The sequence below is a fragment of the Hyla sarda genome, chromosome 3 (assembly GCF_029499605.1).
Source record: "Hyla sarda isolate aHylSar1 chromosome 3, aHylSar1.hap1, whole genome shotgun sequence".
Classification (NCBI taxonomy): Eukaryota; Metazoa; Chordata; class Amphibia; order Anura; family Hylidae; genus Hyla; species Hyla sarda.
In genome coordinates this window covers 407840699-407950188 of record NC_079191.1, presented here as the reverse complement: position 1 = coordinate 407950188, position 109490 = coordinate 407840699, and the positions used below count along the sequence as shown (strand labels likewise).

The 109490-nt window shown below is 43.6% G+C and overlaps 1 long non-coding RNA gene across 2 annotated transcripts; it reads left to right on the top strand.

Annotated features, from left to right (window-relative positions):
* Positions 1 to 13768: 13768 nt before the first annotated feature.
* LOC130362962 (uncharacterized) lies at positions 13769 to 80711 on the top strand. 2 transcript variants are annotated; one of them, XR_008891660.1, is made up of 6 exons: positions 13769 to 13881; positions 46669 to 46773; positions 66061 to 66148; positions 66247 to 66364; positions 78714 to 78838; positions 80373 to 80711. It is a non-coding gene; the product is annotated as an uncharacterized LOC130362962 (long non-coding RNA). The 2 variants fall into 2 exon arrangements; XR_008891661.1 differs by lacking the exons at positions 13769 to 13881; positions 46669 to 46773 and adding an exon at positions 65043 to 65133.
* The last annotated feature ends 28779 nt before the right edge of the window (positions 80712 to 109490 follow it).

Below are 109490 nucleotides of genomic sequence, written 5' to 3'. Positions count from 1 at the left end.
AGGTTCTCCCCCCATATGCCTAAGAAAAGGCCTAATAGAATTCATAAACAGTTAACTGTGTTTCAGGCAATGCTTCATGGGAAAAAGTATGCAAAAAAAAATAAATAAAAACTGACAATAGGCAACAAAAACAGCTTTAGGGTACATTCCCACACGGCGTATTTGCTGCGTATTTGCTGCTGCGTATTTTATTTTCTCTGTTGAAGTCAATGGGTAGGAAAATACGCAGCACCAAATACGCAGCAAATACGCAGCAAATACGCAGCAAATACGCAGCAAAATACGCCACGTGGGAATGCACCCTTACTTTTAGGCTCAGTTCACACATTGTATAATAAAAAAGAGACAAAACTGCAGTAAAATAGGTTAACATTGTGGGGACATTTATCAAGGCTTGTATGCGGCTTTCCTGTGTAAAATGGCGCACTTGAGCAAAAAACATTCAACTTTTTATATAAGTGATTTTGATGACAGGAACATACTTTTTTGCCTTTTCACCATGCAATGTCGCAGATTTTGTCTCATAGCGCTCAATTACACCACAAACATACACCAGCCCAGATCTTTTCCAACCAGGGTGCCTTCAGCTGTTGCAAAACTACAACTCCCAGCATGCTGGGACATGCTGGGAGTTGTAGTTTTGCATTAGCTGGAGTGCCACAGGTTGATGACCACTGCCTTAGAGCTGTGGCCCTAGAACTACGGCATGTTTGTCAACAGTCCTAATGGCAAAGGAAGCCTCCTTTATGGCAATTGGTGCTCTTTGCAGGGGGCATTCCCAAATGGTAAGGGCTCATTCACACTGTGGAAATTCGAGTTACAATTGGCAAAGGAATGTCCGTGAAGAATTCCGCCTTGCATCACATTCCCATTGAGTCCCGTTGCTGAGGTTCCGCAGTGGAACTTCCGATGGGGATTGGAATCCCAGATTGATCAATCTCCTTATCGAATCTGGAGTAAAAGCCAAAAGTAAATGGTAACTTCATGGAATGGGACTTTTTCCCTGCAAATTCCACAGAACATAACCTCCGATGAAGCATTTACCACGAATTGGAAATCGTGCGGATCCTCCGAAAAACTCGGTGAGGAAATTTTCTTATTCCAAATTCTACAGCATGGAGTATGCTATAGTAAAAACTGAGAGGGAGATTTATTATAACCTGTGTAAAGGAAAAGTGAAACAGTTGCCCATAGCAACCAATCAGATTTTTGCTTTCATTTTTAACAAGGCCTCTGAAAAATGAAAGAAGTCATCTGATTGGTTGCTATGGGCAACTGCTCCACTTTTCCTCTATGCAGGTTTTGATAAATCTCCTACTGAGACTCTCTAATAATAATAGTTCATATGGCTGTTTATAAACATTTTCTAGCATTATCTTTAAATATGACTCTGAGGGTTACGGTCCCACATAGCGCTTGTGCAGCATGTTTGACCCAGCCCCAAAACTGCTGCGCCGGGGGAAATACACTGTGTTTTCTGCAACATACACACAGGGCTACCCGATGGTAGCCCCATGTGTTCAGTGAGGTTTGGAGGCGGGACCATGCATCACAGTCACCCGCTGCACGGTCACGCCTCCAAACCTCACTAGGCGCACAAGGCTGCTGCTGGGTACACAGTATCTTTCCCGCTGTGCAGCAGATTTTTCGCAGCATGAAATACGCCGCATAATTGCTATGTGGGACCGTAGCCTAAAGGCAAAAAAAAGAAAGAAAAGAAAAGTTTGCCTTTAGGCTACGGTGCAACATAGCACTTATTTGATGCTGCGCAAAATCTGCTGCGCAACGGAAAAGATCCTGTGTACCTGGCAGCAGCCTTGTTGATAAAAAAAAGTTGATAAAAAAAAAAAAAAAGGAAAAATAACAAAACAAGGCTATGAGTAATAGTTGTAACCCTTCCTCCGATTACACAGCATGATAGTACAGTAAAGGTATTTATAGTGGTTTATGTGGTTTAACGTTGAACTCCAGGATCTTTCAAGTCTTAAATAAGGAACTTATGTCCATTATTTTTGGAAGAAAAAAAAATGCAGAAGTTAAACCACAGATATACAAATGAATGCAAATGGTCTTTTTACAACCGCGGTTACATAGATGAAGATTACAGCATTCCTCTCACACCGAGCACATAACATCTATTGAGAGGCAGTGACATCTCTCAGCTGGGTCAGTCCGACTCCCAGTCCTTTCTCCTCCTGGTTATTTCCTTTCAAAAGAAAAAAAATTGTCAAGGCAACAAGCCAAAAGGGCCGGTCTATGTAGTCTGTGAAATGGGAATGCATATATCCATGACACCATGCTTCACCCAATCCTCCTTCCCTGAAGTCTGCATTCCAAACTGTTATGGGGTGTCACTGACCCTCAAAGGGTGTAAAGTCAGAGTTTGTTTAGCATAGCTGATCACTAAAGAAAAAAAAAATTGGGCTGGGGAGGGGGATGGGGGACTGAGGAGCATAGTACAGCATTTCACAACGTGCCCTGGGTTTGTTTTGAGCACCATAAAGAAGTTGGAGAGTTCAGCAATAAACAGTATAATGGTTTGTTGATCTTTGCATAGAATGGCAGCTTCTTAGATCAACAGATCGTGTATTCGGCAGATTATTGGTTTGGATGTTTTTGTTTTCTGGTCTTTTAGCTTCCCTATTTTATTTCGTCAGGGTGCAATACATACAAATGGAAATGATTTGCAAGGCTCGAAATGAAGTCATGGTGTAATTCTCCTGCAAAGTATAAATAATAAAAATAATAATAATAACTCTTTCTTTATATAGCGAACACAGAGTCCACAGCGTTGTACACTCAAATTGGTCCCTGTCCCCATTGGGACTCACAATCTGAACCTATCAGTATGTTTTGAATTTTGTTTAGCAACTGGAACCTTCCAAGCAGAAGGATTCATCACTCCAGATCTGGCGTAAAAAAGTTAAATACAAGTAGAGGTATATTAAAGGGGTACTCCCCTGCCAGACATGTTATCTCCTATCCAAAGGATATGGGATAACATGTCTGATCATGGGGGTCTGGCCGCTGTGGAACCCCGCAATGTCTGAAGCAGCACCCCAATCCAGTGCACGGAGCAAACTCCGCTCCATGCCAGATGACTGGCGAACACAGCCATCACACCCCCTCCATTCATGTCTATGGGAGGAGGTGTGATGGCTGTCTACTAGCCGTCACACCCCCTCCCATAGACATAAATGGAGGGGACATGGCGGGATGTCACGATCACGGAAACCCCAGGCTTCTGTGACTGTAACGCTTCAGTGCTTGCCCAGAGATCGCAGGGTGTTCCTGTGGCCGGACCCCCGAGATCATACATGTTATCACCTATGCTCTGGATAGGGGACAACATATCTACAAGCGAGTATCCCTTTAAACTGGCAATACCTGTAGATAGGGTTGAATGCACATTTGGAAGGGGTATAGCCGACGCAAAAGAAAACGCACATGTATTCTGCTTCGATAGGGTGCTCTGTCCAAAGTACAGTCTCTGGTACAAATTCTCTTGTAGAAGGAGTGAAAACGGCACTCACCATCTGCAGAACTTCTTATGAGTTTATTATCTTCTGTGCACACAGAAACGGAGCGATTGGTTGTGTGTGAAGATAGGTGAGTTGCAATCAACCACAGCTGTTTCAAGTGTCAGCACGCGTGGTGATGCTTGAAACAGCTGTCGCTGATTGCAGCTCCCCTGTCTGTCTTCATGCAGCACCCAATGCAGTTTTTGTATGCACAGAAGACAATAAATTTATCCGAAGTTCAACAGATGGTGAGTGCCGGTTTTACTTCACCTACATGCTAATTAAAAAAAAAGTTACAACTTTATTTAAAAAAATCATAAAATAATCAAAAGAGAGCCATATCATAAAAAATTACATGTTTTGGATTCACTCCCTTTTCCAAGGTCTGCCAAATGAATATATATGTTACAAAACTAAAGCCCCACCTACTCACTAGTGTTGCTCGCGAATATTCACAATCCGAATTTTATTCGCGAATTTGCGAATATTCGCGAATATAGCGCTATATATTCGTAATTACGAATATTCGTTTTTTTTTTTTTATTTTATTTTTTTTCACAGTACACATCCCAGTGATCATCCCTCTCTGCTTCCAGCTTGTGAGGTGTAAAGAAGGCTCTAATACTACTGAGTGAGACTGGTGTGCGAATTTTCGCATATGCGAAAATTAGCATATGCTAATTTTCGCATATACAAATTTTTGCTTATGTTAATTTTAGCATATGTGAACTTTTCGCATATGCGAAAATAAAACGAGAATATTACGAATATGCGAATATTCGCGAATATATGACAAATATTCGTCCATATATTCGCGAATATTCGCAAATTCGAATATGGCCTATGCCGCTCAACACTACTACTCACTATACGTGTCCTATTATTTACCACCCACCTCAGAACTCCCACCTGCCTCAATTATTCGGTACACTAACTGTTACAGAATATTTGTAGAATGTCTGCTTATAAAGTATTTTTGACATAGCTCGGTACTACCCATAGGCATGTGTGGATCCCCAGTTCAGACCCCTATTTCAGCCAGAGCAGAGAAGCCCTCTAAGGGCCACCTCTTGCTTACACCATGTAGAAGAGACCCAATGGTGTATGAAGACTGATTTTTGGCAAAGTACGGACATTGGGGGAGATTTATCAAAATTTGTGTAGAGAAAGAGTGGTACAGTTGCCTATAGCAACCAATCAGATCGCTTCTTTCATTTTTCAGAGGCCTTTTCAAAAATGAAAGAAGCGATCTGATTGGTTGCTATGGGCAACTGGTCGACTTTTCCTCTGGACAGTTTTGATAAATCTCCCCCATTTAACTCTACTCCAGAAGGAAAAAAAAACACTTTCATATTTGTCAAATCAGAGTGTTCTCTATAACTCAAATGCATAAAAAGTGCACTAGCATGTGGACTATCACAAGCCCTCTCCAAAAGGATATGGGCCACCACAAATCTTACCCAACCCTCTAAACTATAAGACTCCTGCAAGGGTTGGGTATTGGTGCTTCCATTGCTCTTGGCTTCCACCAAGGCACCACTGTACATCAAAGTTGGCCTCCGCAGACAGGGAGCTGGAATACAATGGAAATAAGGAACCCGATGGCCATACACTTTACAAGACCTTCAGCTCAGAGGATATACCGATTCTCATTGAAGAGACCAAGAGGTGTATGGAGAATTATTTTAACGCAGTGCTTCATGGAAAAAAAAGTGTGTAAATTAGTTTTTCTCCAGAAGGAAGAATATATTTTCTTCTTCTAGAGGAGAGCTCATATTTATGAATGTTGATGCTGAATAAATTTACCCTATGTTCAACCATCCCCATAATGACCTTGCCCGGTCTGACATCGGCACTACAGTTTGCACCAATGCCAAGGTTAATCTACACTGTGACAAGCTGTTTCGGTTCTGCTGAGGGTGTTCCAAACCCACCACATCCTTAGGGATTAGGAACATCGCCAGCAAAGGGCATTATCGGGGCTGGACTGGAGAGCTGGACCAGGAAAGGTGATGATTTTAGAGTCCTAGCATGGTACAGTTTTTTTTTATTTTTTTATACTGAGCATTTGAGCCCAACTATGCAACAATGGACTATACTAGAATCCAAAGCAATTAAATATAAGCTTCAGGTCACCAGAAAAGTTCCATGAATAATGAAGTCAAAGAACTATGGGGTCTGCTCCACTGAGTTCCTGAGCTTTGGGGACCAGAACAGTAAAATACTAGGAATATGGATTCTAGGACAATGACCCAGTGTTCTGTGGAGTCACATCCATATGCTGAGGTTTAGGATCCCAGTAAATGTCACACTGAATTTGAGATAACACTTAATTTGTGGGGGGGGGGGGGGGGGGGGGGTCCTATTGTTTATCAGCAATTAGAAAAGGAACAAGGAGCTTATTACCTTTCCACCAGAATTTGGCATCTACTCTAGAAATGTATATTTTTAACAGGCCTCATGGCTTCCAGGTTTTTAATTTATCAGAAATCTACCATTTTTGCAGCCAAAATATTTCTGGGCCACAAAGAGAGATTTGATGTGACTTCATTGAGGAGCTGATTCAGTTCCGAAAACACGCTAGGCTTATACGTTGATATTCAGACCACACAGGATCTGGGCTCCGAGCCAAAGTCTATTAAGGAACTGTACCGTGTTTTCCACAGAGAATGCACATAACAGCTTATACCCATAACCTAGTAAAACAGAAAATGTGCAATTATATTAGATAAATAGTATTATTTTAGAGGGCGAGGGGGAAAGTTTCACATTCTGCGGTGTCCAATTGCTTTAATCCCATCACTCTCCTTTTAATGCTGCCTGGGTTTAACCATGCAGAGTGTTGGTAGTTAGACCGGCGTAGATGAGTTTGTAATGGTGTGTTCAGGAATAGTGTTTGGGATACTTTTATTATTTACAGTGGTGGTGCCCATTTACACGTACTTGTTCATTTCTTGTCATTACACCCTCTTTTAAAAAATAGAAACACTGTTCCTTGTGATAGGAAGCTAATTTCTTGTAATAATATAAGGGATAAAGTACTCCTGAGTCTAAGATTATTGGAAGGCAGCAAGTAGTTCCAACATCAAACTTGGAAAGGCGCTCACACCTGTAAAAGTATCTTGTTTTTATGTCACTGTAAACGTCACTTCCTATGACATGTATAATAGGATAATCAAAAGGAGATTCTTTATAAAAGGCAAATATTTTATACCTTTAAGTAAAAATGGTTACATAAATAAGATATATTAGCCTGACACGTTTCACTTACTACCGGAGCTTAGTCATAGTCTGCCTATGATTAGGCTCCTATAGTGAGCAAAACATTTACCTCGAATATCGGCACTTCGCGATTTCGCAAATATTTAGAATATTGTAATATATATTCGTAATGATTTATTTTTTTTTGCAAGTATGCAAAAACATGATCCCTCCCTTCTTTCTTCTTTTAGGTGAAAGATATAATCGTGCATGCGCACTATGCAAATTTTCACATGAAAGAAAAAAGAGAACGAACATAGCGAATATGTGAATTTCGCAAACATAGGACAAATATTCATCCATATATTTGCAAAATATCGCAAATTCGAATATGGTCCCTGCCGGTCATCACTACTGGTGATCGGTGGGGGTTCTAGCAGTCAGACCCCACCCCTAGTTATCCCCTGAGATAGAGGATACATTTTAACTGTGGAAATACCTCTTTAGCAACAATAATGATGCCAGCTTGTCATTAGAGTTAAGGAGGACCTCTTATACTCAAGTGACAGACAACAACAACCACAATCATTACTATGACAAACCACATAAGTGATTACAGTACAGTTATATGCAGTGATGCCTCATCATAATATCCAAATAATACTGCCACATAATAACTGCTATTATTACCACTAGAGATGAGCAAACTTTTGAAAAATTCAATTTGGGTGATCTGTATTGAAAACAGCTATTTCTGGCCTATAGAGAGCCTCAATAGGGGTGTAGAACAGTTTGCTTTGTTCTAACATGCAAAGGGAGTGTGCTGTGTTAGTGAAATAATACTGTTATTCAGTATGACATGCAGATTACAGGCATCACTATTAGAATCACTGCGGCAGAGCATCTGAATGTGGCAGCAGGGAGACCGTATGGCAAAAAATTGAAGAGAATAAATTCATTTTTTAATGTAATTTTTATTTAATTTAATTTGAATTTATTTACATTTTTTGAGTACTCATTCTGGTGAGCATCGAGCTGGCGGTTCACCATGAGGCAAGCTACCGCCTGTTCAAGCCCGTGGCTCTCAGAGCCCCTGCCCCCTGACTGTCTTACTCTGTGTGGAACTGCAATTGTTTCATTTAATCAGTAATAGTTCATTGTGATCGCTCCAACCTGTTTCATTGGATTCTTGAGGTAATTCCACATCTAATATATGACGTTGACGACCATAGGACCTCAGTCTTGAAAAAAAATGGAAATTTAAGATTTTGAAATAGAAATTTAAGATTATACTCCCAAGTTTTAATGTCCCGGGCCCCGGCGTGTGGTTACAAAGGACCAAATTTAACAAGGAGTCACATGTCACATGGCGGCACAATGACAGAGCCTGGAGGTGGAATCAGTATGAGGAGAACTTATAGTGACTGAATGACTGCCTGGAGTTTGTGGCAGCATGAGGAGACCATAAAGTGGCTGAATGGCACAGCCTGGAGGTGGATGAAGCATGAGGAGATCATATAGTGGCTGAATGGCACCGCCTGGAGTTGGCTGAAGCATGAGGAGACCATATAGTGGCTGAATGGCACAGCCTGGAGTTGGCTGAAGCATAAGGAGACCATATAGTGGCTGAATGGCACAGCCTGAAGTTGGCTGAAGCATGAGGAGACCATATAGTGGCTGAATGGCAAAGCCTGGAGGTGGTGAAGCATGAGGAGACCATATAGTGGCTGAATGGTACAGCCTGGAGGTGGCTGAAGCATGAGGAGACTATATAGTGGCTGAATGGCACAGCCTGGAGTTTGCTGAAGCATGAGGAGACCATATAGTGGCTGCATGGCACAGCCTGGAGTTGGCAGAAGCATGAGGAGATGATATAGTGGCTGAATAAGACAGCCTGGGGGTGGCAGCAGCATCAGGAGTCCTGAAAGTGACCCGGTGGTGCAGTGGGTGGCAATACCAGTTCCCCGGTGATAAAGGTTTGTAAAAAAAAGGTCTGATGCAGAGGAATGTTTGTAACTGGGGAGCAGTGCCTTAAATCTGTTTGGTACTATCCATATTTCTGAAGTGTTGGTGTGGCACCGTAGTGCAAGTAGCCAGACGAAGTGCCAGATCGGCACAAAACTGTGCAGTCCTAACCGCACCCCCTGCCTCCCGTCCCTTGATGTGTAATATGCTCTTCTTGGAATAAAGAAGTTTAACTGCAGGAATGATGAGTTGCTGAGCTTCTTTCTTATTTATTTATTTTCATCATCATCATCATCAAGTGTCTGCACGCCACTGATGTCCTCCTCAGGTTCCTCAACATTGTCTGCTTCAGGACCCTGAACGCTGGCAACACTGCCTCCCACGTCACTCTCTTCCTCACTACTTGCCCACCTAGCGGAGAAAGCGGCGGATGTCTCCTCCACTTCTTGGCTGGGCAAAAGCTGACTCTCCTCTATTAGATCATCATCACTGAATAGTAGAGCTGAACCCACAGCATAAGATACTTCTTTAGGGAGAGAACAGCATAGGACAGAGGCAATGGGAGGACAGGGACTGCTCCCGGGCCATGCCAACTGAGGGTTGTGTCTGAGAAACCCACAGACTGTTGACTGGGGGTATCAGATGTCACTTGTGATGAAGTGGATGACCGTGTTAACCAATTGATGACGGCAGATGGGTTGCTCCTCGAGACATGATCGCTAGCTGATAGCGGAAGCTCAGGACTCTCGCTGCAACTCCTGCTGCCACTCGCCCCTAGTCTGCTGTGACCTATGCCTGCGGCTGAGGAATTTAGGCCACTGTCACTCCTCTGTGCACGTCCTGGCACTTCTGTGACTAACATACTTACTGCGTATATGAGGGGAGTACAATACGCTTCACTACACTTTAAACAGTATTTGTCTAGAACAGCAGCAGGTGTGTACTTTTGGCTGTCCTTTCACAGTATCTAGTACCTTGACAGATTAACAGGTACAGAATAGTACACTACTTAGATGTAGGTATGTGGTATGCACTTATGAGGGCAGAAAAATGTGCTACGGTACACTTAAAGAAAAATACCAGCTGATGATTACTTTTCCCTGGCCTTTCACAGTATTTAGGCCCTTGAGTGTTTAACAGGTACAAAATTGTACACTACTTAGATGTACGTATGTGGTATGCACTTATGGGGGCAGAAATATGCACTACAGTACACTTAAAAAAAAAACATATTTTAGTAAAACACCACCTGGTGATTACTTTTCCCTGGACTTTCACGGTATCTAGGCCCTTAACAGTTTAACAGGTACAAAATAGTACACTACTTAGATATAGGTATGTGGTATGCACTTATGAGGGCGGGAAAAAAAAGCGCTACAGTACACTTAAAAATACATATTTTTGCACAACAGTAGCAGTACACAACAGTGCTGCAGCACACAGTCACTGTGTACTAAACCCAAAATTGCACTCTCTCACAGACTATTAGGAATGGACTGCTTGGTATGTGTTATACCATCTAAAGACTAATATAACCAGCAGACCAATTGTTGTGGAACAAAGAGGGCAGAAAAATGCGCTACAGTATGCTTAAAAAAAATGTATTGGAGTAAAACACCAGCCGGTGATTAATTTTGCCTGGACTTTCACAGTATCTAGGCCCTTGACAGATTAACAGCTACAAAATAATACACTACTTTGATGTAGGTATGTGGTATGCACTTATGAGGTCAGAAAAATGTGCTACAGTACGCTTAAAAAAAACTTATTTTTTCACTACACCAGCAGTACACAACAGTCCTGCAGCACACAAAAGCTATGTCTTTCAAAGACTATTAGGAATGGACTGCTGGGTATTATACTATCTACAGGCTAGTATAACCAGCAGATAATTTGTTGTGTGCAGTAAAAATCCTTTTCAGTGAGAAAAAGCACTTCCACCAGAACGCTGATGTGACTAGGAGGTGAAACGTTGCTGGAAAAAGCTTTTCTGTGTAACGCACACACACAGGCTGTCCGTCCTATCTCTCTGCAGTGTAAAAAATTAAGTGACTAGCCGGAATATGACTGCAGATTATATAGGGCTGTGACATCACAGGGGTAGATATGTGGGTTGAGGAAAAGTAGGTAGGTCCCCTCATTGTCTAGTTAGGTTGCTTCAGTAGGTAAAAAGGTCCCTTTAGGAAGTTTCCACTATTACTTAGGTGCCCCAAGTAGATAGGTCCTCCAGGCGATAAATGCACCCAGTAGGTAGACCCTCAGAGATAATTGTCCCCTTTAGGTAGACCCCACTGAGATAGTTGCTCCCTGTATGTTGACCCATCAGAGATAGTTGGCCCCTGAAGGTAGACCCCCTATATAGCTTCCCCTTTAGTTAACCCCCACCTAGGTAGCTGCCCCCTGCAGGTAAACAGTTGTTCCTGCCAGCTCGCACATACACAGTCCACAAAATGACCTCTCCTCCTTGCATAATATAGCATGCGGGCAAAAGAGTGATTAACAGAGAAGCCAATGGCTCTGTGCTTACCACCATGCTCCACATTTAAGTGTGTCGTTAACATGCATTTACAGTTAAAGGAAAGTGGGACATGTGGGGGCAGTGGCAGGTCCTAGGCCGGATCCGGGATGGTTATGTTTACACCCCCTGAGCCTAATTCCCACCTCCTCAGCTTCATATTCACAGTACCCTCAGTCTGATCCACACTCCCTCAGTGTCATATTTACACTACCCTCAGCCTGATTTGTGCTCCCCCAGACTCATATTTACACTCCTCTGAGCCTGATTCATACCTTGATTCTTTTAAAACTCATATTTATGGTACATGTTTTATCTGGAAAAGATTTTGCATTGCATTTGTCTGTAGCCTTTTATAAGAACCACCTTTCCTATCACGCCAGCCAAACTAATGTAAAAATTTTCATTTAACTGTAATATTTTTCAAATTTTCCACTAAATCTTCTTCATTTTCAGTGCACCGGGCTGTGTTTACTGTTTTGCTCACGATAAGTATGTAGATCTAGGATCTTTAAATAGTAAGCACTCTCCTGAACGGGGCAAAACAAGGATTAGGCCGATGATAGATTTTGTTTTTCAGGCTGTTCCTATCCCTGATGTTTTACTGTCTATATAAAAGCGTTAGATGTCGGGATGTGCCAAACTGACACTTCCAGGCACTTATGTTTCACATTAATCATCAGAACAGGTGCACAACAGCCAGAGATTGTAAAGTCTTTCTCACGGGCCGAGCTGCCCATTCGAATGGAAGGCATTTCCTGTAAAAGTGGTGTACAGCTGTGTGAGTATTTAATGCCGCCCTGTTGGCTAGTTACTCTATCTGACTGCACACTTTAATGCATTGGGTTAACGCGTTTCACGGTATCCTGTTCTGATCATTGACATCTAGGATCTTTGGCTCAATCTGTATGCATGAAAAAAAAAAAGCTTACAGTAAAATATTTTTTTATGGCCAAATGTAGTCACAGCAAATTTACATTGTGAAGGCATACGGCCAAAGGAGCCAACAAAATTTCAGCTTTACATGCAAGTATGGGCCAAAACCAAAGGTAAATATTTTTGTAGACTCAATGAACTATGCAGAACCGTATTTAGTTGCGTATCATAGGTTTAAAAGTAGCAATATCCTTAAAGCCAAATATGTTGGTCGAAGGTTCCAAAAGCCGTTAAAGACACTAGTTAAAAAGATCGGTTATGGGCATCTTTTTATCTGCATGGATTGATAGAAGCCATACTTTTGGCTTAGTTTAGTTAAACCAACCTGGTGACCCTTATATGCCTCCTGTATGGGCCCCAGGCCATTGTGGAAGACAAATTGATATGGTTCAGTTGTCTACCCAAGGACACTGATCATACAGAAACTCTCCTGTACAAGAGCTACTCTGAGTTCTTCTTTGTTATGGGGGCACTGTGATATTCCCCAGTATCTATAAAATGTCTGTGTGTTTTTCTTTATGAGTTTGTCATTTATGGGCAGGGAACAGTTGCCTATGCTCCCTAAATGACCGATCAACAACCACTATGACAAACCTTCCCTCCTGAGTGTCGGGGCTACGTTGTCAAAATAATAAAATACATAAACAGTAGGAGTCAGGAAACAGTTGGAGGCACACAAACTAACAGAGATAAACTAAGACACACACAGTCAAGTAAATTTCAGTCTAGCCAAAGTGCGTACCAGGAGATAACGGGGTACAGGAACGCAGAGCAAGAGAAGAGTCAAGGGAAAAGCCAAAGATCAATAAACAAACAGGTATCCAATAAGCAGGAGGTGTCAGATAAGGTATAACCTTTCACAGACAATAAACTGATCATTGCTCCTAGCTTATATAGGCAGGTGTTCGAATTTGCAACATTTCGCATATATATGGACAAGTATTTGTCCTATGTTCTCAAAATTCTTATATTTGCTATGTTCGTTCTCTTTTTTTTTCATTCGAAAATTCGTAATGAAATTTGCATAATGCGCATGCCCAATTCTATCTTCCACCTAAAAGAAGGGAGGGATCAGTGTCCAGTCTGGACATATTCACATAAAAATTCCCCTAAAAAAAAAAAAAGAATATTCGTCATTATGAATATATATATCCCTACATTCTAAATATTCACGAAATTGTGAAATGCCGATATTCGTGGTAAAAAATTGCATTTCGAATATTCGCGCTCAACACTGGTGATCAGAAATACACCTTCCTGATAGGTAGCAGAGTTGAGAACCACACCCAGATGACACAGGTGAGCTCCAAGCAGCTCCAGCCCAACTAGAGTCATTTACTTCTTCGAGTACAGCCAGATGTTACAGTGTTTTTCCATGTATCTTGGAGTTCCTATTGGATGTTCCCTTGTGACATCACTGTACACCATGCACCTTGATGTTGAAGCCAGTCATTGAACTTAGTGGTAACAAGAAACAACAAGTGAACGTGACTGCTGAATCCAGTGACCCACAACAGGGTCATTTTCACAGTTACCAGTGATATCATAGTAGGTGCAAAACAGTTGTTGTTCTTTGTGCTTAGAAGGAACAGCACAGTGGAGAAAGGTGTTTACTATAAAGATCCAGGATGGACATCACAGTCCACTTGGAGCTTGGGAACGGTCTACTTGCTCCAAGCAACTTAATTTGCAAAATCAGAAAAAGAGGAATAACAGAGGAATTGGGGCACGGATGAGCAAACGGTGAGTACCATTGTCATCAGTATCACCCGCACTATCAGTCTATACCAATAGGTTAGTGTGAATGATGCTGATGACAGATTCCCTTTAAGTCATGGACCACATTCAAGGCCCTCAATGCAGACAGTAAATATCAACAAGAATTTAGGTAATTTCTAGGAGGTAATGTTAGAGTGTTATACAGAGCCTAATAACAGCTAAAAAAAAACACTCATCGATCTCTTGCCCCGTCATGCAGGCAGAGACCTCTTCTATATAATAAGCGATGGTTGCTTGGTAAGTAGAAAATATGTAACATGAAGATTTTATACAATGTCGCTGTGCCCAAAATGGTGATGCACTGGAGATGACCCTATTAAATATAGGAATTTACTTTATTTTGTAATGTAGCTATTCTACTCTGTTTTCCAAGAGTTCAGGGTATTAGCTATGAAGGCACTAGAAGAGGATTATGAGGTGCATATGGACGAAGGGGAAGCCCAAGTGCTTGTTTAACTTAAATTGATGAATATCTGTTATGGCTATTCACTGTCAAAGAAGAAGTCTAGCAGGGTCCTGGAGATCAACTCTAGTCGATGGTTACCCATACTAAGATGGGCTCCAGGTGTTATAATATTTATTGTAATTCTCTTTAGAGGACACCCTGTTAAGCGTTCCCTTCTGGGATGTGGCTAGAGGGGTGATTGGCACCATGTTTTGTCTGCCACTAATGACAATGCCCCTGTGGTCCCGCCATATTGTTTTACCGCATATTATTAAGCAACATTACGTCTTCTATCTATTTTTGTTTCATTGAAAATAGCGTTGCCCAACTTCAACCGATTCTCTTCTCATAATAGTGGGTGGGTGAAAGTAATCAAGATTAACATTACACTGAACCATTATCATGGAATGGACTATATAACTGGGCACTAGAGAATAGGCCTGGTGTTTATATAATGCTTTAACTTTCTAATGTCCTCCTGATCTCCATTTGTTACATATTTCGTCAGTCAATAAGCCTTTGTCTAAATCAACGTTTAACGTACAATTGCTTGCCTGCAAAAGATCCCCATGTGAGCTGCCTTCACGCCTGTTACATACCAGCTGCTGTTTCAACAGCATTTTCAATATCTTTGTTCATGAGCTTATGTGTATTCAGGGGCACAGATTTCCTTTACTATTAGTTCAGTATCCCTCCCGAGGCTATTGCCATGTTCAGATGGAGATAATATGCACTTCATCATTGGTTCTGACATATTTTTATTTGGAGTTCCTCTGAGATCTTTTAAGGATATTCATTCCGTGTCTTGTAGACAAGCTAGAAAATTGGAAGCCTATATAAACCAAGCTGCTTCATATAGTCCTTGTTGTGTAACTGGAAGTCTATCAGGCCAAGGCTACTCCATTCAGCTATAATATCTGTCTTTTATAACCTTTATCTCTCACAAGCTTATCATTGGCCTTAGTCCATGTATAACAAAAGCTTCATCTGTAACATTGTCTACTTAGCAGACTTCCATTGAAGCAGCAATGGTTCAATGAGTTTTAATTGTTTTCTATAGACGTTCATTTCTTTGTATATCTGCTGAGACTCTGCCGACTAAATAAGTCAATGCTATCCTAAGTGATGGTGCTAAGGGCCATTGTCTGGTAGAACTATCACAGTGCAGTCAATATGATGTTATTTCACCTTTGCCTCACCTACTTATTATAAGATGTTTTTCTTTTTTCTTGCTTTAAGACCTGGACCCAGTGGGAATTTCATTGTACTTTCCATAAGGATTCACACACCCAACGAATAAGGATGACAATATTGGCCCTGCTTCAAAAGTTTTGGTGAAGACATATTCGCTTTTTCCAGATGGTCCCAGGAAATAGGGTACATTTTAGCTCATTCCAATACTTGCAGCTTTCCTTGGCACTAACTGGGGGTTTGTGACTCACTTTGGGGCTACTGATGTCCCTTACGGCTTGGCTGATGTCCCTTACGACTTGGGCTCTCTCTCTTGGCAAGTCTCTTTTGGAGCCTCTTCCTCATGGCCTGCAGATTTAGACATCTTGTTTCTTGGTGTAAACTGGGAACTCCTCCTTGTGAATCCAGTTCCAAGCTTGGTTCCTCCATGCTGGCTCCCTATAACTGGGAATTGTCTCACCACCAGCTTTCACAGGTGAGTGCTGAGTGAGTGTTATGTATACAACCCCATATAGTTAGGGTAAAATAGCTGGAAAAATAATGTCAGCCTCCAAAGACACACAAAGAATAGGTTATTTTGACTCTGTACAACATGATCAGGTTGGAGGAGAAGACCTTTGTCTCCTGTTGCAAGTGTTGTTGTTTTTTTTCTTTTGAACATTAGAAAACTCCTGTTCCTATTCCCTATCAGAAGAGGGCCTATGGACATCACTAGGGCCAGCTACAGGTCTATATAAGCCCTTGGACAATGGTGCCTTGTAGGCCTTTTTTTATCCAAAGGGGTATCACTGTTTCTATAAATTGCACTGTGCTTTCCCCCTCCTTAATGTCTGTTTTTATCTCTTTCCTGAGCATGCTCCCCCTGCCCAGTTAGTTGTCCCTCTGGTCTGAGAGAGCAGTGGCTGAGGCTGCAAGAGGAGTGTAGTTCCGATGCTGGTGGGAAGTAGGGCACCAGAATTGTCATGGTTATGGTGCACCAATAGTGGCGTGTCCCCGGGTATCAATGTCATGACATGAAGGGATGGACAAGAACTACCTTGATGTATAGAGGAGAAGAAAACTGTGGGCTAATGCAAAGGGGTGCATAGGAACCCGGTGGGTGAGCATGGAAAGGAGGTAGCCCACAACATTCAATGACAACATTTGAATATGTAATAGACAGGATAGCACTGAGACCCCTGGATTACATTAGGCTGGCCATGTGCATGAGGCCTTAGGTTCCTGTGCAGTGTCTAATACCTTCTGTAAGGTGCCTACAAAGGCTGAGTTACTTCTTTAGTTTGTTGTTCTTATGCAAAGATCTCCTTGGAGACAGGACAAGAGCAACTCCTTACTAAGTCTTCACGGGAATAAGTCATTAACACACACAGGCCTGAAATGGTTTTCGAGTGAGTCTCCCACAAGTACAGTAAAGCTCTATCTCTGGTGACCCAGTCATTTCCACAAAGCCATTAAAAATGTCAGCTGAAATTGTGATACAGAAGGGGAAAAGCTACAGAAACCTAATTCCTCAAGACAGACTCACCCAGGGTAAAACCGTGTGTCATCTCATTTTTTACGAGACTTTACTTTGCCTGTCTCTGTCTGTATTTCTATAGGTTGCAGAGTTCACAAATCTGTTAAACATTATATATATGTCTAAAAAAAAAAAATGTGGAGAAATTATTGTTCTAGTGAATAGCGTAGGCTCGATGGGTTTATCATGCCACCTACTTGTGGATATATGGAAGCTTATGCCTTCGGAGTCACTTTCCTGCAAAATAAAGTATTAAGTGACACAACACAAAGATTCTATCTGTCGCTCGTACTTTGGCCTCGTAACAATCTTTCCATCTGATTTTCGGGAAGTCTGACAGGAAAGTGCCATAGGGATTCCTCTCAGTCATGGTGCAATTTGAGGAGCCATTAACGCCCACTATATACCGCGCCTGACATGTTTCTCCGCTCAGCTGTGGTTACTTAGGACATCACCACATGTTCGCAAAACAATGGTGTCTGAACTTAATGAAGGTTAAATTGCAGCTTTTGGGAATGTAACTGAGAAGCCAGGCGCAAAACACAGCTGTGTATGAAACTCCGAGCATCTTTTGTTACTGAAATAAACCTGTATCAAATTTGTATTGAATGTACAGAAATATCTCCAAACATATTGAGCCCTGTTTGCTAAACTGTGCAAATTGACTTAAAGTCTGTCATAGCCTTAGCCGGGAGAGCAACCCTGCAAATCCTGAAGTGGCTTCGTTGTATTTGTCTTTAAAATGGGGCAAAATGAAAATTTAGTTTAACATAGTAAAAATAATATTTTTTTTAAACGTGAGTAGAAAAAAAAATCACATTTAGACTGAACCCCATCTTTGTAAAACCCTTGCCCCAACTCCCTCTCATCAGTTTTTCCCAACCAGTTTCCTCTTTTAGGAAACCAGAACCCCTCAATAGTTTCCCCCTTTAGGTAGCCAGGCCCCCTTTGTAGTTTATCCTTTTAGGTAGCCAGATCCCCTCAGTAGTTCCCATTTAAGCAACCAGGTCTCCTTATTAGTTTCCCCCTTTAGGTATCCAGGTCCCATCATTACCTTCTCCATTTAGGTATCCAGGTCCCATCATTACTTTCTCTATTTAGGTATCCGGGTCCATTCATTTGTTTTCCCCCTTAGGCAGCCAAGTCCCCTCAGTAGTTTCTTCTATTATGTAGTCAAGCTCCTCAGTAGTTTCCCCCTCTAGGCAGCCAGGTCCCCTCAGTTGTTCCCCTTTCAGCAGCCAGGTCCCCTCATTACTTTCCCCCTTTAGGTAGTCAGGCCCTTAGCAGTTTCACCTTTTATGTAGGAATGTCCCCTCCGTAGTTTATCCCTTTTGGCAGCCAGGTCCCCTCGTTATTTTCCCCCTTTAGGTAGCCAGGTCCCCTCATTACTTTCCCCCTTTAGGTAGCCAGGTCCCCTCATTACTTTTCCTTTTTAGGTAGCACTCATTACTTTCCCCCTTTAGGAAGCCAGGTCTCCTCATTACTTTCCCCCTTTAGGTAGCCAGGTCCCCTGATTACTTTCCCCCTGTAGGTAGCCAGGTCCCCTTTTCGATTTTTTTATCGCGAATATCACAAATTCGTGAATTTGTGAATATTGCGAATATATTCGCTATATATTCAAAATTGCGAATATTTGTTTTTCCACATATGCGCATATTCGCATATGTGAACATTCGCATATTCCTTCTTTTCACTTGTGGGCCAATTAGAATGAGGCAAATACACTTGTCAGAGCTTATCAACAACATCCCTAGCAACCAATAGTAAAGTTGCCCACCCCCTCACTGTTTTCTTCCTCGAATACACGAATATGCGAATATAGCAAATACGCGAAATTCGCGAACATAGGACGAATATTCGTCTATATATTCGCAAAACATTACAAATTCGAATATGGCCAATGCCGATCATCACTAGTCCCCTTATTACTTTCCCCTCTTTAGGTAGCCAGGTCCCTTCAGCAGTTTTATTCTTTATTTTGTCAGGTTCCCTCAGTAGTTTTCTCCTTTGGTAGTCAGGTCCCCCCAGAATCCACTATACCTGTTCATCAGATGCAGGCCTCCAGACTTCCTGTTACCTATAAGACTCTACCAAAACAGAGAGTGTGCGGCCTGCACTGCCAATAGTGAGAAGGGGTAATAATAGCTACCCTTCCCTGTCAGAGCTAGAGGAACAACAGCTGCGTGGCCATGCGCACACAAAGTTTCACCGGAGCTCCGCGGGTCTCAGGGGGGTCGATGGTACTTGGTGAGCAAATCGCTAGGCAAACGATTCGGGGCACTGGCTTCGAAAATGTGACAATGAAAAAATTGGCTTGGTCACTAAGGGGTTAAACTCCATGTAGATATTGCTCCCTGTAGCATTTAAACACAATTCCAAAAGCTGAGAACGTGTTCTGCCCCTGACAGCTACATGCAAGGATATTGTATGTAATATACTCTATCTGTACTTTATAGGGAGTACTATCTCTTCCCCACAAGCCTCACATAGACCCTGAGATCAAAGTTTGTAGCAAAATAATTACTGCATGATGTCACTGCATGATGTCACTGCATGATGTCACTGTGCATTTATTTCATCTGCTGCCAAATAACACATACACCAGAACTAATTGTCACTTACTCCTTAGATGGTTATTATGGCTGCTGCAGTTTATATATTGGGACTCATGTCTAATTCTGTTGCTAATTGAAGATGAACTATATTATGTCTCCTGTGGAAATAATATTGTATTGCTATGCCAAATTAACAGATTATGTATCTGTGCAGTATCCTGGTACCCAAAACACCTGCTGCTGGAGAAATAGGTTGCTATGTGGGGCAATAGATTCCCCTCCCTCAGTATAATCCTCTCCGAGTACTGTGAAATGTGTGTAACATATACTGGATTGATTTAAACTGTTTAACCTGTGCATACACTGAGGTTTATACTTGTGCAATGGTTAATATTCTCTGCACTGCCACCTCTGGAAGACATTCTGTGAAGTGTATGAGAAGTAGGTAACATGATCCATCATCGCCCACAGGGTGCTAAAAGCCTCTAGAAAGTTATGTGGGAGGTGTCCACCAGTCCTACCCTATCTCCCCAGAGGGCTAGAACAAACCAGTTAGTCCTGCCTAGATCAGGGAAGGAGATCAAGGCTAGACAGTGTAGTCTGGCCTAGACCAGAGAAGTGAGATAATCTCTCTGCCAGCAAGCCTGCTATGGAGAAGCTCAGTTAAACCTGGCTTTGCCAGAAATCCTGTTCTAGTTGAACTTCTACTTAGGCCAGCTCTGGGTTATTCATATTGAACCATGGCATCAAGTGAAGTTATCATGTGAAGGGGGGTATCTACTACAAAAAGCTATAGTCTTACTCTGAGGGGAAGATCTGTCTTGAGTCAGAATAGAGAAGTTGAACAAGGGCTCTTCTGCATCTAGTGGAGCTTTTGGGGGCCATAATTATTCACTGTTTAATGTTTAATTCATGGTTTCATTTTTCATACATAATAATGCCTTTGTTTATGGCGTACTATTGTGAAATATATTGTGTAACTCATAAAACATGACTGGAATTGAGCAGGTGGTCACTGGAATGCTGAATGCTTAGATGACCTTTCTTACTAATATCCCACCCCATCAAGTTAGGATAGGCAAGGAAAATAATTTGAGCAAGTAAGAAAAAGCAGCCACCTGCACTTCCACTACTAGTAATCACACTTCAATTCACATGGATTAGTTGTCGTACTTCAAGCACCTCCCCTGTTTAGGTTGTGCACAGTGCTATATAGCATTTGTCAAATTGCAAAAATAGGAAGAGAAGAGAGTAGCCAGTACTCACCATCCAGGGGTCGCTTTATTGCAGGATACGGTGCATATATAGACGATCAGCGGGCAGGGTGAGGAGGAAGGGGTTAAGGGACAGCACTGTTTCACGCTACACCTGTGCTTCCACTAGCCGATTTTTTTTTAAAATAATTTGAGCAATGTATGTTTATTTTTTTTTTACAACCTAATGTAGACTTTTTATAAGCTAACTTTACAGGTTAGGAATCTTTGCTTTATAATACAATTGTTATAATTATATTTGCTGCCTATTTTCCATGTAAGACAGTGTAACCATTATAAGAAATAATAATTTCACGTGTATTTGTGCAATAATACACTGACATGTTTTGAAGTGCTGAAGGTCAATGCTTTATTTCATATTAGGCCCTCCCCCGAGGAGCTTACATTGAGTTCACTTAGACAAATCAAATTTCTTAGAGAATTTTCAGTAAAAACTAAGAAATTCTAGGTTTCCTTTTACTGATACCCATGTTCCTCAGTGTATGTGGTAATGTCCACGTCAACCACCAACCATACTATGATATATATTACTAATAGTTCACTTGCTTGTAGTTCATACTCATTCTATCTACAAAAATCTACAAAACAGCCAATTAGCCCATCTGCACTGTAAAGTATGGGCAAGGGACAGATAAGCCTAAGGTAAATTAGAATTATTACTGTAATAGAATACAATGGTACAGCAGCAACATTTTTCATACAATAGAACTTTTTTTTTAAGTCATTTACAAATCTGTTAAAAAATTTCACAGAAATATAATATATTGCAATTGTGTCGGCCAAAACTAAAATCGCCGAAGGACACTAAAATATACCTTTTATTAATTAATCACTAAAACCTAGGCAAAAAAACAAAACTAACCCGATTGCACGATAAGTCTCCAGATTGGGGGAGCAATTTTAATAAGCACATAGTGATGATACAATATTCTTTGCACGCTGTATCTATTCTTGAATGTAATTGATCGGTGCCGGAATTGATATCCTTATTTTCTTTTGGTATTGGGAAATTTTGTGATTTGGTTGGTTTTGCTTTTTGCCTAGGTTTTTAGTGATTGCTTAATAAAAGTTATATTTTAGTGTCCTTCGGCGATTGTACAAATCTGTTTAACTTTCTGCCACTAGTTGATTTACATTTTTTTTTTCCACTGGAGTACCCCTTCAAGGCCCATCAACAGTCCAGGACTTTTTCCCTGTTCTATTCCAATAGAGTATCTGACCAGATCCAGAATGGTGGTGGGCCTTGTGGACTGGGTTGGGGACCACCGCACAAGGGAACAATAATAATAACCAGGGGTCAAGTCCTGGGGAAAAAAGTGTGGGAACTCACCCAAAATTTCCGCTTAAAGGGGTACTAGATATCTTAAACCCTATCCAAAGGATAGGGGATAAAATGTCTAATCCCGACGCTCGGGACCTCCATGTTCTCCCTGCTGCACCCGGCGTTCGTTTAGAGCATTGGGTGCAGCGCCGGAAGCTCGTGATGTCACAGTCATGGCCCCTCAATGCAAGTCTATGGGATGGGGCGTGATGGCTGTCACGCCCCCTCCCATAGACTTGCATTGAGGGGGCATTACTGTGACGTCACAAGCCTCCGCACCGCATCACCAGTCATCCGGCACCGGATGTCTGGGGGCTACAGCCAAGATTGCGGGGGTTCCCAGCAGCGGGACCCCCACAATCTGACATCTTATCCCCTATACTTTGGATAGGGGATAAGATGTCTAGGGGCAGAGTACCCATTTAAGGGCTGGTCCTGCAGGACTCCTGCCAATGGTAACTGCGTTCCTGCTGTGGAAAAAGTGCAGGAACTCCGTTCCCACGAGTTCCTGCAGGACTTGAACCCTGATAATAACCACCGGAGTATGATTGATATTTTATTGGTGAAAGAATCACTGCTCTCTTTACTTTTGTGTATTTTAGTGGTTCTAATAAAATTTTAGTTTTAATGTTTTTTTGATTTTCTGACCTGGAGGTATCGATAAGTATAGTGGTACAGTACACCTGAACCAATAGTGAAGCATACTGAAGGTACAGTGTCTAAAAATAGACAACATTTTGAGCAGGAAGCAGCTGAGAGAAGAAACGTAAATTAATAAAGATTCTAAAAACGTAAAATAAAAATCTTTCTGTTACTTTCTTCCTCTCTCTTTGTGGGTGAAAGGGATAAGATTTTATTTCCGCTCTTTAAAAAATCCCCTAAATGCAAATATCTCGAGCAAGTGAACTTCCTCAGGAGAAGTCTTTTCAGAACAAAACATTCTTGTTTCAACCTGATAATAAAGCTGAATAAACCTGGTCCTAAAGAGGAACACATAGTGGGTAAGGAGTAAATCACAGAAAGGGAAATAGTCTTGGTATCACTGCACATATTCATGGCTTGGCTGTATTATCAGCTATATTATCGTTTGCAGTTTTCACACTTCCAACTTTTGGCAACTTTTTCCAGGAGGCCAGGCCAGCATCAGCATCAGGCAAACCCAACCAGATGCCAGGGAGAAGTAAATGTGGAGGGCCCATTGTGATCAGGGTAGACACACACTTTCTAAGTTAAATGAAAAAATGTGAGATGGAGCCGGTATTCTCCAGAAATTACTTGGCTATTGGCGAAACCAATTCTGTAACTCAGAGTGATATGCCATCAGGACTGCTCTACACTACAGAGGTAGTGACATGCAAAATTCATACCAGCTGCAGAGGTATTTTAATGCCTGGGGGCCCTGATCACTAGAGTAAGTGGTGTGGGGCTCAACACGTCACAGAAGTTTTCCTACACACATAGGGTATCGTGTCACAAAACCCGTGAGTAAAAGTACAAGAATTTGCTCCACGGTAAGTCAGGCCTATCACAGTAGAGTGAAAGCTAATATCACTATATCCGGTCTGCACATGCTAAAAGTACACCAGAGTCTTTCCATTCAGTATAACTGTTAAAAAAGCAATCTCTAAAGGGACAGTGACCAATTGTTCATCTGCTTAAAAATTGGAACCATTCACTCTCTGCTGAAAAGACTGTGTTGTATTTGGATTTACACATAAGGTTAGTAAAGTTTTTAAGTTGTTTCCATGTTACGCAAGTGTAGAGATGAGCAATTTGAACCCCATAGAACCAGAGTCGGTGAAAACTTTGCTAAAAGCTTGGTTTGGCTTGTACTTAAACTTCAGTTCTGCAGAACCTGCTAAAATAACAGTAGTCACATGGCAGAAAGGAGAAGAAGGAAGGATCACATAACCTCAGGTGATCCCATAATGCCTCAAACAGGTCTCCAGCCAATCAGGATGCAGTATAGGGGTGATATTGGAGCCACTATAAAAGCCCGTGCACATAGCTTCAGCAATGATTTTAGAGATAGCAGGTTTTAGGTGAAGATCTCTGTGAGGGACACTGCGCAGTAAACAACCCATATAGGAGTAGGACCCTACACATATGATGATTAAAATGTGCCAGTGTTCCCGGAAGTTGTGTGCCAGAAATTTTTTTGTTGTTGTTTGTTTGTTTTACACTAATTGTGAAAAAGCTGTGGTTTTGTGTCACTTTTGTGAAGTTTCTAGTATGCTAATCCTGTTGCTATGTCCCAAAATGGAAACATTTTCACAGCTTGTAAAAAGTAATTGCTTCTTCATTTTCCATGCACAAAACCTGCTGCTACTCCCAAAAAGGGAAAAATTTTTGACCACTTGGGAATGCTTTTGAGAAGCTCATTCATCTCTAGTCCGAAGTTATCATTCTGCACTTCACATTCTGGGCAATCTTATTTGACAAGAAATTTCTAGGGCACAATTGAGAACATCAGGTAAGCTACACAACCCTCAGCAAATCAGGAGTGATCCAGCGCTAGCTCAGGTGTTATTGAAGATGGACACATAGAAGCATACAGGTAATAACACCTACAACCACATCAGAAGCGTTTCCGGCGCATGCTCGCCATTCGTCAGCTACACCACCCTGCCATGTGACATTACTATCTACATTCCAGAAGAACTAATACTCTCAGCTAACCTGCATTGTAAATGCCCCCTGGCGCTACACCTGTACAGGCAAACTCCACTTTCATACTTAGCATACAATCCGTATAGGTGTATACAGGTAGTACTGGACCCAATCGGAGCTGTATGAATCTGTGTGCAGTGAGCTGCTCTTGGTGGAGGCTTTAGGTAGCCACAATGACATGGTAAGTAGGAGTAGCAATCTAATGCTGGTCCCCCACATACCACAGTGCCCATAGGCCAGTACTGAGGAGATGGCAATGGTTTCGATCAGTGGCCTCCAAACTGTTGCTCTCCAGATGTTGCAGACCTACGACTCCTTCAAAACTGTGGTCCTCTAGATGGTGCCAAATAACAACTCCCAGCATGCATCTAGATGCATCTAGTATTTTTTTTTTTATATTATAATGATCCTTACTCTACGCTGCTCGGCAGCCCTTGTTTGTTTAGCCATTCCTGAAAGGCTTTTGGCATGGTGCATTACATTTCTATATAATGGGTTCGAGTTGGCACTTGGCAGCACATGCCAGGTACAGGCTTCCACCTCTATGGTAATAAAATATAGCTGTAAGCTGGTTTAAAAAGATATAAAATCTTCTGGTGGAAAAAACAAGGCACAGCTAAGACCGGGCACAGACTCGCTTTCCATTAGGCCCATGAGATCAAGGTCTTGTTTGTCAACAGATTTTCAATAGCTTCCAGAGTAACCGGAGAGCAGCGGAGGAAAAACATGTCGGGGCTTGGAAGCAAATAACTGACCAGAAATAACAGGCACGAGTGCCACATTCATGGCTTTACGTGTCGCTGGGATAATTTCAGCCACCGGACTCACCCTTGTAAGATGAGAACCTTTCATTTGCCTTCAGGAGTCAGAAGGAGTTCAGCCCAAAAGCCGGTGATAAATAGAGTGTAGTGAAGAAGAGGCCAAGCTATAAGGATCCGTCATCAATAATCACATTTAATTAAATCATTTTCTGGATAGCTGGAAGAAGTCTATACATGACCTCCAATGCATTCTTTTTTCCTATCCTCCACTCCCATAGTATATGACTTGTGAGGTCAAATGTGATAAGTGGCATTTGTAAATCTATTGGGCCAAGAACGTGACATCACAACTCAACATTACTACTTCTAATACAGAACCAGAAAAATAGGAGATAGATAGACAGACAGATAGAAGATAGATAGATGGATAAGAGATGGATAGATAGATAAGAGATGGATAAATAGATAGATAGATATGAGATAGATAGATAGATAGATAGATATGAGATAGATAGATATGAGATAGATAGATATGAGATAGATAGATACTGTAGATAGATAGTTAGACAGATAGAGATAGTTAATAGATAGATCAGTGTTTTCCTAACAGTGTGTCTCCAGCTGCTGCAAAACGACAACTCCCAGCATGCTTGGACAGCCATGCTGGGAGTTGTCGTTTTGCAACAGCTGGAGACTCATTGTTTGAAAAACACTGAGATATATAGATAGATAGATATGAGATAGATAGCTAGATAGACAGACAAACTAACCAGGAGAGTAGCACAACTAATGATGTTCCAATAAAGAAGGTGGTGCACGCTGGAAAGGACCTTGGTGAGGGGTCTTGACTTGAAATAGAAAATCCAAAATCCAATAGCCCACAAGCTTGGTGAATAAAGTAGTTGTTTATTGCATCACCAAATGACAGAGGCATTCTGTCATTTGGTGATGCAATAAACAACCACTTTTTTCACCAAGCTTGTGTGCTGTTGGATTCTGGATTTTCTAGATAGACAGACAGATAGATAGATAAATAGATGCATAGATAGATATGAGATAGATAGATAGAGATAGTTAATACATAGATCAGTGTTTTCCTAACAGTGTGTCTCCGGCTGTTGCAAAATGATATCTCCCAGCATGCCCGGACAGCCAAAGGCTGTCTGGGCATGCTGGTAGTTGTTGTTTTTCAACAGCTGGAGACACATTGTTTGGAAAACACTGAGATAGATAGATATGAGATAGATAGATAGATAGATATGAGATAGATAGATAGATAGATAGATAGATGGGTATGAGAGAGAGATGGATAGATAGATAGATAATCAGTAAGTAGCAAATAGCTTGTAGTCCAGGGCCCTATTAACCAACCCTAGATGGGCCTGTGATTCTGTGTAACCACAAGTCTCAGCAGGGCCTCCTTGTGGCCTAGGGTCTTTCTAGCATATTCCATTGCAGTTTGCGCTGCTGTTGTCTATGGAGGCAGCCATAAAGGACCTATCTATAGCCTTGAGTCGGTCTCTCCCCTCCATGTCAGGGTGCTAATCTCCCCACGGTGGGACCGTCTATAATTTGCATAGCATGTAGAAGCGGATTTATTATCTTCTTATTAGAGCGCAGTTTATTTAGTTCATTTAGAGGGATTATCCAGAGCTGTAAAGTTAATGTGCTGTTTATACTATCAATGATACAGCTGTGCGGCCCCAGATTCACAGGCTCTCTCTTACATTGTATGAATCTGAATATCATCAAAGCCCCGATTAACTCGCCCGTCGTGTTCCTGGACAAGTGTGCGGGGTGCTGAGTGACACCAATTTGCCAAACGCTGCAGTTTCTTGTAACATTTGCACGTCTTCCCACGACCTGGATTTGTTTCCATGCCATTGCTGGAGCAGCTGTCCTCGTCATGAAAACATCTGGAATTGTGGGTAATGGCTGTCCATCACTGGGTCCCCCCTCCTTCCACCTTCAGCAGATATGTAACACAGTCTTCTGCAATGGTTATTTGGGGGCATTTATCATTGTCTTTAGAGCTGTTTTTGTGGTAGATTTGTCTCTCGGTGCAGCCCTGCGCCTCAGGCTTTTTTTTTGCACTTTTTCAATTTACACTTTTTTTTACAAAAAAACATTAAAAAAAGAGCGTACAGACCAGCTGTTAAGCGTTAGTCTTGTGCAGTGGTGATGAATTTATCAACTGCGACTTTTGCAAAAAAGTTGCAAAACCCCCCAAAAAGTCACAGTTCTACACCAGCCCAGACCTAGCGTAGCTTTTTGGTCCATGTAAAGAGTGAAATTTCAGAAAATGTGCATCCTCCACAAAATATATCAAATGCCCTGCGACCATTTACCGTATATACTTGAATATAAGCCAAGTTTTTCAGCACGATTTTTCGTGCTGAAAACGCCCCCTCAGCTTATACTCCAGTGAACTCTCCGCCTGTCAATCCCTTCTCAGTGGTCTTCAACCTGCTGACCTCCAGATGTTGCAAAACTACACCTCTTGCAAAACCTTCCCCCTTATGTTTTGTACTCAACTCCTCTCGGCGGGAAGTGAGGGTGAGCTAGTCCGGGCCATCTATGCTGCAGGGACCGTCCGGTGGGGAGGATTGGTCGTTGCGGGCTGTCCATTTTCACCTCTTCTCTGCTCCGGGCCCGGACTAGTGACGTTGCCTTGACAACGACGCACAGGGACATTGCGCATGAACGTCCCTGTGTGTTGTCGTCAAGGCAACGTCACGAAGCGCTGAGAAGAGGGCCCGAAGCACGGAGAAAATCGACAGCCCGCAGCGACTAACCATCCCCACCGGACGGTCCCTGCAGCATAGATGGGCCGGACCAGCTTACCCTTCCTTCCCACCGAGGGGAGGTGAGTACAAAACAAAAGGGGGGGAGGGCTGGATGGTGACTAAGGCCGCAGTGGTCTTCAACCTGCGGACCTCCAGAGGTTTCAAAACTACAACTCCCAGCATGCCCGGTCAGCCGATGGCTGTCCGGGCATGCTGGGAGTTGTAGTTTTGCAACATCTGGAGGTCCACAGGTTGAAGACCACTGATGAAGGGATTGACAGGAGGTGATGATGAAGGGGGGGGGATGATGACGGGGGTCTGGATGATGACATGGGGGGATGATGTATTTCCCACACTAGGCTTATAGTCGAGTCAACAAAGTTTTTTTGGGGTGAAATTAGGGTCCTCGGCTTATATTCGGGTCGGCCTATACTCGAGTATATACAGTAATAAATGGTGCAAAAAAAAAAAGAACTAAAAAAGAAACAAAATCACACACCCATCTTAGTAAATGCCCCCATTCTTCTTATTGTGCTGGAAAACAAGTCATACTGTAAGACTGTATCCACATGGATACGCCATAAGTGTCTGAGATGGGAAAGAAAAACATTTTACTCTAAACCTAATTGGGTATCTTTTGAAAAATCACCTTCAGCAGGGGACCTTTTCATTTAATGAAATTTTATTAAACTTTATTGCAATTATTTGTTCCCCTAGGGGAATTGAAGCTCCAAGGCATTGGGTTGTCAATGTTAAACTTGCATGCAAAATATTATGGGGGCCTCTGGTAGGCCCTTGGCTGTTACAGTAAAGCATCAATTGAATTTGTCCATCATTGGGCTCAAACACTATGAATGCCATGGCCCCTATTGATAGTATTTAACGGGTAAAAGGGAACCTGCCATCAGATTTACCCTATACAACTGTTGGCAAAACATTCTACATCATACAATAACTTTTCATACCATTCCCATATATCTTTCATAGTAAAGAAAAACAATCATAAAACTCTCTACCACCGTATGCTTAGTAGCAGCATCCTGAAGTAGTCATAGTAACCCCTCCCCTCCCCCAATCGCACCTATTCGTTCCCTAATCATGTCTCATTGAACTTTCACTTAAGCACAGAAGCTGCTGTCTCCCTGCGCATGCGCACTGCTTCTTCTGTTACGCCAAAGCTTCGCCTTGCAGCTGCCGGGCACTCTCTGTAGCCTGAAGATGGCCGATTCTAGGCATGCACAAGATTGAACAGCAGTGACGTCGACCTTGGTCGGTCTGTCAGTCATGCCTAATCATGCCTGTGCATTACTTTCCTTACAAAAAACCTTAGATCTGTCGGGTACAGCAGGTAAAGCGCTCAGCTCCATCAATTATAATATAGCCTGTCCTCTGCAGTTACTGAAATCCAAGAAAACTCATCCAACAACCGGCAGGGTCAATCATGCACTGAGACCAGAGTGAGGATAAGAGAATTTTATTACCCATAATGCAACGCGTTTCGCAGGAGGTCTGCTTCTTCAGGCTATGCCTGAAGAAGCGGACCTTCCACGAAATGTGTTGCTTTGTGGGTAATAAAGTTCCCTTATCCTCACCCTGGTCTCAGCGCATGATTGACCCTGCCGGTTGCTGGATGAGTTTTCTTGGATTTCAGTTGACTGTTGGTGTGGAGTGGCTGCAGAGACCTACTATCAGATATAATTACCACCAAACATCAAAGACCAAAGTACAGAAATTATATCAACATATGAAAATCTTTATTAAATGGGCACTGTCATGAAATCCAAAAATTGATATGTTGTAGTACTTAAGTACTACAACATATCTCTAATATACTTTAATTAAAAAAAGTGATTTTAAACAAGTTTAAAATCACTTTTAAATTCGGCCACTAGGGGTCGCTCTCCTAGTGGCCGAATGCATTCTGCAGTGACGTCACTACTGGATTTTGACTCATTTAAGCCTGGCAATGAGTTGAAATCCAGTCACTGCGGTGCTCGCTCCCGCCTGTCAATCAAACTGGCGAGAGCGAGCACGCTGATAGCTGGGGCTGCACGCATTGGCCAGCTCCACTGGCCTCGCGCGTGGTCCCGCCCGCCCGCCCCCATTACCCTGTCTGGAGGCAGCTAATTGATCCTCCGATAAGTCTGCACCACTAGAGGAATGGGGTGGGGGAAGCGGGGTTCGGGGGAGCGCCGCCGCTCAGCACTAGAGGCGTGGGGGTGGGACGAGCGGGGTTTGGGAGAGCGCCGCCGCTGCTGCTCCCGAAGTAGCACTGCTGCGCTGGTTAAACAAAGTTATTGTTTTCACCACAGGGTGCCTCCAGCTGTTTCGCCACTACAACTCCCAGAATACCCTGACAGCCAGTAGATGTCAGGGCAAGCTGGGAGTTGTAGTGGTGAAACAGCTGGAGGCCCCCTGTATAGTGAGCTAAGGGTGGAATTGCCGGCCCCAGCAGGCAGCAGTGACGTGGTGCCTGCTGGGGAAGTCTGCCTGGTAGTGAGCATACTACCAGGCAGACAAAAAGGCATTTTAATATAGTAAAAAAAAAAATTAAAGGCAGGGAGGGGGTTAGGGATAGATGGGCAATAGGCAGGGACAGAAAGAAAAAAAAATGGATGGTGGGAGCTACCCTTTAAACATATAAAAGTATAAAATCACATAAAAAGCACACATATGGAGAGGTAAATCGATGACAAAGACAGAAGACAACAGAGGTAATGAGGTAGCATCAATATTAAATCTTAGTATACATGTCATAAATGGCACGGTGCGGCTCTGATCTACATGTAGGTAATGGTGTAGCAGTAGCCATAATAGCACTCAAACACAAGTAATGATTATACTTTGAGCATACAGGTAGTATAGACAATAAAAAGTGACTACTATCAGATATACTCTACCCCATTGTTGTACTTGGATGGAGTACAACTCGCCTTGGCAAACGCAGTTCACATTCAGCATTTTTTGCATATCCAAAGGTACCACACTACATAGCGCATCCTTTTGTTTTTTATCTTTTCTGCAGTGACTGTCAATCCAGGGAGAGAAGCACACGCCTTGATGCTTCACTTAGCTGTATCTAGAAATCGGTGAGGGTATCAGCACTGTGGCCCCAACCGATCAAAACTTTTGAAATGTCTCCATAACAGGTCAAATTTTTTTTTAAATAATGGCAGTAATGCTTTAAAGAGGACTAAAAAAGATTAGATTGCATTAAATAACTTAGGTTGCCATGATTAAACACCTTTTTACAGTTTCTCGATACGTCCTTCTGTTCTTAAGATATGAAGGTTTATAATTTGTCTGACAATTCAGGGACTCAGTCAGATGGGTGTGAACTTAATCTTAATAATGAGAGTGACGGGTGGGATTATACAGTCAAGGGGTGTGTATTAGGCATACACTTCCCTCAATGTAAAACATACACACCCCCTAATTGTATAATCCCACCCATTACCTGATAGTCAGTCCCATTATTAAAATTACGTCCACGCCCGTCTGAGTCACTGACTTGTCAGACAAATTATGAAACCTCATATCTCAGAAATGGAAGGACATATCAAGAAACTGTAAAAAGGTGTGTGATCAGGCCACCCTAAACTAAAAAGAGGATTTCAAGCAAAGGTGATTGTGTTATGACTAATGCAGGGTCTGTAGGGGCTCGGGAATTTCCTCTTGGTGTACTTTGCATTTTTTGCATTATGCTCCACCCCTGAGGAGCTGCACTAGGCTAAACACACTTAATCAGTTAAGAGATTTCTGAAAAAATACATTAGTATAGGCCATCAATGTGTGATCACTGTGGGCCTCACTGCCAGAATTCCGTGTTGAAGAGCCTGGTACAGGCTAGAAACACGTTGTGTTATATGGAATAAATCATACCTTTCATAATATCTTCCTCTTCTATTCACACAGTTATATGAGCATAGGAATATTTCAGACATTGACTCTCCATTAGTAAGGTACAGGTTTGATTGAAATGGCTTACATAGAGTACAAACAAGTTGTGTAGCCACTAGGAATGGAAGGTACAATAAAATAAGGTAGAAAGGTTAAGTAATCTGTCATAACTTTCCTGATAACTTACTTTTATTGTTTGCACAACCCGGCTTTAACATAATAAATTGCTCAATCACTTGGAAGCCTCTCAAGATACATGCTCAAATATGGCCTGAACTATTCACCTTTAAAAAAAAAAAGTTTAGATATTTGAGAGAACTAAAATGCAATCAAGCATCGCTGCTCCATCATTAATCTCTTCAGCTTTTCGCTTTATTAGATTCCTGGTGTTTTTGTGTCTCTGGACATTTGTTGAACGCTCTTGATGGGCCGTCTACGACGATTATACGGCCGGTATTTAACTGTGTGGAGTGAGTGACTACTAAGAGGCCGCCACCACACTAAGCTGTCTTCTGTTTTTTTTTATGTATTTTTATTTGGTGCTATATTTCCCACTATTTTTTAGGAAAAAAATGTTAGAAAAAAATCATACCTAGAGCAAGCCGTGACGGCACCACAGACCAAAGCATTTTCCCACTATAGACTTTAGGGTAACATCTGGCTGTAAAAATAAAGGCAAAAAGTGCAATTAAAATGGTGGTGTTTTTTGTGAAGCAGACATGTTGAATATTTCATACTCTGAACTTGCAATACACAGAGAACAAGCAAATACCTGTGACACATCAAAACCAAAAAATCAACACTTAATAGTCCAGATAATCAATCCAAAGCTAAGGGTGGTGGATTTCCAGGTATGCATATCATAGGAACCCAGTTACCAAAAGGACAATATGGCAAAATAATGCACAAACAACCAGAGCAAAAAAGGAACCTGACCAACCACCCCAGCTACTTATTCCCAGGGAAACAGTCAAATGTCCCGACATGTTTCTCTCTTGAAATGTAGGGTTCATCAGGGGACCATAACTGGTGTAAAGTTAGGGCTAAATCAAACATTGCCAGCTCACAGTATACAATAAAATAGTAAGTTTATTTAAAAGAACCCAGTTGCCAAAAGGAAAATATGGCAAAATTATTCACAAGGGCCACAAACCTGGAACCTGCCTGGTATAAAGGAATCTGGCCAATCATCCCGTATACTTATTCCCAGGAAAACAGCCAAATGTCTCAACATGGAAATGTAGGGTTCATCAACTAATGCAAGGGCTAAATCAAATTCTCCCAGGTGACAGAGTGCAATTAAATAGTAAGTGTATCAAAAGAACACAGTTGCCAAAAAGACAATATGGCAAAATAATGCACAAGGGCCACAAACAACAAGAGAAATAAAGTTACATGGCCAAACACACATCATACTTATGCCAAGGGAAACAGTCACATGTGCTGACGAGCTTCCCCCTTTGAAATGTAGGTTTCATCAGGAAACCATGACTTGGATAAAGCAGGGGGTAAATCAAATGTTCCCAGGTCACAAACTACAATAAAATAGTAATTGACCATGATACTGGATAATGAAATGGGGTGACAATGCCCATGCTCAGTATGAGCTGCTCACTCAAACTTATGCCAGAGTTGGACTGAGGTACTCCCAATAGTCAGCTGGTCATGATGAAATTGGCCTGTTGGGATAACTTTTTTCTAATGTGTATGTGGTCTTAAAAGGGTACTCCGTCGCTAGACATCTTATCCCCTATCTAAAGGATAGGGTATAAGATGTCTGATCGCTGGGGTCCCCCGCAATCTCTCATGCAGACAACTAATGTCATCTATGCCTGTCTTTGCCCATGTCCACTTATTTATGTGGGCAAAACAAAAAGGGAGTTTCGCCGTAGAATATTGGAGCATTTGGGCGGTATCAATCACCATTGAGATAAGCCCCTTGCCAACCAGATGCATTCCTTTCATTCCACTGATCTTATGGCTGTACAATTTCAAGTATTGGAGGTAGTCGGGCTAAGTCAAAGGGGAGGCGACGTAGATAGACACCTGCTCACAATGGACCTATCGTCTGGACACACTTTCCTCAAAGGGGTTAAATGACTGTCTATCCTTTACATCATTCACATAACCCTTGGTACATTTATGTTTATGATAATGATTGTTGCTCTCTCCTGTATTCTTTATATATCATTACCATATTAGGTTTATAATATTGTGCTTTATACCCACTGTTGATACACTGATATCATAGGTTGGGGCTTGTATTAACATCCTATGCTAACATATGGGATATATCTCTATATTAATTGTCCTTTACTATGTCATGCTATCTTAAGATATGTACCCTAGTTAGTAGCATCAATGTGTATGGACATCTACAAATATATATACACTAGGGACCGACCGATTATCGGTATGGCCGATATTATCGGCCGATAATCACGATTTTGGGCATTATCGGTATCGGCAATTACCTTGCCGATAAGCCGATAATGCCCCGCCCCCCGCACCGCGGCCGCCACCCCCCGACCCGCCGCTCCGCACCCCCGACCCACCGCACCGCGTCGCACCCCATCGCACCCCCCCACCGTGATGCTGGGCGGTATACCGGTATGGATTTTTGCCCATACCGCTATACCGGTCGGGCCCCTCCCCCAACCTCCGAGTCAATAAAAAAATTAAACTTACCCGTAAGGGGGGTGGTCCGAGCCATCCATCCTTCCTGTAGTGTCCGGAGGCATTCCGGGTGAACAGTGAACCGGTCCGGGCTGTCCTTCTCCGGGGGTCCTCTTCTCCACTCATGGCAGGCTCCAGCCTAGTACGCTGCATAGACGCCGCTACGCCGTGACGTCAGGTGCGTCGCTGCGCACGGGCGTCACTGTGCAGCGGCGTCTATGCAGCGTACTAGGCCGGAGCCTGCCCGGAGTGGAGAAGATGACCGCCGGAGAAGAAGGACAGCCCAGACCGGTTCATCCTCCACCCGGAATGCCTCCTGACACTACAGGAAGGAAGGATGGATGGCCCGGACCACCCTGACAGGTAGGGGGAGAGAAGCGGGTGGCGGCGGCGGTGGCCTATGGCCCTGCAAAAGCCACTGCAGATCATTGATTTAAAGGGCCCGCTTTAAATCAATGATCTGCAGCGGTGTCGCAGGGGGTTAAATAGCCGATAACTTATACCGGAATATCGGTATAAGTTATCGGCTATCGGCCCTAACCTGCACCGATTATCGGTATCGGCCCTAAAAAAACGATATTGGTCGATCCCTAATATACACTATCAGTCAGCTAAACTAACTCAATTCTAATGTCACACCGGTTACACCAATTCTATACTGTGTTGAAATCATCTAGGCTAATAGTATCTATTACTATGCCATTTGGGCTATCACCATGCCACTACTATGCAAATACCTCTTATGCGAATGCCCGCTAATATCGTGGAGCGCATATGCGGCATTTGGAATGCACGTACACATGCATCTATTCCCTCCTATGATGGTGCGCATCCGGCAGTGATGCACATAGCTTCCAGCAGGTGGCACGCACGCTGTTGTTTGGCACCGCAAGTTCCGCCATGTGAGATGCACGCCTTGCAGCGCACACATCCGGTGCTGGGGCCATACACATGCTATGGGGATTTTCTCCTACTCTGAACAGTTCCTAAAATGGACAGCAGAGGTCAGCAGAGAGCACTGTGGTCATCACATCAGAAAAATCCAAAAAGAAAAGCATTTTTTCTGTAGTATATAGCCCCTAAAAAGTACTGGAGGGATTAAGATTTTTTAATAGAAGTAATGTACAAATCTGTTTAACTTTCTGGCACCAGTTGATTTAAAAAAAAAAAAAAAAAGTTTTCAATGGGAGTACCCCTTTAATAGAGCAAGTTTAACAAATGTGCTATTGCTGAGAATCATCAATTACAAGGATAGTCAACCTTTTGGATAGCGTGTGACGTACCGTATTAGAGTAGTGTTTCCAAACCAGTGTGCCTCCAGCTGTTGCGAAACTACAACTTCCAGCATGCCCAGACAGCCAAAGGCTGTCTGGGCATGCTGGGAGTTGTAGTTTCGCAACAGCCGGCGGAACATTAGTTCGGAAGCGCTTTGTTGGAGAATACAGTGCATTTTACAATGTTGTAAATGGGTCACAGTACAGTTTACTGATGTATCACTCAAAAAAGTACAATAAAAACAATAGCCAAAATAAATAAACCTTCTACATGAGAAAATGTAATGTTTGGTTAACATTCCCGATGGATTTCGTTTACTAATAGGTGTCTTGCATTGAATGTTCTGTGTTTTGGTTATTTTTATTGTATGTTTATACTGTAGATGTAAATCATCGTGTTAGAAAAAAAACAAAAAACCACAAACGATCCCAACAGAAATACTTGTCATGTTATCAGCAGATTGTTACATTAACTGCTAAAAGAAGTAATGATTGCACAATTTCCTTGTTTATCAACGCGCTCAGACTGTAGCAAGCACATACATGCACAACGTGATAGACGATCTGGAATCTACTGCCCCGGTGCCCAACTGGCAGCCCTCCAGGACGTTACCTGTGACCCTTGGCTTCGGAGGAATGTAACAGAAAGATTGCAGTATCACTGAGGTTATAACGTTCTTATGAGAATGATGGAATGTTATAGGGGTTACATCTGGTTCATTTTCACTCCTGACTACGTGTTGCATATATTTATATAAATGGTTCCTGCCCTCGGTGAGGCTCACAGTTGCAAAGTCAGTTACATAGAGTAGATATTTTAGATGACTACAGTAAAGCTGGACTGGTTCTGAATAGAGCCTCTCCTGTGAAACGGCTGTATGGTCTATCTTTCCTAAAGACAACCTCTGGATATGACGCTGAGCACGTGCACTCAACTTGTTTGGTCAATCATGGTGAGGCCTGTTGTGAGTGAAACCTGTCCTGTAAAACCGGTGTACGGTCTTGCACTCAGGGTCTTGGCACTCTTCGTATAGCTTAGGCCATCATTTTTTGTTTTTAGATCCTCAGAGAACTCTTTGCCATGAGGTGCCATGTTGAACTTGAGACAATGGTTGGACAGACACTTGTTTAGCCAATATCTGTTTTGTCTCCTTGGCTAAAGGTGCATGTGTTCTGAACAGGGACACGAGAATAAGCCTTTTCTGGTAGAAAGTTAGTTCTGAGAGAACAAAAGGATGAGGCAGTTAAAATGTAACATGCCCAATCCTTCTGTGGTGTCAGCGGGGTGAAATGCAGGGTAGAGGTTATAACCCAAGGGGCAGATGTGATTAACCCCTTCTTGTCCTGACGCCAGGGCATGGTTTAGCCTTAACCACCCGAAGGTAATTCCCCTAATCCTGGGCTAGGCACTGGGGCAATGAAGACACCGATGCCAAGTTACGGACAAACGGTAGCTTTACTGAGGTTAGACAGATGATACAGTCTATGCAGTACAGCCAGTATCACAAGGAGGTGACCAGTGACACAAGGGAACTTTGCAGGCTTGCTGGGACTTGAAGTATGTAGAGACACTTAAATGCAGGCCACGGTGACTAGACAATTGACTAGACTGATGACTGACTTGTGAGTGACAAGACGATGACTTTAGCTTACTTGAGCTGACTTGTGGCTGCAGACTTTAGGCTTGAGGCCTCCAATGCTCTGGACACACAAACTGAGATGACTGCACTGGACCTCAGCAGGAATAGCCCATAGGTCACTTGGGGGGGGGGGGTCACCTGGTCCCTAGAGCCTCCTGGGTAACAATCAAATGGTAACAGCTATTAAAGAAACAATACATTTTATTATACAACTTATGTACATAGGGGATAACACATAAAGGGGGCCATGGTGACATGGGGAGACTCTGCCTGACAGAACAGGAGAAGTACGGGGACACACTATCCCGTACTGGGCCACTGCACTTCTTTCATCTGTCAGGGGAAAGTTGAGATTCCACCTTACACATTGGATGGTCAGTTGGTTCCAAAGAAGTCATCTTCTGCTCCTTATATAGCGGTAAGCACTAAAGTCCTGGGGAATCAAGTCAAGTCAGTCAAGTTAGTCATACAGTCACTAAAGTCAAGCATGGGTTGCCATACAGCAAGTCAGTCATACACAGCACAAACAACTATAAGTCCCAGCAAGCCGATAAGCTTCCTGCACCTCTCTTTATACCAATCTGAGCTGTAACGAATTGTACCATTTATCCTGCCTCAGTGAAGTCAGTTTGCCCGTAACCTTACGTCGGAGTATTTGTTGCCCTGTGCCTGGCCCAGGAGAAGCTGGCTCACCTTGGGTGGTGTATAGATTAACCATGCCCTGGTGTCACGAAAAGGTGAATTGCACATTACCCTCACCAGATACCACATTTTGTTTTATAAATGAGAAGTATAATTTAAGAGGCCTGCAGCTTTTAAGAAAATTTTGTATCTTTTACGTCTTTTTCCAGGAACCTTTGCCTTAAAGAGTAACTTTCACTTTTGTAAACTTTTGACATGTCCAAGTAACTCCTCAGACATTTTGATGGGCTGAGGTCTTGTTGCTGAGACATCCACCAATCACTAAAACAAATGGGCAGAAGTGCTTAGCTAAGTGATTGTCCCATTCATTTGTTCTCAGGTTGGACCACCCCTCCTCAGAGAATGGCATGAGAGAAATATGGATTTTAGAAAGCCTATAAGACCTTCTATAAATCCATATGCGTCATGTTTTGCTTTCAGAAAATGGCCAAGAAGTGCTAAGCACTTAAGAAATTTCCCAAATGATTTTTGTGCCAAATTAAAAATTTTGACTTTTATATATATTTTGTAAAAAAACTAAAAAAAAGTTGTTTTTGTAAGAAAATCTGCTGAAAAGGTGCTTTGCAGGTCAACATTCCCAATTCTAGGAACCGTTCACTGTATATCACTAAACCACTGTCATACAGTATCAGATATACAGACAGATGATTTACTGAATACATAATGATATAAAACTTTTCTATATCTCAAGGAAGTCTTTGTTATGTCATCTGTTTCCTTGAGCGCAGGGCTTCCTGCCTACATTCAATGCTAAGACTTGTGGTAGGAACAAAGACAAATATCAACTGGCCTGTTCTTACCACAATAAAGACAACACAATATCACCTTCCAATAATAGGAGTAGATCCAGTAATACTTGTCTGGCACTTGGTGTTTGGACAATAGTCCCATTTTCTTTTGCTTAGTATATGTGCCTCTGGGATTTTTCCAAAGAAGCAAAAGTCATAGTGATCAATATAATTTTCAACTTCAAATTACATAATATACAGTAATGGCTGTAAATGTTGGCGCCCCTGAAATTTTTCAAGAAAATGAAGTATTTCTCACAGAAAAGGATTGCAGTAACACATGTTTTGCTATATAAATGTTTATTTCCTTTGTGTGTTTTGGAACTAAACCAAAAAAGGGAAGAAAAAAAGCTAATTGGACATAATGTCACCAAACTCCAAAAATGGGCTGGACAAAATTATTGGCACCCTTAACTTAATATTTGGTTGCACACCCTTTGGAAAAAAATAACTGAAATCAGTCACTTCCTATAACCATCAATAAGCTTCTTACACCTCTCAGCCGTAATGTTGGACCACTCTTCCTTTGCAAACTGCTCCAGGTAGGAAGGCGCCTTTTCCCGACAGCAATTTTAAGATCTCTCCACAGGTGTTCAATGGATTTAGATCTGGACTCATTGCTGCCATTTCAGAACTTTCCAGCACTTTGTTGCCATCCATTTCTGGGGGCTTTTTGATGTATGTTTGGGGTCATTGTCCTGCTGGAAGACCCAAGATCTCGGACACAAACCCAGCTTTCTGACACTGAGCTGTACAGTGCAACACAAAATCCATTGGTAATCCTCAGATTTCATGATGCCTTGCACACATTCATGGCACCCAGTGCCAGAGGCAGCAAAACAACCCCAAAACATCATTGAACCTCCACCATATTTCACCGTGGGTGCTGTGTTCTTTTCTTTGTAGGCCTCATTCCATTTTCTTGATCTCATCTTTCCACAAGACATTTTCCCAGAAGGATTTTGGCTTACTCAAGTTCATTTTGGCAAAATGTAGTCTAGCTTTTTTATGTCTCTGTGTCAGCAGTGGGGTCCTCCTGGGTCTCCTGCCATAGTGTTTCATTTCACTTAAATGTCGACGGAAAGTTCATGCTGACACTGATACTCCCTGAGCCTGCAGGACAGCTGGAATATCTTTGGAACTTGTTTGGGGCTGCTTATCCACCATGCGGACTATCCTGCATTGACACCTTTCATCTATTTTTCTCTTCCGTCCATGCCCAGGGAGATTAGCTACAGTGCCATGGGTTGCAAGCTTCTTTATAATGTTGAGCACTGTGGACAAAGGCAAATCTAGATCTCTGGAGATGGACTTGTAACCTTGAGATTGTTGATATTTTTTCCACAAATTTGGTTCTCAAGTCTTCAGACTTGAGACACACAATGCAAAGACTATGTGAACTTCTCTCCTTTTTATCTGTTTTCAGGTGTGATTTTAATATTACCCACACCTATTAGTTGCCGCAGGTGAGTTTAAAGGAGCATCACATGCTTGAAACAATCTTATTTATCCACAATTTTGAAAGCCAATAATTTTGTCCAGCCCATTTTTGGAGTTTGGTGTGACATTATGTCCAGTTTGCTTTTATTCCTCCCTTTTTTGGTTTAGTTCCAATACACACAAAGTGAATAAACATGTGTATAGCAAAACATGTGTTATTGCAATCCTTTTCTGAGAGATACTTAATTTTCTTGAAAAATTTTAGGGGCGCCAACATTTACAGCCATGACTGTAGAAAATGGTCAAATTTTGGTCAATTTTGGTCAAAACCAAGCAGCTCTTTTTATTCTCCTTGATGGTGCGGTGGGAGTTTTTGAGCATATTTGTAGAACTTTTAGATGTACTTGTCACCATGATGCTATTTCCAAGACCACCTACAGCAGTGGTCTCAAATTGTGGCCCTCCAGATGGTGCAAAACTTCAACTCCCAGCATGCCCGGAACTGATTAGAGAAGGAGAGGTTTGCTATGAGGATTTGCTTCTGATATGGACAGAGGTGTCAGCAGAGAGCACTGTGGTCAGACAGAAATGAAATTCAAAAAGAAAAGAACTTCCTCTGTAGTATACAGCAGCTGATAAGTACTGGAAGGATTAAGATTTTTTTTATAGAAGTAATTTACAAATCTGTTTAACTTTCTGGCACCAGTTAATAAAAAAAAAATAATAATAATGTTTTTCACCGGAGTACCCCTTTAACCACCATATGGGTCTCCAATAGGAACTTTATCTTTCCACAGCATTCTTTCTAGTAGATATTTCTACCTCTCCAGCCAAGTTTGAGACCATTGTCTCTAATTTGCTGATGGGGACTTTATTGGTTATAACCAGACATTAAAAAGTCCTTCTTTCTCTTCATCTCAGAAAAGTAATAGCTTTACCTAACCTGACATGTTTGTATGAACGATCTACCTACCCTGGCTTTCTTAAAAGGGGTACTCCGGTGAAAACCTTTTTTCTTTTAAATCAACTGGTGGCAGAAAGTTAAACATATTTGTAAATTACTTCTATTAAAAAATCTTAATCCTTCCTGTACTTATTAGCTGCTGAATACTACAGAGGAAATTCTTTTCTTTTTGGAATGCTCTCTGATCACGAGCACAGTTCTCTCTGCTGATGTTATTATAATAACAATAACACTTTATTTAATGTTGTCCTTAGTGGGATTTGAACCCAAGTCCCCAGCGCTGCAAGGCAGCAGTGCTAACCACTGAGCCACCATGCTGCCCTTAGCATTCATCTGCTATGCATCTGCTGTGCATCTGCTATGCATGGTTGCTAAAATGGACAAAGATGTCAACAGAGAGCACTGTGCTCGTGATGATATCAGTTTTCCAAAAAGAAAGGACATTTCCTCTGTAGCATTCAGCAGCTAATAAGTACTGGAAGGATTAAGATTTTTTTAATAGAAGTAATTTACAAATATGTTTAACTTTCTGGCACCAGTTGATTTAAAAGAAAAAAGGTTTTCACCGGAGTACCCCTTTAAGCTGTGGGAGCCCTGGTTGCCTAGCCCTTATTATTCTGAGAAAAAAAAATGCAGTCCTGGGTTCTGACTCTTAAAGGGGTATTCCGGCAGAATTATTATTTTTTTTTTTTCAAAGAATTGGTTCAAATCAATTTTACTTCTATTAAAGAATCTTAATCCTTCCAGTACTTATCAGCTGCTGTATGCTCCAGAGAAAGTTGTGTAGATCTTGTCTGTCTGACCACAGTGCTCTCTGCTGACACCCCTGTCCATGTCAGGAACTGTCTAGAGCAGGAGAGGTTTGCTATGGGAATTTGCTCCTGCTCTGGACGATTCCTGATGCGGACAGAGGTGTCAGCAGAGAGCACTGTGGTCAGACTGGAAAGAACTACGCAACTTCCTATGGAGTATACAGCAGCTGATAACTACTGAAAGGGTTAAGATTTTTTTATAGAAGTAATTTACAAATCTGTTTAACTTTCTGGAGCCAGTTGATATGAAAAAAAAGAAAAGAAAATGTTTTCCGCCAGAGTAATAAAGTGAAGCAAAAAAAAAAAAAAAAAAACTGTTTGATTCCGGGGCCAATTTTGTACATTTACTTAATGATAATGAAATGATGAGTTTATTATTTTAATGATAGGTATATTTGCACAGTTAGAGACAGAAATACAGCAAAAACAATCCATTTGAATGATTTAGATGTTCCTTGGTAAACTTCAGATGGGTGTGTACAGTTTCTTGAGCAGGGGGACCTTGTGGGTGCTGCCGGATTTCAGTCCTTCACGGTGTACTGTGTTACCAATTGTTTTCTTAGTGACTATTGGGGGTTGTTTATCAAAGGATTTATGTTTTTTTTATGTAACTTTGGCGCAATACTTTGGCGCAGTGTCTTTTTGCGCCAAAGTTTGGCGCATCTTCTCCACTGTCATTTTTACAACTTTCTCAAAATCACACGGTCCTGTGTGTGTGATTTTAACTTTAGTCAGTATTTCATCATTTGCGCCAATCAATCTTTGGCGCAATTTTGGCGCAAATCCCGTTTTTTTTGGGGGGCGCAAATCCCCGCCAAGAAATTTTGCACATGGAAAACACACATAGCAATGTCAGAAAATGTAAAGGCGTCAAAATACATTTAAAATTTTTTTTGGTGAGAGAAGCGACGCCTCCAGGGCTGCTCAATACTATCCTGCGACATAGTTGTCTCTGAGGAACCTTCACCCTCCGTTGAGCCAGCATTGGACATGGCCGCACAGGTTCAGGAAAGGTAAAGCACTAAAGCAGTGGTCTCCAACCTGCGGACCTCCAGATGTCGCAAAACTACAACTCCCAGCATGCCCGGACAGCCAACGGCTGTCCGGGCATGCTGGGAATTGTAGTTTTGCAACATCTGGAGGTCCGCAGGTTGAAGACCACTGCACTAAAGTGACAAAAAAAACAAAAAACTACCCAAGTTGAAAATAAAATCCATTTCACATGGTGGCTATAAACCCCACAAAAGAAAATACCTCATGTCGCTTGCTGATATACTGCAGGAGGGACTCCGAAATGGCTGCACAAGGGGTAAAATACACTCAGTGGGGAAGATTTATCAAAACCTGTGCAGAGGCAAAGTCGCCCAGTTGCCTATAGCAACCAATCAGCTTACTTCTTACATTCTGAACAAGGCCTCTGAAAAATGAAAGGAGCAATCTGATTGGTTGCTATGGGCAACTGGGCAACTTTGCCTCTGCACAGGTTTTGATAAATCTCCCCCACTGTCCTCTGTGGCGGTAAGTTCTGTGTAAAAGGCGCTGTGAACAGCTGATTTCAACATTTGAGCCAAAATTACTAACAACTTGCACCAAATGATAAATTTGGTGCATGTCCACGAAAACCAAAGTGAAAAAAAAAAGGGTAAAAAGAAACGGTCAACAGGCAAAATTGATAAATACCCCCCTATGGTCCCAGCTGTCTTGATGTCATTGACCAGAACCTCTCGTGTAGTTCTGAGCTGATTCCTCATTGTCCTCATGATCATTAAAACTCCACCAGGTGAGATCTTAGGCTCATAAAGTCATCCTTTTTAAATGATCCGCTAACAAAACCATTAAAAACGGACGTTAAACGGCCTATACAAAATCCCTTTATAGTCTATGAGATTTTTACGTTGAAATTTACTTGAAATTTTTTGTTGTTATTCTGTCTCTCACTGTTCAAATAAACCGACCATTAAAATTACAGACCGATCAATGGGCAAACGTACAAAATCAGCCGGGGATCCAAAAATTTTTTCCTTCACTGTACAATGGAACTTATTTTCCCATGAGAAATAAATTGAAGGTGAAATCGTGGCGTCCCGAACAGCTTACAGGCAGGCCCGTCGCAAGAGGACAGGCAAACCAAGCAATTGCTTGGGGCACCGAGCTGGCCCGGGGCCCCCGAGCAGAGCCGGTCTCTGCCTGTCCTCCTGCGCTATACTGTTCTACCGGTGCAAGCACTGCGAGACCCTGCCTGAAGCGGGAGGCAGCGACTGAAGTCGCTGCCTCCGGCTCCTTTAGGTGCCCCGCTCCAGCTCATCTTCAGTCAGTCAGTCCAGGATTCATATATTGCGCGTCACCGTCATGACGTCACCGCTCTGAGTCCCATAATTCAAGGGCCGGCGTCCTAACGCTGGCCCTAGAGCGTGACGTGACGTGTCACGTGATCGTGCTCGGTGCACAAACTCACCCTCGTCACAGGATTACCGCGCGCAGCGTTTAGTGCTGCTACATATCTATTTTACAGTGAGTGAATGCATTGTTATTTCAAGTTCTGAACTACATTCTTACTGTGTCTGGGGGGGAGTAGGGGAGGGGGTTAATCTGTGGTACCGATGTACTACCTTCCTACAGGGGGGGGGGGGGTTAATCTGGGGGTACTTCCTTCCTACAAGGGAGTGTGTGGGGGGGGGGGGGTTCATCTGGGGGGTACTACCTTCCTACAAGGGGGTTAATCTGGGGGTATTACCTTCATAAGGGGGGTTGGGGGTTAATCTGGGGGTGGGGGGTACTGCCTTCCTTCAAGGGGGGGGGTTAATTTGGGGGTATTACCTTCATAAGGGGGGTTGGGGGTTAATCTGGGGTACTATCTTACTACTGGGGGGGCAGGTAGTACCCCCAGATTAACCCCCTCACCCCCAGTAGGAAGGTTGTACCCCCAGATTAACCCCCTCCCCATCAAGCATGTAGAACCCCCAGATGACCCCCCAGTAAGCAGGTAGTGCCCCCCATGCCGTACGGGGGGCACTACCTGCCTACTGGGGGGGGTATTTTTGGGGGTACCACATGCCTGCTGGGGGAGGGGGTTAATCTGGGGGTCCTACATGCCTGCTGGGGGGAGGGGGTTAGTCTTGGGGTACTACCTGCCTACTGGGGGAGTTCTAAAATGGGGCTACTACCTGCCTACTGGGGGGGGTAATCTGGGGGTACTACCTGCCTACTGGGAGAGGGTTAATCTGGGGGTACTACCTGCCTACTGGGGGGGGGGTTCTAATATGGGACTAATACCTGCCTACTGGGGGGGAAGGGGGTAATCTGGGGGTACTACCTGCCTACTGGGAGAGGGTTAATCTGGGGGTACTACCTGCCTACTGGGAGAGGGTTAATCTGGGGGTAATACCTGCCTACTGGGGGGGGGGGGTTAATCTGGGGGTACTACATGCCTGCTGGGGGGAGGGGGTTAGTCTGGGGGTACTATCTGCCTACTGGGGGGGTTCTAATATGGGGCTACTACTTGCCTACTGGGGGGCAGGGGGTAATCTGGGGGTACTACATGCCTACTGGGGGAGAGGGTAATCTGGGGGTACTACCTGCCTACTGGGGGGGTTAATCTGGGGGTACTACCTGTCTACTGGGGGGGGTTCTAATATGGGGCTACTACCTGCCTACTGGGGGGGAGAAGGGGGTAATCTGGGTAGTACTACCTAACTACTGGTAGTTAAACTGGGTCCATAATCGCAATCGCAATCCCCATATCGTGCAGCCCTACTAGCTGGCTACCTAACTACCTACATCAGTGTTTCTTAACCAGGGTGCAAAACTATGACTCCCAGCATGCCCGGAAATCCAGAGGTCGTCTGGGTTCTGTAATTTTGCAACAGCTGGAGGAACCATGGTTGGGGAATGGGGACCTACCTACATATCTGGCAACCTGCTCTGTTACTGAGCGGGACACCAAGGGGGGCATTATTACAGGTCTATAGATGAGAAGATTGTGTAGTGTTAAGGAGAGCACTGCAAAAATGCAAAGTCTAAGATGTTTGTTCTGCAGATGAAGAGAGATGAAGTTTTGGCTGGAAGGAGACATCATGGCAGTCTGAGTCTAACGGGGGAAGAAAAGGAAAGAGGACAACGCTGATCAGAAAAGACGTGACCTGTGAGTTCCTTCATGTAGCTGCAATCACTAATATGGGGTATTAGCTGCAATCACTAATATGGGGTATATATCCTGTGTACAGCTGGAATATACCTCTATATGGTCCTGTATATAATCACTATATGGTCCTTTATATAATCACTTATATGGTATATATCCTGTGCAAAGGCTTTGCGTGCGTAAGGTGGGGAGGGGGTGGAGGGGGGCCTCCGTGTCTATTTTGCTTGGGGCCCCCAAATTCCTTCAAACGGCCCTGCTTACAGGACACCGGGAGGGACCTTACCTGCCTCCTCGGTGTCTGCTCCATGCCGGGATCCCCTGCATGGCCGGCGCTCTCCTTCGACGTCGCGCACGCCGTCCCATCATCCAATAGGAACGGCGTGCGTAGCGACGTGATGACAGCGACGGAGAGCGTGGATCCGGGGGAAGAAGACGTCCGGAGCGCCGGGGACACCACGGGGACGCAGCAACAGTGATGGAGCGACATCCAGGGCAGCGGTGACAGGTCCGGAGCGGCGGGGACTCATGAGTATTACCTCCTATACCAGTGGTCTTCAACCTGCGGACCTCCAGATGTTGCAAAACTAAAACTCCCAGCATGCCCGGACAGCCAACAGTTGTCCGGGCATGCTGGGAGTTGTAGTTTTGCAACATCTTGAGGTCTGCAGGTTGAAGATCACTGTAGGGTTCAGAATCTTTTTTTTTTTCTAGATTTTGCACCTTTAAATTGGGTGCGTCTTATATGCCGGTGCGTCCTATAGGGCGAAAAATATGGTACATCATACTTTGTATGTGGTGGAGGCTCCTATAGATCCTCTTAGGCACCGGGGCGTAACTTCTGTCTCTGCGACCCCCCCCCCCATGACTATTCTCTTAATTGTAGCTACATCTTTGTGTCAATGCTTGTTGTTAAATAGAAGGGCAATTTGCATTCTCCTAATTGATTGATTATTGATTTCATTATCTCCCGGCCCTATTTACCAAGGAGACTATTGTGACAAACTACTTATTGAGAATGTAATTGTATTACAAAGAGATAAATAGGACAGGATTGTTTGTCTATGGATGGACTCTCCAGCCATTGTCCGGTCGCAGGCTCCAGTAAACTTCCAGTAAAGTTCTCTCTCCCTTTCCATTGTTCTGCCGATAGTGGAATCCATCACGGCTTGTCACTGTTTATCTACTATTTGCTTGGCCATTTGTTTAAGGATTTTCCAGAAACAAAATGGAAAAAGGTCTGCGTTACTGTTATCCAACGGGACACAAAAGCCACCTGATACGTCCATTATTGGAGACAATTTATCCCCCCTTAACAGCTATCTGCAACATGAACGCTTCCATTTGTTCTTCGTAATTGTTATATTACGTGAGCAAAACAATGACAAATGCAAAATGTCAAAAAGTTTTCAAGTGATTGGTTTTGGGTTAAGCCTTTAAATGGATCCATATTGTTCCAGGCTTGGAGAAGTCTAATGATGCGGATAGTAAAAGAAAGTTAATTGTCTCTGTTAAGTGGGCAATTCATGCTGGAGAAAGCTATGTTTGTTACGCAATTTTGTCCAAATGCCTCCACTTCTACACAATGCAATGGGGGAGGGGTGGGATTTGAATTTAGACTTACCATGATAATGAGGTGGTGGGGGTGAGGGGGTTGGAGGTCACTCCTGCTATACCACAACCTGGTAAGCATGATGAGGGGGACATTATTGGATTTACATCTCAAGAGCCGTCAGGTATAAATACCCCCTGGGACTGATCAGTCAGTGTAAGCACGGAGCTGTGATAAAGTATTTACCCCCTTTCAGAATTTCTTCTATTACATGTACATGTGCTACATTCATTTGGGGGTACAATTCTTCTTTGTTGTTGTGAATGCTGGGGGTCCCAGTGGTAAGACCTCCACAGATCCTTTTTATGGGGAGATGGGAATATCCCTTAAAGGATTATATAAACTGTACCTTCTGTGGTCTGTTATCTCTATGACCTTGAGGGACATTTATCAGTGTTTGCTTATGTATTCTTTTTTTTAAGTAATTTTTTCCTTACTTTTTTTTTTTGCTTATGTATCAACTGCTTTCAGCCTGTTGATAATTTTCTTTCACGTAAGCAATTTTTCCTTTTTTACTTTGGTAGTAGCTTTTTCTGCTCCATGTTTGAGCTGGAGTAAATTTAGTAAATTTTTAACCTTGTTGCAACTTTTTTTTTGCGCAGTTGTGACTGTCGCAGTTGATAAATACCCGACTAAAGCAAATCCATTTAGAAAAATTTACTACCTAAGCAAGTTTGAATTTTCTTGCTTTTCTTGTTCTTCATGCAAATTGTCGCACGAAAACACACGTATTCGCAGATGCAACTATTTTGCGACAATTATAGTAAAGAAAACCTGACTAAACCCTTTGCTTACTATAATGTATAGTGTAGTGAATGGTTTTCCGTTCACAAATTCACACTTCGGAATTTGTGAAGCGGAAAATCCGGATGAAAAATCCGCTAGAAAATTTCCGCCTGAAGAAAGGGGTTGCTCTTTCTTCAGGCGGAAATCCTAGCGGAACACATAGCAGTCTATAGGAGACTGCAGTGTCCGCGCGGTCCTAGCGCCGACTAATTCAGTCAGCGCAGGCAGAACTCGGAATCTCCTGGCAGAAATTTTCTGCCCGGAGATTCCGTAGTCTGAACCTAGCCTAAGGGTTTTATTTTCTTCAAATTCAACAGAGAACAAATTCTGGCATGGTCAAACGGACTCCCAATGTACTGAAGTATTCCTTCTTCATAGGAGCTGTGAGAGTGTAATAGTATGGCCCTGTCCAGGCTTCATGCCAGGCCCATGAACACCAAGACAGACAGGAAAATACATGTTGACCATGTTATACCCAATAAAACTGCCCATTTCCTACAGCTGGTGGGAAAAAACCCCAACCCAACACCAGGCTTCCATAGTCTTCATTGACAAAGTCTTTAATCATTAATTGAAGTTGGCACCTCATTGATCTCTATGGGCAGGTCATAGGAAACCAGTGCCAACAATTAATTAGAAGGGAACAAATAACACATTGCTTATAAAGTCTGAAATAAACCTGATATCCATGAGAAAGAGCAGAATGTAAGAATAAAATCCTCTGCTACCTCTTATAGGTCTGGGCACGCTTCTTAGGTCTCATGTTCTGCTCTGCACCATCTTCTCCTCATGTGCGTAATGTATGATGTATTTCTATGTCAACTGATAATAAGCATTGTCATCATAAAGACTCATAGATTCCAGTCAAATAAGAATCGGTTCACAATAGATTTCAATTATTGACCAATGTGACTAGAATTTCATCAGTTTTCATGAGAGGAAGCATGCATGCTGCAGATTAGCCATGTCTTTATGACTCTTGAGCTTAGAAGTAAACCATAATTTTATAACCTTACAAACAGCCATCAGTTAAAAGACAAATAACATTTATTTTATCCCCGTACCATCTGCTATCAGCAGCCGCCACTCACAGTAAATGACCGACCACGGTGATGTCCGTCATTAACCTCTTAAAGGGGTACTTCTCCCCCAGACATCTTATCCCCTATAAGGCTTCTCCTTAGAGCACACGACACACAGCACCTAAACCACACTGTAGCTCAGCTTGCTGGAACTAAACTAGAACTGGGGTAACTCCTCCCCCCACTACACTACAAAGGGGAGACCTCAGGGGCTCCCATTGGCAGGCAGGGTCACATGGGTTTCACTGCTCTCATTTATGGGTACAGTAACATGTAAAAACATACACTGCTCAAAAAAATAAAGGGAACACTTAGACAACACAATGTAGCTCCAAGTCAATGACACTTCTGTGAAATCACACTGTCCACTCAGGAAGAACACTGATTGACAATCAATTTCACATGCTGTTGTGCAAATGGAACAGACAACAGGTGGAAATTATAGGCAATTAGCAAGACACTCCCAATAAAAGAGTGGTTCTGCAGGTGGTTACCACATACCACTTCTCAGTTCATATGCTTCCTGGCTTATATTTGGGTCACTTTTCAATGCTGGCGGTGCTTTCACTCTAGTGGTAGCATGTGACTGAGTCTGGGACATCATGTCTCGCTCCATCCACCAATGCCACATTGCACCACAGACTGTCTAGGAGTTGGCGGATGCTTTAGTCCAGGTCTGGGAGGACATCCCCCGCCATCTCATCAGGAGCATGCCCAGGCATTGTAGGGAGGTCATACAGGCACGTGGAAGCCACACACCCTACTGAGCCTCATTGTGACTTGTTTTAAGGACATTAAATAAAGTTGGATCAGCCTGTAGTGTGGTTTACCACTTTGATTTTGAGTGTGACTCCATATCCAGACCTCCATGGGTTAATAAATTTGATTTCCATTGATAATTTTTGTGTGATTTTGTTGTCAGCACATTCAACTATGTAAAGACGAAAGTATTTCATACGATTAGTTCATTCATTCAGATCTAGGATGTGTTATCTTAGTGTTCTCATAATTTTTTCTGACCAGTGTATATACACATAACAATAAGAAAATGAATTTAGAAAAATATATTATTTGTGCAATAAAGTATGAACATAATTAATGTAACAATAAGTCTTTTGGTGGGCCCAACACCGTACACTACTAAGCTGCCCGAGACAGTCCAAAGCCGCAGGCCAGCTATTGGTGCTGGGACACCACAAGGGTATGTTCACACAATGGAGATTCCGCAGCATTAGAGTCCCATTGATATCCCATTGAAATGCCTTCTGCGGAGTCTGCACAAAAATGCATTTCCGAGCGGTCTTAGAGCCGGCATGTTCTGCCTGGCGCTCTCCAGTCGGGGTAATGTCCGCATGGAGATTTTCTCCTGTCTGAACATGGCCTAAGAAGACCACGCGAGGAAAGCTTGTGGTGACGACGGCTATGGCTCCAGCCATGGATAGAATGCTGTATCCGAGCTCCTGGGATGGAAGGAAATAACTGCAGCGGTATCACATTCTGAGCAGCGAGATTACCTGCAACCTGATCGTAATCCTTCATATGAAGAGCTCCATCTTCTGCCATCAGATAAAAAAAAAATATTTACGAGGCACATGACACAAATGCTCTGTTTGCTAAGTACTTACTTTAGGGCAATACTATGCCTTGAAGGAGGAAGTGTCGCTTTTTCGACATATGAATTAATTGTATTCATTATACTGGTAATAATGGTGGTATTACAGCTTACAGCTTGTAAAGGCCCCACTATATCATCCGAGCTATTGAAGGGGTTATCCAGGAAAAAAAACTTTATATATATATCAACTGGCTCCAGAAAGTTAAACAGATTTGTAAATTACTTCTATAATTTTTTTTTATCCTTTCAGTACTTATGAGCTGCTGAAGTTGAGTTGTTCCTTTCTGTCTAAGTGCTCTCTGATGACACCTGTCTCGGGGACTGTCCAGAGTAGAAGCAAATCCCCATAGCAAACCTCTTCTACTCTGTGCAGTTCCCGAGACAAGCAGAGATGTCAGCAGAGAGCACTGTTACCAGACAGAAAAGAACAACTCAACTTCAGCAGCTGATAATTATTGGAAAGATTGAGATTTTTTAATAGAAGTAATTGACAAATCTGTTTAACTTTCTGGAGCCAGTTTATATATATATATATATATATATATATATATATATATATATATATATAGATATATATATAGATATAAACGTATTTTTCCTGGAATACCCCTTTAATATCATTTGTGTCAGTGTTTCCCAACCAGGGTGCCTCCAGCTGTTGAAAAGTTATAACACCCAGCATGCTAAAACTCTCAGGGCATGTCGTTTTGCAACAGCTGGAGGCACACTGGTTGGGAAACATTGATCTACATAAATGTAGCTGTATCATGCAAATACATCCCATTGAGGAACATTACAGTCGACTTCTCCTAAGCCTGGAATAGTTATTAACAGAAAACAATATTTTCCCCAATGAAGATTAATTGGGCTTTTGGACCAGTAGATGCAAATTGGACACCCTTTTGGCATCTGTTGAGTCTATAGGATATTGCGATTTGATCAGCATATGGACTAGACCAGTGTTTCCCAACCAGTGTGCCTCCAGCTGTTGCACAATTACAACTCCCAGCATGCCCGGACAGCCAAAGGCTGTCTGGGCATGCTGGGAGCTGTAATTGTGCAACAGCTGGAGGTGCACTGGTTGGGAAACACTGATTTAGTAGTATTTCACAGCATATATAGCACTTAGAAATGTTTCCATAGGATAGAGGGGTCCAACACCTGGCAACCTGCAGAACAGGGGCGCAGCATGCATTGTCCTCCATGAACTGTTTATGGGAGTTCCAGGGATACCCAAGCACCCCTTTTAAAATCTTACTGAGGTGTCCCAGTACAGAATCACGTGCTCTTCTGTACTCCTGCCCATCCTGTATGGCAGATGCTGCTTCAATGTCCGTCTTGGGCCCACACTCCTCAGGATATAATATAAACTCTATAATATAAACTTTTATGCAATGCTTAGTGTATTAGTATTTTCTATGCACTTGTTACTTTAAGAAACCTGTTGTCATGGTCTTTGTTGTTAGGGGAGTATTCAAAGGTGAACCAGGTGACTTATCCGGCCAATGGGATCTCTCTAAATTTCTCCCATATATAGTGAGGTCAGTTCTGCAGTAGAGTTGATGAGGTACAGTTGAGAGTAGTTTGGAGTCTGTCTGTGAGGTGATTCTGAAGGAGGCCTGAGGCCTAGTCCAGCAACCACGCGTCTACTACCAGTTAACCCCAGTACCCAGGTGAAAGTCAAAGCCTTGCGGTAAGCACTACAGTCTGGGGATCAATTCAAGTCAGTCAAGTTATTCAAGCTCAAGTAACTAAAGTCTAGCGTGGGTTGCATAAAAATCAGGTCAGTCATATACAGCACAACCAATTATAAGTCCCAGCAAGCCGATAAGCTTCCCAAAGTTCACCTTGCATCTCCTCCATAATAATCTGAGCTGTAACAGATTGTACCACCTTTCCAACCTTAGTAAAGCCAGTTATTGTAACCGTCGGAGTGATTATTTGCCCTGTGCCTGGCACAGGAGAAGCTGGTCTACCTCGGATGGTGTATAGGTCAACCACGCCCTGGCGTCGCGAAAAGGTTAATTCATACATTACTCTCACCCGGCACCACACATATACCTTCCTCTCCGCTATACCTTATTACCCCCTATACATATGCACATGTAAAGCCCAGCATGGATGTGTTCTCAATGGGGATAAGCCACTGCCAGACACCCCTGAAAGTGGTTTATCTACAGTGAGAACAAAGAGGATCAGCTATTGAAATTCAACTTGTCTTATCCTTCAATCCCCCTACATCATCCCCAACATTAAAGGGGTTATTCAGGAATAGAAAAACTGAGGACATTTCTTTCAAAAACAGCTCCACGTTCGTCCCCAGATTGTGGGTGGTACTTGTCTCCATTCACTTCAATGGAAGTGAGCTGCGGAACCACACCCAACCTGGAGACAGACGGGGATTGGTTTTTGAAAGAAATTTGCTCTGTTTTTCTATTCCTGGATAACCCCTTTAAATGATCTTCCAAAATTGTTGACAGCCTACTGTGTATTGCCACCCTTTAGGCCTCGTGCACATGATTGTAATTCAGCTATGTCCCAGCTAAACAAAGCTCCCATAGAAATCTATTCTTTGGCCTTACTAATTAAATTTTTTCCAAATTTGTTCCACTGGCCACCATATTGCGTGGCTGTACAGAACACCAAGTGGCAGTATGTGTTGTGCCTAGAATTCCATAGCATAGTGCAGAGCCTCCATGCATACTACCCTGCCTAAAGAGACCCTGACAATTCCTACGTGTCCTTTTCAACTTCTAAAGGCTTTAAGAAGTTATCCAAGAATCGAAAAACAGAGCTAATTTCTTTTAAGAACAGCTCCACGTCTGTCCCCAGGTTGGGTGTAGTTCTGCAGCTCAGTTCCATTGAAGTTAATGGAGCCAAGTTGAAATACCACACCCGACCTGAGGACAGACCTTGAAAGAAATTAGCTCTGTTTTTCTATTCCTGGATAACCTCTTTAAAATGTCTTAAAAGCGAGTTTGAGACGATCAAGGTAAAAGTCTCCAAGGTTGGAACAATACCTATGCCCTGACACTTGACATGACTATGCGCCTGACATAAGAATGCCGGTATGTGTACATCGCCCCCACGGGTGATTTTTCTAGGAAATCAGAATTTGTAAAAACAAGAATGTGCAAAACCTCCTATTGTCTTGATGTTCTATTCATCACATTAACCTTTGGCCAGCAAGATTTTCTGGCTCATTTTTTCTTAATAATGTCTATGTCTGACTTGGGCTCTGTTCACATCTGTATTCAACAAGTGCTGGTTCAGATCAGCGACTATTGCACAGTCTACAGGGCTATTCTTGCCTTGAAAAACAGATCTCCGACAGACTCCATTTAAGTCAGTAGCTCCATTGAAATTCACCAGTAACCATTTGGAAAATGATGTGGTAGACCAATGTTTTCCAACCAGTGTGCCGTTGGCTGTCCGGGCATGCTGGGAGTTGTAGTTTTGCAACAGCTGAAGGCACTCTGGTTGGAAACACTGTAGTATGCAGCCACTGTCATGGTGAAGCCAAGATGCTAGATTGTACCAACTAAACACAGTAATAGTGGTGCTAAGAATTTTGACAGTCCTGCCCTGAAACTAACACTCTAGACAGAGGCTTAAGTAGGCTTAAATAGGTTCACCCGTGTCAGACCGCAGACCAATCCCTTATATCAGACCCCCGACCAATTCCCTATATAAGACCCCAGAGCAATCCCCTTTATCAGCCCCCAGACCTATCCCCTATATCAGACACAGGCCAATCCCCTATATAAGACCCCAGACCTATCCCCTATATCAGACCCTAAACCAATCCCCTATATCAGACCCCCGACTAATCCCCTATATCAGACCAATCCCCTATATCAGACCCCAGAACAATCCCCTATATCAGACCCCCGACTAATCCCCTAAATTAGACCCCAGACCAATTTCCTATATCAGACCGCAGACCAACCCTCTATATCAGACCCCAGACCAATCCGTAGTTGCGGTGGTGGCAACGTTTGTGATCCAAATTCCCTGCCAGTGGTTGGGAACTCTGATTTTTCCGCCCCCCCACGACTAGTGCCATATGGCAGCGGCCTTAGCTGCCTTAGGTTCGTACCGGCCCTGCCTATATCACTTATATCAGACCTCAGACCAATCCCCTATATCAGACCCCAGATTAGAGAAACCATATCCTTGCATTTAACCACCTTTTCTTACACTTGCGATGGCCATACACCTTTGTCAGCCAAACCCTAAGGTACAACCCTAAGGTGTAAAGTGTAAAGAGAAGAGTCAGGTGTGATGGATTATTACCACCCAACCCTTCTGTTCTGGGACAGCTAGAGCTGTCTGGCTGTGGCGTACCCCTTCTTTATCTAAAGGGGTAACATGAGTGTTTGAACATGTATGGGGAGGTCGGCGAGAGTAACTGCCAACCTGTTTAAGGACATGGTATGTAATGCATACGGACAGTATTTTGCATGTTCTGCCCCTCATATTAACATCTTGACAAGGGCACCATGGTACTTAACATACTGATACAGTGGCCATTGTCATAACCGTGTTTTCTCTGTGACACATGATGTCAGAGCTTGTATGCCTTGAAGGGCCTGATGTGGTGGGGACCTCTGGTCTGCCTGAACTATGGGGCCCAGTTGCAAATATGACTGATGAGACCCTGATAGTTATGCCACTGACTCTGTTAAACTGACAAACTGGGGAATATTTATAAATTTTTTGGTAAAATTTAAGTGCCCATAGTGTGATGAAGAGCTAGAGAGTGCAACATGTGTCAGGTGTTTCTTGTGCTCCATTGCGTGCTCTTTGTTTCACATGGAATTCCCACATAAATCATGAACTTTTATCTGACCTGGCGCTGGAAGATCTGTTCTTCTATACCCCAAATTGGAAGATTGTGGACACGGAATGATAAATTTGGTGCAACCTACTATACATCTTTTTCGTTTCTTACTTCACATTATTGCTGACCTACTTCAGAGCAAAAACTGGAGCACATCTTATTGCATTTGACATTCATAATATATATATATATATATATATATATATATATATATATATATATATATATACATGCCAGGTAGTTCACTTTTATTGTGCAATTTTTACCAAAATTCTTTCAAAATGTATTATGCCTAGTGCAAGGCCTGAGGGACATTGCATGACACGGTGATTCAAAAAAGACCAAAGAGAGTACTCTGAGTCATGTGTTGTCCCCTTGGGCTCTGCAAGTTGTGCACGACACGTTGATGACTTATCATGCCCTCTTCTCCACTTAGAATTGCTGACTCAGACTTCGTCCTGCTCCTCTTGAGACTCTACAGGTTGAATCTTTCTAAGAAGTGACAGGAAGGGCATGAGGAAATTTCCTGAGCACAAATAATCCCCATTATAAACCTACTGGTTATGGCCATATTGGACACATCTATAGCGGGCACCATCAAGACAGAACAGATAATGTCCAATCATTCAATGGAGGGTTATGTTCTAATGTACAAGAATCCAAAAACAGGTCAAAGGGTTTAGGAGGTAATCACCCAGTCAGAGAGGTGAAGCCGTCTATCTTAAACTATTAGTATATACCGGAACTGTTCTGCATGGCTGCAATGTGATTTTATAGTACATTTATCTATCATTGAAAGATTACCATGAAGAACAGACACATTTTATCCTGAAAGCATTACAGGCACAATGTCAAGATAAACACTATTGTGTATGTCTGTCCTCATTACTGATATTTATGGGAATTGTCCCACAAGAACCAAAGGGCAGAGTAAAAGAAAATGTGTTGAAAATATCATACTACAAGGAAAAATTCATGCAGAATTAATATTCCGAAATGTCATAGGAAATGTCTAGGGGTGAATACAGCCTCTCTTCTGCCCAAGGAAAATAAAAAAAAGGTGATATATATATATATATATATATATATATATATATATATATATATATATACATATATATATACATATATATATATATATATATATATATATATATATATATATATACAGGTGCTGTCATTAGTAGTTTTTACTAGTACCCTGTTTGCATAGTATTGACATTTTGATCAGCTTTTATTCAGTTTCAGTGCTATATGACCAAAAATTTGCAATTTTGGCACCTGATATTTTTTTTTCATTGTTGACCATGTGGGATCAGGAATGTGATAATTTAAACTGTACCTGTCATCAACAAAAGTGTTTTATATAATGTAAATAACACCATTATATGTATTTTTGCAATATACATTGGTTAAAAAATCTGTATATTTTATTCCCTGCAGCTATTGTCTGTGTGTCTCTGTGAGGAGTCCAAATACAGGAAGTGTGGGGGGATAAGCAGGACAAGCAGGGCTCTGTACACTGAAGACAAGCAGGGCTCTGTACACTGAGGACAAGCAGGGCTCTGTACACTGAGGACAAGCAGGGCTCTGTACACTGAGGACAAGCAGGGCTCTGTACACTGAGGACAAGCAGGGATCTGTACACATAGGACAAGCAGGGCTCTGTACACTGAGGACAAGCAGGGCTCTGTACACTGAGGACAAGCAGGGCTCTGTACACTGAGGACAAGCAGGGCTCTGTACACTGAGGACAAGCAGGGATCTGTACACAGAGGACAAGCAGGGCTCTGTACACTGAGGACAAGCAGGGCTCTGTACACTGAGGACAAGCGGGGCTCTGTACACTGAGGACAAGCGAGGCTCTGTACACTGAGGACAAGCAGGGCTCTGTGCACTGAGGACAAGCAGGGCTCTGTACACTGAGGACAAGCAGGGCTCTGTACACTGAGGACAAGCAGGGCTCTGTACACTGAGGACAAGCAGGGCTCTGTACACTGAGGACAAGCAGGGCTCTGTGCAGTGAGGCACTGTGACTTACCCCCAGCTCACACAGCAGGATGATTGACAAGCACAGAGCCCTGCTTGTCCTGCCCTCACTTCCTGTATTTGGATTCCTCATGGAGACACAGATGCAATAGCTGCAGGGACAGCATTTTTTCACCCAAAAATATACAAATTTTTAACCAATGTATATACAAATATACACATAATGCGATCGGTGATGTACGGTATTATCCACGGGTCCTGGCAGTTGATGACTGCCTGGACTGACCCGATATGACGTGGGATCATCGTGTGACCCCGTGTCCATGATTAAGACTTGTTAACAAGTCGAAACGCGTTGGTGCGTTTCGTTTGTGCTTTTACCCTATTCTTTTTTTCTATTTTGGATTTTAATATGATTCATTAAAGCCATTATTTTTATCCAGTCCTGGGAGCCGGATTTTTCCTCATTTTTGCTTCATCCTCTATACCTGGGAACACGGCCCTTGCTCATTCCGTGGCTTCCGCTGGAAGGTGTGCTGAGTTCATTGTGATCTGGGTCTGCATGCTGCTTATGGTGAGCTGAACCTTTACCTATACTTTTTTGGTTTGTGCACCGAGGACAAGCGGGGCTCTGTACACTGAGGACAAGCAGGGCTCTGTGCACTGAGGACAAGCAGGGCTCTGTACACTGAGGACAAGTGAGACTCTGTACACTGAGGACAAACGGGGCTTTGTGCACCGAGGACAAGCGGGGTTCTGTACACTGAGGACAAGCGGGGCTCTGTGCACTGAGGAGAAGCGGGGCTCTGTACACTGAGGACAAGCGGGGCTCTGTACACTGAGGACAAGCGGGGCTTTGTGCACCGACGACAAGCGGGGCTCTGTACACTGAGGACAAGCAGGGCTCTGTGCACTGAGGACAAGCAGGGCTCTGTACACTGAGGACAGGCGGGGCTCTGTACACTGAGGACAAGCGAGGCTCTGTACACTGAGGACAAGCAGGGCTCTGTGCACTGAGGACAAGCAGGGCTCTGTACACTGAGGACAAGCAGGGCTCTGTACACTGAGGACAAGCAGGGCTCTGTACACTGAGGACAAGCAGGGCTCTGTACACTGAGGACAAGCAGGGCTCTGTGCAGTGAGGCACTGTGACTTACCCCCAGCTCACACAGCAGGATGATTGACAAGCACAGAGCCCTGCTTGTCCTGCCCTCACTTCCTGTATTTGGATTCCTCATGGAGACACAGATGCAATAGCTGCAGGGACAGCATTTTTTCACCCAAAAATATACAAATTTTTAACCAATGTATATACAAATATACACATAATGCGATCGGTGATGTACGGTATTATCCACGGGTCCTGGCAGTTGATGACTGCCTGGACTGACCCGATATGACGTGGGATCATCGTGTGACCCCGTGTTATATTGCGGGAGCTGGCGCAGGACGTAAATATACGTCCTGCGTGGTTATGGGGTTAAGGTAGAAAGTTCCTTCCTGAGTCCAAATCTGGCGCCAGAATAATTCCTTGGATCACCAACTTTTCTCCATACTCTAGTGACTTTTTGGGGAGATTTATCAAAACCTGTGCAGAGGAAAAGTTGCCCAGTGGCCCGTAACCACCAATCAGATCGCTTCTTTCATTTTTAACAAGGTCTCTGCAAAATGAAAGAAGCTGATTGGTTGCTATGGGCAACTTTTCTTCTGCACAGGTTTTGTTAAATCTTCTCCTATAACCTGCAATAATAATATACCCCAGAAATTTACCCAGGCCCCTCTTGATCTCTTGTATCGAGCTCCCCATTACCATGATATGTGGTTTACTGATCCAGGTTGCTGATATCATGACTATTACAGTGAGTTATTGAATAGAATAAAGTCAATGCAGTTTCCCTGTGTATTTGCCCTCTCATATAGTCCGTACACCCCGGCTCTGCACACAGGATATAGTTGTCCTCAGAATGTGCAATTAGTTACAGATTTTTGGATGGGGCTCCACTGTGTAATATAGACAGGGCTTCCAGACTGAAGATTTGCCTGAGATGAGACTTGCTCGGATCAGCAGCTGGTGAGATGTGACTGCCAAGTAAGTCAAGGGGGAGATAACATATGAGCTGAAAGTCCGGTTCCCTCCTCTCAGGGCTGTATTGTTTGTGAGTCTGAAAAACATCAGGGAAGAGCCGTAACGTACATGACCATTGTATTCAGTGTACTGTATGCACAATATAGTCGAAGGGTAAAAGGGTCAAATGGACTCTGCTGACATCAGCGCCATGTTCCAACTCCTCAGAGAGGTAACACAAAGAATAGCCTGACGCCATGGCCGGGATCAGTTCACAGCTGATGCACTTGTGAAGTTCCGAGATGCTTAACATCTTCGGCTCTAGGCTGCTGCGCTAAGAAACCAGGCTTATTATAAACTCTGAGGAGAGGAATGTGGTGACAACCGAAAATCTTACACCCACGGCTTAAAAGAAGACACCTAAGCTTCCTCTATAAACCTACAACCTCCTATGCCAATCCTCGGCAAACTTTATCTCAATCTGTATTTTCCATCTTGCTAGTCTGGAATTATTAGAGTATCCACATAAATTTATGGCTAACAAGTCAGTAGATATACAAAGTAAATCCAAAAATACTGGCAAAGCCAATATACTGTGGATGGCTGGCGGTGGTGATGGGGGTTGGGTTGGGGAGGGGGGGGGGAGTTGTGGTTCATGGCACAGGAGTTCTCTATTTGTATCATCCTGTGGTGTCCTGGCACCGGATTGCGTCCGCTGCCTTGTGGTGAGGTCCCCAAAGTCAGAGTCCCTAGGTGTAGGTGGGGTCCTCATCCTTATCTAGCCCCTTGTCACCCCTTTTGTAAATACATTTTTTTCAATTTAATGTATATATTTATATAGTAAGTGTACTTACGTAGTTAGCGTCGCAGGACCTGCGGGTCACGTGATGTGTTCCAAAGACTCTATGGTTTGTAGTTCAAGGACCTTTGGAGGAAGTCAGGTGTTTACCCATCAGACTATGTAACGGTGAGTGACAGCTGACTTGGACCAATCCAAAACGGCCCTGCCCCTGCCCATATAAGGTAGCGGCGGCCATTGCTCACTCTCTTTCCTTCTGGGCTGTTGACAGGGAAAGATCTGTGCTGCTGTCATCAGTGAGTTAGGCCCGAGCCTTGCGGCGACGGCTGATCTCTTCTAAACTGTGAGTGTAATCAATCCCTAAGCACTCTGCAAGATCACCGGACCTTATCTAACCCCTAAATCTGGACGGATCTTCGCAAATTACCCTAAATTCTAAGACATATCAGAAGTCAAGGTCCGCAACAACTGTCAGTCACTGAAGTGTATGGAGACTGTATTAATGAGACTGTTACTGTTCATTGAATGTACCGCAAGTCTTTAAGTAAAGTTTATCCAAGTTCAAGTTCAACTACCTTGTGGACCTTCAGTCATTTTATGAATGCACCTATCGTTACTGGGAAGGGCGGCGAAAGGCTGGAGAATTACCTCAGCATACTAGCCCTCAGCCTGGCGTCACGAACTATAGTGTTAACCTTAACCCCTGATATACTGAAGCAAAACCCTGACTACATTACCCCTACCCCAGAGGCCTACCACAATCCTATGTCATCCTTTGCAGGCTATGCCTCTCCATGGTAACAGACTACAAACAAATATTTTAGCATAGAAAGACACAGTAACCGGCACTCACCGCAAGGCTTCAGCCAGACGACTCCGCTTCTACCCCTTCTTCGGACCCGGTTCCAGACTCACTGCAGGGCGCTCAAAGCGCCCTGCAACGAGTCTGGTACCGGGTCCGTAGAAGGAGTTGAAGCAGAGTTGTCTGGCTGAAGCCTTGAGGTAAATGCGGGTTAGCGTGTCTTCCTATGCTACAACATTTCCTTGACTTGGATTTTTTTTCTGATTCCCAGCACCACCGGCGCCCCGGACTTAGGACCTTGGTCTCCCGTAGTGATAGAAGTACATGGGCTCGGTTATCCTGTTAGCTATATAGCAGTAGTGCCACTTTATTTTCAAGAGTGTGTGAGTCTACAAACAAACCTTGTGTAATCTGACCCTGCCATTATAGTTTCTTCCTACAGTCCTGAGTTATTTTGGGACCTACAGTATTTTAGCATGAAGTAAGGAACAGTTGTAAAATAAAAGTATGGCTGCAGGATCGGATTGTAGAGGGTTTGTTGAATGTCTGTTCCCATATAGATGCATTGTCTGAATTGGGCTGTAGACTGTCACGATTCGGCTTACAGGTTGTGGATCCACTGTGTCAGCGAGGGATTGGCGTGGACCGTGCTGGTGGACCGGTTCTAAGAGGCTACTGGTGTTCACCAGAGCCCGCCGCAAAGCGGGATGGTCTTGCTGCGGCAGTAGCAACCAGGTCATATCCACTAGCAACGGCTCAACCTCGCTGACTGCTGAGAAGGCGTGGGACAGAAGGACTAGGCAGAGGCAAGGTCAGACGTAGCAGAAGGTCGGGGCAGGCGGCAAGGTTCGTAGTCAAGATGGATAGCAGGAGTTCAGGTAACACAGGCTTTGGACAACACTAAACGCTTTCACTGGCACAAGGCAACAAGATCCGGCAAGGGAGTGCAGGGGAAGTGATGTGATATAGCCAGGGAGCAGGTGGAAGCCAATTAAGCTAATTGGGCCAGGCACCAATCATTGGTGCACTGGCCCTTTAAGTCTCAGAGAGCTGGCGCGTGCGCGCCCTAGAGAGCGGAGCCGCGCGCGCCAGCAGATGACAGCCGGGGACCGGGACGGGTAAGTGATTTGGGATGCGATTCGCGAGCGGGCGCGTCCCGCTATGCGAATCGCATCCCCGCCGGCAAAGTCAGTGCAGCGCTCCCGGTCAGCGGGTCTGACCGGGGCGCTGCAGGGAGAGAGACGCCGTGAGCGCTCCGGGGAGGAGCAGGGACCCGGAGCGCTCGGCGTAACATAGACCCTAAAGAAAATGTTTAATTACAACCTAATGCACAGTTAAATCAGTTTTTTATTTTATTTTAAATGCATCGGGACAATGGAAACAAAAAATAGTTGCCAGTGTGTACAACATGGTTGGTGGCGCTCTACTCAATGGCCACTTAAAGGGGTACTCCAGTGGAAAACTTTTTCTTTTTAAATCAACTGGTGCCAGAAAGTTAAACAGATTTGTAAATTACTTCTATAAAAAAAATCTTAATCCTTCCATTACTTATTAGCAGTTGTGTACTACAGAGGAAATGCTTTTCTTTCTGGATTTCTCTTCTGTCACGACCACAGTGCTCTCTGCTGACCTCTGCTGTCCATTTTTGGAACTGTCCAGAGCAGGAGAAAATCCCCATAGCAAACATATGCTGATCTGGACAGTTCCTAAAATGGACAGCAGAGGTCAGCAGAGAGCACTGTGGTCGTGAGAGAAGAAAAATCCAAAAAGAAAAGCATTTCCTCTGTAGTATACAGCCCTTTAAAAGTACTGGAAGGATTAAGATTTTTTAATAGAAGTAATTTATAAATCTGTTTAACTTTCTGGCACCAGTTGATTTAAAAAACAAAAAAAGTTTTCCACCGGAGTACCCCTTTAAATGGGTACTATGGGGAACTTAAACTTATTCCCTATGTCAAGATAGGGAATAAGTGTCTGATTGCAAGGAGTCCAACCTCTGGGATCCTTTGCCAATTTCTGTACGGGGTACTTATCAGTCCATGGCGCGCTCTGGCCCCCAGATCCTGTGATGAACACAAGTGACAGCCTGCTCAGCCAATCACTGCCTTAGATTTGGGTCCCTTATAGCCACTGATTGGCTGAGCAGGCTGGCATTTGCGTTGGTGTTAGGGTGGGGGCTGGAGTGTGCCCCAATGCAGGAGATTGTGTGTGTATGTGTGGGGGGGGGGGGGTTCCACCGTTCTGACCCCCTGTAATACAACCTTTATCCCTTATCCTGTAGATAGGTTCCAGTTGCCAAGACTACCGCTTTAATTTTTGTACAGGAGCAGGGACTCCAGTCAATGGCGGGTCTCCCTTCTCCTGTAAATACTAAGCATTGTACATTTTGGGTACAGTTTTTTACACTTAGCACTTTTTATGATGGAGAATCAGATTTAGTGTATATAGTAAATGAGGAATCACTGATATATTTTGTACAAATATGGAGCATATATGTATTGCCTAAATATGATATATAATGTTTTACATTCACTTTGTAACCCCACCTATTGCTGATGTCATTAATTGATGTCCTTATATATTGTTTGCCTAACACTTGTATCACTATGCTTGAGAAAGACTTAATTGTGAAGTTGAAACGTTGCATGTATTTCTATTTGAAGGGTGAATAAACACTTGGTTTGCTTCACTATGCAATTCGGAGTGCCGTCTTCCATTGCTGTATTGGTTTTCTGTGACCGTGGTCGGGTCTTGAGGACTGAGCACCCAGGTACTAGAAGTCCGACACTGTGCACCATTCACCCTTTTTCTATGTACTAAGCATAATACATACAGTACTGAGAAAGCCTCCATTCCGACAAATGTATATTACACTTGGTAAGAGGCAATGCATACAGCACTGTATGCATTGCCGCTCACCTCCCAGCCACAGACCCACTGAAACAGCACAGTATGCTGCTGCACTGTTTTACCTTGTTGTTGCCCCACCACACTGTAGTTGGTCCATGCACTACATCTGTACCCAACCATAGGAATGGCCCCTGTTAGGGTGTGTTCACACTGGGCAATTGAAGCTGAATCTCTGCTCGCCGGATTCTGCTAGCAGAGATTCCATCTGACGGTAGGATCATACTTCGGCGGTAGGATCGTGCGGCACTGCGCCTTCACCATTGACCACATTGCAGTGCTCGTGGACTTGCACGCAAAGAATGAACATGCGCGGAACAATTTCCGCTGCTGAAATTCCTTGTGCAAGACCCATTCACGCTGATGTTAATTTTGAGTGTGCGTAATTCCACTTGCGCAATTCCGCCCACGGAATTCGATGGGAATTCCTCAGTGTAAACGCACCCTTAAAGATCTGACAACATTTTTGCTTTCTAAAGTACATTTAGTATTAGTTTAAATAAGTTAAGAAAATTAGTTTTTTTTCTCCTTAAAACATTGTGACCCTTGTCCATGGACGGTGCATAATACCGCAGATCTACACATTCTGAACTACAATACCAGATGGAGCTTATGCAACCACTTTAAATGTCATCTCCCTCTACAAGTTTTCCCCCTGAACTCAACTTTTTTAGAAACTTCTCGACTTTAATCATAAGCTCAGAGACTTGGCACCAATCGGCAATCTTCTCTTCAGTAGAGGTGTGAGCCGTGTGACATCCACTCATTTTCTGCTCGTCTATCTGTGCAGCATTAGAGAGACATCTTACAAGCTGATAACATGTTATTATCCAGGAGGAATTCGGTAATCGCTATGTAACAGCTGTTTCCCTTCCTCGGTGAGTATGGTCAATTTTTTTGGGTCGATGACAAATAATGACAAAAGTGAAGCATGAAACATTGTGCTGTCAGATTTCATGTTTAATGTCCTACGCAGCAATTACAAATTCCATCAGCGTGACGCCACAACATGTCAGCCTCGGCGGGATCCAGCTGAAGAAATTTACTTCAACTTTACATCTAGAAAATTAAAGAAAAAGTCATAATAAAACAAGGTAGACTCAATATTACAAAGTGGGTGGCACTATACTACATTTGTGCACGCTATCACAGTTATCTTATTATTCTTATTATTTGTTTTATTTATTTATTTATTATTGCTTATCTAAATTGATTTTAAAAAGCCTCTGCTGATGAACTTCTTAGGGCCTATTCACACTGTGGTATTTCCGAGCAGATATTTAGATGCAGCATCCTCTTATTGTTTTGTATGGGACTCTGCTGCCCCGTTCTGCATAGTTCTATTGCCGATAGATATTGGCCGTGCCGGCTGCAGCCTAAATATCCACCCAGAATATCTTGGAAATTCGGTAATGCAAATAGGCCCTAAATGTAACAATAAGAGATAATTTTTTTAAATACAAATCAGTGGGGGTTGAACTCCCGGCATCCCTCGCTGATTGTCCCATTTTGTTCATTGTTATCCAATCCCTATAATAGACCATCAATATTCATCCTGCCGATCAGACAATTAAAGGGTCCTGGCATGCAAGAGCTGCTGCCTTTCCTGGCACAGCGCCATACATATGGTAGTGGCTGTACCGGCCGTGTGGCAGGTCTAAGGAGCGAGCTCAGCAGCCGATCATATCATTTTAGTCCTGGCTGCTATCAGCAGCCACGACCCGCGGCTATTGCCAGACACTGGCGATTGGGCCGATGCTTGGCATTAACCCTTTAGACACCGCAATAAAAGTTGATTTCGGCATCTAAAATGCTGAAAATACACTACCGGCAGCTCAGAGGGGCTGATCGGGAACATCTCAGGGAAATAGCTATGTCCCGATCAGCTGAGAGGATGGCGGGAGGGCCCTTACCTGCCTCCTCGCCATCAAATCGATTCTCCAAGGCTTGAGCAATCGAGTACCGATAACACTGATCAATGCTGTGCTATGGAATAGTATTGAACACTAAAAATAATTAATAAGTAGTTGATTTAACCCCTTCCCTAATAAAGTATATTAATGGCCCATACAAAAAATATGGAGAAAAACTGTTCCAGGTTAAACCCCCCCCCCCCCCCCCCCAAAGGACGAGGGGGCACTGCCTCCGTCTGGAAAAGAAAAAGTTTAGTCTCAAAGGGCGACACGCCTTCTTTACCATGAGAAGTGTGAACTTATGGAACAGTCTACCTCAGGAACTGGTCACAGCAGGAAAAATTAACAGCTTTAAAACAGGATTAGATACATTCCTGGAACAAAATAACATTAATGCTTATGAAGAAATATAAAATCCTATCCCTTCCCCAATATCGCGCAACACCCCTACCCTTCAATTCCCTGGTTGAATGTGATGGACATATGTCTTTTTTCGACCGTACTAACTATGTAACTATGTAAAGGTTTGAATCAACCCCCCTTTTTCCCCAAAAGTTACTAAATGGGAGGGAGGGGGGTTCCATTAGCAGGAGTCCTGCAGGACCAGCCCTTGAGTGGAAATCTTGGGTGAATTCCCACACTTTTTTTCCCCAGGACTTAATAAAGTCTACTAGTAACTATGTTCTATATATATATATATATATATATATATATATATATCCCAAAAAAGTAATGAAGATAGGTCACTGTCACTGACATTTTTTGTACACTGTATGCAACAATAGAAAATACCGCATAGCGCACTCACCAAACCTATGGCCAACCTTTCCTATAGAGAACTAATGTGGCACCATACGGGGACCATATATGGGCCCTGCGAATAAGTCTTTGCTTTAGGGGAAACGTCATGTCATTCTGAAGATATTGACAGATTATGTGCAGAGATTATGTGTACATGTTATAACTGATATTATTTCACAATGAAAGAACAGTCTAACATCATTTATACAGGCAATATTAATTTATCTATTACAAATATTTCCATTTATGTTTTTTCTTTCCATAACATAGCACTATTTTTTGAGTTGCTATGTTTCTGTATTTCAGCACGGGGTGATCTTTGAAGACCACAGTACGGTTTCCTTCATCATTTGGCTTTTACACTTCTGGGTGTTGATTTCCTGTGTTGTGTGTTTTGTAAAAAGAAAGAATATTAGTGATTGTTCAAATAGATGAAAATTGTGATAAAATGTTTAACCTCTGTTCCTATTTTAACATTTTGAAATTATTTTAATATAATTTAAGTTTTCCAACAAAAAATCAAAACCTTAAAAAAAGATGAGTTTGTATTTTTAGTTGGTTCTAGGTTAAATGCGGGCGACCATAGTGTAGGCTCCAAGAAGGTAAGAAGTCATGGACAAAGTGGAAGAATAATAACTCTTTATTTCTATAGCGCACACCGATTCCGTTGTGCTGTACACTTAAATTGGTCCCTGTCCCCATTAGGGTTCATAATCTAAACTGATCGGTATGTTTTGAAGTGTGGGAGGAAACCCACACAAGCACGTAGAGAACATACAAACTCCTTGCAGATGTTGTCCTTGGTGGGATTTGAACCCAAGACCCCAGAACTGCAAGGCTACAGTTCTAACCACTGAGCATGCATGGAGATGGGGGATGGGAGATGGGGGATGGGAGATGGGGGATGGGAGATGGAAGATGGGGGATGGGAGATGGGGGATTGGGGATGGGAGATGGGGGATGGGGGATGGGGGATTGGAGATAGGGGATGGGGGATTGGGGATGGGAGATGGGGGATGGGGATGGGAGATGGGGGATGGGAGATGGGGATGGGGGATGGGGGATGGGAGATGGGGGATGGGAGATGGGGGATTGGGGATGGGAGATGGGGGATGGGAGATGGGGGATTGGAGATAGGGGATGGGGAATTGGGAATGGGAGATGGTGGATGGGAGATGGGGGATGGGAGATGGGGGATGGGGGATGGGAGATGGGGGATGGGAGATGGGGGATTGGAGATAGGGGATGGGGGATGGAGGATGGGGGATGGGAGATGGGAGATGGGGGATGGGAGATGGGAGATGATGGGGGATGGGAGATGGGAGATGATGGGGGATGGGAGATGATGGGGGATGGGGACAGGTGAAACAGAACATTCAGCGTGGATTCAACACATGCAGGTTGTACCATACAATATAAGCCTCCAAAGCTATGTTCACACGTCGGAATTTCCGCATTTAAGATGCGGAATTCCACCCAAATGATGCGGACACATAATTCTGCATATATGTGGAATTTCTGCAGAAATTTGGCATCAATTCTCTGTGCACGGAAAAGGGTGCTTTTGTTAAATTTCGTGCGGAATCCGTTAAAATTCTGAAATTCACATCAATTCCGCACTTTGAGGAGAAAAAAAAAGACCCATTCACTTTTATGGGCTTCCGGATCCGAATTCTGCATAAATTTAAAGAGTACCTGTCATCAAACCATAGTTTTTTAAACTAACTCAGATTATATTCCCTAACTACTCCTAACACCCACTCCTGCCCTTAAATTTTTTTTCCAAGATTTAAAAAGCTATGTATCATACCTTTCCCCTTGCTCACATTGTATGAGCTCCCAGCAGGAGAAAGTGGGCGTTCCCCAGCAGGCATGACATCACTGAAGCCTGGGAGAGCTGTGCCTTGCCATGCCCTGCACACACTTCCTGAGTTTGGTCTCCTGCCAGGCAGAGAGGAGACCAAACTAAGTGTTTGACCTGCGCAGGGAACAGAACAGAATCACTTTTTTCAGTCACATTAAAAACATATAAAGGTTTAACAGCAGGTTAACAGCAAAGTGTCTTATAATAACATAAGGAACAATATATTAAAAGTTTAGTATGGTGACAAATACTCTTTAAGACAAGACCATTCTTTATACAGAAGGCAAAATGCTGAATTTCTGCAGCAGAAATTATGCAGTGTGAATGGGACTGTGGAATCCCATTGAAGTTCAAAAGGCTATGTTCACACGATGGAATTTCCTGATGGATCTCGCATTTAATTTCCGCATAAATTTAGAGCCAATACACTTCAATGGGATTCTGCTGTCTCATTCACATAGTAGAATTTCCGCATCAGTCTTTCCGCTGCGGAAATTCTGCTTTCCGCATTCCGCAGAAAGGAAGGTCCTACCCTAAATTTGTGCGGAATTCTGATGCGGAATCCCATTAAAGTCAATGGGGCTTTTTTTCTCTCAACCCAAATGCGGAATTGATGCGGATTTCATGTGGAATTAGGAATGTAAATTAGGAATGTAACCAAAGCAATGAAAGAAAAGCCCCATCTTCCATACACAGAGAATTCATGCGGAATTTGCGCATGAATTCCACATGAATTCCGCATGTATGCAGAAAGATGCAGAATTCAGCGTCCGCATAATTTGGCCAGAACTCTGCATCTTTGTGCAGAAATTTTGGCATGTGAACATAGCCTAATACATCCACATTGATGTTGTTTTGCCTCTGGGGTCAGGCCATCGTATCCCTGGTAGAATAGTATATGCAAATAGTTTTGCAATAACTGGAGGCACCCTAGTTGGAAAACACTTACCCAGAGCACCTATAAACTCTTCTGAATTATCCATAAAATTCCAATTCTGGTGAAGTGAACAAAAACTTTGACCCACAGCCGAATGTGACCCAAGCTCCTGAGCTCAGCAGTCAGGATTAGGATTAGGGGTTAGGATTAGGGGTTAGGGTTAGGATTAGGGGTTATGATCAGAGGCAAGATTTAGGTTTAGGGGTTAGGATTAGGGCTAGGGGTTAGGGTTAGGTATTAGGATTAGGGTTAGGATTAGGGCTAGGGGTTAGGATTAGGGGTTAGGTTTAGAGTTAGGGGTTAGGGTTAGGATTAGGGTTAGTGTTAGGGGTTAGGATTAGGGGGTAGGGTTAGGATTAGAGGTTAGGATTAGAGGTTAGGATTAGGGCTAGGGGGTTAGGATTAGGGGTTAAGATTAGGGGTTAGGATTAGTGTTAGGGGTTAGGGTTAGGATTAGGGGTTATGATCAGAGGTAAGATTTAGGTTTAGGGGTTAGGATTAGTGATGAGTGGCATTGGCCATATTTGAATTCATGATATTTCGCGAATATATAGACAAATATAGACGATTAGGGTTAGGATTAGGGGTTAGGATTAGGGGTTATGATCAGAGGTAAGATTTAGGTTTAGGGGTTAGGATTAGGGCTAGGGGTTAGGGTTAGGGATTAGAATTAGGGCTAGGGGTTAGGATTAGGGGTTAGGTTTAGAGTTAGGGGTTAGGGTTAGTGTTAGGGGTTAGGGTTAGGATTAGGGGGTAGGGTTAGGATTAGAGGTTAGGATTAGGGCTAAGGGTTAGGATTAGGGGTTAGGATTAGTATAAGGGGTTAGGGTTAGAGTTAGGGGTTAGGGTTAGGATTAGGGGTTAGGTTTAGAGTTAGGGGTTAGGGTTAGGATTAGGGGTTAGGTTTAGGATTAGAGGCTAGGATTAGAGGTATTATTAGAGGTGAATATTCGCGCCCAACACTAGTTAGGATTAGGGCTAGGGTTTAGGGTTAGGGATTAGGTTTAGGGGTTAGGGTTAGGGATTAGGTTTAGGGGTTAGGGATTAGGATAAGGATTAGGATTAAGATTTAGGATTAGGGGTTAGGATTAGGGGTTAGGGTTAGGATTAGAGGTTAGGATTAGTGGCTAGGATTAGAGGTTAGGATTAGTGGCTAGGATTGGAGGTAAGGATTAGGGCTAGGGGTTAGGAGTAAGGGTTAGTGTTAGGGGTTAGGGTTAGGATTAGAGGTTAGGATTAGGGCTAGGGGTTAGGATTAGGGGTTAGGGTTAGGATTAGGGGTTAGGGTTAGGATTAGGGGTTCGGGTTAGGATTGGGGGTTAGGATTAGGGGTTAGGATAAGTGTTAGGGGTAAGGGTTAGGATTAGGGGTTAGAATTAGTGTTAGGGGTTATGGTTAGGATTAGGGGTTAGGGTTAGGATTAGTGTTAGGGGTTAGGGTTAGGATTAGGATTAGTGTTAGGGGTTAGGGTTAGGATTAGGGGTTAGGGTTAGGATTAGAGGTTAGGATTAGGGGTTACGGTTAGGGTTAGAGGTTAGAGTTAGGATTAGAGGTTAGGACTAGAGGTTAGGATTTGGGTTAGGATTAGGGATTAGGATTAGGGGTTAGGATAAGTGTTAGGGGTAAGGGTTAGAATTAGGATTAGGGGTTAGGATTAGGGGTTAGGATTAGTGTTCGGGGTAATGGTTAGGTTTAGGGGTCAGGAGTTAGGATTGGGGGTAAGGATTAGGGTTTGGATTAGGAGTTAGGGTTAGAGGTTAGGGAGTGAGAGGAAGCTGGCTATAAAGCAGAAAAGTGTGTCCCTGTGCAAAGGGTCACATTCCGCTACAGGGACAAAGTTTTCTTCATTACACCAAACCCTCTCTTCATCTATCTTTTTTCCTAGAAATGTATGAATAAATTAAGAATTGGGTGTTGCCATTCCCCTGGTCAAAGGGGTGTGTCCCTACACACTGTCCACACCGACTACATGGTGTCAGAGTGAATGGGGACACAGCCCTTGGTAACACCTAATTGTTAATTTATGAATCAATTGTTATGAAACATATACAGAAGGTATTTACTAATACAGACAGGCCCTAATTCACCCCAAATTACAACCATTCGTGATGGAGTCTTGATCTATTGCTCTACAGTCTGATTTTCCGTATATATTCATGAACACCATCATTTCCCCCATACGCCTCTGTTCTGCCATATATACGCCTAGTGTTTCACACAGCGCAGACACCATATTGAGGATCCCAGTTATATATAGACTTGTACAAATTCATCATTTTTATTGTGTATTCCATTGTGAAACGCGTTGAGCGAACCCCCTGGTGGAGACCTGGCTATTTATACCGGGCAGAGGAAGCAAGTCTTTGTTAGGAACACAATGTTTCTCTTCAGTTTTAAGATGCCTCATGGGGATCGCAGTTTTAAAACAAATAAATGATTAGAACAATGTTACCAGTCATGTGTCACTGATCGCCTCCTATTACATTGTCACTCACGCTGGTGGAAAAAGCCTTCCAGTAAGAATATGCTAAACAAAATGTCAAAAAAAAGATGCTTCTGAAAAGTGACATAGGGAGAATTCCAAATATGGCACCTGTCATATCACAAAAAAAAAAAAAATAATAAGAATAATGCTTCTATATGTTACTTCATAGATCATGTAGAATGTTTACACATCTTTTTATGTGTCTAGCTTCTGTATTTGGCTTACAAATCCCTCCGCTCTGTTGCTCACTCATTCTGACATGCACTGCTCAGGAAGGGGCGTGTATGAGGCAAACACTGAGCCCACCCTCACTCACTATGCTTTCACTTCCACCCTGAGTCTGCTGTTCAGACTGTGCTGGGTCTCTTCATCCAGTCCCTGCAGGCTACTCTGTAACCTTCTCTCTGTTTTGATGCTGCAGTCTGATAGGACAGGAGTGAGCACAGAGGATTCATTAGATTGCATTTACTGTTCAATGTTATGCTCTACCAGGCTGCATCATCAGAGCAATTATCTGGTGGCTAGAAGCAGGTAAGGCGACCCTTAGATGCCATTTTAGCTTCCTGAACTAACTGGCATCTGTGACTTAATACTTAAATGGGCAGTATCATTAAAACTAATCTTTGCTATTGCACTCCTTATGGTAAATAAAAAATAAGAATAATAATTTGAATAAGAAAATAAAGTTTTTATTATGTCTTATTTGTGCTTAAAAAAGCTGCCACTAGGTGTCTCCCTACTTATCCAGAGCACATTCCCCTCCCCCCCCCCCCCCATCTCTTGCACAGACTTTGGACTCCTGCTGGCCTGGCAGAAGTCCAAAATCAGGAAATACAGTCTGGAGTGCTGAGTGTGTGTGTGCAGCCTTAGCCAATCATAGTTCATCTCACATATTGAACTGCTCTGGGCTGTGTGTAGAAGAGTGAGGAAGTTCTCCCTTGTATGGCTTCAGATGATGTCACGCCTGCTGGTGAACGCCCCTTCCCAGTCTGTGAATCTGACTGAGACTGAGCAGAAAATATAGAGCAATATCAAGGTAGAAAACTAAACAATAATAAAAAATAAAGGGGGGGGGGGTTATCATGGTGGGACAGTGAGCAGGGAGGATTATAAAATGTAACAAGATCATGAGAGGTGCTCTATATGGAGTACTCTGGTGGAAAACAAATTTCAAAATTAGCTGGTGCCAAAACGTTATACAGATTTGTAAATTACTTCTATTTTGAAATCTTAATCCTTCCAGTACTTATCAGCTGCTGTATGCTCCAGAAAAAATTGTGTAGTTTTTTTCAGTCTGACCAACACAGAGGGAGCAGGGATCAATTGACTAAATTACACAAACCCAGGGCCTAAGCCCGGGGCACAAGAACCCTTTATATGCCCCCCTAATAAAATATAACTTTTATTCCAAAATTATGATAAGACGTGACTCAAGATTAAAATCATAGACGCACAGTTCCAGAAATACAAATAATTAGGAGTAAACCCCTTATGTATAGTTCATAGGGTCCGTGTTTGCTACATATCCTCCTTAAGACGGTGCTGTTGCACCGAAACTAGTTGAGGGTGGCAAATGTGATGATTTTAAACAATAGTACACACAATAGTCCAGGAAACTTAGGGGACTGCAGACCCTATGAACTATACATAAAGGGTTTACTCCTAATTATTTGTATTTCTATGATTTTAATCTTGAGTCACGTCTTATCATAATATTGGAATAAAAGTTATATTTTATTAGGGGGGGGGGGGGGGGTATATAAAGGGTTCTTGTGCCCCGAGCTTAGGCCCTGGGTTTGTGTAATTTAATCTTTTCAGTCTGGCCACAATGCTCTCTGCTGACACCTTTGTCCGTGTCAGGTACTGTCCAGAGTAGGAGCAAATCTCCATAGGAAACCTCTCCTGCTCTGGACAGTTCCTGACATGGACAGAGGTGTCAGCAAAGAGCATTGTGGTCAGTTCTGGAAAAAACTACACAACTTCATCTGGAGCATAGAGCAGCTGATCAGTACAGGAAGGATTAAGATTTCAAAATAAAAGTAATTAAAAAATCTGAATAACTTTCTGGCATCAGTTGATTAGAGTAAGTACAGCATCTAAAGTATTAAAGGGGTACTCCGGCCCTAATACATCTTATCCCCTATCCAAAGGATAGGGGATAAGATGTCTGATCGCAGGGGGCCTGCTACTGGAGAATTCAGTGCTGGAGGCTCCGAGTGTGCAGCGTGATGACCACGGGGCCGGAGTATCGTGACGTCACATGGGGGCATTGAGGGGGCGGGCGTCATCACACAGGGGCAGTGTCATGATGTCATGATACTCCTGCCCCGTGATCGTCACGCTGCACCCTTGGAGCCTCTAGTGCTGCGGAGAGCTTGCAGAGGTGGGTGCTGAATGACAGATTGCGGTGGTTCCCAGTGGTGGGACACCCACAATCAGACATCTTATCCCCTTTCCTACGGATAGGGGATAAGATGTATTAGGCCCGGAGTACCCCTTTAACGACGGGAATTGGTGGACTCACCACTTCCTGTCTTTATTGGTTGCGCTCTCTTTATAGTCATTTGACGCTCCAGGGCATACATTTACGTCCTGATGCGTAAGGTCCCAGATGGCAAGGGGGTGCAATTATGCCCTGCGTCATCTAGGGGTTAATGAAGACATGAAAACTAAGAGAAAATGTATTATTAATTATTATTATTATTATTATTATTATTATTATTTATTATTATTATTATGTTTTATTAATTTATTTATACAATATCTTGACCCACTTTCTTATACTATGGGCCATCTGGTTTCTGTTGGATTTCTGCAGATTATGCTTTAAAAAAATAAATAAATAAATAAACAAATAAACAAATAAATCATCACCAATAAAAAGAAAACTCTTACCAATGTAAACATAGCCTAATAACATCAGTGAATTCAATAAAGCTTATTTCCATTCCAATATCACCATAAGACTGTATTTTTCGACTTTTATACAGTTTTGATGTGGATATTAAAGATTGAAGGAAAATTCTATATTAAGTTATTAAAAAAACAAAACACACAAAAAACAGTAACAAATGAACTTCTCCTTGTGTGAATATATCCTCTACCTAACTATTGTCCCTTATCTCCCACATCTTATTAACTGGGGTGCCGGTGGTAGAGACAGGCACATGGCACTCAAAGTCCAGTTGGGTTGTATGAGTTAAAATATAGCATTTACATAGTGTTTTATATACACCCAGCCATTCGCACCCATTAAATGCCAGTCGATGGAAGACATGAACACTGCTTTATGGCCTAAATTTCCAAGTGCAAGACTCTTCGTGGCCGACCGGCCACGAAGAGTCTTGCACTTGGAAATTTAGGCCATAAAGCAGTGTTCACGTCTTCCATCGACTTACATTTACTGGGTGTGCGGTTGTGCCCATTTTGATGCCCTTATTGAAAGGAATTAGTTCTGGTGACAGGTTCCCTTTAACTTCAGAACCGTTGAGAAACAATTTTCCCTCTTAAGAAATGTCTAGAATATCGGCCGCAACGCACTTGAAGTGGTTTGCTAAGAAATGTCTGTCTGTAAATGAATTTGTGGTAAATGGCGAGGATATAGGAAAATAAAAAATAAAAAAGCGAAGCATGTGCATGCATGTGATACATTATAATGTAGGTAACCAAGTAACCAAAAAGCTATAAATTGATGCCAGTTCCTCTTTCGGCTCATAGAATTTTGCATGAAAAGGAAACAAGAAAAAAAAAAAAGAAAGTCAAGCATGAATTATTGTCTACAGAGCGGTGTTATTACAGGCGGGTATAGGCCTAATATTATAGGAGGATATTATAGAGTTATAGAAGCATATTATAGAGTTATAGAAGCATATTGTAGCATTATAGAAGCATTTATGATCTTCCTGTATGACAGCGGGGCCATATATAAAAGTAAAGCAACCACACGTAACATTAGTGCAATCCATGGCAGCCGGTCATAATGCTAAATGTAAAATAAAAATAGCGAAAAAGGCGCTCCTTGTGGAGTAACGTAGATGGTAAGGGTAAAGCAAAAGGAAGATTCAGTACCGCTTACCAGAGGAGGTTGTGCAACAACATACACAACAATGGTAAAGGTGTGTAGTTGGATAAGAACCGTCTGCAGCCTTCCTGGACGTGTAGAATATATTCAAAGAAAAGCTTCGTTATAACCAGGATTCATGGCACTGAACGGAGCAAGGAGTCACAGAGCCAGGATACAATCCATCCGATTGAATTCCAATAATGCAATGCGTTTCGCTGCGCATGCTCAGCTTCATCAGGCAACTGCTGATGAAGTTGTGCATGCGCAGTGAAACGCGTTGCGATATTGGAATTAAATTGGATAGATTGTATCCTGGCTCTGTAACTTCTTGCTCCGTTCAGTGCCACGAATCCTGGTTATAACGAAGCTTTTCTTTGAATAATGCTAAATGTGGGATCCATGAACTCCAAATAATAGACACAATGGGGAGATTTATCAAAGCCTGTGTAGAGGAAGAGTGGTGCAGTTGCCCATAGCAACCAATCAGATTGTTTCTTTCATTTTTCACAGGCCTCTTTAAAAATGAAAGAAGTGATCTGATTGGTTGCTATGGGCAACTGCACCACTCTTCCTCTGCAGAGGTTTTGATAATTATCCCCCAATGTATTATTATGGAGATGGTGGTCCTCCCGTTTCCACCTGGTTGAATTGAGGGGTGGTTGGACGTGTGCTTTGCCACTGTATTTAACCTTGCAGGCTTGACCAAGATGGCCAAGTAGAGCATTTGTCTACCTTCGTCAGGTCTCATGAAGTTGAATGGAGTGGAAGCGTGCATGTCCAAACCCCACTCCATTTAATAAGGAGACATGTGACCCTGCCCCCCCCCTCCCGTTCTTGGGATGGGTGGGGGGTCTATCAGTTGGACCCCCAGCAGTCAGACATCAATCATGAGTGTAGTTCATTGGAAGATTCTACAGGTTTCCAGTTTGTGAACTTCAGACACTTTTTAGAAACTTTTTTGGCAAGTCTGGCAATAGGAATGGGGCCTAAATGCACGTAAATTGTGGCACAGAATTCTGGTTTGAAATAAGCCGACTAATAGACTTAAAGGGGGTGATTTATCAAATCCTGTGCAAAGGAAAAGTTGCCCAGTTGCCCATAGAAACCAATCAGATAGCTTCTTTCATTTTGCAGTGGCAAAGAAAGAAGCAAGCTTATTGGTGCAGTGAAAGAAGCCAACTTATTGGTTGCTATGGTCAACTGGGCAAATTTTCCTCTGGACAGGTTTTGATAAATCTTCCCCCAAACAGTCTTCAGATACGAGGGCTGTATGAATCAGCTAAATAAGCTTTGATAAATCTGGTGCATCTGAAGACTGTCCATGTAAGAATTAGACACTTGCCCTAAAACTCCATCATCAGGTGTCTTTACATCTACTAGACAGGAATGGACTGGACAACCTTGAGCCTATCGAAGTGGATGGGATAGAAGGCCAACCATCCAGCCATACGAAGCAGCCTAAACCTTCCCCTCAGATGTGTTTTCTAAGGGAGAAGGCCTTTTTGGTAAGTAGCTTCAGCTGTGATGATCTTTTATATTTGAATTCAGAGCTGCATTCATAATTCTGCCACAGCATCGGCTACCTGTACAAACTGAAAGGGATGTTTCTTTTATTTCATTCATGAGTTGATCTAGAACTGATGTGTATGTGTTTTGCAGTTCATTAACCAAACTTTGTATTAAAAGCATAAAAGTCTGCTAAAGGTATAAAGGGGCCACATGGCATTATATTTGTGTTAAAGGGGTACTCCACTGGAAAACATTTTATTTATTTTTTTTATCTACTGGTGCCAGAAAGTTAATCAGACTTTTAAATGACTTCTATTAAAAAATCTTAACCCTTCCAGTACTTATAAGCTGCTGTTATAATCCACAGGAAGTTCTTTTCTTTTTGAATTTCCTTTCTGTCTGACCACAGTGCTCTCTGCTGACACCTCTGCTCATTTAGAAACTGTCCAGAGTAGGAGCAAATCCCCATAGAAAAATGATCCCGCTCTGGATAGTTCCTAAAATGGACAGAGGTGTCATCAGAGAGCACTGTGGAAATGAAAGGAAATGCAAAAAAAAAAAAAAAAAAAAAGAGCTTCCTGTGGATCATAACAGCAGCTTATTAGTACTGGAAGGATTAAGATTTTTTAATAGAAGTAATTTACAAATCTGTTTAACTTTCTGCCACCTTTTGATGTAAAAAAATGTTTTCCAGGGGAGAACCCCTTTAACCACCATTTATATGCTTAGAAATGGCCTATGAAATCTAAGTTCTTATGTTAAACTTTGTTTTTCTAAATATTTCAATTTACTATTTATATTCTAAAAAATAATTCTGAAATTTTACAGTTTTAATTCATTCAGTTGTCTTCCGGAATGCAGAACTTCTGAAGCAGACAGTGGAATCCCCATTGAAGATAATGGGCCTCATTTACTAAGGCTATTCCAAATAGATTTTGTGGAGCTTTTTGTGTCACATGTGTCGTTTGTTAGAATTTATGAAAAATGTCAACCCTGGAAAACCGTACAAAGGGGCGTGGCCATCAGGGGAAACCCTATATTTTCGAAACATACCTACAAATTTACTAAAGTTTCAACATAAAATATGGTGGATTTCAGCTCTGGAAAACCCGACAGCTCAGAGTATGTGTAGAAAAAGCAAAACTTAGCGAAAATCGCCAAATACAAGATACAATAGTAAATATCATGGAAAAATATCTTTCGGAAACAAAAACCCACAAAGAAAACTACACTCCACTCTTAGTAAATGGGGCCCATTGTGCACTAACGTCTGTGGAATTTACAAGTGAAATTCTGCCTTGTGAACATAGCCTACGGCAGACAACCCCATTAGGGTATTAGTTTTTATAATAATTTATACTATTGTTATACTTTTATTTATTTATTTATTATTTTTTACTTTATTACTACAAATGCAATTCTTTTAACATCCATTTAACATCCCCCATTGTTGCCCATCACACCAGTGTCTCCAGTATCCAAGTTTGTCAAACTAAAGGTATATTGTTGTCTGTATCGCCTAAAAATTAGGAGCCACGGATCACTCAGCACAGTCTGGCAGTTTCCCGAAATCTTCTTACGTCAAACCAGGTGGCGATGGAGTGATGAAGTCTTTCCTCAGAGGCAGCCGAGGCTTCGGAGCTCAGCGGAGCAGGTGTCCAGCTGGGTATCACTATCCCAGAAGTCAAAGTGTTGTGTTTTCGTTTTTTGTTTTTTTTTTATAGTTCACCAAAACCATTTTGTATCATTGACGGCTCTTGGCTTCTGTGCAACTACAAGTGCCAGCATACCTCATATTAGAGTCAAAAAGATCCTAAAAATATGATATTTAGGTGGAAGTAATTATAATAGCAAGCTAAATTTATATTCCATTCCACCATCTATAACAGTGGTCTCCAAACTGTGGACCTCCAGCTGTTGCAAAACTACAACTCCCAGCCTGCCCGGACAGCCAAGGGCTGTCTGGGCATGCTGGGAGTTGTAGTTTTGCAACAGCTGGAGGTCCACAGTTTGGAGACTCAGGATATTAAACTATATTTCATGACATTTAACAGCTGTACGGGGTCCCATCTACTTACCCATTCTCGGCACGCTTCGGCGCAAGTGACGGTCCACTCTGATTGGCTGAATGGGTCATCACTTGGGCTAGTCCAGGTGGGGGCTTGAGCTTGCCAAGAATGGGTAAGTAGAGAGGACCCCGTACAGGGGATTGCGGGATAGAAGAATAGCTTTAGTTGCCTGGACTACCCCTTTAAAGGAATATCCTAAAGATAGAAGATAAGTGTCAGATCAGGGAAGGGTCCTGTCCAGCACCCTGACTAGTGTTGAGCGGCATAGGCCATATTCGAATTCACGATATTTTGCGAATATATGGACGAATATATGGACATATATTCGCAAAATTCGTATATTCGCAATATTCACAGCCTTTTTTTACTATGCGCCATAAAATGCGCATGCGCAATATCATGTGATATTAGAGCTAAAGGAAGAGAGGGATCAATATGCGTGAAAATTCGCATATGTCAATATACAGGTGCTGGCCCAACAGCTACCCTCAGGTATCCTGGCTCTCTCCGAATCTGGCCATAATGTACTTGTAGGGTAAGAGCAGAGGTACAGAAGTTTCCCCCTGGAGTGATGACCCCAGGGTGCTCAAACTCACTGTGTATGGGATCAGATATTTACCCTATTCTGACTAGTGTTGCTCGCAAATATTCGCAATGCGAATTTTATTCGCGAATATCGCATATTCGCGAATTCGCGAATATAGCACTATATATTCGTAATTACGAATATTATTATTTTTTTTTTATCACAGTACACATCACAGTGATCATCCCTCTCTGCTCCCAGCTTGTGTGGTGTAAAGAAGGCTCTAATACTACTGTGTGAGACTGCGTGCGAATTTTCGCACATGCGAAAATTTGCATATGCGAATTTTTGCTGATGTTAAATTTTGCATTCGTGAATTTTCGCATATGCGAAAATAAAACGCGAATATTACGAATATGCGAATTTAGCGAATATATGACGAATATTCGTCCATATATTCGCAAATATTCGCGAATTCGAATATGGCCTATGCCGCTCAACACTAGTCAGGGTGCTGGACAGGACCCTTCCCTGATCTGACACTTATCTTCTATCTTTAGGATATTCCTTTAAAGGGGTAGTCCAGGCAACTAAACCTATTCTTCTATCGCGAAAGCCCCTGTACGGGGTCCTCTCTACTTACCCATTTACCAGAATTTCTGACACTCACTTCTGGTTTCCTGGCCTTTTGGCTGCTGGTCACGAAGAGGAATCTTTAAATATCTGGCTGGATGACACATCATCTACTTTATTAATTTTTTTGTGTCACTGTGTCCACTTTTATGTGTGTGATTCAAGGACTTTTCAGGGTGCAATGCCCTTTTGGGAGGTCTAGAGGTGGTCTTGGAGGCAAGGACGTGCAGAGGTTGACTAGAAAATGGGCTTGAGCCCCTGCCCTTTTGATGTTCCTCCTAAAAGTGCTGGGCAGTCTGACATCATTATATGGGTATTTATATAAATAATTATGAGAAGTGCCCTTTTTTTTCCAGTTCAGCCCCTGCCCCCAAAAATGTCTGTGCACCACTCTGCTTGGAGGTCTAGAGGAGGTGTGTGCGACCATTAGGTTCCCCATCTATCTGCAACATTGGGTCCCCTGTATAAGGAATGCCAACCAGTTGTTGCACCCTTTACTGATTGGGTTGGGTTGCTGCCCATGTGGAGCAATGTTGGTCCTCCCTGAGCTACGGCAAAAGTTGGGACATCGATCCCGGACCCTTGCAGGTGCCTTTTTGGCCGGAGGGAACGGATGGTTATTCCCCCCTGTTTTTTGTATGGAAATATTAGTGATTTTTACCTTTTGACCTAGTTTTTGTGGGTAGTGTTTTTCCATGTGGAAACCTGGTGTAGAAAGTCTTTTAGGCTAAACAATGGTTCCTGGGAAAAAGAGTATGTAAATGAGTTCTCCTCAAACACACAAAAAGCTGAATCTCTATTGTCACCTGGGCTCTTTTATGGGTTGGACGATGATTTACAGGGTAACTACAGCCAACAGGTGGCACTAGAGAGCTAGCTTTTGTACAGCCATTCGCATTCTGTTTCTTATTTGTACTCTATGAAGTCATCTGTAGGGAAAATGAATGGACTTGGGAGTGTAATGAAAAGATCCCCCTGAAGTGTCTTCACTATAGGCTCTGATTATTGATATTTTTGGGAGAAATTAAAAACTGTAAAACGCTGTCTAAGAAAGTGGTCATTGCAGATGAGGAGAACGTTCTCGCTGTAAAAACGAGTTCACGAGTGAAGGAATGTGTAGCTTTCAGCAGAGGGAGTCATTGACACACAGACGCACATAGCAGAGCTTAAGAACACTTAATAGCAAAAAATCTTCAGTCAATTTGCAATGATTTCCGTCATGGTGATAGCACTGTGTCGGCTAAAGTGGTAATTACAGGGATCTATGTATAAGTGTAAATGTAATGCAATCTCATGGAATTAACTGTACCAGACACATCAAAGAAATTAAATCCATTTTAAGGCATAATAGAGTTTACAAGACTTGTTGCACAGTTTTCGCCGCGTTCTTTCTGCGGGAAGTTTCTGAATGGTGTATGAAGTCTTATCCTGTCACCGGAAAATGTGAACAGAAGACTTGAATTTGATTATAAATCTCGCCCCCGGATCACCATCGAGAAATGACAAATAATGTATTTAAAATTGCAGGCAAATCGATTGTTCTGCTTTTATTTTCATTTGAGAAAATCCCTTAGTTACAGTAATATTCTATGTCTGAAGGCAGCAACAAAGTAAAAAAAGATAAAAAATATTTTCCAGATTTGTTTTATTGGTTGTATTATTTTCTGCCATTTTTTGGTTGTTTATAGGTGAAAATAGAACTTTCAATTTTGACATGGGGCGAGAATCCTGAAACTGCAAGTCTACAGGGGGGAACTATTCCTTTTGGAGAAGATTCTGGTTTTGCTGATAATCCCCAGTCATGTTTCAAGGCTGACATGGGGCCAGGATCCTGAAACTACAAGTCTTCAGGGTGGAACTATTCCTTTTGGAGAAGATTCTGGCTTTGCTGATAATCCCCAGTCATGTTTCAAGGCTTTTTAGGGAATTCAGTACAGATTTATAGGTAAGCTTCCTTTTGTAGGTGGCACTACAGAGCAAGCTCTCTTTCTTCTTGAGGAGAACTATTTTGCATATTTTCTTTCCCACAGAGCATTGTCTGGCCTATAAAACTCCCTAATTCAGCATAGTAGTCTCCCCAAGGAGACACAGTATCCAGAAGCATAACTTGAAACTTCTGATGCAAAATCTGCACCAGGGCCCCATGTGCCAATTACAATAATGGTCTCTTGTGCTTTGGGGCCTCCCCTTAAAGGAAAACATTCACCCACACTAAACCCAATGCACCAGGTTATAGTGCAGGTAAACAGGAGACCGATGCAGGTCCCCTGACTCATACATGTACCTTCTGTCTGGCGCCCGGTCTCTCTGAAGATTGGTTTCTTTCTTCTGTGAATTGCGCACTGGAGGCGGGCCTGCTGCTGGATTTGAATATGCATGGGCGCTGGTCACATGAGTGCCTGTGCGTACTGCTCACATGACCAGCGCCCATAAATATTCAAATCCAGCTAGCGGGTCCGCCTCCAGCACATAATTCACAGATGAAAGAAGCCAATCTTCAGAGGGATCCGGAACCGGACAGACGATACGTATGAGTCAGGGACCCTGCATCTGTCTACTGTTCACCCGCACTATAACCAGGTGTATTGGGTTTAGTGTGGATGAACGGGGGACCGTTTTCCTTTTTCCGCTGGGGGAAAAAAATGTAAATCAACTGGTGCCAGAAAGGTAAAAAAAACATTTGAAAATTAAAACTTCTTTTAAAAAATCTTAATCTTTCCAGTACTTATCAGCTGCTGTATGTTCCACAGGAAGTTCTTTTCTTTTTGAATTTCCTTTCTGTCTGACCACAGTGCTCTCTGCTGACACCTCTGTCCATTTTAAGAACTGTTCAGAGTAGGAGCAGATCCCCATAGCAAACCTATCCTCCTCTGAACAGTTCCTGACATGGACAGAGGTGTCAGCAGAGAGCAATGTGGTCAGGCAGATAGGAAATTCAAAAAGAAAAGAACTTCCTCTGGAGCATACAGAAGCTTATAAGTACTAGAAGGATTAAGATTTTTTTATAGAAGTAATTTACAAATCTGTTTAACTTTCTGTCATCAATTGCGTTCATTTTATTTTTTCCAGTAGAGTACCCCTTTAAGCACTGGGCTCTGATCCTGTTCTGCACCGATTATGGTATATAACATTGGAACAGCTGCTTCTAGGCCTTTTGGCTAAGCTCTGTTCTGCTAGTTGGCAGTTTAGGAGAGCAACATGGAGATTAACATTTCAGGTATGTCCCAATGGCTACCATGGGGTAACCCAGACTTCCAGATCTGGCCGTAAGTTCTGTGGAAGTGGCGACTCAGGGGTGCCAAAACTCACGGGGTTTGGGACACTGGGGTCATTTATGCACCTTCCTCATCACCTTTAAAAAATAACCTACAGATGGGTCATCTTCCTTATGGGGGAAATTCTGATTTGTCTGATAATCCTTAGTCAAGTTTTAAGGTAGTATAGTGAAATCTCTCCAAAGGATCACCTCCTGATCCAGATTTATATGACAAATCTTCCAACCGCCATACATTTTGCATAGCAGTTGTTTTATTTGAGAAGACCATTTCCATAAAAGATCGCTTTTTTTCAATGCAATTTTGGGTGGTCTTCTTAAAGAGGTTTCCCTCTACTAAAGTCTTGCAGCTTTCAGAATTCAGAAAGTCTGCGGAATTACATAAGACCAAAACAGAAGGTTAAAGGAGTGAAACATATCTTATCCCCTATGCAAAGGTAGGTCAGACCCCCCCTCCCCACAATCTACTGAACAGTGCCCTGGAAGTCTGCTGGAAGGGGGCATGCCGACCCCGCACGGAGTGGCAGCTGACACGCCCCCTCCATGTATCCCATAGAGATTCCTGCGGGGGTCGAATGGCTGCTTCCAGCTGACTGCCGGGGCCCTACAGATGGATCATCTTCCTTATGGGGGAAATTCTGATTTGTCTGATAATCCTTAGTCAAGTTTTAAGGTAGTATAGTGAAATCTCTCCAAAGGATCACCTCCTGATCCAGATTTATATGACAAATCTTCCAACCGCCATACATTTTGCATAGCAGTTGTTTTATTTGAGAAGACCATTTCCATAAAAGATCGCTTTTTTTCAATGCAATTTTGGGTGGTCTTCTTAAAGAGGTTTCCCTCTACTAAAGTCTTGCAGCTTTCAGAATTCAGAAAGTCTGCGGAATTACATAAGACCAAAACAGAAGGTTAAAGGAGTGAAACATATCTTATCCCCTATGCAAAGGTAGGTCAGACCCCCCCTCCCCACAATCTACTGAACAGTGCCCTGGAAGTCTGCTGGAAGGGGGCATGCCGACCCCGCACGGAGTGGCAGCTGACACGCCCCCTCCATGTATCCCATAGAGATTCCTGCGGGGGTCGAATGGCTGCTTCCAGCTGACTGCCGGGGCCCTGTTCAGGACCCCCGCCATCTATAACTTATCCCTTATCCTTTGGATAGGGGATTAGTTATGTTTCACTGCACTATTCCTTTAAGGGGGTTATCCAAGATTTAAATGTATCCCCTATTCACAGAAGTGGATAGGTGTAACTACTGGGACCACCACTGATCACAAGAACAGGGGCTCATTATTATTCGCTCGCTATAGGAGTGCCGAAGATAGTCGCTATTCTCCTTTACCTCTGTCAGCTCCATAGAGACTGAATGGAGCCAAGCACCTATGCATCATCACCAGGCCCTTCACATTGGGGGACAAGCATCTCCTGTTCCCATGATCGGTGTACCTCCAGTTGTTCCAAAACTACAACTCTCATCACGCCCAGACAACCAACGGCTGTCTGGGAATGATGAGAGTTGTAGTTTTGCAGCATCAGGAGGCACGCTGGCTGGGGTTTGACCTTTTGGACCCCCACCAGTACTTATTACCCAACCATGTTGAGGTTTCATATTACAAACAAAGCATGTATAGGTGTGGCGCTATACCTGTAAGAAAGAAGCCATGATTTTGTAACCCGGGACAACCCCTGGACATTCTTCCTGAAGGTTTGGATTCCAGTCTATTGAATAATCCAGCACTTATCAGATTCCATTGGGCATTTTTTTTTTTTTTTTTTATCATTCTATAAAGAATTGTTTGGATTGACTTTGGGATTTTGTTTCCAAGAAATTTGACCTTGTTAGTTTGGTAAAAATAGCAATTTTTTAATTAAAAAAAAATCTGATCATAAACTTCTTTTTAAACATATTTCCTTACGCATCGAAACCAGAGTTAAAACAAACCAAGAATTACGCTTGGCAATGTTGAGATTCTTTAGTGCGCCCCAGGGCATTTTCTGTGTATGAGATGTTTTCTTCTCAGAAGGCTTCTATGAATATTTCTGGTTAGAGCAGTAGGGCTGGACTTGGGGATAGCTCCAGGCTATCATGAGTAAGTACAGCATACATATCTGTGTCCAAGAACTAGATGAGAAAGATCCTCAATATGTGTGTAATAGTGTAATATCGGGGGGGGGGGGGGGGACAAGTTCTCTTGGTGCCCAAGGCATGGGTAAGACAATGCACCCCCCCCCCCCCTTGGGCCCTGGCATTCAGCATGATAGCTGTCATTCATGGCAATATTTTTGCCACCGTAGGCATCCGCCTATCCTACTGTTCTGCTTACCCTTCATCCTGAAAAGGCCTTGAGATACAATTATGTAGTGAACAAAGATGTTTTTGGTTATTGTCTGTTCTCGTGTCCATACAACTTTAAATACAAAGTGAATCTGATAATAAATAAATAAACAAAAAAATAATCACCCAAAAATGTAATAAACAAATTCTGAGCTGCTTTGTCACTATATAATATGTATTTGCTGAAAATTATAAGGACGACCCTAGATGGAGATGGAGAGCAGGTCACTTGTCTGTTTCTAACCCTCTACAGTAAGGAGAAAGGCTCAAATGAAGGTCATTTCCAGACTATCTTGCATTATCATATTTGATGTGAAAGGCACAATTGGTCGATATTCATCTCACTGGGCTAATTTTGGTTATTTATGGACTTTACTCATAGAAATGTTAGTTTCCTCTTCAGTCAAGACACATCTACAGGTGCTTAGCTGGTGCAAATATTTTAAAGCATGACTGTCATTAGAGTACCAGTCACCAAACTAAACTTTTAATATAGTGTTCCTTTAGTAATTATAAGACACTTTGCTATTTACTTTATATGTTTTTAATGCGATTGAAAAAACGGCCACTAGGTGGCTCTGTTCTGTACCCTGCCACAAGTCAAACAGTTAGTTTGGTCTCCTCCCGGCCTGGCAGGAGACCATTCTCAGGAAGTACGTGCGGGACATGGTGAGGCACAGCTCTCGCAGGCTTCAGTGACGTCACGCCTGCTGGGGAACACCCACTTTCTCCTGCCGGGAGCTCACACAATGTAAGCAAGGGGAAAGGTATGATACAGAGTTAGTTAGTTAGGGAATATAATCTCAGTTTGTTTAGAAAATATGGTTTGATGACAGGTACTCTTTAATAAAAAGTTTTGACATGTCATCCAAACATGTCAAAAGTTTAGATCACACTTGATTGTTGGACCACCCAGCATGAGGTAAAGGTGGGGGAGGATAGTGGGACAGAGGTGCAGGACAGTCAGGCAGCTAACTGGGTTACAATTAGAAAACGGGGTAGAGGGAAAAGTGTCAGGGAGGCTAATCCTGATCTAGCACACCCCAACAAGTTTGCCTGGGTGGCAGATGAGGTGGATGCCATTTCAGAGCTAGCAGTACTGCAGCAGGACTCTGCCTCTGACCACCAGGGTGGTGTCTGCTCCAGTAAGGAGGAGTGCAGGTCAGACCAGACAGGTACTGATAATGGGGGACTCAATTATTAGTTTTGGACAGACAGGGAGATCTGTCACAAAGACAGGGATCACCAAACAGTGTGTTGTCTTCCTTGCGCTCGAGTTTGGCACATCACGGATCGGGTTGACAGGTTGCTGGGTGGGGCTGGAGAAGGACCTCCAAGGTAATATTACTTGTACCACGAGCCACACCAGAGAGGCAGCAGGAGATCAGGGAGGTAAACAAGTGGCTCAGAAGCTGGTGTAGGAAGGAGGGGGTTGGGTTCATGGAGAACTGGGCCGACTCTGTTGTTGGATACCGGCTCCTTAATGGGGAGGGTGCAGCTGTGCTTGGGGAGAAGATGGCTAGAAGGGTGGAGGAGTGTTTAAACTAGGGACTGGGGGGGGAGGGAACCTACAACATAGAGGGGGAAGATAGGGTAGATAGAGAGGTGGGACTTATTAATGTACCTGGGAGTGGAGCGGAGGGAGGAGTTAGAATAGTTAATAGGCACAGGCTTCATAGGAAGAAAAAACATACACCTTTGAATTGCATGTTGACTATGCCAAAAGTCTGTCCAATAAATCAGAAGAACTGGAGTGGTTGATGTCTGAGGAAAATTATGACATAGTGGTTACAACATACAGGGTTTTAGTCTATTCAGGAAGGATCGGACAAAACGGAAAGGGGGAGGAGTTTGTCTTTATGTAAAGTCCAGTCTGAAGGCCGCACTGCGGGAGGATATATGGGAGGGTAATGATAATGTGGAGTCATTATGGGTAGAAATATATGGAGATAAAAAAAAAATATTCTGATTTGCTATAAGCCACCAAACATAATGGAAGAGGCAGAAGATCAATTACTGAGGCAAATAAACAAGGCAGCAAATCTGAATGATGTGACAATAATCTGATATAAACTGGGAGACTGAGACATGTGAATCTCATAAAGGAAACAGGTTTCTGACTATAGCTAAAGACAATTATCTGTCCCAAATGGTGCAGGGCCCGACCAGAGGGGGCGCCCTACTAGACTTAATATTAACCAACAGACCTGACAGAGTAACTAATGTACAGGTAGAAGTACACCTAGGAAATAGTGATCATAATATAATACATTATAGCATGTTTGTTACGCCGAGCGCTCCGGGTCCCCGCTCCTCCCCGGAGCGCTCGTAGCGTTCTCCTGTTCGCAGCGCCCCGGTAAGACCTGCTGACCGGGAACGCTGCGATAATGTCCCTAGCCGGGATGTGATTCGCGATGCGGGACGCGCCCGCTCGCGGTGCGCATCCCGACCCGCTTACCAGACTCGTTCCCCGTCTGTGCTGTCCCGGCGCGCGCGGCCCCGCTCCCTAGGGCGCGCACGCGTCGGCTCTCTACGATTTAAAGGGCCAGTGCGCCACTGATTGGCGTATGGTTTTAATTAGTGTGTTCACCTGTGCACTTCCCTATATTACCTCACTTCGCCTTCACTTCCTTGCCGGATCTTGTTGCCATTGTGCCAGTGAAAGCGTTCCTTGTGTATCCCAAGCCAGTGTTCCACACCTCTTGCCGTTGCCCCTGACTACGATCCTTGCTGCCTGCCCTGACCTTCTGCTACGTCCGACCTTGCTCTTGCCTAATCCCTTGTACCGCGCTTATCTCAGCAGTCAGAGAGGTTGAGCCGTTGCCGGTGGATACGACCTGGTTGCTACCGTCGCTGCAAGACCATCCCGCTTTGCGGCGGGCTCTGGTGAAAACCAGTAGCAACTTAGAACCGGTCCGCCGGCACGGTCCACGCCAATCCTTCTCTGACACAGAGGATCCACCTCCAGCCTGCCGAATCCTGACAGTAGATCCGGCCATGGATCCCGCTGAGGTCCCGCTGCCAGTTGTCGCTGACCTTACCATGGTGGTCGCCCAGCAGTCGCAACAGATAGCGCAACAAGGCCATCAGCTGTCTCAACTGACTGTTATGCTACAGCAGCTTCTACCACAGCTTCAGCAACCATCTCCTCCGCCAGCTCCTGCACCTCCTCCGCAGCGAGTGGCCGCATCCAGCCTCCGTTTATCATTGCCGGACAAGTTTGATGGGGACACTAGACTTTGCCGTGGTTTTCTCTCGCAATGTTCCCTGCATTTGGAGATGATGTCGGACCAATTCCCAACTGAACGGTCAAAGGTGGCTTTCGTGGTTAGTCTCCTGTCTGGGAAGGCCCTGTCATGGGCCACACCGCTCTGGGACCGCAATGATCCTGTCACTGCCTCCGTACACTCTTTCTTCGCGGAGATTCGAAGTGTCTTCGAGGAACCAGCCCGAGCCTCTTCTGCCGAGACTGCCCTGCTGAACCTGGTCCAGGGTAATTCTTCAGTAGGCAAGTACGCCATCCAATTCCGTACTCTCGCCTCCGAATTATCTTGGAATAACGAGGCCCTCTGCGTGACCTTCAAAAAAGGCCTATCCAGTAACATCAAAGATGTGCTGGCCGCACGAGAAATCCCTGCCAACCTGCATGAACTTATTCATTTGGCCACCCGCATTGACATGCGTTTTTCCGAAAGACGCCAAGAGCTCCGCCAGGATATGGACTTTGTTCGCACTAGGCAGTTTCTCTCCCCGGCTCCTCTCTTCTCTGGTCCGCTGCAATCTGTTCCTGTGCCTTCCGCCGTGGAGGCTATGCAAGTAGACCGGTCTCGCCTGACACCACAAGAGAGGACACGCTGCCGCAATGAGAACCTATGCCTGTACTGTGCCAGTACCGAACACTTCTTGAAGGATTGTCCTATCCATCCTCCACGTCAGGAAAGACGCACTCCGATTCCGCACAAAGGTGAGACAGCCCTAGGTGTGAACTCTGCTTCTCCACGTCTTACTGTGCCTGTGCGGATTTCTTCTTCTAACTCCTCCTTCTTAGCTGTGGCCTTCTTGGATTCTGGATCTGCAGGAAATTTTATTTTGGCCTCTTTCGTTAACAGGTTCAACATCCCAGTGACCAGTCTCGCCAGACCTCTCTACATCGCCTCAGTTAATGGGGAAAGATTGGACTGTACTGTGCGTTACCGCACAGAACCCCTGTTAATGTGCATTGGACCCCATCACGAAAAGATTGAATTTCTGGTACTTTCTAACTGCACTTCTGAAATTCTTCTCGGACTACCTTGGCTTCAACGCCATTCCCCTACCCTTGACTGGACCACCGGGGAAATCAAGAACTGGGGTACTTCTTGCTACAAAAAAAGCCTTATGTCTGCTCCCAGTCCTGCCAGTCAAAACCCTATGGCTCCTCCGATACCAGGTCTCCCCAAGGCCTATCTGGACTATGTCGATGTTTTTTGCAAAAAACAAGCAGAGACTTTGCCTCCTCACAGGCCTTATGACTGTCCTATTGATCTCCTCCCTGGTGCTACTCCACCCCGGGGCAGAATCTATCCCCGGTCTGCTCCTGAAACACAAGCCATGACGGAGTACATCCAAGAAAATTTAAAAAGGGGATTTATCCGCAAGTCTTGCTCCCCTGCCGGAGCAGGGTTCTTCTTTGTCTCCAAAAAAGACGGTTCCTTACGACCATGCATTGATTACCGCGGTCTTAATAAAATCACTATAAAAAACCGCTATCCCCTGCCTCTTATCTCGGAACTCTTTGACCGCCTACGTGGCGCCAACATCTTTACCAAATTGGATTTAAGAGGTGCATATAATCTCATCCGCATCAGGGAAGGGGACGAGTGGAAGACCGCATTTAACACCAGAGACGGACACTTTGAATATCTGGTTATGCCCTTTGGGCTTTGCAACGCCCCTGCCGTCTTCCAGGACTTTGTAAATGAAATTTTTCGTGATTCATTATATACCTGTGTTGTGGTCTACTTGGACGACATTTTGATTTTCTCTTCTAACCTCGAAGAACACCGCTGTCATGTCCGCCTGGTTCTTCAGAGACTCCGGGACAATCAGTTATATGCCAAGATGGAGAAATGTCTCTTTGAATGCCAATCTCTTCCCTTCCTAGGATATTTAGTCTCTGGCCAGGGACTTCAAATGGACCCGGACAAACTGTCGGCCGTGTTGGATTGGCCACGCCCCTCCGGACTCCGAGCTATCCAACGTTTCTTGGGGTTTGCCAATTACTACAGACAATTTATTCCACATTTTTCCACCATTGTGGCCCCAATTGTGGCCCTAACCAAGAAAAACGCCAACCCTAAGTCCTGGCCTCCTCAAGCGGACAAGGCGTTCAACCGTCTCAAAACTGCCTTTTCTTCTGCTCCCGTACTCTCCAGACCTGATCCATCTAAACCCTTCTCACTAGAGGTAGACGCCTCCTCGGTGGGAGCCGGAGCTGTACTCCTACAAAAAAACTCTTCTGGACATAACGTTATTTGTGGCTTCTTTTCTAGGACCTTCTCTCTGGCGGAGAAAAATTACTCCATTGGTGATCGAGAACTACTGGCCATAAAACTGGCCCTCGAGGAATGGAGGCACCTGCTGGAGGGGTCCAAATACCCAATTATTATATACACTGATCACAAGAATCTCTCTTATCTTCAGTCTGCCCAACGGCTGAACCCACGCCAGGCTAGGTGGTCGTTGTTTTTTGCCCGTTTTAACTTTGAGATTCATTTTCGCCCTGCTGACAAGAACATCAGGGCTGACGCCCTCTCTCGCTCCTCGGATGCCTCTGAAATGGAAGCCTCCCTGCAACACATTATTCCTCCTGAGTGTCTGATCTCCACTTCCCCAGCTTCCATCAGACAAACTCCTCCTGGAAAGACCTTCGTCCCTCCACGCCAGCGCCTCAGGATCCTCAGGTGGGGACACTCCTCACATCTCGCCGGCCATGCTGGCGTCAAAAAGTCCATCCAGCTCATCTCTCGTTTTTATTGGTGGCCTACTCTGGAAGCAGATGTTACTGATTTTGTTCGGGCTTGTACAGTCTGTGCCCGGGACAAAACTCCTCGTCAGAAGCCTGCCGGCCTCCTTCATCCTCTGCCTGTTCCTGAGCTACCATGGTCTCAAATTGCTATGGACTTTATAACAGACCTGCCTTTATCCCATGGCAACACAGTCATTTGGGTGGTTGTTGATCGTTTCTCCAAGATGGCACATTTTATTCCACTTCCAGGTCTTCCTTCTGCACCACAGTTGGCGAAACAACTTTTTTGTGCACATTTTTCGCCTTCACGGGCTTCCCACACATATCGTCTGGGATAGAGGCGTTCAATTTGTGTCGAAATTCTGGAGGGCCCTCTGTAATCAGCTTAAAATCAAATTAAACTTCTCGTTTTCCTATCATCCCCAATTCAATGGGCAAGTGGAGAGAGTTAACCAGGTTCTTGGTGACTATTTGCGACATTTTGTTTCCTCCCGCCAGGATGATTGGGCCGATCTTCTACCATGGGCCGAATTCTCGTACAATTTCAAAGTCTCTGAGTCTTCCGCTAAATTCCCGTTCTTTGTGGTGTACAGCCGTCACCCTCTTCCCCCCCTCCCCACTCCCACGCCTTCTGGTTTGCCCGCTGTTGATGAGGTTACCCGGGACTTCTCCACCATCTGGAAAGAGACTCAAAAATCCCTCATACAGGCCTTATCCCGGATGAAGAAACATGCCGACAAAAAAAGAAGAACTCCTCCTGTCTTTGCTCCTGGAGACAAAGTGTGTCTCTCTGCCAAGTATATCCGCTTCCGTGTCCCCAGTTATAAACTGGAACCACGTTATCTTGGACCTTTTAAAATCAAATGCCAAATCAACCCTGTCTCCTACAAACTCCTTCTTCCCCCTTCTCTCCGTATTCCCAATGCTTTTCATGTCTCTCTCCTTAAACCGCTTATCCTTAACCGCTTCTCTCCCAAGGTTGTTTCTCCTACTCCTGTCTCCGGGTCCTCAGATGTCTTCTCGGTTAAAGAAATTCTCGCATCCAAGACGGTCAGAGGTCAGAGGTAAAAAAAAAATTCTTGCAGAGTGGGTGAATTGCGGCCCTGAGGAGAGGTCATGGGAACCCGAGGATAACATTCTCGACAAGGGCCTTATTCTCAAATTTTCAGGTTCAAAAAAGAGGGGGAGACCCAAGGGGGGGTACTGTTACGCCGAGCGCTCCGGGTCCCCGCTCCTCCCCGGAGCGCTCGCAGCGTTCTCCTGTTCGCAGCGCCCCGGTCAGACCCGCTGACCGGGAACGCTGCGATAATGTCCCTAGCCGGGATGCGATTCGCGATGCGGGACGTGCTCGCTCGCGGTGCGCATCCCGACCCGCTTACCAGAGTCGTTCCCCGTCTGTGCTGTCCCGGCGTGCGCGGCCCCGCTCCCTAGGGCGCGCGCGCCGGCTCTCTGCGATTTAAAGGGCCAGTGCGCCACTGATTGGCGCATGGTTTTAATTAGTGTGTTCACCTGTGCACTTCCCTATATCACCTCACTTCGCCTTCACTTCCTTGCCGGATCTTGTTGCCATTGTGCCAGTGAAAGCGTTCCTTGTGTATCCCAAGCCAGTGTTCCAGACCTCTTGCCGTTGCCCCTGACTACGATCCTTGCTGCCTGCCCTGACCTTCTGCTACGTCTGACCTTGCTCTTGCCTAATCACTTGTACCGCGCTTATCTCAGCAGTCAGAGAGGTTGAGCCGTTGCCGGTGGATACGACCTGGTTGCTACCGCCGCTGCAAGACCATCCCGCTTTGCGGCGGGCTCTGGTGAAAACCAGTAGCAACTTAGAACCGGTCCACCGGCACGGTCCACGCCAATCCCTCTCTGACACAGAGGATCCACCTCCAGCCTGCCGAATCCTGACAATGTTCTTCAATAAGGGAATCTCTCGGGGGGACACAAAAACAATAAACTTTAGGAAGGCAAAGTTTGATCAACTCAGAGAAGCCCTTAACAATATAAATTGAGATAATGTCCCCAAAAACAAGAATACTGACACTAAATGGAAGACTTTTAAGAATATTTTAAATTCTCACTGTAGGATGTATATACCTTATGGGAATAAAATGGTCAGAAATAAAAGAAAACCAATATGGATGAATAAAAATGTTAAGATGGCAATGAGAAAAACGAGAAATATAAAGCATTAAAACTACAGTGAAGAAGCATTAAAAGGCTATAGAGAAAAAATGTAAACATGTAAAAAACAGATAAAAGCTGCAAAATTAGAGACAGAAAGACTCATTGCCAAAGAGAGTAAAGCTAACACCAAAATGTTCTACTATATAAATAGTATAAAGGTTAAAAATGAAAGTGTAGGCCTTTTAAAAAACGATAAAGAAAAAATTATAAACGGGGATAAGGAAAAAGCAAATATATTAAACATATTCTTCTCCCCTGTATTCACTGAGGAAAATGAAATGCCAGGTGAAATACAGCGAGATAAGGTAAACTCCCCAGTACAGGTCACCTGTCTAACCAAAGAAGAAGTACAGGTCACCTGTCTAACCCAGGAAGAAGTACAGTGCCATCTACAAAAAAAATCTAAATAGACAAATCACCAGGCCCAGATGGCATTCACCCCCGTGTTCTAAAGGAATTAAGTAATGTAATAGACAGGCCCCTATTTTTAATATTCAGAGACAGAGACTGTTCCCCAGGACTGGCGCATGGCAAATGAGGTGACAATATTTAAAAAGGGGTCAAAAGGTGACCCCGGGAATTATAGGCCTGTTAGTTTAACCTCTGTTGTATGTAAATTGTTTGAGGGTTTTCTAAGGGATGCTATTTTGGAATATCTTGATAAAAAGAAATGTATGACACTATATCAGCTTGGCTTTATGAGGGAATTGTCCTGTCAAACTAACCTGATCAGCTTTTATGAATAGGTGAGCTCTAGACTGGACCAGGAGCAATCGCTGGATGTCGTATATCTGGATTTTTCCAAAGCATTTGATACTGTGCCACACAAAAGGTTGGTGCATGAAATGAGAAGGATTGGGCTGAGGGAGAATGTGTGTAAGTGGGTAAGTAACTGGCTTAGTGATAGGAAACACAGGGTGGTTATTAATGGTACTTATTCTGATTTGGTGACTGTTACTAGTGGGATACCACAGGGATCAGTCTTGGGTCCTGTTCTATATAATATATTTATTAATGACCTTGTAGAGGGGTTGAATAGTAAAGTAGCAATCTTTGAAAATGATACTAAACTTTGTAAAGCAGAAAACACAGTAGAGGACAGTGCACTGTTACAAATGGATCTGGATAGGTTGGAGGTTTGGGCTGAGAAGTGGCAGATGAGGTTCAACACTGATAAATGTTAGGTAATGCACATGGGGAAGAAAAACGGGCTGGGATTATGCATTAAATGGGAGCACACTTGGGACGACTGACGTGGAAAAGGACTTGGGAGTCTTAGTTAACAGTAAATTTAGCTGTAGTGACCAGTGTCGGGCAGCAGCTGCCAAGGAAAATAAAATTATGGGGTGCATCAATAGGGGCATTGATGGCCACGACAAGGAAATATTTCTACAACGGTACAAATCACTAGTCAGACCACACATGAAATATTGTGTACAGTACTGGGCACCAGTGTACAAGAAAGATATAGTGGAGCTGGAGAGGGTTCAAAGATGGGCAACTAGAGTAATACGGGGAAGGGGAGGACTACAGTACCCAGAAAGATTATCAGAATTAGGGTTATTTAGTTTAGAAAAAAGAAGGCTTAGTGGAGACCTAATAACTATGTATAAATATATCAGGGGACTGTACAGAGATCTCTCCCATGATCTATTCATACCCAGGACTGTATCTATAACAAGGGGGCATCCTCTACGTCTAGAGGAAAGAAGGTTTCTACACCAGCCCAGACGGGGATTCTTTACTGTAAGAGCAGCAGTGGAATTCTCTGCCTGAAGAGGTTGTCATGGGGAACTTTGTAAAAGAATTTAAAAGGGGTTTGGATGCATTTTTGGAGAATAATAACATTACAGGTTATGGATTCTAGATCTATAGGGACGGAAGGTTGACCCAGAGATTTCTTCTGATGCCATATTTGGAGTCAGGAAGGAATTTTTTCCTCTAGTATGAGGTTTTCCTCTAGTATTAGAAGTCTCCAACCCAGTCCTCAAGGTCCACTAACAATCCATCGATCTAACATTTTAATTTTTCACCAACCCGGAATGTTGGTGGGCCTTGAGGACTGGGTTGGGGACCACTGCATTAGATGGCCATCAGGTTCGACTGACACTTGTAACGTGTATGGGGGCCTTCACTCCGCAGTACCTGCAGTCCATGTACACCTGGAGACTGTCCATCCTTCTTACTATACTTTATAGGATTACAGGTCTTGTAACTACAATAATAAAAAAGAGACCATCCGTCCTTGCACTATCATGTCACTTCTTGCTGTTATGTAGTTCTCCTTCTCTGGTTTCTTATCATAGGCCAAGAACGTACCAGAAGGCTTGCTTAATCACGGGCATAGCTACAGGGGTTGCAGGAGCAGTAGCCTCAATGAGCCCACTTTAGTACCCTAGGTGGTCCAGAAGCCACATAAGAAGACCTCAAGGCACATGGTAGGTGGGGTCCCCTGTCAGGAGCTTCTGATTACACCTATGTACTTAAAGGTGTATTCCAGGAAAAAATTATTATTTTTTTTAACATCAACTGGCTCCAGAAAGTTAAACAGATTTGTAAATTACTTCTATTAAAAAATCTTAATCCTTTCAATAATGATCATCTGCTGAAGTTGAGTTGTTGTTTTCTGTCTGGCAACAGTGCTCTCTGCTGACATCTCTGCTTGTCTCAGGAACTGCACAGAGTAGAAGAGGTTTGCTATGGGGATTTGCTTCTAAACTGGGCGGTTATCTGTCTAAGTGCTCAGAGAGCACTTAGACAGAAAAGAACAACTCAAATTCATCAGCTCATAAGTACTGAAAGGATTAAGATGTTTTAATAGAAGTCATTTACAAATCTGTTTAACTTTCTGGAGCCAGTTGATATATAAAAAAAAGTTTTTTCCTGGATAACCCCTTTAAAACCTATTGAATTGTCTACAGCGGTGGTCTTCAAACTGTGGACCCCCAGATTTATCAAAACTACAACTTCCTGTATGCCCGGACAGCCAATGGCTGTCCGGGCATGCAGGAAGTTGTAGTTTTGCAATATCTGGTGGTCCACAGTTTGAAGACCATAACCCCTTTAAAACCTATTGAATTGTCTACAGCGGTGGTCTTCAAACTGTGGACCCCCAGATTTATCAAAACTACAACTTCCTGTATGCCCGGACAGCCAATGGCTGTCCGGGCATGCAGGAAGTTGTAGTTTTGCAATATCTGGTGGTCCACAGTTTGAAGACCACTGATCTATAGGGGGTTCGAAAAACATGGCTGCTTTCTTCTAAGAAAAAGCATCACTCCTGCCCATAGGTTATATGTTTATTTTCAGCCCAACTCCACTAAAATAATCGAGGCTGAGCTGCAATACCACAAACAGCCAGTTAAAAAGGTGTGGTGCTGTTTTTTTTTAAACAAATCAGCCATGTTTTACTAATCTTGGCCAATTTTTGTTAACTACTAGTGTTGAGCACGAATATTCGAAATGCTAATTTTTACCGCGAATATTGGCACTTCACAATAATATTTAGAATATAGCGATATATATTCGTAATGATGAATCTTCTTTTTTTTTTTTTTTTTTTCTTCACAGTACACATCACAACAATGATGTGTACTGTGTAAAAAAAAAAGGGATCATCCTTCCCTGCTTCCAGCTTGTGGTCCAAAGAAGGCTCCAATATTATTTGCGAATATCGGCACTTCCAGAAGACACTGATCCCCTCCCTTGATTTAGGTGAAAGATATAATCACGCATGCGCACTATGCGAATTTCATTACGAATTTTTGCATGGGGAAAAAAAGGGAACAAACATAGCGAATATCGTATACTTGAGTATAAGCCAAGTTTTTCAGCACAATTTTTCGTGCCGAAAAGTACCCCTTGGCTTATACTCAAGTGATGGGGGAAAAAAAATCACAGGCATACCGGTGGGGGTGGCAAGCGGATAGGCCGGGCCATCCATTGTCGCCCATCCAGACCCCCCTCATACCCCCTGTCATCATCCAGACCCCCCTCATACCCCCCTGTCATCATCCAGACCCCCTCATACCCCCTGTCATCATCCAGACCCCCCTAATACCCCTCTGTCATCATCCAGACCCCCCTCTCTTGTTCTCTACGCACCGTCCGACTTCCAGTGGGGAAGGTGAGCCAGTCCAGGCCGTCCATCTTGACAAGGAGGCCCTCTTCTCCCCTCCAGGCCGGCTCTGGACTAGTGACATTCCCTACCAGCCATCCAACGTCGCTGCAGAGACCGTCCGACTTCCATTGGGGAGGGTGAGCCAGTCCAGGCCATCCATCTTGACTGAGAGGCCCTCTTCTCCGCTGTGAGCTGGCCCCGGACTAGTGACGCTGCATTGATGCCGCCGCGTAGGGACGCCCGTGATGTCATGCGCACGGACATCCCTATGCGGTGGCCTCAATGCAGCGCCACTAGTCCAGGGCCAGCCCGCAGCAGAGAAGAGGGCCTCTCGGTGGCCTCTGCGGTGGCCTCAACGCAGCGCCACTAGTCCAGGGCCAGCCCGCAGTGGAGAAGAGAGCCTCTCGGTCAAAATGGACAGCCTGGATTGGCTCACCCTCCCCAATGGAAGTCGGACGGTCCCTGCAGCGACGTTGGACGGCTGGTAGGGAAGGGCCGACACGGCGGCGTCAATGCAGCCTCACTAGTCCAGGGCCGGACCGGAGGGGAGAAGAGGGCCTCCTCGTCAAGATGGATGGCCTGGACTGGCTCACCCTCCCCACTGGAAGTCGGACGGTGCGTAGAGAACAAGAGAGGGGGGTCTGGATGATGACAGGGGGGTATTAGGGGGGGTCTGGATGATGACAGGGGGTATGAGGGGGGTCTGGATGATGACAGGGGGTATGAGGGGGTCTGGATGATGACAGGGAGGTATGAGGGGGGTCTGGATGATGACAGGGGGGTATGAGGGGGGCCTGGATGATGACAGTGGGAGTCGGGGTGATGACGGGGGGGGGGGGGGGGGAATGATGACGGGGGGGATGATGTATATCCCACCCTGGGCTTATACTCGAGTCAATAGGTTTTCCTTGGTTTTTGGGGTGAAATTAGGGGCCTCGGCTTATATTTGGAATGGCTAATACTCGAGTATATATGGTATGCGTATACCATAGGACGAATATTCGTCCATACAGTCACGAAATATCACAAATTTGAATATAGCCCCTGCCACTCATCGCTATGTGGCCCAATAACTAAGAAAGGAGTCAGCCCATCCCCAATCTGAGGTGCAGTAAAAACTGTGGTAAATAGAAGGCAAAAATGAGAAAATTTATGATTTCTCAAAGATCAGGTTAAGCAGAAGTCTTCCATGTCCTGTTGGAGTGGGGCACCATGTTAAGTTTCAAAACAGGACACCTTATTACTTGCTTCACCCCGGGTTCCACACATTGAAGGATATTAGCTTAATAGAGCCGGAAAAATGACGGCAAAACAGCAGTCAAAGGCAGTGACCATTTTTTGTCTTTATTTTTCTGCATAAAACAAAAGACAGCCTTTAACTTCTGGAATAAAAATGTGAATAATAAATCCTGCTCACATTATTCCCTAATGATACAGATGACTTGGTACAAGCAGTTACTCAAACAACAACAATAGGCATGCAATGTGGTACTCACACAAGACTTGATGTGTCATTTAAAGGACATATATCATGTACAAAAACGTTTCCCCTATCTGCAGTATAGGAATTATGCAGTATAGGGGGGTGGGCGGGGGGCTTGTCATATCCGTCCACTATGACCACCCCCTGCGATCTCATGTACGGAGTCCCGGCACTCTCTAGGAACACCCCTTCTATATATCTCTCGATTATCTTCGTCTCTCCCATAGAGATATATGGAGGAGGCTTGTCGGATGCCACTTTGTGCGGAGGTCGACACGCTCCATTCCTGGAGACAGCCAGGGCCCTGTACAGGAGATTGGGGGGGTTCCAGTGGTCAAACTCCCCACGATCTAAAACTTAGGGGATACGTTTTTGTTTATAATACTTCTCCTTTAAAGGCAAAATGCATAATTCAAACTTCTGACAGTTCCAGTTTCCTCACAGCCTTTTAGTGCATACCTGGTTACAACTTTTTTAAGCCCAGTTATAATTGTCCTCAGTTGACTTGATCCAAACTGGCCAAGGAAGAGAATGAAAGGCCCCACTACCAACTTGCCTTTCATCTCACAAAAAGCCAAGTCCAATAACAGGACTTATCAAAGTCCCTAGCAACCTACGTGTCACTGGAGATTTTAACTCTTCAGGAATTTCTGGATTTAACCCAGTTTTCTCTGGATGAGATGTGCACTTTCTGAAACCTGGTAGCTACATATCACAAGTACCTTGGGGAAATATAGTGATCCCTGACACCATCATGTAAGGAAACAGAGTAATAAAGTGTGATCCCAATGTGCAGTATATTTAAGGTACACCCTAAATACTAACATATATAATAAGAACAATTACGTTTCACAGATATGTCCATATTAAAATAGTATGCTGAATGCCATGCCATACATATATATAGCTGACTACAAAAGATCTAAACTCCTTATATCCTTCATCGCACCTCACCCTACAAGTAAAAGAGCTGTGCATTGAATAGTTTCCTAAAGAAATTTGCAAGCTCATTGAAGATAAATGTATGGTGCAGGCGGCAGGCCCTGACAGGCATGGAAACACAATGTGCTTTACTGCTTATCTCTCTTTTTATTTTTTGTAAGCTACCTGCTAAAGAACATCAGATACAAATGTCAAACCACAGATGTTCTACTCATGTGCCTTCAGTACATGCTACAAGGTTACTTGACATAGCTGTGAAATGAACCACAAATGCAGAGTTCTGTATCACTGCTTCCTATTGTATACAAACACATACATACATGTGCATTGTAAGTGACATGAGCAGCTCTACCGTAACCGCATATCCTGTATAATGTCGGCTGAGGAGCATCGGGGATATAGTTTATGTTTTACTAGCAATGAAGCAAATCCGAATCAATAGCACCAAATAACATAGTCAGATTGAGTTAGTGGTACTAGTGGGGTACCCTAGGGTTAGTATGGGAGCTGTCAGAGTTACTAGTGTGGTACCCCAGGGTCGGTATTGTAGAGGCCAGTGTTATTAGTTGGATACCCCAGGGGCAGTATTGGAGGGATCAGTGTTACTAGTGGGGTACCCTAAGGGAAGTATTGAAGGGGTTAAAGTTGCTAGTGGGGAACCCTAGGGTCATAGTGTCAGTATTGGAGGGAACAGTGTTACTAGTGGGGTACCCCAGGGTCAGTATTTGAGGGATCAGTGTTGCCAGTGGAGTACCCCAGGGTCAGTATTGTAGAGGCAAGTGTTATTAGCTGGATACACTAGGGGCAGTATTGGAGGGATCAGTGTTACTAGTGGGGTACCCTAGGTTCAGTATTGGAGGGATCAGTGTTACTAGTGGAGTACCCTAGGGTCAGTATTGGAGGGGTCAGTGCTACTAAAGGAGTACCCTAGGGGAAGTATTGGAGAGGTTAAAGTTACTAGTGGGGAACCCTATGGTCAGTATGTAAGGGGTGAGTGTTACTAGTGGGATACCCCAGGGTCAGTATTGGAGGGATCAGTGTTACTAGTGGGGTACCTCAGGGTCAGTATTGTAGAGGCAAGTGTTATTAGTTGGATACCCTAGAGGTTGTATTGAAGGGATCAATGTTACTAGTGGGGTACCCTAGGGTCAGTATTGGAGGGGTCAGGTCAGTGCTACTAACAGGGTACCCAAGAGAAGTATTGGAGGGGTTAGTGTTACTAGTGAGATACCATAGGGGACGTTTTGGAGGGGTCAGTGCTACTAGTGGATTACCCTCTGGTCAGTATTAAAGGGGTTAGAGTTACTAGTGGAGTATGATAGGGGCTGTATTGGAGGGATGAATGCTCTAGTGGGGTATCCTAGGGGTTAAATTGGAGAGGTCAATGTGAGGTACTCTAGTGGCAGAATTTCAGGGGTAAGTGTTAATAGTGAGGTATTCTAGAGGAAATATTGGAGGGGTCATTGTAATTAGTTATGTACCACATAGAAGAAGGAGGGGTTGGTCCATATTATCTTCAATATATTAATAATAACTTTGTAGAGGGACTAAACATCAGATGGTACTAAACCTAAGTTGTGGTTAACACAATAGAGGACAGTGCACTGTATATTGTAGAGAACAAAATAAAGGATAGTGCACTGTGTATAGTAGATAACACTAGAGAGGACAGTGCACTGAGGGGTGCACTCACTTATGGGAGATACTGTATATATAATGTAAGGGGTGGACTCACTTATGGGAGATACTGTATATATAATGTGAGGGGTGGACTCACTTATGGGAGATACTGTATATATAATGTGAGGGGTGGACTCACTTATGGGAGATACTGTATATAATGTGAGGGGTGGACTCACTTATGGGAGATACTGTAACTTTAAATCTTGTGGAGAGCAGTAAATGTACTTTATAATTCCAGACCAAACCACAATACCCATCCTTATGAACCATCCATGAGAAAAGCGTCTATCGTGTCCGCATATTTATAGCCGTCTCCACAGGAATTCATCACAGACTATTCCTGCAGTATGAAAGCCATGAGCCCCTGAAATGATGACTGATCCTAAGCAGAACCATTTGGAGATCCATTGCTCTAAGTAATAACAAATGTATCAAGTCGATTTTCTCTTCTCCCACGGATTGGAGAGGAAGCAAAGAAACTTAGTCACCCCTGACTATATACTTGGCACGTCTATCCCACACTTTCTTTGGGTTTGAAAGATTTCAACATAGTGATTCAACTTACAGTGTATATTGCTTTCCTGGTAAATGTGACTCATTTGTTGTATAACAGCTGAACAGGTTCCAGGATCCAATGCCATGTAACAATTTGTCTTTGGTTTAGAAAATGATGTATGTAGCTGGTATAGTGTTTATTTTTTTTTTATTTTTTTTTTTTGCAGAATAAGATTTCAATCTTCCTTTAGAAAGAGTTGGCAGCCTTTACAATAGATGTGAGTTTTAGGAACCCTCAGGGCACTGGTAAATTCAGCTCCGTTCTCCTGTCACCTTCCTTGGTCCCTTTCAAAATAAAGCAGTATTTGTGTTAAGGTGAGTTGGTGGATACGCCCTGAGAAGGCTGAAATGTTACTATTGCATTTGTCTTTCAAGAATAAGCAGAAGATCTTAAGTACACAGGGAGACATTCAGGTGTCATCTCTGTCTGTGAAGACCGAGCAGTGAAGTTAAAGGGTTACTCCGTGGAAAACATTTTTTATTTTTTTTAAATCAACTGGTGCCACAAAGTTAAACAGATTTGTAAATCACTTCTATTAAAAAATCTTAATCCTTCCAGTACTTTTTAGGGGCTGTATACTAAAGAGAAATCCAAAAAAAGAAATGCATTTCCTGTGATATCCTGACCACAGTGCTCTCTGCTGACCTCTGCTGCCCATTTTAGGAACTGGAGAAAATCCCAATAGCAAACATATACTTCTCTGGACAGTTCCTGAAATGGACACCAGAGGTCAGCAGAGAGCACTGTGGTCAGGACATCACAGGAAATGCATTTCTTTTGGGATTTCTCTTTAGTATACAGCCCCTAAAAAGTACTGGAAGGATTAAGATTTTTTAATAGAAGTGATTTATAAATCTGTTTAACTTTCAGGCACCAGTTGATTTAAAAAAAAAAAAAAAAAGTTTTCCACAGTAGTACTCCTTTAATACCTTGACAGGCTTGCTTGGAAAGTGCTGAGCGAATTTATTATATTTTTGCACAAATTCCATCTTGTTTTAGAGCAGAAATCTATGCCAGCTATGGTGCATAGTCAGTGAAAGGGGGTCTGCTCCCTTAATAGATTTGGGGCATAGTGGGAGTATACTCCCAGGAGCTATACTCCCACTTCTCTTGGGCCAGGCTCGGGCAATAAACACATCGATGCCAGGTTATGGATAGCTGTCTTTTTTACTGAGACAGGAACAGATGGTACAATACTCGTAGAACAGAGCAGAGCAGAAGGGGTGCAGTGTAACCCAAAGGAGCCCTGTGGCCTTGCTTGGACTTATGGTGCATTTTACCCACTTGAATTGACTTGCTGTTAGATATGACAGACTTGAGACTTGGAGACATCCCACACTGACTAGAGTTCTGCAAAGGTCCAATTTACTGACACCGCCAAGGTATGAACTAACCAACTCCTGTGCAGGAAACACTTGCAGAATGGTGGGCTGATTTGATAAGATATTTTCTTTAGGCTTCCCTTGGAATCACCTCACACTCCTTCCAACTCCTTTCCACACTGCATCTCGCATGAAGCTCTGCACACAGAAACTGAAACTAAACTAGGGCAGCTCCTCCCCCCTACATGATATACAGGGCAATTTGGGGGTTCTCATTGGGCAATCAGGGTCCCATGGGTACTCTGCATCATACCTCCTAACAGATATCCTGAACATTCCTTAAAGGTACAGTGCAACATAATATAAATTAACAGAACAAATATTACAATGCATATCACAGCATCACCTGAGCAGCAGGGCCTAGGCAAGGCACCTGAAGCAATGTTTAGCTGACAGGACGCACTTCGGTACTGAGACACCACATATGTGCTTAATAATAAGACATTAAAGGACTTAAATGGGCACTGTAGCACATCTTGGCACAACATTAACCTTTCTAATATACTACTTAAGAAAATGTTATTTCCATTTTATAAAAATCATGGCTTTGTCCAAGCTGAAGCACCGGCATGGACAAAGTCTAGAAATTGAGGGGACCAGTACTTCTCTGTGCTCCCTCCTGTCTGATCAGGCCCGGACTGGTCTAGCGGGATACCAGGAAAATTCCTGGTGGGCCGCGGCCCTGGGGCCACTTTGAGATGTGGTTGCACATTTTTTGCTCATGGAGCGCCTGATCTGGGCCCCATGCCCGCAGGGGGGCCCCATCACAATAGGGACATCTTTATGTCCCGAAAAATCTTTTCGGGACACAAGGATGCCCCAGTTACCTATGTGCGGCCACCGGCCCCGCGTTAACTTTAAAACCACAGGGGCCGACGGGAAGAAGCACACGCAGGGACGTCACTGACGTCCCATGCGTGCGCCCATGGCAACAGAGCAGAGCGGAGCGGTGAGGAGGACGCGCGCATGGTAGGTAAGTGACCAGCGGGCAGCAGCAAGTCATCTTCAGTATTCCGACCACCGCTCCGGAGTCACGATCGTAGGCTATGGGCCATAGCAGTAGATTGTGACCCCGGAGCAGTGGTCGGAATACTGAAGTGGGGCAGTAAACAGGCATACAGCCCCCAGCCATACACTGTATATGGCTAAAGGCTGCACCTAATGTGGGGGAGCTATTCTGCACCTAATGTGGGGGACTATATACTGCACGTAATGTGGGGGACTATATACTGCAAGTAATGTGGGGGGAACTATACTGCACCTAATGTGGAGAACTATACTGCACCTAATGTGGGGGGAACTATACTGCTCGTAATGTGGGGGAGCTATACTGCATGTAATGTGGGGGAGCTATACTGCACCTATTGTGGGGAACTATACTGCACCTAATGTGAGGGAGCTATACTGCACCTAATGTGGGGGAACTATACTGCACCTAATGTGGGGGGACTATACTGCACCTAATGTGGGGGGGACTATACTGCACCTAATGTGGGGAAATTATACTACAACTAATGTGGGGGAGCTATACTGCACCTAATGTGGGGGAGCTATTCTGCACATAATGTGGGGGACTATATATTGCACCTAATGTGGGGGACTATATACTGCACCTAATGTGGGGGACTATATACTGAACCTAACAGGGGCCGACGGGAAGTAGCGCACGCAGGGACGTCACTGATGTCCCGTGCGTAGGCCCATGGCAACAGAACAGAGTGGAGCGGTGAGGAGGACGCGCGCGCATGGTAGGTAAGTGACCAGCGGGCAGCGGCAAGTCATCTTCAGTATTCTGGCCACCGCTCCGGGGTCACGATCATAGGCTATGGGCCATAGCAATAGATCGTGGTCGGAATACCGAAGTGGGGCAGTAAACAGGCATACAGCCTCCAGCCATACACTGTATATGGCTGAAGGCTGTATGTCTGTGGAGGGGAACATACTGCACCTAATGTGGGGGAACTGTACTGCACCTAATGTGAGGGACTATATACTGCACCTAATGTGGGGGAACTATATACTGCACTTAATGTGGGGGAGCTATTCGGCACCTAATGTGGGGGACGATATACTGCACCTAATGTGGGGGACTATATACTGCAGCTAATGTGGGGGACTATGTACTGCACCTAATGTGGGCTACTATGTACTGCACCTAATGTGGGGGAATATGTACTGCACCTAATGTGGGGGACTATGTACTGCACCTAATGTGGGGGACTATGTACTGCACCTAATGTGGGGGACTATGTACTGCACCTAATGTGGGGGGACTATACTGCACCTAATGTGGGGGGGACTATACTGCACCTAATGTGGGGAAATTATACTGCACCTAATGTGGGGGAGCTATACTGCACCTAATGTGGGGGAGCTATTCTGCACCTAATGTGGGGGACTATATACTGCACCTAATGTGGGGGACTATATACTGAACCTAACAGGGGCTGACCGGAAGTAGCGCACGCAGGGACGTCACTGATGTCCCGTGCGTAGGCCCATGGCAACAGAACAGAGCGGAGCGGTGAGGAGGACGCGGGCGCATGGTAGGTAAGTGACCAGCGGGCAGCGGCAAGTCATCTTCAGTATTCCGGCCACCGCTCCGGGGTCACGATCATAGGCTATGGGCCATAGCAGTAGATCGTGGTCGGAATACTGAAGTGGGGCAGTAAACAGGCATACAGCCTCCAGCCATACACTGTATATGGCTGAAGGCTGTATGTCTGTGGAGGGGAACATACTGCACCTAATGTGGGGGAACTGTACTGTACCTAATGTGAGGGACTATATACTGCACCTAATGTGGGGGAACTATACTGCACCTAATGTGGGGGACTATATACTGCACTTAATGTGGGGGAGCTATTCGGCACCTAATTTGGCAGACGATATACTGCACCTAATGTGGGGGACTATATACTGCAGCTAATGTGGGGGACTATGTACTGCACCTAATGTGGGGGACTATGTACTGCACCTAATGTGGGGGAATATGTACTGCACCTAATGTGGGGGACTATGTACTGCACCTAATGTGGGGGACTATGTACTGCACCTAATGTGGGGGACTATGTACTGCACCTAATGTGGGGGGACTATGTACTGCACCTAATGTGGGGGACTATGTACTGCACCTAATGTGGGGGACTATGTACTGCACCTAATGTGGGGGAACTATACTGCACCTAATGTGGGGGAACTATACTGCACCAAATGTGGGGGAACTATACTGAACATAATGTGGGGGAACTATACTGCACCTAATGTGGGGAACTGTACTGCACCTAATGTGGGGAACTGTACTGCACCTAATGTGGGGAACTGTACTGCACCTAATGTGGGGAACTGTACTGCACCTAATGTGGGGAACTGTACTGCGCCTAATGTGGGGGACTATATAGTGCACCCAATGTGAAGAACTATACTGCACCTAATGTGGGGAACTGTACTGCAC